At 36.1% G+C, this 144179-nt stretch overlaps 1 protein-coding gene across 6 annotated transcripts; it reads right to left on the bottom strand.

Moving 5' to 3' along the window:
* Window positions 1–43967: 43967 nt before the first annotated feature.
* On the bottom strand, window positions 43968–138052 carry CEP128 (centrosomal protein 128). Of its 6 annotated transcripts, none has more exons than XM_033063336.1 (25): window positions 137996–138052; window positions 136828–136867; window positions 135209–135366; window positions 133733–133819; window positions 132217–132343; window positions 131244–131365; window positions 128469–128560; window positions 127681–127753; window positions 122571–122687; window positions 115507–115593; window positions 113970–114044; window positions 112636–112768; window positions 110934–111094; window positions 105991–106341; window positions 102165–102815; window positions 98181–98345; window positions 95183–95359; window positions 93611–93670; window positions 91754–91946; window positions 70358–70407; window positions 67630–67653; window positions 55785–55862; window positions 53825–53938; window positions 50151–50259; window positions 43968–45469 (listed from the first exon to the last, which is right to left on the bottom strand). In XM_033063336.1, exons 3-25 carry the CDS (start codon window positions 135350–135352, stop codon window positions 45363–45365), a joined length of 3297 nt encoding a protein of 1098 aa, XP_032919227.1. In that variant the 5' UTR covers window positions 135353–135366; window positions 136828–136867; window positions 137996–138052; the 3' UTR covers window positions 43968–45362. The 6 variants fall into 6 exon arrangements, 5 of the variants coding, with proteins under 5 accessions (XP_032919227.1, XP_032919226.1, XP_032919228.1 ...); XM_033063335.1 differs by having other exon boundaries at window positions 137939–138043; XM_033063337.1 differs by having other exon boundaries at window positions 50154–50259; window positions 137939–138043.
* Window positions 138053–144179: the final 6127 nt, after the last annotated feature.

The following is a 144179-nucleotide window of genomic DNA, read 5'->3' as shown; positions in this document are numbered from 1 at the left end:
TTCTAAAATAAAGTGTATTCAGAGTTATATAACTATAGAGATTGTTTTTTTTTACTTAGCTCTGAAGTTATTTTTTATATTGCATGTAGCAATTTAAAAAATTACTTCACAGCATTATTGGCATATACGAGTTAGTATCTAATAGGTCAAGTACATCAGCTATTTTTTTCCTGAATTAAATCCATGAAAATCAGAAATAAAAGCAACAGAGGGTAATTACAGCTGAATTATAACAATAGAATACTAAAAAGAGAGTGTGTCCAAGAACAAAGTCGAACCTGAAAAGAATTGTAGAGGAAGAAATTATAGGACTTGCAAATGTGTAAGCACTCAGGCTTTCTCTTTTGTGTATCTCAGACAACAACATCTGTCACTAATAGGTGATAATGATCACAAATATACATGAACATATATGCCAAACACATTAATTTACCTCAAAATCTACAAGGAAAGCCTACAGCCTCAGCACAGTTAACTCTTTCACCTGTAGGGGAAAAAACAGACACTGCTCTATAATCACTGTTGATTATAGAGAAAATACACCGGATGAAGGTGAAGACCAGAAGCTTACACATTTAATGTTGTTTTATTCATTTATAAGCTTCAAGGCAGCTTTTAAATTAATCCAGCCTTCTATACAAACAAAGGGATTGCGGTATACTGGAAGAGGAAGGACACAGCACTCACTGTAGGGAGTTTTCAGTGGGAATTCCCAGCACAAAATCCATTTGTAAAGGATTAAACTAATCATTGCATGTAAGTAGGTCCCCATTTTGCTCACTTAATCAAAGAAGTGGGAGACCAGCAATTGGGAAAAGAAAAACCCTCCCTTAAAGGAAATCCCCTGTTCAAATGTGCAGAAGAAAACTGTAGACAGGCCCTTTCAGCAGCAGCTTGTGTGTCCTGACCCAAACTTCCAATAAGTTGGCTCCTCATCTCTTGTCTGTAAGCATCCCAGCCCAGAGACAGATATCCTTGGATCACATGATCTCATTAATTCCCACTAGTAAATATGTTTTGGTCTTGGTGGAGTCAGTTTTTCCTCAGAGTTTCCACGCACATGAGAGGGAACTCTCAGCCACTACAATACTCACAGCCATTAGCTCTGGCCAGCTGCAGTAAATCCTCCCCAATTCAGTCAGCTTATTACTGGAATGAAACATCAGCTTCATACTATCACTCTCTTTGTTCCTCAAGTGTATAATTACAAGTCAACTGAGGGTCATACGTTACCATAACACCAAAGAACAGAAAGCCCGATAAGAGACAGAAGAACGACTCACTGATTTTAAAAGGCTTTGCCTCAAACCTTTAACAACCCTCATCCTGCAGAAGCAGATGCAGTCCACAAAGTTAAATCACAGAAGGAGAAAACAGGAGAGTGGCTGCAACTTGGACATCGTTTAGGAAGCAGTGCTTAGTGTTTCAGTCTCCACAAGAACCGTGGAGGAGACATTCTGGGTACTTCAGTGCATTTGTGCTGCTCAAAGTATTAAGGACAGCAAGAGCAGACTCCCTTCCTTCCCCTTTCAGCTTTTCTTTCAGGTGTGACATTAACTTTTAAAACATCAGTGCAGTCACACTTAGTCTTTATTAAAGGCCTCAGTTCATCAGTACATCTTTTTGGAGACCAGCTATTTTATAACAGCTCTAACATGGTCATAGACAGCAGTGGAATTGTCAGGGAGAGGCTACCCTCTCTATCATGTAATCTAAAAACGTTACAAAGGGACTCCTCAGACATTCAAAGCCATTCAGAAAACTAGTATGTCAGCAGAGGAATGCACTAGAGCACATATGATTAATTTGTGGCTATTTACAGATACAGGAGTAGTTTTTACTAAGTCTATCAGAATTTTATACCACAGTGGTGAATGAATTTTCCCAGCAACACCTTTAAGACAAGACAACAGCAAACTGCAGTAGAGGTAAATTAGGGTCTAAAATTACTGTGTCACTGAAATTCATGCTTGGTGGTAGTGTATATTGCACATGTTTGCAAATTAATAGCCTAACCATTTTATGTTGTCTGGTACTCCCTATTCACCCCTGAAGCCAGCATTTCATTTACACATTTTCATCTTGGTATCCACTATGATTTCCAAGTTTCTGAGGAAAGTTCTCAAATTCAGTTCTCCACATTATCTCACCTTGCAAACATTAAAAAAAAAAAAAAAAAAAAAAAAAAAATTAAAACAGGAAGTTGAAGGTGTAATCTTTCACTGGCCTGATGACAAATTAAAATGAGAAAGCATGGGAAATCATGTTTTATACCAAGCCATGGAAAACAGATAAAGGTCAAATCATATCTGGACATTCTTTCAGACACACTGCAAAGGCCATACATGACAATGTTGTTGTTTCTGGCTGTTTTCTTCACTCTGGAAAGAGAGGTCACCAGACTTGAGTATACATGAACAGGAAAAGGTAATATAGCTCTGCACTGACATTCAACTATCTGTGACATGCTTGAATACTTGAAATTACAGTAGATATTTAACCTGATCCAATGGGACACAGATGCTGAAAGAAGCATTATTACATTTTACTCCCTACTATCACCTGCATGGTGCCACCCAGCCTCTTGTCTCTGGAGAATTTCTGATGCTTTGCAGAAATGTTCTGTGGACTTCAAAAATAAGCACATGCGTTCACTGTACCCCCTTTCGGTTTGTGGTCCTTCTCATGAAAACTCATCCTCTTTGTGTCCTTCCTCTTTTCAAATACATCCATCATGTGACTTTCTTTAAGGCTTTGCTCTCCATAGCCCTGTACTGCTGGTTATCGACAGGTTACATAAAACCCACGTGCCAGTTTGACAGAGGGAAAAATGTAACATAAAAAGCTGAAGGGCCTTGGGGCAAAACTGAGTTAACCCCATGGACTGTTACACTTCCCTACACATACCCATAGCTCTGTCTTCCTCTTTTTCCTCTCTTATTTACTAAGGACATTTTATTAGACTGGAATAACCTTCATGACTGCAAAGATGGAGTAATATTTGGCATTATTCATATTTAGAAGATATTCAAAACACTCTATTTGTTCTTTTGTGCATCTTCTGTGGGCATATGTATTTTGTCACACCCAGGAGTGGGAGCATGCAATTCTATACAATACACGTTAAAGAAAATACTACATTTGTATTACCAGACCAAAGTCATTCTAAAGAAAGAAACTTAAGGGATGGACATTAAATTATCATAAATAAATTCTTGTTAATCCAGTAAAAGAAATACAAATATGCAAACCTGCTATGCCTGAACAAGGTATAATAACCAAGCAACAACATTTGTCACTTCAGTATTGCAGAACTGGCTTAGCCAGTTCAGGAAAACTGTGGGAAACACACTGCGGTCTGAGCAGTTGCAGTTACTGCGGACAATAAATGGTAAACAGCTGGTAATCTCCTAAAAACAGGTGTCATGACCACTAAATTAGCTCTGGTGGCCAAATTGCTATTAGTATAAGAGATATTATGAATATATGCATGCAAGAATAAAAATTTAAAATAAATAGAAATAACATCACATATTTAGTATATACTTTCATTCCAGATACTTGACTGGAAGAACCACACCTAGATGTGCTCAGATTCCATTAGGGTATCTGTTACAAGCAATGCCCCTGGTATACCATTAGACAGGGAAATCAAATTCATTTCATGGTGTCCAAAACATTCCAACTGCAGGACGTGGTTTGTTTGTTTATTTTCTCAACTTGCACAAAGGAAATCCATGAAATTCATGTATTGAAGGGAAATCTTTCCCAAGATCTAGTTACAAAAAGAAACCCTCCAAACTGTGTGTGGCCACATTCCCAGCTGTACCATTGTTCATTAGATGTAACTAAGGAGGAGGCTGAGGATGAGATCCATGAAAAACCAATGCATTTCTCCTATCCTGGGGGCAGTTTTTCACCAGCCCTGCCCTTCCTACCAAGGGCTCTTCTAATCTACACCAGCTGCTTCACCAAAGCCCCATGTTGGTCAGGAATTGTGCAACACACCAAGGTCAGGTTCCCTTCTCCCTCTGCCCTGCTGCAATCTCCACATCTAAGGTTGGTACAAAGCATGAAGCAGGAAAACACCCAACATGGGATGTGTGCACAGAAAGCATCACTATGCCAGAGAAACCTGACTGCTTTCCCAACTCCTCTTAACACAGTAGCAGTGAAAAGGGAATGAAAGGAAATCAGATCTGTTTGTTCTTACCCATGGCCCCACCCCACATCGGTCTTCAACACAAATCTGCAGAAATTACCTCCACACATCTAACAAGAACATGAAAATTTATGATAAATCATAGGCCATCATTGTCCCCTGGGGATTTTACTTTCTGAATAGCTCAGTATTTATGACAATCACAAGTTCACAGTATGCATTAAAAAAAAAAAGGGTGCTAACATAGCACAATTTAGCAAATGCAAATGGTGGAATGATTGAGAGGTGGGTTTTGTTCTGCAATTATGAGGCAATCCAATTCTGCAAACTGAAGTTCACCTTGGAAATAGGGGACAGGGTGGGATGGGCAAAGTCTCTGGCAGCCTGATGCCAAGATTTTGTACCCCAGTGACAGGAAAGTCATTACTGCCTGCTTAATAGATCAAAGCCTACAAATTCACACAGCAGTAAGCATTTTTAACTCTCTGTCCCTGCAATCTACAACATCAACTCAGCAACATATTTGTTACAAGAGGGGGAACGGGAAAACAAGAACAAAATTAAAATGCCAGTAAAGGCACTGAGCATCTAGTGAGAAAAAAAATATTTCTGTGCAGAAAGTTTTTGAAGATGAAAGAGTGGGAATAATGCCCAGTGGACCCTTGCATACCAGTAAATGATTTATCATCAAATGGTCACAACTGCTTCTTCTAAGATGTGATCAAAAGTTGTGGACATTACAAAGGCTTAGAAAAAAGCTTTATGGTTCATTGTGAGATCTTCTTTAGCGTACTCAACCATATAAACTCCATCAGAAAAGTTAGCACACATGGTAAGGGACAGAAATTTTAAAAGGTGGGGAGGGTTAAGATTGAAGTAACTTTAAAACTGGGCAGATTTAATTATCTTTTTTTTGCTTTCTGCTGCTGTATTGAGTGTGCTGCTGGTCTCCAGTGAAGCCTTATATTCCTATCCTGAACTATGCAACAGGGAAATGCTGTTTTTTCAAAAAGCAGGAAAATCACAAACACTGTATAATAGAAGAAAACAGTTCTTGCTCTTATTTGGTCATTTATATCTGTGGGGGAACAAAACAAAACAAAACATCCCAAGTGGTGAATTTATGCTTACATTAAATGCACAAATGAAAGAGAAAAGGCAACATTAAAAAAATGCCACTAAAATTAAATTTCCACAAAAAGTATTCCTTTGTATCAAAATTTTCTATGTTTCGCTTAAAAAAGCCACAAAGACACTCAAAATACACAAAAATTGTTGATTATCAGATACAGTAATTTCACGAATACGAGCCGCACCAATTTGACCAAAATTTTGGTGGAAACCCGGAAGCGCGGCCAATATTCCGGGGCGGCTAATACATTAACAAAATTCTAAAAGCTGCCAACACGGAAGTGAGAGCCCGCGGCAGCCCCAAGCCAAGCTGGAGCCCGGCCGGCCCCGGCTGAGGTGGGAAAGCCTGGCAGAGGCGGGGCCAGCAGTGTGGGGGGCGGGCGGCAGAGCCTGAGCCAGCAGGGTGGGGCAGGGGGGGTGGCAGAGCCCGGGCCAGCATGGCGGGGGAGCCTGGGAGAACTGGGGCTAGCAGTGCAGGGGAGCATGGCAGAAGCAGGAAGGCCGACGGGTGGGGCTGCCTGGCAGCGGGGGAAGCCCAGCAGAATCGGGGCCAGCGGCGTGGGGGAGCCCGGCGGTGCGGGGGCCTGCAGTGCCGGCCAGGGCGAGGAAACGCGGCGGCGGTGCAGACGGGAGGGGGCGGCCGGCGAGCCTGGCAGCGGCGGCAGTGGCTGGCCCGCCGGCAGGGCGAGTACGTAAACGCAGCGGCGGGGCGGTGCTGACGGGAGAGGGGGGCCAGTGAGCCCGGCGGCGGCTGCAGCACCACCCGGCCGGCCCCGTCAGCAACCATGAGCGGGCCGAGCCTTCCTGGCCCCGCCCCGAGCCAGTAAAGCCCTCTATGCCGCGATCCTGTTACTAATTGGCCAATTTGTGAAAGCTGCGCACGGATTCTCACGACGAACGAAAGTGCGGCTAATATTCGGGGTGCAGCTTATCTATTGACAAAGACAGCAACATTGTCGAGGCACCGGGGGTGCGGCTTATAATCCGTGCGGCTTGTATTCGTGAAACTACTGTACTTAAAAGTATGACAAAATGCTTTTAAAATTCAAGCTTTACTTTTCTGATTTATCTAGTTTAGTTGTCAAAAACCTTTTTCATAGAAAATTAATGCACTCACTACTACTCAGTCTATGCAGTTGTTCCTTAGAGTAAAAACAGATTCATGTGAGATTCCCAGGCTGATAGCAATCCTACAAGTGTAAGAGTTTCCAGCACTGGTCATCTCATGGCCTGCCTCGAAGGTTAGGCTCCACAGTGACATTTAGTCTAAAAGGTTTTGCTTAGAAGTAGAACACGCAAGCCCAGAATTCTATATTTAAACACTGCTCATTCCATCAGAAAATCTCTTGCCAATGTCCAAAAATACGACAAAACCCAATCTTTATTGGATGGAATACAAGACAAAGATCCCTTTGCATCTCTGTGAGAAAGCAAAAAGTGCTAGATGGCCACACTCAAGTACCAAGTTCTCATTATTCAAGAACAGAAAGTACAATCAAATAGGGAGGCACTGGGAGTATGATGAAATATACTGAAATTTGAATGGTTTTTTTTTCTAAATGGCTGTGTTACTAACTACCAATGCAAGCATACTAACTAAAATCATATTTTTAAAAAAGTGCCCAAGTGAATCCCATTTTCTCTACTGATAAACTATGCTGAAAGGATCCAAGTGCAGGTTAATTCTAAATACATAAGGATGAGTATTTTTAGTAGCTTTAATAAAGGAGAAAAATAAACTATTTCCTCTTCCTATTGTTATCTGCAATACCCTGAAGGGAATGAACATTGTGGCTCCTGCCCAGCATCCCTGTTAAAACAAATTCCATTTGTACATTTAAAATCAGTACAAGTGGGAAACATGACAAAGCCTGAAATGTGAAACATCAAACTTTCTGCTTTAACTATTCAGATCTGGCATGCATACATGTGGCTTTTAAACCCCAGCTTGTCCCTAGAGTGCATCATAGCAGCCAAAGATTGTTCCAATTAACACCTGCTACTATTGGTCCCAAAGGGTCACTCTGAGATCTGAGGATGTCAGAGCAAAGAACAGCTTCAGCAGCTGTAAAGAAGAGGGGCCTGGACCTTACTACATAACTCTTGCTGTGAGAGAGGAGAGATCTTTCAGTGTTTGGAAGAATTGGGTGAAAGGAAGTCTTGAGACATGGGAAAGTAAAAAAATACATTTTGCAGTACTGGAAAAGTCAGGTCTGTGATATGTTTTGATGCACATAATGAAAATAACCATAAAACCTTTCCATTTTAGTCAGCTTCTTCAAGAAATCCAGTCTTTGCAAGAGATTGCTTTTTGGAGACAGGAGAAGGGCCAATTTTTCTGAACATTTTTAAGCAAAAAAAGATGAAAATTGATCAACCCATTTGAGAGAAGACAGTTGAATTTTGTTGCTCTCACAAGAGCAAAAAGTAACCTTTCCCATAGCAATACAGGTCTCTGAAAGTTCATTAAAATAAACTTCCCATCTTCCCTAACTATACAACCACCAACCTGTGGATCAACATATTTCCACTTAACACTCCCAATTCCCCAAGTTCTCCTCTCCTCCCACAGCATTCATCCTGTGGACTTTTAGTTCTCCTATATTCCACTACTCAGTGCTCAGCAAGAAATAAGTGAGGGGCAAGGGAACAGCAGGACAGTCATGTGCCATCTGTCCACGGTATTATTTTATCTCCTAATAAATTAATTAATTAATGCGTCTCAGGGAAGTTCCCATCTACTGACCTCCTTCAGCCTTGGTAATCCTACTTGGAGTACTTTTATGAGAACTTCCAAGCACCTCTTTTTTCTTAAGGAAAATGTAGGAAATTAAAGAAAAAAGAAAAAAATAAAGTGAACACACTGTTATGTTCTTGCAGACATTTATCTAATGACTAATGTTATCCGTGTATATACAAAGTTATACAGAGGCATAAATGTTTCAAAATCTGATCCAAGTCTGGTAAACCACTTTCAAAATCAGGAAATTCCAACGGAAAGGTTAGCTACATTTGCAACTGTATTATTTTCTGTTCTTGCTTCCATTTTTGGTGAAAATTTTAATATAATCCTAGTCCCTTAGTCCAAACTATAAAATAAATAAGAGGTTTAAGCTGTCATGGAGTCTAAGGCTAATGGTGCCACTCAAACAAGAGACTATGAAGAGGAATTTTGTTTGTTCATACTGAGAATATTTTTTAAAAGCTGAAGGAATAAAAAAATGCTTCATAGTACAAGAAAATCAGACCCAAGTTTTGCAGAACAGCTGTGGTAAAGACCTCAGATCTGGGAAATTTCTAAGAACCTTTCATCTTAAAAGTCCGTTTATAACATTGGACAAGTCTGCCTCTTCAAGCCTGCCTCAGCAGAGATGAGCTTCAGTACAATAAAGAAAACAAATAGAAAACCCAGAGGAAAATCAGACTGTAATGAACTATTCTTCAAAAATAACTAGTCCTCAGAGTACATCCAGAAACCTGTCAGAACTGAACACCAAACACTGGCTTACACATTCAAGCAGGATGCCTTTACAGACATAATTCATAATTTTTAGCATATTATCAGCACTGATATACATCAGAGTACTTAATGTACTTGAAATTTGTCTCAAATACCATGCTACACATGAAAAGGGAAAAGAGGAAAAGGACAAAGGTGAATGAGAAGGAACAAATACTACAAAGCAGTTTGTAATTAACTACAATTACTCTACACTTATTGTTCAAAGCCATTTTCCAGATGCACATGTGCCTGCAAGCAAGAGGAACTTTTCTAGTACACGTGAGTACAGCAGACTAACTCCTTCTGCTGCTACACGTGCAGCAACAGCCAAACCATAAATGAGACCTAGACAGATTAAAAATTTACCCTATTCTGTATTCTTAAGCCACTAGTAATTTGAGGTAGATACTAATGTTTTTTTAGAGGCCTAGTGAAGATGAAAAAGAAAAAAAAATCCAGAAAGTTACTTATATTTCATACCTTAGGTGGTAAATGAATCAGCATCATCACAACTTCTCATTTTTCTCAAGGATTAATTCTCTCAGCTAAGGAAAGAAAACTACTTTCTACTAGTGATGCACTTGGTTACTAATGAAGCATATGCAAAGCTAACCAACAAGAGTGTTAAATTAAAGATAATTTGAAAGATTAACAGCATTCAGCTGTACTGCTGAAGGAGGGGATTATGTGCTTAGTGCCACACCCCAACTGTGCTAATTGAAGGGAAGATCAGGAGGGAAAGACCAAGCCTCAAAATGTAAGTCCAGGTTCTGTTTCACAATACTTCCCTTCACCATCATCTGATCTATAGATCTTAAAAAACCAAAATCCAAACACTAGGACTAGTCTCAAATAAATTCATTCAATGAAAGTTGTCAGCCTAAACCAGTGAAGCCTTATTTATTCACAGAACATGTACAGCGCAGGAAGCTGAACTGAAAGCATATTCCAGGGCTTCTTGCAAATGGGCCTGCTCCCTAGCCTGGGAGAATGCTGTGTGCTCTCAGAAATAAGAACACAATTAGAAATACGAGGCATACATAGATTTTCAGTGTATATATTCACCACCACCTCTCAAAACTGAGTACAAGTCATCAGCATATAGCCTGGGTTGGTGTTTACACCTTCCTTTCAGGGCACTGGTGTTGTTCACTCTCTCTCACGTCACTGCCAGGGGAAGGGGGAGCAGGCAGAGGCAGGGCTCGGGTAACACCCATTCCAATCACTCACATGGGAATCCTTTGTCTGTCTCATATACTTTGTTATTAGTATGTTTGCTGTTACTGTTCATTTTCTTATCTCATGGTTGCTTCCAGTAAATTGTCCTTATTCCAGTCTGTGATCCTTGCCTTTTGTGCCTCCAATCCTGCTCTCCAGACCCCCGAAGGGGAGAGGAAGAAGGGAAACGGAGGAGTGAGCAAGCTTGGTTTGGAGAGTCTCTGTGGAAGCACTAAATAGGGAAGTACCACTCCTAAACCACGACAGACTTTTTTGATGGATTATGAATACAACAATCTGATACAGTTTACCAGGATCTGATCTCAAAACTAAACTTCTCTTTCTAAACAATGCATTCATTTGGCCTTCTTAAAAATTGTACTGTGACGTCTCTAGAGGAGGGACCACTATTTACATGTCTTTCCAGTTATTTTAATTATTACAAACATGCACAGATTTTCTGATGACATCATAACATGTCCTTTTCCTGTGGAGATTTCCTAGGCTTTGAACTCAATGCATGAAGGATATTGGTACCTATATGCCCTCTGCGGTCTTTTGGTAGTACAACAGCTTTATCTAACCAGTGATCAGGCGGCCTAGACCAGAATAAATTTTCCATACAAAACTTATGAAATTTGATGCAATTCATCTCCACCACTCACTGCTAGAAAGAGGTGGAGTATCCCTTCAGCACTGAGGGCACAGCTGTTTGTAGTATCTCATTTTAAACAGAAAACCAGAAATGATCAGAAATAACCCATCAGAAAAGAAGGGTGTTTTTTTCAGTCCTTGATCCAGTTTATTACATGGTCTCAGAAAGATTAGTGCCTGCAAAACTGAGAGGAAAGTGCCAATGATAGTGACAAAGTAGGGCAGTGGGTCCTTTGGTCTTTGTCCCATAGGGCATCGCCTTCTAGAATGAACTAAGCTTTTTAGAAACTGATTTTAACATTTGGACAGCACTCAAGTTTCAGTGAGAGCAACCACTGAGCTTTTTTAAGCACCTGGAAGCAGCGGACAAATGATGCAACACATTCTCCTGTTACATAGCTAAAGACAAGACTAAATATTAGGTTGGGGTTGTTTTGGCTTTTTTTTTCTGTTGGGAGCTCATCCAAACAGCAAGCAGCAAAATAACTTTAAACTCATGGCCTTTATGTTAGATGTTTCATTCTGTGTCTTAATTTGTCTCAACAGCACCACTTTTATTCCATTTGAAAGTTTCTGTGTTATACTGGGTCCATTGTCTATGTAATCCAAGAGACGAGTGTCCAGAGCTTTGAAGAAAAAATAACATCCTTGTGTTCTCTGTCCATCAGAAGCAGTAGGCACCCGCAGAGAATTTCTAGGCTGCATAGCTGTGATTCTGCTGCTTCCAACCCCCATATTGTCCGTGATTTCAGTGTGCAGAATAGCACAGTCCATTAGAGGGACTTGCAAAATGAGGATAGGAAAAGGGATCCACTCCATTTCATTCAGGACATTATATCAGTTCCTGATACTATTTTCATTGGAAATTCATGACACAGGAAAGCCTTTACAAAAGTGAAAGGATTTCACACATGGAAAGCTTATCTTATCTCCTCTGCTCTTCCAAACTTTGTACTATGTTCCAGGAAGTATTGATTTTTTATTTATTTTTACATTTCTGGAATAGATTCAAGAGAGCCCTATTCTGAACATTGAAAGAGGTGAAGGTCCTATATTTTATCTGGGAAAACCTGGAAGGTCCCAACATTTCACAGTATTATGTTATCACTTTGATCAGGCCAGGGGCATATTTAACAAATGTTTCATGTTCAAGAGCTTCAGGGTAAGAAAATTATGGAAGCTAAACTGAATACGTTATGTTGCCAGGTATTGTAAAATTATTTTCTTTGCTTCTGATGGCTTCAGGATGGGCAACTTTTAAAGAGGATTGTAACTAAAAATTCTTGACATTAAGTTGGTAGCATATAAAATGTCACAATAAATCTACAAAAACAGGAAAAAAACATTAAAAAAGAGGTGCTTCTGAGATCTGAGTTGTAAAGAAAAAAGACCTAGCTCAGATGTCTTCAATACAAAATAAATGTTATTTCACAACTGACTAATCATTTTCAAGTTACTGCAACGACTCAAAATTATATTCATATTTGTAGTGCAAAGGTGCATATATTTAATTATTTGAAGTACCTTCTTTTTTTCTCTTTCATCTTCCTTTCTCCTCTAAAGAGTCTTGTGCAGAGGAACAGATTACACAAGTAGCAAGGGTTGAAAGACAATTCTGTATATCAGAGAGTTGTATGTAAACTTCCTATCCATTCCTACATTGTACTTCAGTGGGGCCGAAGCCATGGTAGATCCAAAATTGAACAATGGGTATAAGGCATTTTTAAATGGTTTTTTTTTAATTAAAACTAAATGTTTAATGTGTATAACTTCAGAACATTTATAATAGCATACAATTCTAAAGTCCTTTATTTACTTTTAATTAAATGCTTTTGAAAGTAAGGATAAAACCCATAGTATTTAAGCCAGAATGAACAGAAATGTATATAAGAAACTGTTTTGAATACAAAATAGTAATTGATAGTTTCCAGTTCCTAGGGAAATAGACCACAAAAGTCAAAGTGGGTTCAGATAGCTTATCTTCGTATAAAGACTTACTACTGAAAAAGAGGAAACTAAAAATACACAACATATACTGAAATCTGAACATGCTGATGACTTATGATGCCAATTATCTAAAGGTAAGATGGTTAAAAGCACATACAGTAAAAATATTTCATGTTGTGTTATAATTCCCAATTATTTCTACAGCTGGGACATGAGAAGTACCATGCCAGAGGTTACAAACTGATCAGTGCCTGAACCAGGAGCAGAGGTAAAGTATCTAATCCTGCACCCCCCTTTTTAATCAGAAGTTACCATAATCATAGGTAAGAACCATACGTAAGAACAAATACATCTTCCAGTAAACATTTTTCACTAGCTGGCTTTTTATAATGCTCCACAATTTCACATATAGAAGTAGTGTTCTTAAATTCCATTAAAATAAAATTAATTCTTTAGGTGAGTGTGTTGACATTTTGTTCCCTTTATTCTGTCTGTTTTTCTATTATTTGCATCTAGCAAAACTAAATCGACAGAATAAACGAACATATTGACATGGGCCTTTTTTCTTTGACATTGTAAGCTAGCAGAATAAAGCCCTTTTTCTTCCCCACATACTTCCACACATTTTTTCAGGTTTTTTTTTCAAGAGAAGCTGTATACATCCCAGTTGTATCTCTTGTATTTTCTCTATTTAATCCTCTTTTCTCACAACTGCCTCTTGAAGCAACCAGCCAAACGTTTAAGAAAAAAAACATGCTCCCTGAAAGCCATTGGCCTTGATCTCTCTATTTTTATTTTCCTTTCTTTATAGTTCATTTGTAATATTATTCAAGCCATTGTTCTAGTGAAAATGCTGACTTGCTAATAGGACTAAGATCATCCTAGCAATGGCACTTTTATAATGAGCAAGAGAGATCCATCTGGTGCTTTGGCTGCATGACAGTCCTGGACCCCAAAGATCTGAGTTCAATTTTCTACTCTACAGTAAATATCCTGTATGCCTTTTAGCAAAATATCATAAGTCTATCCAAATTCCATTGGTGGAGCATAGGTAACATTTTCCTGCTCTCCTAAAGAGCCACATCAAGATGCTTGGTCACTAGAAATATATTCCCTTCCTCTTCACTGCTTCTTTCTTTTTACTTTGTTTTGTTCTACAGCCACTCCTTCTATCAGCAGCTTCCAACCACAGCTTGGAATACCCATCATGTATTGGATTCTCAGTACAAAGTAGTACTGCACATAAAGAAAGTCTCAGAAAGCACCAGAAGAAAGCAGAATAAAATCAGCTTTTAAACAGAGAAAGCACCCCTTCAGAAAATTTCAGTGCTGGCATGCTAAGTAAAAAAAAATAGTACAGTAAGGTGTGTCAAAAAGAAGAAGAAAAAGATAAGGTAATTCAAGATGAAGTAGTGAGGCACTAGTTATGGCATATTGCATCTAAACTGCTTTGGTACTAGAAGATGGCAAACATAATGCTGATTCTTCTCCAGAAGTGTCAGAGACACCCAAGGAAGACCTCACCAACGAGCCCCCTGGCCTTCTGAAATCTTAGTGGAATTTATCCTACATATTAACATTAATAGACATGTGGATAAATATGAATAGAGAACGGTCAACACTATTTGCTTCTTGTGAGTTTTTTTACAGAAAATTTGTGTCTTGCAAATTTATTTAATTTCTCTGAAGAAGCAATTAAGAATGTGGATGAGGAGTATCCCTTTGATATGGCCTACTTGTATTTTCAAAAGACAGTCAGTAATGCTCCTCACCCAAATACTCTTAAATAATCTAAACAACATGGGAATGTTCTTGGATGGATAAAGAACTGTTTAGGAGATCAGAAACAGAGCCAAAGAACAAAAAGCCAGTGGAGTCCCACAGGGTTTTGTACTGGGACCTGAGGCCCTCACTATATTCATAAATGAATGAAAGAGGGAAGAATACTGAGGTGACAAATAATGGTGCTGACACTAAACTATTCAAGGCAATAAAGAAGAGAGACAGTTACAGAAAAGCCTCGTGATAATGAGTTGCTTGGCAAAGAAATGACAGTTGAAATTCAGCTTAGATAAATGCATATGGGGAAAAACAACCTGAAGTTCACATATAAACTGTTGCTCCGGGCTGACTAATTCAAGGCAGGATGAAAATCTTGAGGATTTACTAAATAGTTTGATGAAAACATAATCTGAATAGTTTGTAACAGTCAGGAAAAGACTGTAGAACACCAGCAGTCATAAGAACAAGATTATTCCACTGTATAACTCCCTGACTCATTTGTATTGTGAAAATTGTGAGTAGGTCTGACCTCTCTTCCCCAAAAGAAGGACAATTGGAAGCGATATCAAAAAGGATATGTAATAGTATTGTAGGGAGCCCAAAACAGAAGAACATTAATTAACTAAGATTCCACAGTCTGAAACTGAGAACATTTAATCTAAAATACAGTATTGGTTTAAAAGATAAAGAGTAAAACGTGGAAGAATTTTTAGCATATTTTGCAATATAGTAACTAGAGAACAGCAAGATGATAAGGGCTAGATACAAAAGTATCAGAAGGAAGTAATTCTGTGCTGTTTAACCTATGGCCATAGAAGACAAAGATCATGCAGCTTCAAAAAAGGAATGGACACCCCACAGGAAAAAAAATCATCGAAGTCTTAGAGGGATGTATAGACTCCTGGTTGCTGGGAGAATACTCTGGGGAAATACCAGTGCGCCTATTAGGAACTGCCCATACCTACCTTTTCTTGTCACTGTCTACATGTACTATTTCTGGGTTGGTTTTAAGACATTCATTGGTGCAGTCATGCCACAAATTTAGAACTGCAGATTCTGGGGCAACTGCTTTTTCTTACATTTTCCTCAAATTTTATCTCAGCTTCATACTGAGTGTCACAAATTACTATTCAAAGTCTGAATGCACCTTTATAAACAGCAGAGTTATACAAGGGAGTATCAACATAATAGTTGTGGATGTAAGGTTGTTGTAGTTATAAATCTTAATAGAATACTTCATCTGGGACTTTCTCTACCTTCTCCTGCCCATTACAGCTGCTTGCTTCCCTGTGTAGCAATCAATACTTGTCATCTTGGAGTCTATGTTCTGCACTAATTGTGTTCCTGTGCAGGGAGCAGCAGGTGGTTTCTGAACATCCCAGTGTCAGAGATCCTGGTGTAATAAGGTTCAGGACATGTGAGGGAACCCCTTCCCTGCTGACCATTCACATTTTGACTCTTTTGCATAACTTCTGCTTCTTTTCCTGATATGAGTCCAAGCAGGAAAGGCCTAAAGTAGCTGAAGAAAGTTGAGTGCATGTAGGAGGATGGTGAACAAGGGTATTTCCCAGCCTACTATCTGGGCAGCAGCAGCAATAATTGTGACTTTCTAGTTTTTTCCAAACAGACAGAAAGAATGAGAATCCTGTTTTTTTTCATTATTCCACTTTGACAATTTCTTCTGTTCAGAGTATGAATTAATCCTCTCTGTCAGAAGCCTGTACCACTGCTGTACCACAAAGGGGCCTTGACACTTGCAAGGGATGTTGCAATACATGAATTCTGGTGGTCATGGCCATTCTTGGTATCTTGTCCTTCCATCCCTCTACTAATGGGATCTGGATAGAATCCTTCAGATCCTGTTCTGCTGCCCTTCATAGCTTTCCAGGCTGGAGAAGAAAAATGGGTGATCTGGCAGAAGGTTTTAACACAAAAAACAAGGAACCACCTTTCACTCAACAAATCATTACAATGAGGAATCCATTGTGATATGAATTGAGCACTAAATCAATAAATAAAAAGGGTTCAGGAATCAGAATAATGGAAAGTATTATCATTGCTGAAAGTGCTCTGGATGCAGTTTCTAAACCACTGCTTAAGGGAAACTGAATACTGAGTTTGCTCAATACATTCCTCTCCAGCCTTTTCTGCTGGGCAGTGTCACAGACAGGCTGATAAATTACATAGATCACTGGTCAGACAGGGAATGGCTGTTCACATGTTCTTACACTATCATTTCTGTAATTGATTTATATCTTTAACTCCTTGTCAGGTGTTTAAGGAGACAAAGGATGGATTGACTAGTAAAGTAACCTTTGGCAGAAAACAATTTGAAATCCTTGGATGCCATCATGAATGTCAGTCATTAATGGTTTATCAGACTAGGCACTACTAGCACACACCAGTTAAGCTGACAGATTGATACTGAACCTAATAACATCTGCAGGGTAAAAGTGAAAGCAAGGAATCAAAGATTACTTTATCAAATTATCTGACTGTATTAGTAAGAAAAGGTGTTTCCTACTTAAAAGAGCTAAAGGTTCCAGATATGGATACATCTGTATTTCTTCACCTAAAGTTGAAAAAACACACTAGACTTTTTGTTCCTTTATGAACAAATTTAGGCTAAATAGTAGGGAAATAATTCCTAGCTATCAACATATTGTTATGTTAGTGTTCAGCATATGGACTGTAACATCCTCTGAGGTCTCTGCCAGTACCAGGACTGACTGTATTCACAACATGACACAGATCTTTGCTAGGGCGGTATTGTACTACAGAAGTTTTAGCCTAAGAAGGCACGTACTGCACAGAAGATGAGAAGACAGAGAAGCAGCCAGACAAAATATTTTTGTGAACTTCATATTTAAAGTCAATTACTCCCACTGGGGCAGCTGTGCACTATTGCTCCCTGTGAATATTCAGGAAGAAATGAATAGTGATATTCAAAAATGAACTGTGATCAGTCATGTCAAGGTCTGGATAAATATCAATAGCAGCTGCAGGTATGTGACGTTAAAGGCGTGCTAAATCTGAGATATTTAGCCTAAGTTCTTCTCTCAAATTCATCAGGGACCACAATCAATTTCTTCCTACAGAATATATAATTGTGTATGTGAAACTTATAGGTCACAGGTCACTGGAGGCCGTACACCATGTCTTAAATGAGAGTGAAAACTTCAAAACAGAGACATACTGAAGATTTTTGTTAGCATCAGAAAACAGTTATATATCAGGGAAGCCAAGGGAAACCCAGAAAAAAGAACCCAAAGGAAATTGGCATCCTGCCTTTTAGATGGAAGCCATTCAAAAATAAACTTCAGACAATGGCTCTAACACCTCCCTACTGATTTTTACCAGCCAAGTAACAATTTGCAGTCAGAGCTCAAAACTGCCTGCAGCTCTAAAATGTCATTATGGAGTACTGTTTAATACTAAAGCAAAGATGACAACTGCATTTGTCTCCACAGGACTGAATTCTACAACAATAGAAGCAGACACTGTGGTCCAGATTCCAAGATCTTATGGACTCCTTTCCATTACAGGGTATGAAACAATGCAAATTAAACACAATGCTCATAAGCAGGATGTGTTCTACCAGCTACACAGTAAAAGTTATTTTCAGCTTCAGAGTTTCAACTATTGTTTCAGCTTTGAGCTTAGGTAGTATATAAGGTAATGGAGGTTGGCCCACAAGTTACAGAAAGCAGGGTGTAATTTCATTTAATGCTTCTCCACACACAAAAAAAAAAAGAAGAGGAGAGACTGGTCTCCAGACTCTTGTTCATTAGAAATACATCTGGATAGCAAAAGCTGTAATACCAAGTTCTGCAGTAGAGTGCAAACAAATCTATCCAGATTTTGCCATACTAATATTATTCTCCTTGACTCTGAGTTTTCTCTTTTTCTGTTACAAAGTTACTGAAGTAATTTTTTTTTCCAAACTTTAAAGTAGATTGTACTAGAAGAAAGTACTTAGGACATGTTCTGCATGGAATATAAACCAACAAACATCTGTGCACGCTACCAAGACCTTTTCATCATCTACTGTTGAGAGTCATCAGCTATGATTTTTCATTCTATTTAATTGTCCTATCCAGCCTACAATCTTGACTATGGCAGAATCAGCCAAATCTCAAAATTCTTAGTAGCTCTTTTGATACAAACCTGGGGATGTTGAGTATAACTTGCTCAAGCAAGGCCATGATGAGACCTCTAGTTCTGAAATTTGTGCTGAAAAGTTCATATGCACAGAGGAAACATGCCTTTAATCAGAGCTAGTTAGAGAAGCTGCAACAGTTCCAAAAACTTTCTGGTAAAGTAAATGCAATTTAGAAAAGAGGTACACACACTAGAAGGGAAATGTACCATATTTTCAGATTATAACCAATAAGAAATTATAGTAACATGAAAGGTACATTTGCTTCTTAACTTACAACCTTTTCATGTTCAGTGTTGACTTTGTAATGTTCAGAAGGTGGCCTGATTTCAACAGGTAAACTACTCAAGTTTTCAAAGGTGGGTTGGGAACAGAAATCAGAAGTGCTCACCAATGATTTTTTTCAAGGTAAAAAAAATATTTGAAGTCTTTCTTTTCTGTACCTATAGCTTGAAGCAAAGCTCTTTGTTCCCTGTAAATATAGAGTTGCATCACTTATGAACAGTAAATGCCAGTTCAGTTCTGGAAGAAGTGTCACTTGCTGCCTCGACAGTAACAACTGATCATGGTTGCAAGGGCCAGCTCTAGACTTGAACACACTCCATGTCTGTAGAATGGACATCACACTTCTGACACTGGTCCTATGTTCTAACATACAATCAACAAATGGTTAATGGGGAAGTAATTAAGGATCCCACAACAGAAGATGCCCATGAGATGTTGCTCCGTAGTGCTCAGAACCATGTTTAAAATCTTTATAATTAAAGAATTGTAGCATCAGCTTAACATGCTTAGATTCAGTATCCATGAAATAGAAAAAACAAACAAACAAACAAACAAAAACAACTGGAAAAAAACATCCACCAAAGAAAAAAAACCATGAAAACAAATTCAAAGACACAATTACAATCTCTTTCAAAAGCGAAAAACACATAAGACCAAGAATGTTTCTTTTAAAAACAGCTGGAAGGAACATCTAAGAGAGATAAAGCCTTTCAAGCAATATGGTGTCTATCCAAAGGTGCCTGAAGAGGCACATGGTGAATGCACACTGACTAAGAAGCCTTATGACCAAGCAAAATTATACCAACATGGCCAAGTAGAAAGCTGATACACATAAATATTAAATTCAGAAAAATAAAATGTTATCCAAAAACCCCAACCAACCAAGCAAAATCATTAACTCATATGAGTTCAAAAATACCATGAAAACCGCCATGCTGAAGACATCAATGTTGGAAACAATTTTCAAAAAACTAAAAAAACTTGGAGCAAAACAGCTACAAATATAGTGTAGCCTTTTGTTTAATATGAGCTTTGTTCCTAAGAATGGGAAGGCGACATGTTTTATGCCAATTTTAAACTTCTATTGCAGTGGAGACTGCCCACCTTGTGGAAGTGCCAGCCATCTGAAAGGCTGCTTGGCTGCTCAGTGCAGACATGTATTCTTTACCCTATTTAACTATGTTCGAGGGGGCCAAACTTCTTGGAACACCACTTAAATTTTTTTCCTGCTCCAAGGGACCCTGGTTTGCTCTCCAGAAGAAATAGGACTGGCAGAATCCTCCATTAAAAATCTGTCTCAGAAAGAGTTAATATCTCACTAACGTATAGTTGCTAACCTGAGATCATTTAAGGAAGAGTATGGATCAGAAAACATTCCAGTTTCACAGAGAGAAGCTTTCAATTTTCACTTTAAAGCCTCTAGTGTTCTGTTCCAATATCTAACCTGTTCTGTTTCTCATCAAAACCAGCAAAACTAGATTTACCAGATGTTGTTTTCATCTAGATGGTCTCAATTTTAAGAAGACTGAAATTTATTTTTTTTTGCATTCAAGTGCAATTCGGACCATGAAAGACCAGGTATCCTCAGTTGGCATGATCTGAGTACATGCAGGAAGCTCTCACCATCTGTCAGGCTTTGAATGTCATACTCATTTCCCAGATGCTTTGGGGCACTGGGAGGGCACTTCTGTGCCAAAGATTTAGCAGGAATTATATTCTGTTGTTTAGCTGGCTGGCTGATTTGCTTATTACTTCTCCCTTCAGATGGCTGTTTCTGATTCAAACCATATGCAGCCATTTTTTTAACCACCTTCAGGGTCCTTCTCAAAACTATCTACTCCATAATGCAAAAAAACCCTGCCATTTATACTGCAGTACAAAGCAGAACTGATAACAATATTCAGAATACCTCAAGCTAAGAATAATGAATTAAAGTTTTGCTAATATTATGTGAAGGCATCTAAAATAAACTATACCAATTCTGCAAACTGAGTCACTCATCTTAAAGGATTGACTGTTCCACTATAGATATTAGTTACATAGAGCTGTGAATTTTTTCACAGGGCTTTTAAAAAAACATAAAACTAAGATGTATATTAATATTATAGAGTGATCTGCAAGAATGGAATTGTGATATGTCTGAATTTTAGAAGGTTTCAGGGTCAATAATAGTGAAGTTTTTAAGATAGCCAAAATCCGAAGAGAAGAAAATCTTGTAATTTGACAATAGTTTCTAGGTTGCAGCATGAAAAACTGAACTTAATGCTACTGTTGTGAGACATCCAAAATCCTGCCTGTATGGTCAAAGATGGAACCTGCTGCACTAGATCCTGAATGTGAGAACTGTCAGGGTTCCACTCTTATTGACTTACACAAATCAAAAGACTGAGATTGAAAAGCTCCTCAATGGCTCAAATGGGTATAGTCAAGATAAAGAATCCTAGCTGCTTGTCCTTCCTGAAACTGATGCTAATTTTGGAATGTACTTTACTGGGATCAGATTTCACCCTAATGTGACATTCAGAAACTGAACTTTGATGCCTAATCTTGCTTTCCTTTTGATTGCAGAGGGTTTAAGATTCTAATTTAATTTCTACCTAATTTTGTTGAAGAGTGGAAGTTCTGCTTCTGACCTAGATTTCCCAGACTTCTCTCCCTTCTTTTCAAATGTCAATTATTATCCAGCATCTCAGAAACAAACTAGTTAGTATTTAAAACATTTGCCAACAGAAACACCTTAATAAAGAAGTTACATAAAGTACAAACTCAAGCACTGCCTAATCAGATTGGATTAAGCACATCAGGTTTTATTCACTCAACTGGAAAACTAACATTTGCTCAGCTTGGAAACTCTAATTCTTTGTGCTTACTGGTGCTAAAAATGTGTCGTTATCTCCAGCACAGTGTTTATTCAGTACCTGTGCAAGCATCCACTGCTTCCTTAGATCAAGTTGACAAAATTCCAAAGGTATTTGGAATTCCCAAAGAAAATGTTAAAACAAAAAAACCCTTTAATGCTTGGAAGGATATTGTTTTCTTCTCTTCCACATTCCCTGTGAAAATTGGTATGTTTCTACTGTCAGTAAAGTTTTGACCCAGTCCTATTTTTTCTTTTAAGTATGCCATAGAAGATGAACACTTCAGTTAATAAACCTGCTGCTCTTCTTTTACCCATGACTCAACAGCTGTATGCAAGGCTATTGTACTCAGAAAGGAAACTAAGACAAGCTTTGAATTACCTTTATTGGGAAGAAGTCCTGCTGCAGGTTTACAGATTATATATATCCTGGATAAGTTGAAAATCCTGTCATGTAGGATAGCAAAGCATTGTCCTTTATTTAGAGTGTTTCTGAAGAAGGTTGGCTTGTTCAGGAGCATGAGAGAAGGTATTTTAGTATGCAAAATAGTCAAGTTTTTCTTTCCAGGACAACTCTAGTTATTGTTTCTCACAAAGCTTTCCATAAACTGTAAACTGTTAACTGTTTTGCTCTATTAGTTATAACCTTGCATTATCACTTATCTGTTTGCCAATAAACAAAATCATGTTTGCAATGTTTTATTTATATCTCAGCATACTTGTCTTTTCACTCTTATAGGAAGGTAAATAAGAATCTAATTGTTCTTTTTCCTCTCCCTAATAAAATCAATATTTCTTCCTTAAGTTACCTCATTGATTTTCAGCATGGTCTGTTTGGTTTCTTGACTGAGACACTGTATTGGGTCATGTATTATATTAGATCTTAAACCTCTTCCTTCTCTTTTCTCTGCATCTCACTCAATTTCAATGTTCACTCCTATTTTTTTTAGCTCTGTTACTGCTTTTTCTATCACTCATAATATGAAGTTTTTTCTACCTATTGTCTTACATATATTTTCTTGGCATTAGCAAGGACTTTTCACTTTGGTATCATTGTTTTCATCTTTAAATTTTCCTCCTAGAACTTCCAACTGGCTACAATTTCCTTAGCAAGAAGTACAGCTTCTAGAACTACTGCACAAATACAAGACGATGGATGTATACACAGCAGACATTCTTAGGTGATCAAGCTGAATTTCTGTCCTCACACATCCTCTGTGTTCTCTCATTTAGCATCATTTTTTCCCTTTGCATTCAATGAATTCTTATTTCACTGTCTCCTCAACTAGCCTTTTGCAGCCATCTTCCCAACAGTTCTGCTGTTCATAAGTCACTGACCCTCCTAACTATTTTTGTTCTGTTTCATGCAGGTTCCTATATGCATTCCTCAGTTTATTCTGTTTGCTGGACATCCATCCATCCATCCATCCATCCATCCATCCATCCATCCATCCATCCATCCATCCATCCTTCCCTTTGTCAATTTTTGCTCATGCTTTATTAGCAATGGCTTCAGGATGGTAGACTCCCATGGTTTTGACTGCATCCCTCTATTCTCTTCATACAGAGAGAGCGAAGCAGAAGACTGACTATATTGAATAAGGCAGGATGAGAACCCATTCCAGTCCAAATCAATTCAAGAAGCTGGCTCTTTACCAGTTTCTTTTTTGGCTCAACTAAACTACGAGGCAGAAATCATAGAAATACATGGTACTGACCGTTTTTTTCCTGTATGTTGTATAATCTGTCATAAGATTCAAATTGTACTGTCTTACACTGGAATAATCTGAAATTGTAATAGAAAATGCTAAACGTAATGATAGCTGTGATAACAGAAATGTAGTATGAATCTTCAGTGCAATAAAAGTAGTTGTCCACAGAATTGCAACAAGCAGATAAGAAATATAGTAACTGACTTGTATTATGATCTCTATACACACAGCGTCAAACTTCTGAAGCTCATTATTTTCACAGAACCACAGAATCCTTGAATATTCTGAGTTGGAAGGGATGCACAAGGATTATTGAGTAAAACTCCTGGTCCAGAACATCACCATCGCCAAGAATCACATTGCATGCCCAAGACTACTGTCCAAATGTTTCTTGAGCTCTTTTAGGCTTGGTGCTGTGACCACTTCCCTAGGGAGCCTGTTCCAGTGCTCAACCACCCTCTGGGGGAAGAACCTTTTCCTAACATCCAGCCCAAACCTCCCTCGGAACAGCTTCATGCCATTTCCTCCTGTCCTGTCACCAGTTGCCAGAGAGATCAGTGTCTGCCTCTCCTCCTCGTGAGGAAGCTGTAACTGCAATAAGGTCTCTCCTCAGTCTCCTCCAGGCTGAAGAGACGAAGTGACGTTGGCCATTCCTCATACAGCTTCTCCTCAAGGCCCTTCAATATCATCATACTCTCTTTTGGATGCTCCCTAATAGTTCAATGTCTCTCTTAAATTGTGGTGCCCAAAAATGCACACAGGAGTCAAGGTGAGGCTGCCCCAGTGCAGAGCAGAGTAGGACAATCCCTTGCCTGGCTGACCATGCTGTGCCTGATGCATCTCAGGACAGGGTTGGCCCTCATGGCTGCCAGGACACCGCTGGCTGAGATTCAACTTGTCAGTGACCAGGATCCATGGTTCTGCTCTTCAGTCTCTCATTCTCCAGTGTGTCTGTACATCCTGGATGCAGAATCAGTCACTTTTCCTTGCTGAATTCCATTTAATTTTGGTGACTGCCCACCCCTCTAACTTGTTGAGGTCTCTCTGCAGAGCCTCCTTGCCTTCTAGGGAGTCAACAACTCCTCCCAGTTTTGTACCATTTACAAACTTGCTTAATATCTCCTCCAGTCCTGCATCCAAGTAATTTATGAAGATGTTGAGGAGCAAAGGGACAAAGATGGAGCCCTGTGGAATCCCACTAGTGACAGGTCATTAGTCTGATATCACCCCATTTACTGTAACCCTTTGTGCCTAACCCAGGAGCCAGTTGCTCACACATCACATGTGTTTATCCAGCTATTATCCTTCAGATATTTTGTAAATGGACAGTACCATATATCTGTGGAGGTGACAGTGATATTCAAGAAAACAGAAATACTGCCAACTGCTCTAAACAAAGTGCTCACAGAAAGCTGAAACCTCACAAAGTCACAAAGGCCGTCTACATTTCCAAACAATACAAGGGGATCTGTAGATCAAAGCAGTGTGTGCTGAAGCTCCCACAGCTGTCTGCTTTTTATGGAATTTCATGCCAGACTAGGTTCATTTTGGTCACTTAGAATGAAAGTGGTCATGAATATGGTTTGAAGTCATCTCAAAGCCCAGTTCCTGCTGCTGGTGTCTCTCAGCGGCTGCTTTGCATTTGGCATATTGGAATGAAGCTTCTAATTTAATTTCCATTGAATGGAGCTTTGTTCTTATGCACCAAAACTGATAATTGAACTAATATATAACAAATTTATTTTGATCTCTAGAAAACTGTGACTAGTGGAGTTTTGATGTAAATTGTGGTCAGGTACAATCATCTTAAAAGAAACCATCAATCTCTCAAGTTTAGTAGCTAGACAAGCATCTGGAACAAAATACTAAGAGAACCATTTGCAAATCTGACAATTGAAATTGGGAAGGTGGTGGTGTTTATTTTATTTGAAAGATTAGGGTAAACTAGTTGACTCTGCATTCAAGACATTTGTAAAATGTCTAAAATTTATTTCACTTTAATAACCCACAGAAAATTAAAAGGAAGTAGTAATGCTAGCTAACATCTTATTAAATCCTCATCTCTGAGCTCTGATGCTGTTTGTCTTTAATGCACTAAAAAGTCCCTCTGAGTAGATATTTATCCTCCTTCTTTCACAGATGATAGTCCACTTTAAGGCACATGAGGTAATTTATAAATGAATACAGAAAAACTCAAAATGACACTTAACAGCAATAGTTCCACTTATGCAGTCCCTGAGGCAAAAAATTTGGAAGCAGCATGGGAAAGCCAATGCAATCATTGTGGTATTTTAAATTACTCACAATATTGTGCAATACAAGCATGTTACATTATATTGGAAAATAAATGGTTTTATAAGGCAGAAAAAAGGTGGATAAAAAAAGGTTTTGTGCAAGATCAAGATTACAACTGGAACTATCGGTTATTCCCAGCTTTTGTGTTTTTGAACCAGCAGAAATTGTATTTCTTCTTGCAGGTTTGTTTGGTGGTTTTGGGTTTTTTTGGCCAGGATTTATGCCAATGGAAAGTCTGATCAACTTTAAAAAATTTTGTGTGGCTGCTAGTGATATTAACTGGCCAATTTTTAAGAAAGGTTAGTGAAATTTTGAGAGCCAAAAAGTAATCATTATTTTTCGAAAGTTCTGATTAAGATGTCAGAGTGGGCAGTGGAATGTATTTAGAATCCCATGTAATTTGATTGTGTTGGCCTATTTAGATAAATTGCTTTGGAAAGACAAATAAACCAGCTACTTAAAACGTCCAAGGGGGCCAGGCCTCATTCCAATGCTTCAAGCAATGACTAAAGCAATAGCCTTTAGTACAATTCAGCAATAGACATAGAAGTGTCAAAATCTAATAGAAAGAATGATACAAGCACCTGGATCACCATCACTAATAAAATAAACAGTACAAAGTGTTATTTAACTGCAAATGCTCAGCCTTTTTTTGCCCTTGAATTGTAGACCTTTGGAGACCATATTAAAGGAAATAAACACCCGGAGTTTGAAACATCTGAAGCTGAGACATCATCCCACATAAACCCGTGGGATTATTTGGGTTTGTTTAGTTCCGTTCACTAGATGTGCTAAACAAGCCCAAGATTTAGAACATATTAATACTGTGCTATCAGTAACCTGAGGCTCCAAAATCCATACCACTATCCTTGAAAACCAAAATAGAGTCTGACCCAGCCTTTTTATCAATTTGCACCACAAAGAACACACACTCTGTTGCCTTTTCCATTCATCAACAGGGAGAGGCAAGGCTGGAAAGGGTTAGAAATGGGTATTTGTTTTCCAGAGGCAGTAGCTTTGTACTGTCTTGTCCTTGCCTCCACCACTGCAGGGTAGGTTTAGGCATGGACAGCTTTCAAAGGAGGAGGCCAATGGGCTTCTTGGTAATTTATCCCAATGGCACACTTTAGGTGCTCTTGGAGCAGCTTTTCTTTTCTGACTGCTGATTTTTATCTGCTGCAACTATGCAAAGGGCAGGAATTTTTCCAATCTTCATTATTCTATTATTTAAATGATTGGTAGTGCTTTAGATTCACTTGTGTTTTCAGATTTTTGTGCAGTTGATCCCAACCCAGTTTCTCCTGCCCTTTGCATCTCATGTGACACGACCACAGCTCAGTTTCAGGGGCTTACAAGGGAAACTGTGAAGTTGCCAGAACAGATGAAACAAAACTTCCTCTCTGAGCTGGGCACACAGCAAACACAGTAGTGCTCTGTGGCACTTTGGCATAGCAGCAGGGGTGTGCTGCCTCCCCAAGCATCCTTCCTGTTCTCAGGCTGTACTATGGATTATGTGCTGAACTCCCTCCAGGGTAGCGGGACACTCGACTACTGTCTCGCCAGGCAGCCCCGAGGAGGATAGAAAAGGTTTTGCTCTCACTTGGACAGACAGACCTTGATCATTCCCCTTGATTTGTTTGTTTGTACTTTTCTGCTGCTGCTGTTGTTAAGTGGGAAGATAACGTTTTCCTAGCCGGAAGGTGAACAAAAGAGAAGCAATTTTGCATGTCTTTGCAGCTTAAAGTACCTGTTCCAACACTGCCTGGAGAATTTTTTTGGAGGGGTAATTTACACTCAGCTTCTGTCCCCCTCATTTGCATCTGAGTTTCCAGAGCTTAATGAAACAATTATCTTGAACTTTAACCTACTGTTCTTCTCTGTCTTTCTTCAAAGACAATAGAGAGAATAAGGCACTATTTATTGCAAAATATTCAAAAACTGAACAAGTTTTTGCAACCATTAATTTTATGCAGGTACCTGAAGTACTAAATCAACTCAACTTCCAATTCATTAATCAGGTTTAAAGCAATAGCAACAGAGTGCAATGGCACAAACCTGAATAATCCCAAAGCCTTGGGGGACTGCAATTCACATGACAGGCATGTATAGCAGCTCTCAGCCAGGGCAGCAAGCAAATTATGTGAAATATTAGATTGAGAGTAGGCCCTGGTATGGCCTACTTCCCTAGAGTGTTATTTTATATAATTAAAATTGAATTCTTCATATTTCTTTTCTTTCCTTGAATAGCAAAGAAGGTTGGGAGCAGGATCGATGTTTCCTGATATCTGTAAACAATCACAGGCTCCTGCCTTTTGAAGGTTTTTTTTTTTCCTTCCGTGACTTGTGCATTTGCTTTCAAGGTCTTCCTGTGTTGATTTATTCCCAATTCCCCCAACTGATATCTAATTCTCCTCTGTGCTTGGCATGGCTGTTACCCTCAATTGCTCACTTACACAAACTTAGCAAAGCAAAATCTACAGACATATTTCAAGGCTCCTGCCAGTTTAAAAAAAATTCAGAACTGGGGACTAGAATGATATCTTACATTTTGTGATTAAAAAAGTGCCACTTTTTCTGTTTAGCCTACAAAAAAAGACAACTTGTTAGATTATTTAATGTCATTTTTAGTGCAGATAAAGATCTTTACCCATAAATACCTAAATAGATTACTGCAGAATCTTTCAGATAAAGCAAGGAGACTCGGGCCCAGGATTCTTTCTGGCTTAGCCACAAGTTTGCAGCTTTGACCAAGACAATCTACATACCTGGAAATTAAAATGAAAATTCAAAGTAGATATAAATCCTTATCTACCATGACAAATAAGAGGGAAGAAAAGGTACAGAAAGACTATGAATAGTAAAACGTTTTGCAGAAGTACCAGCTCACTCATGCCATTCACTGTGCAAGCGGCCATTATTCTCAAGCATAATACTAATTATTTTATTTACCAACTATCTCCATTGCATCCACAGTGCCTGGCATGTAGCATTAACAATATAATAAATAATAATTAAAAGTTCATCAAATACACAATAGAGAAGGCAAGCAAACACTAAATAGAGTAATGGAGCATTGAAAAGTAGGCTTTTACATCTCATCCCCCGTGTAGCTTCCAGCATCCTGCTGTGACATTGTTTCAGTACTGAAACAAATGGAAGAACAACCCCTGTTGAGTCACCCACATCAGTCCTTTTGGCACCGTGGCAAATACCGCTGTCAGCACCGACTTCACTGAAGAGCAGCCCCTCCCTGCAATAACCTCTCTACTGCCTGTAGCACACGCATGGCTAGAAGTGGGTCAAGATTCCAGTGGTCATAGGAATTGTTAAGGAGAAACACTCCTATATTCCACAAAACAATGGACTTCCCCAGAACCATTAAGTTTGAAAAAACCGTGGATCCTTCCAGAAAACACTTCCAGATAGGCATAGATGAGAACTTATTTAAGAACCCGATCGTATGCAGCAGGGGCTGCTATTCTGCAGATTAAATGTTGTGTGTGCCTGAAAAAAAATTTTAGGTTTGCATGCACTCTGTACTGTCTCAAAAAGGGCAATTCCTTTCATGCATGTGATAGGGAAGAAGTTTCCTTCCTAGCTGCAGAAAAGCAGCAGCCTCCTCACAGACGTCTAACCAGAAAAACAGAACAAAATTGCAAGTTTCGGTTTAGGAGGTTTCTGAGATACAGTTTGCCAGAAGCTGGGAGAACAGTTTGAGGGACAGTGCCAGATACTTGCCTAAACTCTTGCCTAGCAATTTATTCTTTACCCATGTCAGAGACAGGACACTGAGCTAGATGGCCCTTTGCTATAGAGCAATATGGAGTAACACACACTTACTCCCAGATTTGAAATTAGCACAGAGACAAAAGCTGTGTATCAGACCTTCTATCTTAAATCACAGTAAATATGATATTTACTGTCTAGGAGACTGCAGAAACACCCTGTAACATGGTACATTCTGAACAGGATTTAACAAGGTTGGACTTGATCTTGGAGATCTTTTTCAACCTTAAGGACTCTATGATTCTTAATGATCCTCTGATAAAGCAGTCTGTTGAGATCCAACAAAAGATTATATGGGCTTTGAATTTCAGCATAAAAAAACCAATCCAATATGAAACAATAATCGTCTAGTGTGAGATAAAAGGACACAGTTACATTTATTAGTCTATACCTGATTGATCTAGGCTACTTGAGGGAACAGGGAACATCGATTCTTCCCAACTTCATTCAGAAACTCCGCTTTGAAGAAAGCAGTTATGCTATGCCCCAGGTATCTTCTGTCTATCCATTCCCTTTGACCAACAAAATGAGCTAGTCACATTTATTTTATTAGCCAGTCTTATCTGTTCAGCAGAACAGCCTTGGTTTCTCAGGAAAAAAAGGTGTTCTCTTGAAACTAGGCTGTGCCTCAGGGACACACCCTCTGTCAAAGGTCACAGAATCTGTTTCACATGTTGCCTTCAAAACGCTGCAGAATAAAACAAGAAGATTCCAATCTCTGTTGATTAGCTAACAACTCCAACATATCTTTCTTCCTTTTTAAAAAAATCCCATCCAGATGGGATCCTTGGTGCTAAAGCACTTGCAACATACCAGACAGCCACAGCAGAAACTGATGAGGAAACAACTTAAATTTCTGATTTTTCACATTATTTTTATAAGAGCATTTTTATTATAAAAGAAGGGTCTTCAGAAGGCAGAATTCTCTTATTGCACTAGAGAATTAGGTCACTTGAATTGGAAATTTGCAGGAGGCTTATTCAGAAAGCTGACCACATCCACATTGCATGATTATGTCACAGAACTCTGCTAAAGAATCTTACAGATGATAAAACTAATACAAGTTCTAAAAGTATCAGCACAAATTCATGGAAGCAAAAAGAAACCTCAAGGCTATCATTAACTAGGAGACTATCACCACAGGTTTCAGGAATTCCATGAAATAAAAATTGTTACATATTGGAAACATACCCTTAAAACCCACATAACATATTTTCAAAATTCTCAATACTTTCTTGATATCTGGAGACAGAATTTTAGAATAGATTAAATTCTGTTTGAAATAGTACCACTGTTCCTGGGTTTACATACTCCAAAAAATATTGCCTTAATTTGCATTCAGGTATTTTTTTCAGGTATTTTTCCCTTTTAACATTTGCATGTTAGGCAGTTTCCTCTGAGCTCTGCTTTTGCCAATAAAGTACGGGGAAAGTTGGCTAAATCAGGGGTTACTGCCAGCCAGTGACATCTGCAGCCATAGCCTCAAGATAGTTCAACTTGGCAGTAGTGGAATATGTGGAATGGCTGGAAACAAGCAAGAAAGGTTTCCTTCATGAGTCCAACTGGAAAGATCCCAAAGGAGCTGGAATATATAAGTTGCCCCAGGAAGAACTAGGAAGAAGCTTCCTTACTGGACAATTATGTGCATGTTAAGTAAGGACATGATAACAAGAAAAAGAAAAATCTCTAGTAAACTTGTGACTAATTAACAGCCTTCTGCTAGAAGACCGGAGTAGTTGTCTCCTCCAAGGGCAGAGGCTGGAAAAACAGGAAACAGGAAGGGGAATTAGGGGGTAGACTAGAATAGCTAGCAGGGAACGGACAGGAACAAAAAAATAAGTGGACAGGTGCATGTAAATAGTCCTGCTGAACAGAAGGCTTCTGTAATTGCGAGAGAAATGTTAAAGCTTAAAAGATTTAAACAATTTTGCAAAAACGGCAGGTGCTTTGCTAGGGACAGGTTTGCATGCCTCAACCAAACGGGAGGAGGAGTTTTTTGAGTGTTGTGGCAAAACCTCTGATCTGCATAAGAACAGCCCTGGTGCAGAAAGGGTGCGCTCCCAGGATCAGAGGATGATCACAACAAACGAACCTTTGTTTAGCAACAAGCTGGGATTTGCGCCAGGTAAGTGAAAAGGTTGATAAGCAGCAGATCCTTCGAGGTGAGAAAATGCTCTTTATCATGCCAATGTCCTCCTTCCCCATGGGGCTCGGCTGTAAAACTTCCTTCCCCCCATCTCTGGGGAGACGTTGGGGCATCTACATGTAATTCTGAAGGTATTCATCCCTTCTGATGAGGCACAACTGGCTCAAATATGCACCTGTGAGAAACAGCCATCGCATCTTAGGAAGGGATCATCAACCATCAAAGAACCCTGAAGTGCCCCCAGCTCATTTCTGGGGCCTTCCACCAGAGCAGTAAGCATGATGCACAGTGTTGCATCAGTGTAAAACTCCCTCTCCAAGGCAGGTACCTGAAGCTAAATGTACTGAACTTTTGAAGCCAATGAACTTAATGTACAGGCTCTCCCCAGTCCCAGTGGATGAGGACAGTGAGCATCACTTCGACCTACAGACATCTAAATGCATCAATCAAGTATTGTTTGTGGACTCGGGGGTTCCTCTGTCTACTATTATCCTTTCTTTCTACATTTCTCTTTTCCTTATGTGCTATCTTTATACTTTTATATTGTTGTATTACTATAAACAATACTCAAAATGGCTACATACCTCCTTTCCACTGCAAACAAATTGTCCCAAAAGATATACAGATACAGGTATATGCACACATACACACACACACTGGTGTTGTTTCACTCTAACGCACCCCGATGGATCTATTAACAAGAACCTCAGTTACCCTGCCTCAGGGGTGGGTCCAAATAAATGTTTAAGCAAAACAGAGGAAGATCTGTAAAAAAAAATTTCTCCTGCTCACAAATGAGTCCTTTCTTTCAAGCTTGGTCTTAGATCAATAACATGATGGTTTTCTGAGACGCAGCCAATGATGCACAATACCTCCTAGGTCCCCAAGAATTATTATTTCCATCACTGCTCATGTATGCCTGTGTATCTGTTCTCTCCTGTCTGCAACGTCCTGTTTACACCTAATGCTGAGTTCTTCTTCTCCAAGTGCCCCATCTCACATATTGAAAACTTTGCTGCCTAAGCACATGCAGTTACTCCTCGGGGAGAAGTCATCTTCCTGCCTTTTCTCAAAGATTCCTGACCCCATCAGTCTCAAACAAATAAAGCAAATGTGATTCATTGCATGGGGATTGCAAGACAAAAGGATTTGGGAAATGGGAGGTTGCATATGCCTTGAGGGTAAGATCAACAGAAGGGATGTCAAGAGAACAACTCTCAGGAACTGTGATAAAATTACTAAAAACCTGGCTGCAAAATCTGAAAATATGTTCTCCTAACCTACATTATGCTAGCAAATTTTGTTATTTTTGTGTATGTCTGTATCCAGCTGTATTTGGTGGATGTCTTAAAAGTTGAGTTTATCCTATTCCTACCACAAAATAGAGTTTACAACAAACTAAGAAAAATAACACTGCATTTCTACATGGGATATACGTGAGAGAATTTTTGGGACCATCTCTTAGTAAAGTCACAGTATAATTTTTTTCCAAGGGATAAGGAAATCATAAACTGCCCTCTATCACTGTTGTTGTTTACAGGTCTATGCTAGATTCAGTATTAGATATATCATTGCCTGTTTGGAAGTTTTGTCACAAAATTGATTATTGATAATTTCTGTATAAAATTGACTGTGGCTTGCACTTTGCTGCTTGTACGCAGACTATTTCAAAATTCTCAACTCTTGAGATAAAATCCAAATTGTAATTTTCATCATTGTCTATTGCTCTTATTCACTAATTTTGAGGAATCTTTTCTAGACCAAATATTGTACTCTGGTTTAGTTCCTATGTGAATTTGAGGCACCAGGAGATATGCAGGGTCAGGCCAGGAAGAACCATCACTTGACAATTCAGCGGGTTCCTGGCTTATAATAAGCATAAGTTAAAGTCCACACTACTAACTGAGAGCCAGCTGGGACTTTTATCTGAGGTCACAACAAATGCATTTTTCTGAGACTACAACTAAAATTCCTGTGAAATCAGTTTTATCAACCTACTTTCCTTACCCATTGAGAAGTGTTGTTTGAGCTATAGTGGTGTCCACTGCCAAGAGGATTAGAGATGCTGATTGACCTGTCCTCATAGGCATCTTGTCTCCTGTAGAATCATTGATGCTTCCAGCAGTAGTTTTCAGGCAGCAGATGTTTTCCAGACAGTAGTATGTACTGCTTTTGAAATTCTAGCTAAGGATCACATTTGGAAGGTATCCAAAAGGAAAGTGGAATAAACTACTTGTTGTCACTTGTAAAGGAGCCTATAGGGTATTTGTCTATATCACAAGAGCTCAATTGTTAGGGCCAAGGCTGAGCCCTTCTGCAATGGTGGTAGAGTCTCTGGGATAGAAGAATTATGAAGAGGAATAAGCATGTGTGAAAGAAACAATTCTGTTATGTTCAGTGAAAAAAAATGGTCCAAAGAAAAGTAAGTTTGTCATAAAACAACTGCAGATCACAAAATTATGTAAAAATACATGCAAAACAATTTCAAAAGGCAAGGGAATATATAATTGAGGAGAATGAAATTAGTGAAATAATTACAGGCTTTCAATAACTGATTTCTCAGTATACAAAGAAATTGTATTTTGGCCAGCTTGTTGTGAGAAACCAGAATAAGAAAACGTTATGTGGAATTATGCAATACCTTTTGGTTTGGTTTGTTTATGTTTTACTTTGTATTTTAAAATATAATGCAAGGCTTTGTTTTCCATTAAAGGCTTCCATAGAAATTTAACTGTGTGGAACTTCCCAGGAACAATGATTTTTGTTTCATTAAATACCATCATGGCTCAATTGCTTTGATTGTTTAACTGCATCCCATTTCACTGCCTCCAGGGATGACTCCTTTTAAGGTAATAAAGAATTTACCCTGGAATCCAGATAAAGCACACATGGATAGACCCCAGATCTAAGCCAGATGCTTATTACTTATTGCTTATTACTCATTACTCCCTTTTACTAAATGGAGATTTAAACTATATAGTTAGAGCAGTTCACTGCAATTTGATCAAACCTTGACTGCTTACTCTGGGCTGATATGAAGGATGCTACAGATCCCATTGACTACCAAGGCAGGTTCATTTAGATGGAGGCATGTGTTCTATCCACACTCAAGTTCAATCAGATGAATCTTGTTCACACTCTCTAAGATATAGGCACAACAGCCTGTCCTAATTAAGGGCACCTTTGGAAATACTGTCAGTAATGGCCAATGTAAAGACCCACTCCTACTCTAACACCATAATACATTGTCAGATTTTTGGGTCCTTAATGGTATACAAATCTTTGACCTTTATATGTATTTTGAAGAAATACGGTAATTTCACAATTATAAGCCGCACTGAGTATAAGCCGCACTTCCGGGTGCCAGTAACTTTTCATTCTTTGTCCATACATAAGCCGCACATTACAATACAGAGTGTGATAAAATGTATCTATTCTATCACCTCTTTTGAGGGTGGGGGTAGAGATCCTTGTCTCAACGGCAGATATTCTGCTAATGGGCCATCCATTGAAAACAGGTAGGGCATTGTTCTTTATCTTTTCACAACCCGTCCTTCCTCCAGCCAGTCATTTTCTGCTAATGGCCATTGAGTCCCACTGTGTGACTGATAAAATTACTTCATCCTATTGGAAGTTGCTCCAGCCAGGGGGAAGAGCCCAACATTTCTTACCAAAATAAAAACTGAGGTTTTGGGACACTAAGGGAGCCCCTTTCTCCCCTGGACTCCAGAGGAAAACTGGATTTCTCCACATCATCACTGGACCTCTGGAGGGAAACTGCACCTTCTGCAGGAGCACTGCTCCAACTGAATCACATCTGTCACTGCAAGAGGACTGCAACCACCATTTAATGGGACTGCTACCAACACCCTGCCTGACAGGGTGTCAGGCTGTACTCTGACTTTGTCAGGGTTTGGAGTTTGTTTCTTTGTAGTACTGTATTTCTATTTTAATTTCCCTAGAAAAGAACTGTTATTCCTAATTCCCATATTTTTGCCTGAAAGCCCCTTGATTTCAAAATTATAATAATTTGGAGGGAGGGGGTTTACATTCTCCATTTCAAAGAGAAGCTCCTGCCTTTCTCAGCAGACACTTGTCCTCCAAACTAAAACAGCAACTTTTCGTTCTTTGTCCGTATATAAGCCGCACCTGATTATAAGCCGCACTTTGGGTTTGGACCAAAATTTTAGTCATGTGGCTTATAATCATGAAATTACTGTACTTTTGAAGAAAACTACTTAGTCTCATAATGAAACTATAATCTTAGTTTTTAAACAAATATTACAGTAGAAGAGAGAAAACAAAAAAAATATCCAATTGCTCCTAGAGACAAGAAGAAAATTGGGCAACATAATTCCATATCACACATCTATATTTCACAAAACTAAAAAAGATCAATTACATAAAACAGGCCTTTACAAACATTTGGTAGTGTTAGGTAAATGAATACAGATGCTATGCATTGCTTGGAAAAATAATTTATTATGTTAGCTTACAAAAACGACAACTTCTTATGTTATACTTTAAATTACAAGTACAGCTAGCAACTTTGATCCTGCAAAGGTACCAACTAGCTCCTGAGATGAAATGAAGACTTGCAACCCTGCCTTCAGAATTCCTTGGAGTAAGTTCCAAGTCTGCAGAAGTGTAATATATTTTGATAATTTTGTTACTGCCTCATTGGCTAACATTTTATAGTCTAACTGCAGAAAGTAGGTACAAATGTTGATGTTAAGTAACATATGAACTTTCCTAGTAGAGCCTTAACCAAACTTAAACATATCTGCAGACTGTACCAGGCTTTCAGCTTGCGGCAACATACTCAGAGCACAAAAGACAGCTTTCATATACTTCACACTGCAATCACTTGGCAAGATCTCAGCTCTTAGTACTTTGATTCGTACTTAGGCTTTATACATGAGATTTCGTTCTGGCTTCATGTTGGTATAAATCAGGCACAGGCATTCTGAAGTCAGAGCGGCAACTCAACAATAACATTGGTGTTCTGTTGTGACATGAGTCACACCTCAAAAGTAACCAAGGAGCCTCAAACTTTACAGGTTGGTAAGGACTTGTGCATCAAACCAACATGGTAACAGCTGCTCCTTTAATACTTCTACAGTGCATTGTTCCTAAACCTGCATGAGGTGTTCTGAAAATCTAGCCTGTAGACTTAGTTTTATGTGCATCCATGCAATTTACAGGAAGTAACAGTCAAGCAGTAGTTTGGCTCAACTTAATCTGAAGGGTCTTTTCCAACTTAAATGATTCTATGATTCTATGATTCTAGAATTGTTTTAAAATTAATTACATACTTCTCAAGATAGTCAAGTTGGATTTTTTTCCTCCTTGAACATGGCAGTTAATGGAAAAAGTGGACTGTAAAGCGCTCTCAGAACAAAAATATCATAGGACAAAAAAGTCAAAACTGGTTTTATTTTATGAGTTATTTTAAGAGTTTTGTTAAAAAAGAATACCAGTAGTGCTGGAATTTAGATGTAAGATACAACTGCTTCTCCCTACACACACAAAAATCCCCATTTTCGGTATTCATTGAATTACTAGGTCAGTTGAAAAACTGATATGAAATAAAACATTTAGTCATGAGTGTGAAATACAATTGATAGATATTAACAGATGAACCATCTCTCCTTGGAGATGGCTTCATTATTTTGAAAAAGCTGTACTAGACCACATTAAAGTGGAACAAAGAGCTGCAACATTTCAGAATTTTTCAAATTTCATAAGCTTGGGTTGATGTTATTTAGAAGTACTATGGTTTTCATTATATAACCAAATTTGATTGAGTCTTATTGAAATAAAACAAGGAACCTAAATGAACTCAAAAATCTCATTTCTCAGATTCTGAAAAAAATTATAATATAAAAATGAGATAGTGTCAAATTATTGCAAGTGTTTTGGAGTTTGCTACCATATGATTTTTATAAGATCATGTATTTTTCAGCAAGCATTTGTTGTTCATCAGACCAACACATATTATAGACTTGCAGGCCTCCAGAATGCAATGAAAAAACAAAGAAAATATTTCTCTCCTCTTTTCTAAAACTCAGCACAAAATTGTAACTCCACTGATATTACAGACAAGGCTTCTGCTAGCTTTACTGCAGTCAGGATTTCCAAGCATAAAAAGAAACCTTTCTTTTTGAGAAGTAAAATTTTACACTGTATGAACATGTTTATACATGTCAAAGTCTATAAGAAAGAGACATAATTAAAATTATGTGGACAGGACATACCTGAAGCTTACACGGCTATTAGAAGTCTAAACACACATTTAGGTTTCAGAAATCAAGTCTGAAGGAAGTTGCAATAGTTCTGGTTACTATAGTAATGTAGTAGGAAGAGCTGGACTCTCTGCTAAACGTTCAAGGACTTTATCTCAAGAAATAATTCAGTGTTGAGGAGTTTCATTCCACAATGCCTATTTCTATCACATTAACCAATACAATAAGGTTTAGAAGTATTAAACAGACTTTTCTGACTTCACACCAGCACAGAAACATTTCACATCCATATTATTTGTTGAAATTCTGCAGATTCTTTGTTGTTACTTTATACTACACTGCAGTGACAATAATTGACTGGGAAATATGATGTATATTCAGTGTCACATGTATGAAGTGCCTGGGCGATCTTAATTTTGGAATGTCCCAATCAAAATGCTAGTTCACAAGAATAATTTTGCTCCAGCTTTAGGACGCTAACTGCAAAAAACCACTGTATTTTATTCAAGTGAAATGAAAACAAAGATCTGGAGGAAAGTGACTCATGTATCAACTAACTTAATTACGAGCACTTGTAATGATGTATCAGAATTAGATGGTTATTTAGCTAACCCCAAATTAAACAGAAACTGGCAGCATGAAATGGCAAAACATGTTCCAGAAATCAAAAGCAAATAACATATTTTCTTCTCATATGCTCCAGGGGAAAAAAAAAAAAAAGTATCAGCAATTGCTAATAAGCACATATAGAAATGTCAGCCTAAAAAGTGATACACCTTGAAAACCTCAGTAATACACTGTTATCGTATTAACACCCTCACCTACAATCAAAATATTTTTCCATTTGTTGCTTTCTTCTGGTAATGTAATACCACAGCAGAAATTTGAACATTTGAGCTATTTGTTAAAATACACTGCAAGAGCCAGTATTCCTTCTGTAGCACATCAGCTGCCTCCAGTGGAATTATTTCAACTTTGCTATCCAGTGCAGAGCACACACAATAGACATTCCCTAAGTATAGAACACAGTTAAGTCTAAATTGAAGAGAGCAAGTCTCTCACGTTAACAGATGATACAAAGTGGGATTGATGTCCGTTGATTAACATATTCAGGAGCTTCATTTTAGTCTGCCACTTTACTGAAATTTAAGAAATTACAGTAATTTCATGATTACAAGCCGCACCTGATTATAAGCTGCACGTCTGGGTGTTGGCAACTTTTTGTTCTTTGTCCATATATAAGCCACACCAGATTGTAAACTGCACTTTCGTTCGCAGCGAGGATCTGCGTGCAACTTTCACAAAGTTGCCAAATAGTAACAGAATCGCGGGATCACGGGGTTTACTGGCTCGGCCCCACTCGGGGCAGCCACCAGGGAGTGGCCCTGGCCCCACTTGCCGCTGCTGCTGGGAAGCGGGAGAGGGGCGTGCCCGGCCGGTGCTGCCAGGAAGCGGAAGAGGGGTGCGCCTGGCTGCTGCCGCCGGGAAGCAGGGGTGCGGTATGCCCAGCCGCTGCTGCGCTTCCTGGGGCCGGGGCTGCTGGGGGTTCCCACTTCCGGGTTGGGAAATTTCCAAAATTTGTTCATATATAAGCTGCTCCTGAGTGTAAGCGACACTTCCGGGTTGGGAGCTAAATTTTAGTCCAAATGGTGCGGCTTATAATTGTAAAATTACTGTACTTGCTTTCTGGAAAAATGAAGTGCTTCTTGACTCTGATACTTCATTTTTCCATATTTGCAGAGACCTTCTGACTATCAAATAGGAATAATTGTCTCACTTTAAAAAACTTTCTAGATTAGTTTTTTGTTAATTTATAGACCCAATGGACAACATATTAATGGATTCACATTCCATGGCTAGTGAGCCTCCCTGGTGATGTAGCTCACACTGAACAAATGTTTCTGCATTTTCTAGCTTTATGACTGCACTGGAGACTGCTCCAGTGAAGACAAAACAAATAACTCCAAGGTTTCTGATGGACTTGTTGACATTCTGTTAGTCAAAACATGTAAAAAAAGTTCTGCCAGCTCTATGACGTCTTCATGGTTGCAGCTGTTTGAGTGAAAGGGTGCTGTCAGTGCCACAGCTGGCAGTGAAAGCCTCAATAAAAATGGTGCATGCGTTGAGCTCCATACACCAAACAGTCACAGATGCAAACTGTTCTCCTGGCCAGCAACACAGCTCACCTTCACCATTTTCCACACTAAGTGCAAAACTGTATCACTGGTGGTTTCTGTGAAGAGCCTCGTGCCAGAAACACAAATTGGGCTGTTTCCCAGTTCCATGCTTGTTTAATAATGTGAGTGACACATAAATCCTTTTGATCATCTTCAGCAAATTTAGTATCACTTTTCAAAAATATTTTAGATGTCAGCAACTGTTTATAAGGAAGATGATTTGATATTAACACACTGGAGAAATACACTTGTAATATGAGTATTTTAGGTTCTAGACTAAGCACTTAGACAGATGTCCTAAATTTGTTGTAGTCTCATTTTTTTCCTTGAATCAATAATATTTCAGGATTATTGCAGCAAAGCTATCCTTTACCATTTCCTTCTACAAACTGATAGTAGAATCAATGCTGGCAATCAGAAAATCTGGAAAAATGTAATAAGAGACATGGAATAATCTTTAAAATTAGACAGAATGTGACCTGATGTTAGTCCATTTACTAAGTAGTTTTTATGTTAGTAAACAGATAAGAGTATCAGAGTTCATATGAAAAAAGTTTATAAGAAACAACCACATCAACACTAATGTAATTCCACAGGAACAGAAACTACCACAATTATTGATGGAGGATAGGTGAAGAAATGGTGGTATGTTTTCTGACACACTAGTGCACTGTAGATGGCAGATGAGAAAAGCAGTCTAAGATCAAAACAACTCTGGTCTGAACAGAGATGAAAATAACAGACTACATGTTGTACTTACTCAAACAAAACACCTATCAAGGAGACATGTCCCTAAAAACAGAGAGCAAAATTATCCTGAAAGAGATAACTCTATGCAGTTCTTGGTTTTAAATGTTATAATTTAACAAAAACATGTTAACAACCATGTTCCAAAAATATTTAGTTTCAAATAGCACCTGGTAGATTCCTAAGTAAAATGACTAGAAATTTAAAAATATAATCACTGCAATATTCTCACACTACAGACTTTGTCATTATTAGGGGAAGAGAAAAAAAATTCATTATTTCAGCCAGAGAAATGATAGATGTGCAACTTCAGCTTTGTTGTTAGCACAAATGATAAGTGTTGGATGTTGTTGGATTTTAACCGCAGCAATCTCCTTCATTTTTGCTGTCAACTATCCCAGAAGCATTGCAGATTTTTTAATGACTTAGGTATTGGATTCTGCTATGTTGTACTCTTGTAAAGAGCACTAAAATATTCTTCAGTTTTAAAATCTAATTTAGTTATTTACATAAAAAGCAGTCTGGACATGGTTACAGTAAAGAGCTGAGTTGTGCTAGAGTAGAAAGTACTTAAGCATGAAAAAACATTATCCAAGATGGACTTTTATTTGGGGATCACTTTCATTCAGATGTAAATACTACCTATAAGGCAGTTTTAAAGCTAAGGGCGTCAAGTGTTCTGAAATTTTAATTTAATAGTGGATTGCTTTCCACCCCTTCTACTGATAGCTTTCCTCTACAACTACTTCTAAATTCTACAATTACATTAAAATCACAGGACTTTGTGTGATGTCCTCCTGCACATCCATTTTTGACACGGTTGTGTCATCAGATATTTACCTGCTGCTCACATTGACTTCAGTGTCAAATTAACTTAAATTACTTCTGTGGGGTGACAAGGGCTTGGAGAGAAATACGTTTGTTACTAACACACTGCAGTTACAAGGAGTTTAACATAGGTACTGCAAAATTCCACTGTAACAAGCACTGCCACAAAAATGTATGAAAAAAAATTTCATGTGTTATAGATATAAGAACACATCCAGGTTGCAGACTTCTCATTTTTAGCTAACAAAATTGTATCAATGTTACAAAAATACCTACTGATTTCCTTTCAGAGTAATACTGGCATTTTCATTCATGAAAAACCATTCAGTGCTTCTTTGTTGTATGGGTTTTTGATATATTTTCTTTATTTACTTCACTATAATAGTTAGCAAAATGTGGCTGAGCTCTGAATATCCAAGAAGTACTTTTACCATCATTTATGACTGGCTTCCATCAAAAATTTGAAAAGTAAATGTAATAAAATTGCTTTGTTTTGCACTGAAAATTTTATTTTTTATTTTTATTTTGACATTTCTTCTTAGGATGACATAATTACACAACAAAAATAAATTATTTTGTCTATTTAGTAAATATAATCTCAAAAGTAATTAAGTACTCTCAAGTCTGCTGTAAAACATTAGGAACTGAAGGGCATAAGATTTATAGCTTATTCAGGCAAAAACTATTCGATGCTAAAATAGAGGGCCAGTGCATTTTTGAAAGCACAATATTGAAGCACTGTATTTCAGTACAACATTAATACTAGCCTGATACTAGCTTATAAAATCTGTATGTACTTAGTACATACATAAAAAATTGCCTGTTCACCAAATGCTAAACAGAACAAAGATTTAAATCATCATTTTTTGTGTGTGTGTGATACCACATTTTTTATTATTGAAAACCACTGCTTTGGGCAAGAATTGAGTAACAGGTTGTTAAAGGGTTAATGTATAAAAAAATCTGGCTACCAAATTTTAAGCAATTTTTAAGATGTGAAATATACAAAAGGTTTTATTTCAAAATTATCTGCTTTTCTACTTTAAAAACTGAAACTCTGCAGAAGAGTATTATTTCAGACCAATATGGAAAAAATATTATTTCTTTAACCACAAAGGGACAGTTTCACATAATGTCATGAATGGAACTTTAGCCTTCAGTAAAGAGGAAACAAAATTAATTTGTAATATGAACCTCTATCAAAGGTGAAAGAGAGAAAAATATTACATGCTATCTAGACTGCCATGCCAAGAGGGTAAATTTAAGAAAGAATTTCCTGGCTTTGGAGTCCATAAGTCTACTCAGTAATTTTTTTTTCTTTTTTTAACTACTTTTTTTTTAATGTGTGTGTGTGTGGTTTGACATCTCTTCTGTTCTTCCAGCCCTTTTAGAAAATTTTATAAAAGGATATAAAACTGATGAAAACCCAGTCATATGGGCAAAGGCAAATATACTTAGCACTTGACATATTTAAAGTTTTAAAGTCAGAATTATTTATGCAGTAGTAATTTCTGTCCTGAATACTACAAAAGTCAATTCAATACTTGATGTAACAGAGAGGGAGATCAGACTGCTTATCCTTAGTTTTCTAACAATATAAAGTAGTAGTTATACGGTTTTAAGAATACATACTTTAGATTTTTAAGTTATGAGTCAGGAAAAAAACGTATAAATGCATAAAATTGTAAGACTTTTACAAATTCCTTAGGAAAAAGAGAGGACATTATATTTCTGGCATTACTTCTCAGCTAAAACTCAAAAAATCCCATTTTTTAACCTACAGGCACTTTCATGTCCAAAAAACATTTAAACTTTGGTAAAACAGGGTATATCTTTATCCATCAGCAATCCATGCAGCAGACCTTGTTACCACAGAAGGTGTTTTGAGAGCATGATTTACAACTTCATAATATATTTTAAAGTGACCTGTCTTTGTTTGGGCCATAATTTTTAGGTACCATAAAGTTTGCAAGCTGGTGACATTTCATTTTGCAATTTTTAAAGTTTCAGCAGACCAAACCAGTTAAAATATTTTAAATGCCATATTTCCACCTCTACTGTGATTTAATAAAAAATATATTACAAATATTGGATCCACTTACAGTAAGTTTAGTTTATAGTAGCTGTTGGCTTGGGCTAAACACTGTTCCATGACATCCACACTTTTTGTAGAGAGCAGAAGTTTATTTGTTGATTTTTTTCTTGTCCCTGTCATAGCCAATGAGGTCAGGATGTGCCTGTTTTGTTTTCTTGACCCTCTGAATGAGCAGATATGCCAGAAGTCTACAAAAAGCCAATGCCAGCACTACCATGCACAACATAATACGCCAAAAAAAAGGTAAAGAAAACTTTTTAATCAAATCAGATTTTTTTTTCAAATTTAAGCAATTTAATTTCATGGAAAATGAATAGAGAATAAACTCAATCTTTTTCTCATTTCTATGTCTGATTTTGTGTTCTCAGCATGTTGTTCTGTTTGAAACAGAGTGAACACAAGGTGATTGTCAAGGAACTGCACTGTCCAGAGCACTCACTGGACTACAGAACACTTCATCAGAGTATTAAAAAAAAAAAAAAAGTCCTCTTTTGAGATGGCACATCATGGCCTGTGAATTTTACCTGAGACACCTACAGTGATAAAAAATGACAGTGTTTCAGAGAAGAAATAGTCTTCCTAAACAAGACAGAAGTCTGTAAAACAAAATTGTTTGAATGGTGTTAATGTTGCTACAGTACTCTGACAGCTTTGGCAAATCTTATAAGGCACACTAGCAGTGATCCAGCCAGAAGTAGCTGAGAGATTAAAATAAGAACCATCAGAAACACTTGCATTTCTTCAGACAGCAGAAAATTATTCTGTGATTTGCTCTTTGAGACCACTGTAATGCAAAATTGTCCAATTTGTTTAGAATAGTGACAGCTGAACAAATACAAATGTGCAATATTGTATTTCCATAGTATTTCACAATCAATATGACATCTCTAATAGAGAACAAAACAGAATAAATAAATGAACATTAAACACTGCTTTTAAAATTTTCATAGCCACATAGAAGTGCCTTTCAACACTCTTGATACAGATGGGTGAGATTCAGATTCTTTAAAGTGCCTAACCAAGGCCATCTGATAAAACTGTTCTGGCCAAAAGAATAATTCTAGACAACTTATAATATATATATACTGAACTTGAAACCAAGATGTGAATTTTCCCTTGTTTTGAGAAAATTTTGTTTCATCATTTCTTCCTTAAATGATTTTTTCCAACAGAGTGACCTAAAATTACAGATGTGTCTGTACAACACTTCATAATTACTCTCATAATAATAGGCAAATTCTGAATATTTTCTCATTATTAATAATGATATTAAACATAATAAAAAAACAAGTGTCAGAACAAATCCTGTATAGGGGTAAATAAGCTGATAGCAAAGATTATTGTCACAGGTTTTTCACTTCACAGTATTTGAGTAATACAATAAATTTAGTCTAGAAGGACTGGAGAAGCAAATACAAGACAATAGCAAAATCCCTTTGGTGTACAAGTCACCTAAATTATCACAAGAGTTCATCAGAATCACTCTTGATGCTCTTTCATTTGAGTGTTTGGCAATTGCTGAATCATTAAGGGTGCATCACTCCTACAGCAGATGGAATTACTACTGTTAAAACAAACAAAAAAGTGTAATGGAATTTACCACAGAGAAAAGTGGTGTGGTTTTGTAAATTATTCTACTGCTTTCCTCCTTCTGCTTGCAGCTTCATTTCACTAACAGCACCATTAGTAGAATCTTCCTTGGTGGCACTTGTATCCAAAGGAACCATCCCTTTCATAAGTGCTAGAAATAAGTCACACAAAAAAGGTGATTAAGCATCTTCAGAGTCACACATTAAGTCAGCTAGACGCAATGATCTTAGGTCTTTTCAAACCTATGATTCTCAGATTTAGTTGACTGACCATTAGTTTTGAATAGAACATGTACTTCATTATTTATTCAGCAAGTAATACAGTGTTAATAAATATTCAAAAGGCTATTAATTGAGAAACTGACTTATTTTTCTAGAGAAACAGATTTTAATACTCTATAATACAGGCAAAGCCAAGAGCTTTCTTATACACAAGAAATGTAGACTGGGTTTTAAAAATTTTGATTATTTCACTAAGATATATTTTCCATTTATTTTTCCAGAATTTTTGTTTAAATAAGATAAGACAAATCTCTCAAAAAATTTGTGAGGGAAGATCTTTATCCACAGTATGGACTTAAGTCACCAAGTGACATTGAACAGGTGCTTATACAATGTCATACTGTGTGTATACCTTCACAGCATGGTACACATGTAGTGCCTTTTAAAAAATATATTACATTGCATCAAATCTGAACAATATGAATTAACAAAACATCTTATAATAAAATGCTGAAGAAAAAAAATCAAATATCCAAACATTTAGCAAAAGGTAGTAAATAAGGGAAGGAAAGTGGCTACCAGCTTATATAACATACCCTTCTAATGGCCTTCTTTATAGCACAAGCATGTAAGAAAAGTGGTCCTACTCAATATCCACAGCACAATTTTTAATGATCCAGTAAAACTGTAACAGTACATAACCAAAAGTTATTTAATAAGGAGCAAGACTTCACAGTTTGGTTAGGACAGGTGAGATGTTTTCATTTTCGTAAGAATAAAATCACTGTGTTTGGGACATTGGTATAACAGTGAGTTCTAAGTTTTCAGCATAAAGTTTAAGGTTTTCAGAATTGATCCAAAGCTCTGCTGCTGTATGCTGTGTCAGTGGTACCTCCTGTGGACAGTATTCAAAGTAAGGTGAAAAATCATAAACAAAGTTAATTGCTTAACTAATTCAATCTGCATTTTTTTTTAGTGATGCTGTCAAGTTTCCAGTTCTTATGCTTAAGTAGCCCTAGGTTTTGTTCTAGAAGGACGTCTACAGCATAATGATGTTGCAATGTCTTTTCACTTGTAAGTACATTACAATATTTATAAATGCCAATAAAAATAGTCTTAAGAACATATGAAAAAGTGTACATAGAGGGACAAAGACAGGCATCAGCCACACAGTGCAAGAGTTAATTGCTATGACAATAAAGCCTATATTCAGGACAACTTGGTTTTACTCAGCTGTGGTATCAGCCGTACTACATACCATGTTAACAAAAGAGTGTTGTCTATCACAACTTATGGAGCCCTGGAACATAAATTCCCAATAACAATAGAAAGTCTCTAAGACATATGGTTTCTGGGAAACCATACATGTTAAAACCTCAAAGTGATTAAATGTGCAAAGACTCAATTCACAAAGCTAATGCAAAGCATGTGTAAAATTTCAGGAAAATACAGTGGCCGTAAAAACAGTTTCTGAGGCTTATTCTTTAGATAACAACTAGTAGTGACTGTCTGGACCAACCATTTTGGTCTGATAATAATATAGACTGCAAACCAAATCCAGTGAATGTTTCCTCGAATAAGTTGTTTTCTCATTTAAAAGTCTTAATTTCTACAAAAATGGATATAGAAATAAAAGTATATTTCCTCAACATATTTTAAAATTTGCTTGTAATGGAAAAGCTGTTATAATTGCAGAAATTATACCAGAAACAAAATACAATGTTGATGTTAATTACTTTCCTTTTAACTGCTTGCTGCATTGGCAACATTTTAGTAAATATATATATATATGGAAACAGATTGTTGTTCCCTTATTTATTTTCCCATACTCTTTATCCTTTTTTCTTCAACCAATTTTAAACTTAAATTTCACGATCTCTCTCACAGATGAGTTAAATTATAACAAATGAGTCTGCTCTCCTTCCAGGTGCCCTCTACAAGTCATAGGAAACTCACATTGGGAAGGAAGCTTCTAGTACTAATTATTGACTCAGTAGTCTGTAAGGCTTCATGAATTGAAGAGAGATGGAATGGGGAAACATAAATCACAAAGGCTTGCAAACTGCTCCAAAAGGTAAATGAAAGGAAAAAAAAATCCATCCTTCTGTTTCTGAAGGAGACAATTAATCACAGAAAATAGATGACGACATGTATAGGAAGATTTATTAAAAGCTGCAGTAGGTTTGGGAGCAAAGATGTCAAATTATACTTTGCTGTCAAAGTCTCAAATGATAATTAATTAATATCATTACTGAAATTAAAAGTTCATGATGTTTTTGTGACTATCATGACTGAAGTAGCTGCCTTTTCATTTGCCACTCACTGGAAAATCTCCTTAATGCTAATACCACTGCAGAATTTTCACTGTCCTCAAGAACTATACCAACAAATTCAAAATACACATTAGACTGGTGGAAATCAGTTTCAGCATAAAGTGACAATCAGACACAAACCAAAATCTGTGGAGTAATCCACGTGCCTTAAGCACTAAGTCGTGAGTTGAATCACAACTGTCTTTTCTTAATCACATATTTTTTTATCTCCAGAAAATTTTGTATTTAGTGCTGGTAAAAAAACAGTTGAATCAGAGAATAAATATGCAGAACAGTTTAATCAGATTGGTATTCAGATCACATGGATTCTATTGCTCTTAAAACTGCCTAAAATTTATTAAAAAGTTTTGAAGCAACAAAGTCCTAACTTGTTTAATTCAGGTTAAGCAACATAAAGACATTGCAATATTTTAGGAACATTTATGCTGCATTTTTAAATTTCAGTCAATTTTTGCAGTGCATCACTTTTGGAATTCTTGAGATTGGAAGGGACTTCTAGAGGCCATTTATTTGAACATACTGTGAGGTATTCTTTTCTATAGCCAAAGCAGGCTCAGCTGTATTTGATTTGCAAGATGAGGTTAGGGAAAATGGAAAAATCAACTCTGAGTCAAGGTAAGGTGCTCCTGAAGTACAGAGGTATTGCTCCTATGCTTTCCTCCCATTATTGTTATTCAGTACACTCTGCAAAACGATACTAACCCCAACCCATAGATTTTGAAAGGAAGAGAAACCAATTACCTTTAACCTCATCAGATCAGCTCAGGACTTACTGGTGAGCAGTAATCTACCACAGCACTCATTCTAAAATGCAACACTTTCAAAGTGCAATGAAGCCTGAAATAGGGCTTACCACTACACAGAATGCAACTTTCTAAATAGGTTCCCAGCACACAAATTGGCTATATTGCAACGAAATGGAAGATGTTACCTTTCTGAAGAGAAGTATTTTAATATCCATGTATGGATATGCTCAAAAAGCCCTTAAAAACCTGGTTTTTAAGTTACTTTTGACACTCACTCATGCAAAGGTGTGCCTGTGTACTCAATCAAGATCTAATACATCCTATGTTTCATTGAGCATTTCCCAGCTGTATCAGAGATCCCATGACTTCACATTAACACAAGCTGTATATGCACAAGGGGGTAGAGAAAAAACATTTTAAAATGTCTACTATCAAAGTAGAACTAGTGAATTCAACTTTCACCACAGAAATGCTACACAAGCATGACATGACACTAACTGGTGCACATGAAAGTTCTTGGAAAGAATTCATGTTTGAGGATATCTCTCTGGCCCCTCAGAAAATACACAGCTTACACAAGTATGACTCATTATGCAGAGATTTGGAATTCAAGGGCAGCCCTTTTCTTTGGCACAGGTTTGGATGACAAACAAAATACAGTAATTTCACAACTATAAGACGCACCCTTTTGACTAAAATTTTCCCTCGAACCCGGAAGTGCGCCTTATAGTCTGGTGCGCCTTATCTGATGGACAAAGTTGCGAAATTTGCCAAACCGGAAGTGTGAGCTGTGAGCCGTGGGGGGAGCCGGAAGTGCCACGGCAGCCGGCTGGAGGCGGGCCTGGAGGCCTGCGGCACCGCCCCTGCCGGGTGGAGGTGGGCCTGGGGGCCCGCGGCACCGCCCCTGTCGGGTGGAGGCGGGCCTGGGGGCCCACGGCACCGCCCCTGCCGGGTGGAGGCGGGCCTGGGGGCCCATGGCTGCTGGGTGAATGGGGGCCAGGGGGCCACAGCACTGCCCCTCCCGGGTCCAGGCAGTCCCGGGGACCCATGGCTGCTGGGTGAAGGCGGGCCCGGTGGCTCGCGGCACCACCCTTGCCAGGTGGAGGCGGGCCCGGGGGCCCGTGGCTGCCGGGTTGGGGCGGGGCCTCGGCCAGCAACTGTGGGGGAGGGGAGCTGGGGGCGGAGCCTCGCTGCAAAAAATAAGTGCGCCCTATAGTCCAGTATGCTTTATATGATCTACAAAGCTGCGAATTTTGCCAACTCCCGGGGGGTGCACGTTATAGTCCGGTGCGCCTTATGGTCGTAAATTGTATGTCCCAGTTAAAAAGCCCCAAACAACTGTCAGTGGGATGAAATGAAGTATTTTCTAGGCAAAGACATCCATCCAGCATCTAAAACTAAAATACAGAAGGATAATTAAGATGGTTCTAGCACTTCTTTTTTGAAAAGCAGTGTCTCGCTCTTTCAAGTTAAAAAAAAATTTTAGAAAAAAAAATGTTACCTATAGATTTTTTCTGTAATATAATACTTACAACCTGAACTTGTAAGCAGTGAGCTGCACAAAAAGCTGTTATGAGATCGCCAACTAGAAGAGTGAGCAGCCACTTCTATATCAGAAATTTCAGCATCCATTTTCACATCCTATGGGAACCAAATAAAAATAATTTTATCAGTTACTAGCAAGCAGCTGCAAACTAGCAAAAAGCAAACAGCACATATGCAGGCACATGCTGTGATTTCACACACACTGGAAAAAACTTATTTGAATTCTCTGAATTGAATTCTCAGTATTGCAGTAAGCTCAAATTAATTTGCTTATGAGTTTTATCCCCATTTCACCACTATAAAATATCTGCAAAAAAATGCTTTGCCTTGAGAAAAGCACAGGCAACGTTAGAAGTCTTTGCCACTACAGCAAGTTGTATAAATGCTCTTTCCTGTTCACAACACATCCACAGTTCATATTAGCAAGGCAGATATCAGTGAATGATGACTTCCTCATCAATGAATGGTTCATATTAATTCAGTGAAGTTCCACAATCTAATGTAATAAATATAAATCTATTTTCTCTGCCACTAAGGAAACTTCAAGTTCGTTGATTTCTCATATCTAAATACCTAAAGTGCTTTAGAATTTTTTTTGTTAAACCATTAAATAAAGTACAGTGTTACTATTTATGACTAAACCCATACAGCATAGTTTCTTGGTGAGGAAAGTCATTTGGCCTATAAGCTAAAAAGAGAAGATAAATTGTAAAAGATCATTTAAAAATCCCTGAAAAATCTCTATTAGCTCTGCAGCAAGTAGTCCACAGTTACAATACCATCCAAAATAAGATTAAAAGTTTGGCTTTGTATCCAAATTACTCAGTTTCTTGAAATGAGAAGAGGTAATAATGAATAAATGCATCAGTTCATAAAACACACAATATTACTGCTGAATTCTTGTCATAAACGGCCTCAGGGAATTGTATTTAAACATCTTGCAATTTATCATTTGTGCTGATATTAAGATTTGAAAACTAAACAGAAAAAAAAATTCTACATTAATTTAGAGATACAATGAGCTTTTGTTTCATCATTGAAGAAGGATTTACTCCTATTAAGACTAATGGGAATTATACATATTAATTCCCTTATGTGCTGATGAGAGACCTAATACCTAAAGTGTTCACAGCAGAGTAACAATTTTCAAAGAATAAAAAAATTGTTTTATCTTTCCATTCTGCTTCCAGAAATGCTTTAAAAGAAGAGCTTTTAAACAAGAAAGATGCTTTTACCAGTATCACAATACAAAAGGGCTTTCTCTTTACAGAAATATTGATGTATAGTATGTGCCTTTTGTCATAGGCTTCACTGACAATTATATCTGTATGTTGTGTTTGAATAGATGGTCAAATGTCTGTGGCAGGGAAACTCTCCTAAAATATTTGTATCTCTACATCAAAATATTTATCTCTAGTTTTCCTCAGGCTTTCTGTTTTGATTTTGCTTCTGTTGCTATTTTCATTTTATATACTGTATTTATGGGGTTTTCCCCCAATTTCATCTTTATCTACTATTATTTGGCCCTTTATTAGTTGAAAAATCAAGATTGTTGTACCTGATGGCATTTTGCCAGCCTATGGCCTACTTTTATAACTGGAAACCTTCCATTAGAAATTTTTCAGGGCTTCTAAGCAACAGGTATTTTAAAGCCATCTGACAAGACTACAGAAGAGTAGGAAGATTGAGTGGGGACAAAAGAAATCATAAGAAAGAAAGAAAAAAAACTGCTTTTAGAGGAACATTCAACTTTGGTTTAATTTTTCCTCCTTAAAATGAAAAAAGGTTGGAACATAAGATTAGATAATGCCTGTCTGAGATGAATGTTGGCAAGCAAGCTGAAACAAGTGTATTATAAGAAAGGCTAGAAAGAAAAACATAACAGAGGAGAAGGATTAATTCCAGAAGTAATTTCATCTAAAATGATCAATGTAAAAATTTTATAAGACACATGGATTTTCTTATCACCTATCAAATATCTGCCTATTTTGTATAGCAGGGGCACTATGCATACAGCGTGAACCAAAAATATCAGAAAGAATCAACTTTGATGTCCTCAAACCTACACTCATCCAGCAATCAATTTTAGAGAATCCCAACTGACAAACTGTAAAATAAATTAAAAAAAAAAAAGGCATTTGAGTTAGTTTCAAAGGAGTGTACAAATGGCAAGCATTGAGAAGGTTTTTTTATAGTCTAAGCTAGCCTGATCACTGAAATCAGATTAGCACCCGTCTGTTACTTGGTTTTGAACATTCTGTTCTATTTGCAACAGCCGTGACAGCAGAGTACTGTATGTCATGCAAAACCCCAATTAGGCCTGACTAAATGGAAACCATTAAATGCTTTCAGTTGTCTAAAGAAAGAGAATTGTTTTGGAATCAGCTTTGTACTGGATTCTGATTATTGAGTTCAAATCACACAAGCTCAGTAAGTTCAGTCAGCTTAGTGCAATGTTATGTTCCACCATCAGCTGATTGCATTCCACTTAGCTTATCAGTGTTTTCCAAATTTCAGTAGCTACTGATTTAGTAATACTTGTATGGAGGGAAGAGAAATTCAAGATACTGAAAATTATCATCAGCAACAGACTGATTGTGCCTGTTTCCTCCTTTCAATTCTTTCTTACACAAGAGCAAGATGGCTTTTTTAACTTAATACCTTCTTACAACAGTAATTTATTAAGCTAACATATTCTGTATTTATTTTACCTTTTCCACTTTTTAAAAGACATACTGTAAGTATGTTCTCATTTTACAGAAGGAAGATGGTTACAGATAAGTTGAGGAATACAAACTTCTTTTTGATAGAGTGTGTGATCCTTGATTTGAGCTCATTTGCTTAGAGACACAGGTATGATACACTGACAAAGAAAATTATTTGATTGAGGTATGTAGCAGAAATACTAGTATGACTCTTCAGGTCTGATCACTTATTTTAATCACTTCTATAAGAAATCGTAGTTCTGCTGAAGTAAGCTGCTATCACAATGACAATAATATGACAATGAACAAGCTAATAAAGGAAAGAAAGCATGTTAATAATTAGAAAGTTGAACTCATTACAGGCAAAGTTTCCAAAGAAGAGCACAGGATTTGTATTGTAGGGAGTTAGTTATTCATGCTTAGCACTGCTGTAGGTCCAGTGAGTGACCTTTAGCAAATAACTTCCCTTCTGTTTGCCTGGATTTCATTTATGTATGAAAGAGACATCATGCAGAATCATTTGCAAAGAATGCAAATATCAACTACTGAAAAATTACTACATGTGATTTATAAATTAGTGAACCTTTTTATAGAGGAAGCAGGTTTCTATATCTTTTACTTGAAAGGACAAGAGAAAATTGAACAAAACGATTTAGAAACTGCTGTAGAAATATGACAAAGCAGGCAACCACTTCAGAGTAGTAAGACACAGTAAGATACCTTTCTGTGAAAGTTGAAAGATTTTTGGAGAGTATCCATGGCAATGAAGGCAACACTTAATTCATCAGATTTCATGCCATGTCAATACATCTGCCATGCCGTCAGCTATGGCTGCTATATGAAACAGAAACATTCATGTGTGATTTGAGTCTGTGTTTGTACTAGGAGTTAATAAGGTACACTTACGTTGCTGACTGAAGGTAATTGGGACACAAAAGTGGAGTACACACACATACCTTGACTTGCCCAACTCTTTGCTTTGAATCTTCTAGCTGTTGCTGCAAAGAACTCACTAGTTCTTTATACTTCATATACCTCTCCTCAATCATCTCCCTTCGGCAACGGGACTCCTAGAAATGTATTTAAAGATTAAGATGATTTCATAATGTGAAAAGTAGCTAGAAATTCTGACTATTGTCAACACAGGCATCGTCAAGGATTTTCACGACAGCAATAACAAATTAAGTACTGACTTTCAGAGGCTGAACTTCCGGGACCATACAGAAGCATAATGTTCTGTACAGAAAAATAATGTTAAAATACAATTAGATTAAAATGGAACTGGCCTTATCCTTAACTGGTGAATGATTTCTTGTAAACCCTTTCCAAACTTCAGCAATATCATACTTTCTAACAAAAATTCTGTAATGGTGAAAAATTAATTACAACACTACAGAAACAAGCACTAGGGAAAAAAGGGTTCTAAGGATATGGATAAAACACTATTTTTAACAAGAAAACATGATGCCTCTCACTGAACTAATGAGCTAATGATACACTTGAATTAACTAACATCCTACACAGCCTGAAAGGTTTATCAAAACTTACTTGCTCCTTTCTTCTCCCTTCCTATGAAAAAACTGAAGGAAGTCCTTGCTAGCTATTGTACAAAAAATCTAGTATGTTATTTGCAAATAGAAACAGTAATGAAGCTCCAAACTGACATTCTTCTCAAAGCTAAGGCATAAAGCTTAGCTCTCTTGAATAATAAATTATTTCTTAAAAACACTGTGCTGATAGGACTCATCTTCAGAAAACCATCTTTAAAAAAATCAAGCATGATGGAGAAGGACAGAGTCCAACTGAAAACAAAGATTTCGCATTCAAGTCTCACAAATATTGGCTAAGTTATAACTAGAGCAGACCAGAAAATTACTGTAATTTTATAGTAGTGTTAAGTGACAGAGGGCAAGTGTGAAGGAGATTGTAGATGCCAGCTAGCTAAGAACAAAATTTTTCTGTTGGCAGAAACAGAAGGCAAACACAAACCTCTGTCAGAGCAAAAAAGCTCTTCTGGGGATACCTGCAATGTGAAATTAAAACTATACATCTCAACAATATTCATGAAAAACCCAAACATTTTAACCACTACTTGCATTACCAAATCTGTTGATGATGACAGCAATAAAATGGTGTAGAATTATTAACTGATGACCTCATGCAGGAACACAAACAATGCTCCAAACAAGTATGTTTTGAAATGTTTATGACAACCACATATTAAGAAATTTTGCATATCAAACAAAATGCAAATCATTACGTATTTGTTGAACTGGGGTTTAATACTGATTTACAATTTATATTGTGCGAGGAAGTTACAAATTCTTTTTTATTAAAGCAGCCATTTCATAAATGGAAAATAACTGTGGTACAGGGATTTAGCCGCTCAGCCAGTGAAGATCTAATCTGAGCCTTATCATTCTTAACAGTACGTCACCACTATCGTCAATATGTCCCACTATGTCCAAATAGATCTTGATTGGATAGTGATGCTGAGAAAATAAGTGACAAGTATTGTCATTATGTCAAAACAAAATAAAAAGTTGTAAAGATCATCTATCTTCACTCATTAAGTTAAATATTGAAACAACTGGCACAATTTATTTAATTGTAAAATTTTCATTTTTAATATTCAATATGTGAATTTACCTCTCAATAAAAATATTCTGAAACCGTAATTAACACATGACCTGCTATGCCAGTTATCAATGTTTGCCTACTTTACAGAGCATAGAACTAAATTTATAACTTCAAAAAGATCCATATAAATATGAAAATAAATTTCAGTATATTTCTGTCTATATAACATGTACATATGCAACAGTGAGTATCTTATTAAACAGCTTATTCATAGAGAATATTAATTAACCAAAATATTTTACAGCTGCTGAAAGAGTCAAATGAAATCTTTCTCACTCCAGTATCTTTGCAATCTTCTAACAGGCTCAGTTTCTCAGGCACAGACTCCAGGTGGTTCAAAGCTACTCGAGTACTCTAAAGAATAGAACATAAAACATTAAAAATGAATCCATTCTTTCAGCCATCTCACACATTAAAAACCCCAGTCTTATCTGCATACTAGTTCAAGCTTCCTCAATGAGAGTGTTGTCTTGCACTAAGCTCAATCACATGTAGCTGTGGGACGGAGTGAAACAGCCATGTCAGAGGCTCCAGTCAGCCCGACCTGCTGATGGGAGATGGAGCTCTCCAGGTCAGAGGCTGCCAAGTGTGCCTGATGCCTCTTCATGAGGCTGGGGCTGACAGTTCTTTTGCAGGTGAGCTGTGCTTGAGGAGCTGATCATCAGGTAAAGGAGCTACAGGAGGAAGTGAACAGGCTACGCAAGTGTTGGAGCAAACAAGCAAAAGAGAGACTCATTATTTTCAGTCTCACAGTCTCAAGACTCTCAGGAGTCATGAACCCCCATTAAAGTGGAGAAGTAGATGAACTTAGAACCCTGCAGGGCAATTAGTCAAAGGACTGTTAGTCAAGGCTCTGTTAAAGATGAAGGCTGGAAGCAGGTCACAGAATGCAGTAGGAGGAAGGTTCCTCCACCTTCTCAGAATTCAAAAGGTAAGACTGGCACCTTCCACAACACATGTGAGGCTCTGGAACGAGAAGGCCAGACTAACAAGGTGGGTGAAGGTCTTTCTGGGATAGTGAGGCCTCCTAAAACACCACCACCTGTACTCTGCACCAAGACCTCTCTTAACATGAAAATGAAGGGAAGTTGTTAAAAGCAAACACCTTTCTAAAGCAAATGGAGGACCCAATATGCAACTCACAGGGAAGTCTGCAGTCTTCAGGGACTAAAATAAGAGACATTACTGATATGGGAAGAATACAGAGATGCTGCTTGTCATGGGGTCAAAGCTCTGCTGGAGTTGAAGCTGGCCAGAAATGTGGAGGACAATAAAAAGACCTTTAAAAAATATATTAATGGCAATAAGCAGTAAAAAAATCCTCGTCCCCTTACAGGATGAGGATGGTCACTTCACAAACAGGAATAGAGACAAGGCAATGGCATTTAATGCATTCTTTGCCTCTGTCTTCAACATGGATGATTGACCAAGGGGCTCACAGTGCCCTGAGCAGGAGGATCATGACTGTGAGAATGATCATCTCCCAGTCAACCCTGAACTTGTGTGGGATTTGCTGCTCCAGCTGGATCCCTACAAATCTATGGGGTCTGAAGGGATTAATTTAAGACTCCTCAAAGAGCCAGCTGATGTCACCACAAAATCTCTCTTGGTATTTTTTGAGCAGTCTTGGGAATCTTGAGCAGTTCCAGCTTACTGGAAGCTGATGAGCCTCATCACAATCTTAAAGAAGAGCAAGAAAGAGGACTCCCAGGAACTACAGGACTGTCAGTTTCACTTTAAAGGCCTGGTAAAGCTATGGAAAAGATTATGCTAGGAAGTATTGAAAAAACTCTTGTAAGACAACATCGTCATTGCTCACAGCCATCTTGATTTCACGACAGGAAAGTCCTGTTATTATCAAACCTAATTTCCTTTTAGGACCCCCTTGAGTCCCGTGTGCAGTTTTGGTCACCACACTATAAGAAATACATTAAACTGTTAGAGAGCATCCACAGGAGGGTAATGAAGATGATGAAGGGTCTTGAGGGGAAGCTGTGTGAGGAGTGACTGAGGTCACTTGGTCTGTTCAGCGTGGAAGAGACTGAGGGAAGACCTTACTGCAGTTACAACCTACTCATGAGAGGAAGAGGAAGGGCAGGCACTGATCTCCTCTCTGTGGTGACAGGACCTGAGGGAACGGCCTGAAGATGTGTAAGGGGAGGTTTAGGTTGAATATTAGAAGGTTCTTACCCGAGAGGGTGGTTGGGCACTGGAACAGGTTCTCCAGGGAAGTGGTCACAGCACTAAACCTGACAAGAGTTCAAGAAGAGTTTGGGCAATGCTCTTGGGTACGTGGTGTGACTCTTAGGGATGGTGCTGTGCAGGGACAGCAGTAAGATTCAATCATCCTTATGGGTCCCTTCCAAATCAGCATAATTCTGTGATTCTATGATTTTTTTTTAAATAAAAATATATTTAATGAGCACTTAGTAAATACAGAACAATAAAATTTCCTATTTTCAGATTAGGTATATGGTATGTACTACTGAAAAATGAATTACCACTCTAGGGAGAGTTAGGGTTGGACTCAACAATAAGATTTCACATTCACACCCATCATGCAAAAAATGTAGTCTATTGCAAACTGCAAAGAACTGAAGAAAATAAATATCATGGTTTTGGTTTTGTGTGCAGATGAAGTTGGTTGATCATGCACAAAGAACAGTCACGTCCACAGGCCAGATGCCTCTGTAGCTTCTCTAGGGCTGCCCTTTTATTATTTGCCAAAGAGCAAGTAAAACCAGAACTGTTTGTACTTTCTGAACAACAGTTAGTATTTCCTCCACAATTCTAAAAATCACACTTCTTTGGATAAGGTTCTGCTAGTCTGGTATTTAATCTACCAATAATGGGCTTCATTAACCATATTACTGCCCTGGTACTTTAAAGCAAAATCTTAAATAAAATTCATCAATCCTGAAATTAAATACTACATTGTAAAGCCTTTGCAAACCGAGTTAATTTGCCCTTAACTACAAAAGCTCTGTTACTAGTTCTGGAAAATCTCAATCTGACCACCATGAAAAACATTCCATTTATATCCTAGACTTGAGACCTGAAGAGATTAAAAGTTTCAGTCACAACAGCAGAAGAAAAATCAATGGGAGCCTCTCTGCACAAGTGGCATCAACCTCAAAAAGATGGAGACTAGGAGTGAGGAGTGGATAATCAGAAATGAACAAAGTAACCGAAATGAAGACACACCATCTGTTTAAAAACAATGATGTCTGCCTTGTTGTTGGTTCCAAATGTTTTTAAGGTTTAAAAAATATTCCTAACAAACAAAAATCAAATTTCATAAACAATAGGATTCATTTGCAGCTAACTTGGACTGAACTTGTAGTCAATATGCAGTACCAATAAACTAAATGAGGTAGAGGATATGAGACTCGTTCTTCTGTTCCTGCAATCATATATATGCAAAAATATTATGCATTTAGATATATTTCTCTGTTTATCCACTTTGTTTTAATACAGATGACCTGTGATCTGTTCTCATAAAAAAGGAACTCATGCCCTAGGTGTAAGCCCATGCCTTAAGCAATCCCATTTTTCAATTCCTTCTCTAATTTCAATGCCAAGACCTCATGTAAACACTGTCTGTAAATGGATTTAAGGAACATGTTAATCATCTATTCTTCCAAAGTGTCTCCTAAATATATCCCCTCTATTTCATGCACTTTTTGTAGAGGAAAAATAAATTAGCTGTTTCTATGCTAGTCCTTATTAGTTACATTATTAAATATAATCCTGAACACAGAAGACCAGCCTTTGGGTTAGATGCCCATCAAGTCCCTGGTTTTTTGGTTTTGTTGAGAATCATATGAATAAAGAATGGTATATGCTACTTGGATTTCTGAAAGGTGTTTTAGAATCCTAAAGATATAAATCCAACTTCACATTCAAAATGATGGGCTCTAAGGTAACCATTGCTGCTCAGGAAGCAGATCATGTGGTAGTGATACATATTACCAAGAATCTGCTAATGCAATGCTCAGTATCAATCAGAAAAGCAAAATCAACACTCAGTATAATCAGAAAAGAATAAAAAAGATGGAGAACATAACTGTCCCAGATCATTAATCCAACTGCAGCTTGACTGCTGAGTGCAGATGTGGATCTTTATTTCAAAAGAGAAATAGGGAAAGGTCAGAGAAGCTCAAGAATTTTCAAAGCCATGGAGTGCTGTTTCCAAGTGAGAAAAGATAAACACAATACTCTAAAGAACAGGACTCTTCAGCCAGGAAGAGAGATGCCTGAGGGCACTAATGACCAATTTGCATTACATCAGAAGTCACATAAAGATAGAAAATTTTATGTGGGTTTAAGCAGAAAACTGGGCAAGTTCATGAATGAGAAAGGCCAATGAATGGTTCCAAATTCACAGAAACTACATCTAAGTCTGTAAGCCTTTGAGCTTTGAATGGCTAGAATCAGAATGAATGAATGGGAAACAAAATACGTGTCAAGTCCTGTTCAGTCTTTCGTAAGCATTTTACTTTGGCCATTGTTGTGATGTCTATAGCTGGGCTACATTGACCTTTGGTCTTGACCAGAATGATTCTTTTTATATTCTAAAATTCTCACAGTCTTCTGAGCAGTCTGAGGGACTTGAATAGGATAACTCACACACTAACATTTTCAGAGACAGAAATGTATGTCTTTGCCATAAAACAAATGAAAAGAATGGTATTGATGTGCAAATAAAAACAGAAAAAAAGCCAAGTTTGTTCTTAGGGGAGGTTCAATAAGGAAGGTGGCAATGAAAGAATACATTGAAGAATGTGAGGGAAAGATGATGAAAGAGCTTTTAGCTAGCCCACAGAACTGGTCTGGTAATCAATGCAAATCACAGCAACCTCTTCAAGATGGTTCAAATGCCATACTTGTATCATTAATGACTACACTCTATTCTATTAAAAAGATAGATTTAGCCACAGATAAAATGTGAAAAAGGATGTTAGAAGCACCTGATATAGAGGGCAATTAAGTACTGCTAATTTTTTTCCCAGAAATGAGAAAGCTGTATGCCATAATGCATACAAATAATCCTAAAGAACAGCAATCGCATCTGTCTGCTCATGTATAACAAGCAACAGCAGGTACTGACCCAGTGCACTGATGGTACTGATAAGAGGAAAAAATGCCCATTGTACTGATTGGGGCAGTATTAATGGCATTTTATTTAACAGTTCTCTCTGATAGACTGAGTGCTATTAATCTTTCTGTTTTTAAAATAAAGACTATTTACTTTGAAAAGAGGAGTTCTTTGTTTTCACAGAGAATGACAAAACAAATTACTTATTTTCCATGACTTTATACAAACACTTTGATGTTTAAACTGCATGTGAACAGTTAATCCTCCTATACTGATGTGTTCTTGGTAATAGACAGTTTCACACTGTCTCAAGGGACACATCTAAATCAAAATCAAACACATTTTATTTTTAGTCTCAAAGCTGCAATGCTAAATGTAAATAAATCAAAGCAGGTTTGTATATTGTATTCCTGAAGTTTGCCTTTATAGTCGATATATTGAAAACACATAAACATAAACCAGAAACCAAACTTCATTGACTTTCAAGTACAGTACTCCTTTCTTTTCTGAGGTAGGTAAAAACAAATGGCTATCTGTATTGCACAGATAATTTTTTTAAAATGAGAGTTGATTTAAGTACCAGTTAGCTAATCCCCAAAGAATAACCATAAAAAGATTAAATGCAACGTCATTATAACTGGCTGCAATGCATGTCAGCAGGCAGCTGCAATTCAAATGGAAGACACAATGTTAGAAGTGACCTAAAATGACTTATTTTTAAATGACCTTTTAAATGACCTGAATACCTAAATAGGATGCACCCAGCACGTTTAAAAGTATCCTTTGCTTTCCCTGTTAATATCTGTAAAACTATGCACTGTCAGCTTCTCCATGGATCTCCAGCTCTCCATGGATAAATCATACACTTTTCTTTTAAGGAGGTGGTTCTGCTTAAGAGGCCCGAGGTGCTCTGCTGACTTTTATACGCCAGGCATACTCCATGATAGCTGGGAAATTCTGTGAATAGTACATCATATGTAGAGAGGGAACTTTCAGAGAAAACAAAAAAACGTATTTTGTTTCTTTATACTCCACGTATATCATGACCCCAATTATATCACCGTTTTGATGATTTCAGCATGTCAAGAAGTCAAATTACCTATACAAAGCTAGGCAACACATCTAACTATATCAAATTACAATTTCAATGCTTGATTGGCTTTTTTCTGTATTACATTGTTTCATGAGAGTTTGAACAAGATTTTTTTAAGCAAAAACTGCACTAATGAAATACAAATGACATTTGCTAACAAAGCATTGCCAATGTCAAACTACTTGAACACTTAATTTAGATTCCAGATGGTTTTGCATGGGGTGGACCATATTTTAATTAAAGGAACTTTCATGGATGCTTCCTTTCCTGTTTGCAATGACATGGACTGTCTTTTCTCTCATTCATGAGCACATGACATCCCTGTGCTAACTAGGGGAACTGTTTACATGGGAAAATATTAGGAAAGTATTTTATGAATTTGCAGTTGTTTGATGCATACTAGCAGCTGGAAACATGGAGAAAATTGTTGTCTTTTGGCAAGCCAGCTTTCTGTGAATCATCAGTCCGTGCTCCAAGTACTCTGGGGTTCCATAGGACCAGCTTTTTAGAATCCATTCTTTATCATTTACTAAGATTTTAATCAGAGACATCCAGATATAATTCCTGGAAATTAAAAGAAACATAACACAAGAAGTAGAGTGTGTAAAGTAATGCAGTGTTAGTGGGGACATATTCTCAAAATGTGTAAAGACTTCCTTGTTGCTGATCTTTAACATTATGAAGTATTGCAGGCTAAAAATCTTTACATGTAATTTATGTAAAAGGTTTGTATACCAACAGTATTTCATCAAGCCTTCCAGAAAGTATTGCAAAAATTCAATTAACACAGCTTTCATGGGAAAGAAGAAATATCATTCAGTTTTTTAGGTGAGAAAAATTAAAATACAAAAGAAGTGATTTAAGCAAAGATTCACAGCAAATCAGTGTCTGAGTAGGAAAAAAAGTAGGAGGTTTCCTTATGGATTTCCCTATTTTAATGAAAAGCTGCACAATAACGTGAGAAAAAAAATCTGTGGTGGCATCAATAGATGTAACTGATGCCTATGCTCCTATGGTTATAACTAGGGCAAATATAAAACATTAAAATCTAAAATGAAGGACCTAGCCGGGCATTAGAAACATCTAGTCAATAGTCTGCTGTCAAACAAAATTTAATTTATTTTGTGATATATAAACCAAACCAAGAAAAATAAAGCAAGCACATATTCTATGGAAGAACTCAGATACACATTCCATAGATGAAAGGCCAACATAATTCATATAAGAAGCAGCTGAGGGAGCTGGGGTTGTTTGTCATGGAGAAAAAGACACTCAGGGGGGACCTTATCACTCTCCACAACTGACTGAAAGGAGGTTGTAGACAGGAGGGGGTTGGTCTCTTTTCCCAGGCAAGTGACAGGACAAGAAGACATGGCCTCAAGCTCCTCCAGGGAAGGTTCAATTTGGACATTAGGAAGAATTTCTTCACTGAAAGGACATTGGAACAGGCTGCCTAGGGAGGGGTGAAGTTCACCATCTGCTAGGTGATGTGTTCAAGAAATGACTGGAGGTGGCACTTGCTGCTATAGTTTAGTTGACAAGGTGGTGTTCAGTCAAAGGTTGGACATGATAGTTTCAGAGATCTTTTCAAACGTCAGTGATTCCTATGATTCTCTGATTTCTCATGAGAATCCTGTGGATGGAACTCATAGTATCTCCCTTTAAAATTACATTTACATGCATATACCTACTACGTTAAAAAAATAATTGAGAACACTGTATACTACTACTCCTAGTTCAACTGAAATAAATTACTTTAGATAACCTAAGTCTTTTGCAATAAGGATTTTTCTTGATTTAGAGATTTTTACTTTCTCTAATTAAGGATTTTGATTTATTGAACTTTGGCCAAAATGTTCAATATTAGCAACATATGGAACGTGTTTTCATAATTTTGAAAGGAGCTTAGATAGAGCATGTAGGGGCTCCACTAGGAGCGCTCCCAGCAAGTCAAGTGAGGTGATCCCTCTCCTGTAGTCAGCCCACATTTGGAGTGCTGTGTCCAGTTTGGCGTTCTCCTGTACAAAAGAGACTTACAAGAGCCAGTCCAGCAAAGGACAACAAATTTTTTAAGGGACTGGAGCATCTCTCCTGTAAGAGAAGGCTGGGATTGTTTAATGTGGAGAAAAGTAGGCTCTGGAAACCTCATCAATGTGCACAAGTATCTGAAGGGAAGGTGTAAAGAAGAGGGAGCCAGGCTCTTTTCAGTGCTGCCCAGTGACAAGCAGTGGGCACAAACTGAAATGCAAGAGGTTCCGTCTGAACGCAGGAAATGCTTTTTCACTCCAAGGGCTGGAAAACTAGAGGTGATTGTATTAGAAAAAAACCTGAAAGAACAAGTGAAACACCAAATAGTAGCAGGCAGAGGATGGACAAGTAGCTGGGTATTAAACAAGAGCAATAAATACAGAGGGTGAAAAGACAACATCAAGGAAGAAGGAAAGAGAAAGCTGAGCTTTAGGAGAAAAGAAACAGTGGGTTGCCAGCACCCTCAGGAAGTAGAAGCACTTGGTGGTAACGAGCAGAGGAAAGACTCTGGGAAGCCCAGTGAAGGGAAGTGACACACTGGCTTACCGATGAAAGGAAAGGAAAGGGCGAGGCAGGCAGTACAGAGGATCTCAAACTGCTCATGGTCATTTTTATAAGATCAAAGAATGGCTGTGTTCTGAGAGGACCAGAAAGCCTTTGATGTAATGGTAGTTTTGGCAAGATGCTACAAAATCAAAGCAAGAGGAAAAGAAAGTATTAACACTTCAATTCAGTATTTCCTCAACATTCCTACAAGCAAAGTATGAAAATCATGAAATAATCTCAAGAGCTAACAGCAAGACTTACTTATTGATGGAAGGCACACTGAGAGAGACACAGAGAGAACAAGCACATAAAAATGGATGGTGTCAGGCAGTCATATAATCTCTCTGAAAAATGCATTTGGTATTGCTATCCTTCCAATTCTCCTTTTAAATTGGATGATAAACCAGAAAACTGATGCAAATTTGAGTCAGACACTACAGGAGAATAATCTAATAACTTCTACATTGCTGAGTGGAAACAGACAGAAATTTGTTTTACTGGTATTCAAAACCTCACTTTCTTGAACAAAAAAATGCATTACAATAAAATGCATAAATGTTCATACTGAACAGGAAATTCATATTAAATAACAATTTTGTTGAATACTTACAGCATTACTGCAGATTTATGGACATTGTAACAAAAAGTTGAATTTTGTCCAGAAAAGTCTGATCCAAGTATTCTAAGAAAGTGTTAACCTCAATTCTGGGTTCTCTACTGAAAGCAACAAGCTGCTTTATTGATCAAAGGATATGGAATGCATATGTTTACTGGAATAACTTCAGGACTTGGCTGATTTCAAATTAAATTTTGCAGTCTTCTATGTCAGACTAGCACTAGTAAGGCAGAGAAACATGATTTGCAGCTTAGGCTCACAAAGAACAGTACATATTTATAGAAACCTACTAAAATCCCAAGCACAATATTGTAGCAGTTGCACCTACAGAATGCATCCTGACCTCTTTATGAGAAATAAATGCACTTTTCATTGTAGTTTCATCTGAGAATACAATGCAGACTTTTTTCCAAAAAAGCCATATACCTTTCTCTATAAATAATACAGAGCCAGATCTTGTATGCAACAACTAAAGTGTACTCAAGAATAAAGTAACTCATTTTATTTAAAGATAAATAGTATTAATTATCTCAAAATGTCAGACTAAATAATTGCTTACTAAAGCAATAATTTAATAATTGTTTACTAAAGTAAACTTGTTAATAGCTATGAAATAATTAAATTCACTTTAATTAACAGCATTAAACCAGATAAAAAAGCCAAACAAAACACATAATGTCTAGATACTCAAAACCTCAGTTTTGCCTATATACTTATTACTCCTCTGGCACTTCTAAAGAGTTGAAAGATTATTCCAGAAAATATCTAGGTTCTTCAGCTCCTTTTATATCCACTAGTGAGTCTGTCTAACAAACCTTGTTCTTCTGCTCCTGACCTGCACAACTTGCTGAAGCAAGAAGTGGTGTACCTATTTATTGAATCACACATCAAAATTGATTTGATTGAAAAAAGAGCCAAAATATCCAAAAGCTTCTTCTAAATGGGTACTATTTGCTGTCAGGCTCCTTAAGGGAGTGATCAGGTCACATGTATTATCTTGAAGGAGGTTCATAATAACAGCACTTTCCTCTGGAAACAGCAGCTGGCTAAGGATGGATGACCTAAGAAACTGCCTGGTACTGTAGACAGGAGATGGAGCTTCCAGATTAGACTGCTGAGAGGAGAAGTAGCTGACAGGGGTCAGAGAGAGGCAAGGGACTTCCTTGTTTGCAGCAACTCACAAAATCACTGAGTTAGATTAAGCTAGGCCTGGAAGGTTAATTCACTCAGAGCTCTGAATGGAATCTGAAAGGTTCATGTTACGTTTCCTTCCCAAAGTTTTTTTTATTATCTAAGTTGGCAAGTTCATCACATGGCCATTGCAACAATTTTATTGGCAAGTGCAGGAGGTGGAAATCAGTAGATTGTAGAGACAGGGAGAATAATGGGATAGTACGATAAATAGTCATCCTTTTCTTCCATCTGAACAATAACTTACAAATTTTCCTTTTTAAATAGGATACATTGGAAGTACAAAAAGGAGAAAAGCTCCAGAAAAAACAGAAAGAAATATTTGTCACAAAATACAGACTGAATTTGCATGACATTGGAGTATTAGCAAGCAACTATCCTCTGCCTGTGTCAAAACAAATCTGGGAGCAGAAAGGACAGGGAATCAGCAGGCCGTTTCACTTATGGTTTGTGAGAAATGGATGGCAATGGATACATGCCTGTCATGTAAGCAAACCATTAATAAGAGAAGGTCCTGAAGAGAATTAATGTTTTGTCAACACCTGACAGTCACACAGCACCATGTGAAGTGCCAGGATGCTGAATGTCAGCATTAGCTTCCTGCTTCCACAGGGCAGGTGTTGCAGCACAGCACTCTGACTTCCAAAGGGCCTTTCATGACTGAATGAAAGAAATTTTTAACATATTGAATACATTTAAAATATATTTTTGAAATCAGAAAATGTTTTCAGAGATGCAGAGACTATCAGAAAGAATAAAATAGTAATTTGTACAGATAAATTTTAGAAGTTTATACTTGCAGCATTGATATTGTCTCAGTAGTGGTTTCTTTAGACAAAATTTTCTGGATTTCTATTGAAAAGAAACTATGGGCCTGATACATACAATTTGTGATGTCTTATTGGACATTTCTACACGGAGGGAAAGAAGAATGATTCTGAAACTTCAGGACAAGCTGAAACTCATTCCAGCTATTCCACCTGATGGACTTACTACTTTGGGACATCTGGAAAATGCATTCATGGCATGTACAGACATAAAGTTTTGTTCTTCCAACTTAATATCATATTAAATTATATTAATTAATGGTTAAAATTACATTTCCTTTATTCTTTTCATTGCAGTGTTGATATGGGCAGATGAACTGATTCTGTCCTGCATCTCCCAGACCAAACAAGTAAGCACAGAGTAGTCACAGAAATAATTAGATCTATCACATGGACCTCAACCACTAAAAATGTTAGAAAAATAACATCTTTTGTATGGATAAAAGTGACAACAGTTCTCTTCCCAGGGATGGAATGAGGACTGAACTGTACAGAAAAGTGACAACACTGTATTTCATATAATGAGTACACAAGTACTGTACTAAAAATCTACACAGAGAGCTGCAGTGCAAAATTATCACATCTTCTCTTAAAAGTAAAATGACAGTTAAAAACCCGGAACTGTAACCCTTTAAAAAAAAAATATAAATATTTTTCATACTTTAGACAAATTATCGGCAATGCAATTGGGATTGGCTTGGAAATTAATTTTAAAAACTTACCATTTCTAAGGCCATAATACGTTCCTAAAAGCAAAATACAAAACGCCATTAGAAAGCAAAGAATATAAACACAGCGTAAACCAAAGAATGATGAATAGGATTCATTTGGGGGTTTTGGTGGTCTCATATGTACAGTTTTTTGTAAAAAATTCACTGAGTAGGACCTGTTATACTTAATTGGATGTCTTCATCATACTATCCCATTTAAAATTTGCCCCAAAAATAAGAAACCACCCAAAAACAAGGTGAGAAAGGATTTGAAAAAAAACATTACTCTACAATCTATTTCTTTTCAATTCGTACATTGTTTTCAATATTGCTAATTTTACTCTTATATATCCCAAAGAATGATTTCTTTTTTTTTAATCATCTCTGACTGTAAATCTAGCATGTTTTGGAATTCATATCATCCTAGCACCAGGTTTAGTTTTCTTTTACGCACTTCCTTAGAAAACTAAAAAGTAAATTCTATATCATTAGTCTTTCATCCAGAAATAGCTCTGAATAATGTTTTGTTAATAACAGGATGACATTAGTCAAACAAATAAAACAAACTTGTGTCAGTGTTAATCCAGCACAAAATACTGAGAAATTAGCTAATTTACTGTATATATTTTAACATTCTTTTCCCATTGTGAAGTAATTTTAAGAAAAATATAAAGTTAGTAAAATCAAGGTAGTGTACTCTAGTATTATATCCTGACTAGGTATGGTATTTTAAGTAATTTGACAAAATATGTGGTCAAGTGCATAGTTTAGTCCATTTGGAGTATGTGATGTGACCATTAAGGCATTACAGGAACTCTTACCTTACTCTTTTTTTTTTTTTTTTTTTTTCCTCAGGCAAGCTAGTGTATCACATGCTACAGTCTTTATTCTTCCTTAGAAGCAGGTCTGAGATACAGATTATTTCTGTACATCAGAACAAACATATCACAAAAATATTACATTGAAAACTCAGAAACTTTTATTCTGAGATGTTTGTTCCTCCACAAAACTGCAGTAGTAAACATTCATATTTATTCAAAGATTCTGCAACAAAGCACATACTCATTACCATTAAAAAGATGGTGTTTACAGATCTCATAAATTTCTAGTGATAATGAACAGCAATTCAGATATAATTTTTTTCAGTGACAGAGGACTCCTTTGAAAAAAACAGTTTTAGAGTGAGTGAGGATGGTTATAATGATAGAATAAAGTGTTTTCAAAATGACTCATGCGTTAAATAAAGTGCATGATATAGTTGCCAAATTCTGAAAATATAATAAACTCTTACAATATCAGCAGTTAATTTTCTGAAGACTAGCATCTAATGTATTATGAAATTTGCCATGGATAATTTATACACTACTTGACTGTGAAAGCATGGATATCTGAAGGGATAAAAACTGCTATCAAACATTTGAATATAAGAACAGCAGCCAAAGCACTACAATTCACACACTGAACCAGAACTACCAGTTAGGGAAAGGAATAAAGCAATTTAATCAGGAACATGACAGTCAGGCAGGCACATATAGCCATGCAAGACACTACTATGATGCAACTTCCTGCAGTCTAAAATTACTCCTCATTCAATCAGAAGTAATATCATTAGAACAATTTGTCAACCATGAAGCTTCACATGAAAGCAGATGCAGAGTTGCTTCACATGAAAGGAGATCTTTTTACATTGATGTAACTAGATATGCACCTGTGTAAACTGCTTGCGCAGACAAGCTCTCAGCCTTGCTGAACTTGAGCTGCCAGAAAGCCAGGCCAAGATTTTTGTGTGAACAGGAAACAGCTGGATTGGTGTGTTGTGTAACTTTTGGGTCTTGCAGCTTGTCTCTTCTTACTGGATCAAACTGTTTGTACACGAACTTTTTTGATACCTCTAGCCCTCAAAATGCCTTCTATTTATTATATGAGAAGGAAAGGCTTATCTTCAAACAAACTCCTGTGATCAAAACTCAGGTCAATACACAATGTCATTTTCCTTGTGAGCCTTATCTTCATCAATTCCCTCACAAATGTCCTGCTTTCAGCACACTTACAGAATGCTGACTCATTAACACTCTTCAAATTGTATGTAAACTTTTTATACTCATATTGGCTATTGTTTGCAACAATTTGTTGTTAAAAATTTCTTTATTTCTTTCTGAGTTCTGAAGAATACACACATAACCCTCCTTCATAGCCTCCTGAGCCTCACAATTCAGACATTCCAGCTCTGTTTTGCTTTCTTAGCCATTTCCATTTGAAAGAAGTATGTTTTCTTTGACTGTAATGCTTCAATACTATTCCAAAGCTGAGTTTAGGGTAAATCTGACTTTTTAAGCACAAATTTAAAGTGCTTAGCACAAACATCTTTACTGCTAGATGACATAGAATAAGGATTTATAATATTGTATCAGGTCCTACCAAATACTGACTGGTCCATTCTTCCTCAGAAAGGTGACTACGAACATCTAGTGCTTCAGAGGCTTGAAATACTTATATACTTAGAATACCTCACTTTCAGTTTTATTCAGTTTTACAAAAGAAAGTAACACAGCCCAGAGAATTTAACTCAACCAGTGAAAAAACTCAGCAGCGAGTATTACTAGCTATTGGGTCCATATTTCTCTGCATACATTTCCAAATCTGAATTTAAGCTATAAGGCAGTTCAGAAAATCATAATGCTACAATACAATAAAGAAATTTAACAAAAAATGTAGCTAGTTAGTTGAGCAGAAAATATACCTGGAGAGCTCCCATTTCTTCCTCTCTTCTGTGTGTCTTCTCTAGTAGCTCTGCAAAATGAAAAATGGAACTTGTAAATCCAACGTCCTGTCTCATGGCCTGATAGAAAAACTACTGTGTAAAACAGTAATGGAGTTTTTATTTTACAGATTTCACAACACTTCTTTTCAGTTGATTAAATAACAGATGAAATGTGTCAGTGATATGATTGTTTCCAAGTATGGGCTGTTGAGGTGACTAAAATTCAGCCTCAAAAACACAGAAAGACAGTTTGACTGAGAGGAAAAAAAAGCTTTAAGATTCACTTAAATTCAGATAAATTTTTCTATACTGAAATAAATCTTCTGGTGTATTTTTAGAATTGAATGGAAAAAAATCAAAGATTCTCCCTAAAAATTGTCTAAAACTGATTGTCAAAGCTATGCAATTATATATGAAAAATTACTGTAGAATACTGCAGACTATTTTGACTGACAATAATTACCTCCTCTCACTCCTCCTCTCACTAAAATGGAACACTTGTACTAAGGAAAATAATTCATTGTGAAAAAATATTTAAAAATTTTCTAATAGTCTCTACACTATAAGATCCTAGTATCTCATATGGTCACATGGGACAATTATAGACATTGGCACATGTATGCACATATGTAACATTTCACATTAGAAATTAATTTTGTTGGAATTCTGCAGCTTATGTTATGAGTTGCTTTTCCCTTTTATTTCATTCACATAGTTTTATGATTAAAATCATGTTTTTGATAAATTGCAACATGTTTAGAGTTCTGGGAAACCTAAATTTATAACCTCATAAAGAACAGGAAAAACTAAAAAAGATGCTGCAGGCTTATTGCTATTTTAACTATCAGAAATTCACTCATGAGTTTTGCATGAGAAGAGCATTGCTTTAGCTAAGCCAGAGACTGACTCTGAATTCAGATATGCTTCAGTTTGCTAGCAATTAGGAGAGTTATGAGATTATGGAACTGCCTTGACAACATCAGAGGACTGAATTCTGTCAATTCCCTCAGCATCCAAGTACAGAACAGTTAAGTGAAATACCTGTGTTTACCTCCTTAAGAAATAAACTTTACTGATACTTACATAGTCATAAATATAAGCTTTGGTGATTTACAATAGTAACTATATAAAACATTCTACTGACATTAATTTGTGATTTTCCCTTTATATCTCTAATCTTTTACTTTTCTCCTTCTCTTGTTATGAAACCTCCCTGTGAGCACCCCAGTCCTCTTTTTTCATAGCTTATTAATAATTTCTGATTGCATGTGGATTGACACTTATTTCCAAGCACAAGTCCTTTAAAAGAGATGTAGATAACACGTAAAAATTTTAAAAAGTTAATTCTTTCACAAGCTGAGACCAACTGTTCTTTCTTCTTAGCTTCTATGTCATTTTTTCCAAGTCTTTTCTTAAAATTAGTAAAATTACTGTTTCTTCCCTTTGTTTCAGTGCTTTTTTGTTTTTCTGGATTATTCTTTGGTATACTTTTCAGTCCAGTGATCCAATTGCCACATAGATTACTGTAGCCAAATGCGCTGCCATCAACATTAATATGAGAATTTTGTGTTGAAAAGTAGCTGCCCTGTATGTTTTCTTTGGGTATATTCCAGTATTATATGTAAGTTGGTAAAAATTTGTATTCTAATACTAGCTTTTAAAAAATTTAGGAGCAAGGAATGTCTAAGAGAAAAGGGTGGGAAAAGAAAAATTCATCCCCATGTTCCATGTGACCAAAAAATCCTCAATTATTACACTTGACTTTGCTTATTTTCATTCTAATGTGGTAATTGTGATTCTATGGTACAGACATGATTGTTCTAAGTGAAAAGGTTGCTATCACAAGGTTCCTTTCAAACATCTTCTACAAACGTAAAATAAGTTGAACTGATTTATGCTAACAGTCTTTAGATTTGAGAGCTCCACATCTCAAATTAGGGTTAACTAGAATCCATTTACTTTATTCTACCCCTACCTAAATCGGTTGTCCCTCAGGACACTTCACAAAATTCTGTTCCTGAAACAGAGGTGTGGTAGGCAGGTGTTGAAGTGGTGTCAACTGACAGAATATACACCTGTACAGAGGCATCATTTATGAACACATATTTAAAAATCTAGTTCTGCACTGCAACTGATGATTCCATTTAGTATTCCATGTAAAATAATGGCATGTTTCTCCAAAACTGAGGTAAAAAAATTAAAATTAAAGCAATATATATTAAACACCTATACAAAAAGCCATATATAGCATATTATATCATTCCTCTGGACATTATTTACCGTGACAGAATAACTTTGCTTAATTGATCTGAAAAGCCTTGTTGATTTATTTTATCATTTGTACAACAGTTCCCATATTTAAGTTCTTGCACAAACTTAAATATGTTTTATGTCACGTGCCAGAAAATGACATTGCAATAAATTTAAGAAAGAAAATGCATTGTGTCCACAACAGAGCAAAGATGGTCGCTGGCCCTAGTGGAGGCTCCTTTCATCCATCCTATGAACAGCCTTTGACTTTTTCCCATTAAAATTTTGTTCAAAAATGAAGTTGCACAGTGGCATGGGTTGCTACAACAATCCTGCTTTAAACTTCTTTCAAGGCCTAATGTAACCACAGGATACTTGGGGATTTTTCAAAGCAATACATCATTATTCTCATGGGGCACAGAACACATCAATTTATAAATTTACTAGAAGAAACAGCATTATTGAAAAAGGCGCCTTTAGGCATTGATGGCTCTTCTCAAAAGATGAATAATACATAGAAAAAGACAACAAGAGAGATGAGATGTAGAAATAAAGATATTCATCAACATATTCCCTTTTTATTTCTAGCTAAATATAAAGCTTACAATCCAATAAGGAACTATAAGCTAAAACTATTTAAAAAATCAGATATATTTCAGATGTTTAAAACCACTCAAAATCAGCAGCAAGCTCAGGTTACTGTCTGTGAAAATAGAGATCATACTTTTGCGCAGTTATGCAAAAACAATTTATTTACAGTGTTATGCAATCACTTTATTTACTTTTTATTTACACTGAGCTATGCATCAGTAAACACCAAGTGAGTTTCCTTGAAGTTACACTACAGTGACTTAGATTTGACTAATCAAACTTACAGGAAAAATATAGGGTATGATTTAAAACATTCTGTCAGAATCATTATCTCTTGCAGTTTGCCTGACACTGAACCACCGCAGTATGTTGCAAAACACTGCAAATGCTAAGCTGGAGATGAAGATTATACATTCCATCATACCGCACAGACAAGTGAGGAAAAAAGGTTATTCGAACAGATTTTTCACACACACACACACACACACTCCCTCCAGATGTAATTTTTACTGCTGGTGAAAAGTATCAGAAAATAGATTTAGGAGCAGGTATTTATTGACTGAATGAGTAAAATGCAACAGTACTATCTTATTTATCCTAGCTGATCCATTATTATGCCAATAACTAACTACAATGTTAAAACTCCTTCATTAACTAAAATGTTCAAATCCTTTATCTCTGGGGGGTGTGTAACAAAGGTGGGACAATGAGTTTCTATAATTGAATTTATAATTTATATAATGTACTGGGTAAAACAAAAAGTTTCCTTTTTTTTTCTAACATGATGTCTGAACTGTAAATGACATTTTATATTTATAATTCTTGCTTATAATTTGCTTCCTTCAATAAGTCTTCATTGTGCTTCATCCTGATATTTCTTTTTATTTCCCTTTCACTTTGATTGGTATTTGATGTAGGTAATTCATTTAAGAGTATCTCCCATACTTCATTTAGAAAGCCTCTACCAACTTTTCACTTGTCCTAAGAAACAGTCGAAAATTCTTCTCATCAGTTTTATAACCTCTCTGTATCTGTCATTGCCTACTACACTAATTCGAAGTTCAAGAGTGGGTATATATATATATTCAAATACACAGCTGAAATACATAAGATACTTGGTCGAATTGCTGTAACTTCTTCTACAGTCCAAATATGATTGCATTGGAATAGTTTGTCTGAATATGAGATTAAATATATTCAAAAAACTAAACTGTAAGGTTACCAATCAAAAAAATTATAGGTCCCAATGTGCTGCCTTTCAAGAGGCCTTTATCAAAAGAATGAGGATTTTTTTCCCCAAAGCTTAAATGAGATCTTTTAATTCTATTCCTGGCTCCCCTCTATTCCTGGGAAACTTTCTGTACTTCATTTCAACATAGCTAAAAAAATATTTCTCTATCTTCTGACGTGAAGCTCAAACAAAGTGCACTGAAATCCACGCAAAATATTCCTATAAACTTCCTTATGAATACAAAGTGTGATGACAGCCCAAAACTTCACTGTTTTAGCAACTGCCTAAGGCGTGAGCTAGGAGAGAGGTTACGTCTATTATATTTGTTTAGGACCATGTTGATTCCTAACTGAAACTACTGTAGGAGGAGTATGAGGGAGGGTTGTGAACATAGATTCAGTTAACACATCTTGAAGCACAGCTATAAGCATTCTGTTGTTTTCTGTTGAATGACCCTTATGTACCAGCCGACATGCTGTAGAGGATTCCAAAAGCTCCTGAGGGACCTTACAGTTTCTAGCTAAAAAAAAAAAAATATATCACTAAAGAACAACTTACTTCCCAAAACAAGCATCACTTCTTAGATGCTTTAGTAAGTTCCACTAAGTTTCATTAAGAAATAGTTAGTGATACAGACAAATAAGAAGGCTAACCTTGAAGTGACAAAATAAAATCTCATTCAAAGATGGTTTCATTATGAAGATGTGATCAAATCACAGGTCTTCAAGCACTGTGGGGTTGAACTTAAAAAGTGTGCGTATTTATTTATCATCAAATTGTATATTTAGATGTATTTATTGTCAATAAATAAATATACATATATTAGGGGGACATGCTCACAAGTTTTTACTGATGGGGCATGCAATCAATAAAGTTTGGACACTAGTGCTCAGTATTTAGAACCTTGGAACAATCTCACTTGTGAAATAAACCGATTATGGTTGGCAGTTACCATCCAGAATTTTATTTTTTTCAATAAAGGCATTTAGTTTTTAAAAAGCTGAAATGTTTTCTAGCCTTTTACTCAAAAATTCTTTCTTCTTTCTATGTCAAGCAGCATACATTGTAACACAAGGAATTGACAGGAAAAACGCAAAGTTCAAGGAAGAAAAAGGTCTAATAAGGGTGTCTATGGGAAGACAAACTGTGTGGGAAGAAGGAGAAAGAGAAGAAGGGGCTAGAACTTTTACAGTATTTACAGTAAAGGGACAGAACAATAATGTGTGGTTTATTATTCAAATAGAGGCTCTCCTATAAGCAGTGGATCGTATCTGGAGACCTTACTGTAGCTTTTGAGCCATGAGTGATTGTTATCAATTAATCTTCAAGTGCCAAACACATTTTTGTATGTAGAAGAGGAACAATCTGTATGTTAATACAAACCTAAGATTTTTTTTTTATCTAGAATTGAGTGTTGTCTCTAAACAGCTGCCACTATAACAAATTCAGAGGTTGCAACCCAGGCACTGCTTGCTCTCAGAAGCAAGCTGAATTGCAGCCAGAACAGAATCAAGACTCTCTTCTAGAATCTAGAGAGATGTTATATCAGAATTAACGCAGCTGGGACAGCAATAAAGCTATTAACTCACAGTGAGTCACAACTGCAGAGCTATAGAAAACCTTCCCTTTGCATTATTTGCTCAACTGTTCTCTACAGGTATATAGAAGCATATAAAAAGCATATCAAGTCAGACCACTGGAATTTCAGTTTTAGGCAGACTCATTAATCAATCAACTTGTCTCAGTCCTAAGGAGCCACTTTTCATTGCCAGGAATACTAAATCTTCTATATTAGTGTCCTTGCACTACAGACTTTAATCTGCTTCACTGCTGCAGGATGATACCACCCTAGCTGTTCTTATTGAAGCCTTTACTAAGCCATGATTTCATGATTTTACCGACAGAGAAAAAAACTACTGTAGGCTAGAATTTTTTTTATGCGTCTATTTAACAATTTCTTTAAATGCACATATTTCACACTAATTTAATAATTTAGACAGAAGTAAGAACTTCCTTGTCTGAAAACAAGAACTACAGATATCAAGAATGAAACAATCAAAAAAGAACACAAAACCAAATATTAACAAAATCATGGAAAATTGATCCAGTAAAGTAAAACAAAAAGTTTATCTGAAAGGCATGGCTTCTGTCATGAAAATTAAAATGGGACACACCAAATACCAAAAATGCAGTTGACAATTTTTTCCCATGTTTTTTTAATTAATGCCTTGGATAGTTGGTTTCAAATTGGCATGGGAGTTTCAGGATGTTGACATTTTCTGATTTCAAATTATCTAGTTATAAAAACTACATCCACAAATCTGCTGCAACCAGAAGGTTGCTGTGAAAATTAAAAACAAGTCATGCAGGTGTTGGTTGAATCTATGCTCAAAATAATGATTTAAACTATATTAAAAGACGCCTAATAATTGCAATTTACCCTCATCTTGTAACATCCTTTGTGTGAGTATCATGTTTTTTTCCATTTAACATGCTGAAGGATAACAAAAGGATAAGAATACAGCAGGAAAAGCCAGCATTGTTCCTGGCTATGTCTTCCTCTTACCTAACATTGTCCTGTAACACAAAATCCAAACCTCAAACAATAACAGTGAAATCCCTCAAGTCATTATAGATTCTGGATTATGCATTTTATTTGCAAAAAGAGCAAAATGTTTTTAAGCACAAAACAAACTTTCCTCATGACAAATTTTTTAGTACCATTAAAGGTAGTAATATTAATTAAATTTTGGTAACCAAGCCTGTATTTTCAAATTTCACCTTGCTTATTCTCAAAGATGTATATGCCAAAGAGAATTCGTTAACACACATACACATGATATTTGAACAGTTAAACACTTGATCTGGAGCATGCCACTATGCTTTTGTTTTGGCTACTATCTACTGAAATAGCTATCAAAAGACTCCAGCTCTTCTTTCAGACTATCAATAGGGTGGCATGACTTGATTACAATAACGGAAGTCTCTTTTCAGTTATAACTATGCTCAATTTCTTATAAGGAAAAAATAGTTAAAACCCTAAAAATAAAGATAATTGAGGAAATATTTGAGATTTACTGAATTTAGAAATTATTCTCACACTAGCAACTCAAACAGAACACGAGTCATAGCGACATTCGGAATTTCTGGTAGTAAACATTCTGTGATGATTATTAATGTTTCTAATGCCTTAAATGCCAATTATTTGACTCTGCTTCCACCTGAAACTGTTATATATAGGTATATAGGTCATATATAGGTACTGATGTCTCATGCAGCAGTAACATAGCCAACCAGTGCTGGAATGCAGGCAATCATGTTCCTACTAGAAATAAATCTCAAGAACACACTTTAAAAAAAAAAAATAAATCTAATATACAATGGTCATGAATAAACACTTCAGATTTTATTTAACAAATTTTGCTGAGAAACTATCAATTTTCAACCCTATCAATCTTATAGCACATTTACACTACAATGAAATTCTTTACTAATACCTTCAAATAAGCTAGTTTGGGTACTAATGACTATGCAATTACTCCTTCTTTGTATCCCACAGAAGCCAGTCCAACCCAGTTGACATGGTGCTAGCACCATGCACTCCAGTTCCACCAGATGCGCTCAGATCATATCACAGATGGCATTTGCAGCTGCATTTGCCAAAATGCAGGGAGCTCTCTTTGTTCTCTGCCTCTAGTGTTCCATTGCCTTTGCTTACTTTGTCCTGCTTTGGCAAAATGACAAACCTGGACCTCCAAAGAATCCCAGTTCATTACAAGAACAACATACCAGGAAAAACCAGACAGCCCTATGTCTAATATCGAGTACAGTAAATTCACGAATACAAGCCGCACTGAGTATAAGCCGCATCTCTGGGTATTGGCAAATATTTCATTCTTTGTCCATAAATAAGCCGCACATGAATATAAGCCGCTCTGTCATTCGCAGCGAGGACCCGCGTGCAACAAAGTTGCCAAATGCTAACAGAACCGTGGCATGGCGGGGGTTTACTGGCTCAACTAAGGCTGTGCAGGCTCGGCCCGCTAGGGGCTGCTGGCGGGACCAGGTGGCCCAGCCCGGCGCTGCCACTCGGGGCTGGCCGCCACCTCTGGGTTCGCTCGCCCCGGCCCCGCTCGCGCCGCGGTGCCAGCTGGGCACGGAGAGAGTGCCCCGCTCGCGCCGCGGCACCGGCCGGGCACGGAGACTCCCCTCCTCCCCGAGCCGCGGCAATGGCGGCGCGGGGTCCCCCCCCAGGCCACGGCAATGGCGGCGCAGGGTCCCCCCATCTCTCCCTTGGGCTGCAGCAGAGGAGGGAAGAAGAGAGCTCTCCCATTTCTCTCCCCGCCCCCCGTGCTGCCTGCAGAGAGCCAGGGCAACAGAGTAACACTGTAACAATCGCGGAATGCCGGCTTTTACTGGCAGGTGCTTGGCTCGGCGCCCTGGTTGGCACGTCTGGGGTTGTAAATGTCAGAAAATTATTCCCATATTAGCCGCCCCCGAGTATTAGCCGCACTTCCGGGTTTCCACCAAAACTTTTGTCAAATTGCTGCGGCTTGTATTCGTGAAATTACTGTAATATACAATTACAGAGGGGTCCAACAAGCAGGAGACATGGAACAAGGGAAGGAGAAAGTAGTGCTGATGGGAGTGAGAGAAACAGAAAAAAGAATTCTGCCTTTTGTCTGCAGTGATATTAAATGTCTCCATGAATAGGAAACTGCTATTTGACCCACTAACTCATTATTATCTTGCATTTGTGTGTGTGAGCTATCATCACACCTGTTCATAGCTCAGATCTATGCAAGGAAACTGAACAATGGCTTTTTCTCTTAGTTTTTATTAGAAAACCTACTAAATAACCTGGAAAGAAAAAAATCAGCATTCTATAAAAGAAAATATAGTAAGAAATGTCTCAAAGCAAGGTCCTCATAATAGTTGATACTTTAACCAGAAAATGCAGTTGTAACAATTATATGCAGTGATAAAACTGTTCAATTCTCTCCTGAATGGAGAAACATTTTCTTTCTGATAGTGAATAAAATTTTCCAGGAGCACACAGAAAGAAATTGAAACTTAATTTGTTTTCATGTACCAACTGCATGCTAGAAAGATAATTTGTCATTTCTTGTTTTAGAAAATTATGTTGATATGTTTATGGGCATGATAGCTATATAAAAATTATGGTATGGCATATGTAAATGCCAAAACAGGAAATTGAATGCCACTTTCTTCAGTGAGCTCTCTCTCTTAATATCCTAGGATTTTCTTTTTTGTCATCCCAACCATATTTATGCATATCAGCAAATTTCCTTTTGGCTACATCTGAAAGGCAGCTGCAGATCTTAATGCAAATATACACGGAACAGATCTTGGACCTATCAGTTAAGGAATGGTCAACAATTAAGGTTTTTGAAGCAGCTAGTGCAGCTCATTTGAATTGAAATAACTGGGCAAACCAAAGGAGGCTAACAGCTGCAAGACAGAAAAGTTTTCTAGCAAAGGTCACTTGTTACTTGAGATGAGTAATTCTCCTAAGCCTAGAAGTGAATTTCTTAATTTGGCTGTTGAAGATCAGAACTAAATAATCCATTTGCAATATTCACAGCATAGGAGAACAGATAATGTGGGAAGCTCAAAGATACTGGTCTGGAAATTAAGCTTCCCTACTTTTCAGAAAAATGGGGATCGTTTAGTAGCTTGGATGTTCTGTCAGAAGAGTAAAGCACACCAAAAAAGTCCTATCTCCATGGCATTCACTCCTTGATAAATATTGTAAGACAGCTTTTAAATCTAGTAGATGGCCCTATGTGTCACTAGGACTCAAACAGCTTCTAAGAAAACATTTACTTCAACCAAACATATATGCACAGATCTAAGTGTGTCTCACTGACACCCAACATAATGCAACTAGAAATATAACACCCTATCTATTACACATGCTACAGAGGAAGATGAAATAAACTGTGCTGGCAATTATGAAGAAAGCTATAATAGCAATGCTTACTTCTAATTATTTCAGCTGCAGTTACGCTTTAGGTTTATTCCTCGGGACAATCCTGTTGATGTACTGTCCCATGGTGATGATACACAACTGAGACTAACCAGCTCAGCTCGCAAACATTTTAACTTTCAGTGAATGGTACATTTCAGTTAATATCTAATAATCTGTTTTGAAAATTACACTATCTAAATGCACTAACTTATTATTCCTTCTGCATAGTCATTTGCAAAAATCTACAATACAAAAAGTCTAGTAAATTTTTACAAGAAGAAATTTTTATACATACATTTGAGTAAGAAATCTCTCCTATACTCCAAAAGAAAAGAGAATATTAAGAGGAAAATTATATATATTATAACTGAACAGCAATATCAGAGTTGTTTTCTTTCTCTGGTGCTGTGGAGTACGTGTTATTTTCAACTGGCACTTGAACTTTTGTTTCTGATTGATAGAATTCCTGGAGACTGACCACAAAAAAACCCAAATTTACACTGCTTTTTTAACTGATTAAAAAAGTAAGAAGGCATTAGTTTCACAATGGAGATTACATGGAGAAATGTATATCCAGTATATCTAGTATAATACACTTACTATAAAAATTTTTGTTATAAAAAGACACTGCACATCTTATTACAAGCTTGATAAGGGTTGCAAATAAATTATGTTTATTATAGAATTGCTTATCCCATTCTCCCAACACTACCTAATTTCTACAGGTAGAGACATTCAAATAGTAATCAAAGAAATGGCAAAATGACTGTCAAAATCCCACAAAAATACCATTGCAAATGGGAGAATACATTAAGTATTCTACACACCTAATCCTTTACCTATTTACATTATAGTTGCACATCTGTTTAACCTCAGCAATGCAATGCAAGGAACAAAGTGAAGCTTGCTAAAGTGCTAAAATGTTTGATATGTTTTTATATGATGCCTCTTGAAGCACACATTACAAATTACATTGGCAAACAAACTTGGAAAGTGTTTTCAATAACAGGGGCCTCATCTCCTAGGTTAGGAATGGAGAGATACTGAGCAAACGGTAAACATGCTTCACTGGAAATGCCCCTGAAGGGTGTAACTGCTTTGAAACAGGTTATAATGTGCATTGATCTGCTCATGCCTCTTGAGAGCAGAAAAAACAACAGAAAACTACTCTCTTAATGTATGTATGACAAAATATAATTACAAAAACTAAAGCTCCCGAGACTAAAAGTAAAGGTTTAAACCTTAGCTCTAAAATACATTTTGTACTGTGAAAAGATTGTTCTAAACTTTCTTCAGAGAACAAGAAAATAGTCAAAATGAAAACGTGAGTTTGCTTTTCAGAAACTGGTTTTTTACCTCTTGCCAAGAAGTTTGTACGCTTTTCTGTGGTTCCTATAATTTTACCCCTTTGTCTATAATTTTACCCCCTTTTTCTTTAGCTGCAACAACATTTGTTGCTGGCATATTTATTTCAAAAGGCCTTTATATTGACATAAATACAGGAAATTTTTTTTCTGTATGACAATCTACAGGTTTAATAATGACAATAAAATACAAATCATAGACAGTCCTCAGTTTCAAAGTAATATTTAAAATTAATCATGCTAGGTTTCTCTACTCTATCAAGCTTTCTGACAGGATCTTTTCCGGACCTACACTTTACACATTGTATAATGTCCCAGTGCAAAACATAACTATGCTTCTTCTTTACACACTTGATCCTCAAAGTTCATTTATCCCAAAGCACTAGCACGATCAGTTACATATTTTTGTCATTTAACAAAAACGTGGTTTACTGTAAACGCGTGTCCTTCTGCTGTCTTGATGTGTATTTTATACACTAGCAAATAAGTTAATCTGAGCTGAAATACAACAATATTACAACTTATTCTGCAATGAACTCTCTCTGGGATGTTGTTTGCTCTGCTAAGGCAGTGCAAGCAAAGTCTTTAGAGCAACTGAAAAAAAAAAACCAGAGTCATCTCTTAGAGGACACAGATTAAAAGCACTGCTCAGGAGAAAGAATAATGTCAGACGTGCAAGCTGGAACCAGAGTACACATGCAATTTGCATACTGTATACTTCAGGGTGCACATCAGATGAGAACAGAACATATTCAACAAATTTTAAGGTACAAGACACCTAATACTACTTTTTCTTGACCTGGCATCATAAAATATTATTCATATTGGTGATTCAGATGGGAAAAGAAATTACCCAGCTTCTGATGACCACACACATTTACAGAGCTTATATAGCTCTGTAAAAATGCTCTAATTACACCTGGCATCTATCCTAGTGAATTGACACTATGAGGAGTGACATTTCTTCCTAACCTGATGCAGGATGGTTCCTGGATTTGTCCAGTACTGTTAAGCTACTACTCAAGTAAGTTAGATTATTTCAAATTAGTGAATCATCATCAACAAAATTCCCAGGGAACAAAAAGAAATTAATTACAAAAACCTTATGAGTAGCAAAACAGAATGCTCAAATTCCATCACACTATATCTGTACATTACCACTTCAGGAAATATGAAATGCTAATTTTGTGAACTAAAAGCATTTTATGTTGCCATTCTTATAATAACAACAAATTAACAGATGTGAAATGCATAATCATGAAACTGAATGGCCCACATAATCATACCATTGATTATCAATTGCAGTAAAGATGGAAATTTTCATAATTTAGTAGTAATAACACTGCCTCTATTGTAAATTCCTTGGAAATCAAAATTCCTTCCAGACAGCAAGCAAAATCTGTTGCTTACATTAAGACTACAAAATACTTACTTTAATCAAGTCACATACTGAAGTGTTTTAAGATGAGATTAAAATAGGAGTTGCAGTGTACTGTAAACGCATTCAATTTTGAAATACAATCATTTTTGAAACAGTCAAAAAAGAAATCTTAGAAAGCTTTCAGTTTTTATTCCCCTCACTACACAATCTTCCCACAATATCAGAAGGCAGCCTGAAAACGTTATACTATATACATACTGTATATAAGACACATACATCAGAAAGCATAGAGTATTTTTGTATTTTCAAATTGGAAATGTTTTTGCAACAAGTTAGAAACATTCCAACCTTAAAGTTCAGATCTTATCCCACACTACTTATTTTCCCTGTTTCACTGTAATACATGAACAGTTCATTGCACAAACTCATGAAACCAGCCTGTGTAGATAAGTCTCATTGACCAAGAATGAAGTATTACTATTTCTCCAGCTTTTATGAGAATAAGCATGCACATAGTAGAATATTGCCATTCCACTCTTACTTAAGAAGCCACTTTAATAAAACATTGCCCAACATACTTATAATCCCTTTAACACACTTGAGAAACATCAGCTCAACATTCCCAACCACTTGGAGAAGAAAGTCCCTTCTTCCTCAGACGCAAGGATGACATGACGCTACGAAAAGCAAAATTCCTCCCAAGTTCCATGACATGTCACATGCCTTGACAGAAGCAAGGCATCTGAAAAACTCTGCCAATTTAAACATGCTTCTGCTGAAAAATAAACTGGTTTGCAGTAGGCATTTAGAACTTGATACGGAAACTGTGCATTGCCGAATAACTAGAAGATCATTGCATTATATTGAATAGCACCCTAACTTAATTCTGTCCTTTGGGCTCTTTCTTAATAGAAATGTGCTCCATGGATTTTAAGCACATTGCATTAGAACAAAATGACGTCACTAGGATTTTTTCATTTTATATAGTGTTTTACAAGAAATAGTATACTGTCTGATCATTTGATTTTGCAAGTAGAATCAATTTTCCATACAGACAACATTCAAGCCTTATTTTCAGAAAATGCTGCTCCTGGAATTTAAATCCAATCAAGAAAGTAATGTTCTACAACCAAGTCATCAAATATAATTAAAACCAGGAAGACAAAGTTTCTGTCCTGGCAGCTGAAGAACGTATAATATTGATGCAGTATGTACATATGCATGAAGTACATACATATATATTCCAATGAATCTGCTTTCTTGGGCTTACACTTGGTTTCTTTCTCTAGTGGTAGGCATCTCAATTCACCAGGTATACTCAAACAAAAAAAAAAAAAATCCACAACAAAATCATAAGTGTTAGAACTGTGAAACAAAAATTAAGGTGATAAATTATAAATTTTACGTTTAAATGTTTTCCACTAAACAGATTCGCATACTAGCAATATATAATTTTGCATGAAGGTACTGCTCAAACACAAAAACAAGTACTGCAAGATGAACACATGTATTTCAAAGAATAATTCTCAGAGAAGAAAGGTGGTGTAGAATTAAGAAGTCCAACTGAGGAACAGGAGACCAAGTTTTACCCTCAAGTTTCCACTTTTTTCAATTCATAGCCAGGAGCAAGCACATTCTCTTTGACTCAGAGATGGTATCTGTTTAAGCAAAAAACCAAAATTTTATAGCAACAATGTTTACTAACAGTGTTCAATAACTTGCAACTCAAGTCTATTACAATTGGCAAAAGTATCCACATCATGCCCTTGACTATGTTATGACCTTATCCTAGAGACATAACAGATGCAGACAAGAAAAATACTGACTCTGCCCACTCTAAAGAAGATTCAGATATATGTGTCCATTATTATGTATGAATTTTTTAAAAACTACATAGAATAACTTGTTATTTAATAAAAACAATTAGTAGCTTTCTGTTCAAATCACTCATACTGTATGAACTGTATTGTTAATTTGCTTATCTTGCTTGGCTCTAAAACATTTTTAAGGATTTTCCCCTTTAACTACAAAATATATAAATAATTTAAAAGTACCAATCACAGTTCCCATTTTCTTAAACCAAAATCAGGAAGGAAAAAAAAGATGTTAGATACAGACAGTTATTACCTTGAACATGCTGATCAGAATAAATATTCAACCTAGGAATTTGTCATATTTAACCCACTAGAAGGAAAAAATGTGCAAACTGGTTAAATATCACTTATTTAATTTAATCTTTATGTAGAAAAATCCCAAGCCAGCTAGACTTCTTTTTTTTTCCAAGAATTCACTTAAAATGTATATTCTGTAATAAAAATTATTTTGTTGCATACAGTCAACATTAAGAATTAGTTTTACTGATGACTGAAGCTCTTCTCAAAATGAGGAATTTTCTGGTACTTACATAGGACTTAAACTTCATTTCTTCAAATACACACTATCATTAGGACTCACTTTAGGAAAAAAAGGGATTTTAAATAGCATGTCAGCTAAAAGGATATAAAAATCTATTAACAGAGCAATGAACCACACTGAAAAACATATTCTATTACAGCCTGAAAAATTCTAGGCAAAACCATTAAAACAAGCTCTAATTTTGAAAAATATTAAATCTATGATACAGCAAGATGCAAGATTTTAAATACTTCTTTAATTTCAAAAACTTCACTATACTAAATCTAAGATAGCATTTTTTCATTCTGTTCAAATTCCCAACATGATTCATCAGTGTTTTAGACTAAGATGGCTTTGTCCAAGGGAATAGGCACAACAGGAGAAGAACATAGAGCCTATGATTCAGTTTTATTTCCTATAAGACAATATATTATTTAAATAAATTTTCAACATCTTTTCAGATATTGAAGAGTTTCTTCAGGATGTCATTGTTACCTAAAGAAGAAAAAATGACACATAGCATGTTTCTGTTACATACTTCTCAGAAAACTATTGAATTCAAGGCAAGTGTGGAAGTGCCTGTGTTGTTTGGACTAGGGCTTTTTGGTTGAATTTTCTAAAACTTAATAGCTGTAAAATGGTGATATCAGTTTGGTATAGAAGCATAGTACATAACCTGAAAGCATGACAGCACCTTTTATATTAATTCAAAGAGTCCTGATAAAGTTCTATAGTTGATTACAAGATTATATGGTGTTAAATCACTGTTAAGCTGTAATTGTGCTTATAAGGAGTCCAATGTCATCATTTCAACAGCTGTAAAAAAACCCCAAAAAAACACTAGTTCATAGAACACCAGCTATTTTAGTTTGGTTTAAAGAAAAAAAGTCATAGGTCACAAAAGAAATAAAAAATTAAATAATACATAATAATACACTGAATCCTCATCCCCAGGCTACTTTTGTTAATTTTGATTTAGTTTCTGGTTTGTGCAGGTAAACCAAGAAATAAAACTAATAAATTTAGTCTCTTACTGTTAATGAGCAGCAGAAATTCATTAATTTAAAGGACTCATCATGCTTTCCAAACCAAAAAACTGTACATAAGTTTCAGATAATCATCTAAAGTATGTGATTCAGAAAGAAAAAAGAAATCAAACGAAGTCTTAAAAAACATCTTAGCTACAGTTTGATCCCATGTCTTACCTTCTCTTTTTTACAATGGCAGCCATGTTTTTATGAATGCATAAAAAGGTAATGTCAAATGAAAATGGTTCCAGAAAAATACTAAATAATTACAGCAATGTATGTCCAGTCAGATATTTCCAGTTTTCCGATTAAAATAATTCCACAGGGCAAGATTTCTAAATGATTTGGGTTTATTTCCATTCTTCTAAGACTCTGAACGCAGGTTCATTTTGGCAAAGTTTAAAATAACTTAGAAGTCCTCCCTCCTCCTTCCCCCATCACATTAAAAAAACCAAGCATTATTTAAAGGGCAAGAACACTATTAAGAAGAAATAAATTATTTTAATAGTAATGATATTTCAACTTGATGCATTTTGAAGCTCACTATGAAAACCAAATACTATGAAGAGTTTGTCTGAAATCTTTCAGATTCCTTCCTGTATGTATGCTTAAAAGAATGATCTCTCTAGTAGATGCTCCCATTCACTGTTCAATAAATGATGACCTGAAAGTACCTTGTGATGTTTCTTGTTGCCACAGAAAGGACTCTTGTTCATATAAGGGCAATAGCATGCAATATATGAGAAAAACAAATTTAATAAAAATGAAAGAAACAAAGTTGAAAGGGCAAAATCAGGCTTAAAGTGGTCTTCAAAACAGCATATGTACCTTACTATTAAATGAAATACAGTATGTCATAATAGAAAAATTTTACACTATTTTGACTTTCTCTGGTTCCCAATCTCATACTTTTCCTCAGTTTAATTAATCAAGAGATTGGTCAGTGTCAGTATATTTACACTCAATGTACTACACTGTCTCTTATTTCAAATTTTTACTTTTTCTGCTTTAGTGTTCCTCATTGAAGCAAAAATTGGACTTGCTGACTATAAAATAGGAAAAACAGGAATATAATTTGAAAGATTATGTTTTGTCAAAGTAAAAGTTTTACCTAAATTTTTAATCTATTTTATTATAACCGGCTCTTTTGAGTTTACGTTATCCACAGCAGTTGAACAACAGATAATCCTGACTGGACCTAACAGAAAAAAGAAAAATAAACTGATGTCTTGCTTTAGGAATCACTTACCAAAATCTTTGTAAATTTTACTTGTATAAAGTGATGAAACTAGATGCAACTAGTGAGGTGTGATTCACAGAGTTCATACCATCACCAAAACCAGCTAAAATGTAAGTCTTTCAAAATCTGATTTTTGTATACTCAAATCTAAGACAATGCACAATGATAAATGCATGAGTGACAAACTTAATACATAAAGAAAAAAAAACACACACTTTGCCCAGTACAGTTTTATGTCTGAGACAAAAGCATCTAACATTAGTCTATCACAGCTGAAGACTACCTTCTTAAGGTTTACTTAGCAGCATATGTATATATACAGCAGTACAGGAATATATATTATACCTATATAAGAGAAATTCTAAATATGTAATAATTCAAATGTGATTATAGTGTTATCTCAGTAGACACTGAGAATAGGTGCAGAATATATCCTGCATCACCTGGAACTTTGTGTAAAACAGTATTTGCAGAACATTTTGAGATAAATAAAATGTCTAGAAATAGGAGAAATGCATCTCTTCTTCTTACATCACTACAGCCATACCAACATTGCTTCATTAAAAAAAGAACAGATATGGCCTTACCAAATATGTCAGGTCTTATTTTGTTAAACATTTATTTTTTGACTATTGCGTCTTCTCTGAAATAGTAGTATATTATCCTGAAACAAAAGTACTGTGCAGACTTAGTGTCCAGCACTATATAACACGTTATGTCTAGCTTATATACATGTGAGTATATTCCAAGATTCTCTTGGAAAGGCAATTAAAGTAAATCTAAATTTATATAACCAATGCGTCCACTGGACCAAATATAGACTTCCAGTGATTTGAATGATGAGCTTTTCAGACTACACAGTCTGGTCAGATCATATAGAAATGCAATAAATGAAACAAATTTGTGCCAGGTCTTGGGTACAATTGCTAACAATGGCATTAAAAAAATAATAAAAATAAAATTCTTGTTACCTAAACTAACTTCTAAATTGATCTTAAGAACACCATGGCATGTTCAGTGATTCCAGAACTTTTAAGTTCAAATTAAGTTCTTAGTAAAAAAACTGGAACTTAGGCATTTTATTTCCATTGTCTATTTCATTAACACATTGAATAACTAGAGCAATGCTAGTGAAATAAATTTGATTGCAAAACCAAAATCACTCTAAGAGGAAAAATGGAATCCAAGTTGTTACTTACTGAAATATCCGACTGCGTAGCACGATAGAGTAACTGATTAATTAACTACCTTGTTAAGTGGTGAACTGCATCCAAAGTACAAATCTGCAAACCTGAAATTAGAACTCACATCCTCTTCAGTTCTTCTGTTTTTATAAGTATTGCTAGACTTCTGAATTTCTAAACTCTCCATCATTATACTCTTACCAAGAAGGGCAGAAAAATGTGGCTGATCTTGAAGCATCAACAGATAACTATGAAACTTCTGCTACTCTCTAAACAATCCTGAAACTCTGTGCTTCACATTTTTCTTCATTCCCTATTTTCTCGTTCATGAATCTTTATGTTAGCTTACTTGGTTTTTGTCAGGATTATACCACACAGACAGCCAGTTTATACCACCGCAGGTACCACTGTGATAACATTAACACTTCTACAGAGACTCCTAAGGAGGCTTCAAATGCCTACAATATCCTAGGTATTTACAAATGCTTTGGTGAAGGGAAAAGACAAAAATACATAGTTAAAAGTTTTAGACCTATTTAAGCTAATAAAACTTCCTTAAACATGTTCATCAACAAAGTAATTTAAATATTTATGCCACCTACTTTTGATACATCCACCATAAATCTCTATTTTTACGCTTTCTCCCAAAAAACCCCATGAGTAAACTACATTATCAGATCCACAGAAAGGAAATGAACAGATTAATTTCTTGAGAACGCAATTTCTCTGTATCATTGTCATATGCTTTGATTGATTTATGTGAACTTAAATTAATGGAGTATTTTCAGATTAAATCAGGTACTCAGACAAATGATTTGTGTCAGCGGGGATAGTCAACCACATCCACGTATATTCATGATTATGCACCAAATCTGATAAAACGCTCCATCTAAAATCCGCATCATTCCAACAGAAAATATGATAATCCATTTGATCAAATTTGACTGCATATCCATTTTATTTAGCAATACCGTAAAGGATACTTTGGTGTTAAAAAAAAAAAAATTAAGGGTTTTTTAAATTAATTACATACATTCTGCTTTCATTTGATTTATTCCTGCACCTGTGATTTGCCCATAGTTTCATTACTGGGTGCCTTAGTATTGTGTAAGTACTTCCATTTTTTATGTTTAAGTAAGAAAGGCCAACTAGCATTCCATATCCTTAATTTAAATCTTTCATCATTTTGATGGATTGCTTTCTCCTTTTGGCTTAACATCTTTTTTACGCTTTTAGTTGTGTTTTCTTTTTTTCATCTAGGAAAGTAGTTCTTCCAATTTTCATGTTCAAGTCATTTATCCATTAAACTATTTACATGTTTACATTCTATGACTTGCATCATAATCAAGGCTGGGCTTTTCATTCAGTATGTAAGAGTGTTTGTTCAAGACATAAAAACAGTCAGATTTTGTCTTGCACCCTCTTTTTGTAATAAAAAGCCCTTGTCAAATATTCAAATGTTTGAACTGCTCATTTGAACTGTTCCCTTGGTGAACAACAGTACTCAAAACTCACATTAATAGATATTCATTCCATTATTTCTCTATCTTCTACAACTTCTAAAAATAACTGATTTGGTATAATGAAGGTCATAATTTTCGAATTGAAAAGAGAAATCTAAGTTGACATGACTGTAAAACAAACCAAATTCACGTGGAGATTGTAAATCTATTATTCTTGCATACACTGTCACGACATATGAATGTCAAAAAAAGATAGAAATAAAAAAAAACTCATGACATGTACAATATCATTGCTCATCACCAAGAAATGTCCAGCCCCTTCTCCAGTTGCGATTGGCTCCTCCCAGACAACGCTCCAGTGTTTGTACACTGGAAATAATGTTCTAATATATGGAATTTCTCTTTGCCAGTTCCCCTGGCCTGGCCATGCTCCCTTGCAGCTATTTGTGCACCTTCTCAATATTAGAGCATGAAAAACTGAAAAGTCTTTGACTTAGGGTGCAACAATTGTCATCAGTGTGTTGTCAATATTACTATCATATTAAATTGAAAACAAAGCATGTTTCAGCTACTAGAAGAGAATTAACTTTGTTCTTGCCAGAACCAGTGAGTTTTGGTTTTGCTACAATTCACAAAGCACTTTCAAGAATAAGTCAGCTACTAAAAGCTATAACTGTACTTACCAAAAGTTTACTCTTATCTGAATCAACATCAATCAGCACAAAGTTACAACGAACAAAATAACGAAAGAAAATACTTATTCTGTCGAGCTATATCAGTATGGAGTCCTGAATAAAGGGTGGAACAAGATTTCTGAAGAAAACCTAAAAGGTGACACCTTTATTTCTAAACTGAGGGAACAGAACACAATGAAAGATCGTACCATGACACAGTGAGCTATGCAAACAGCAGTCTAACTCAGCCTGCCTCAGACTCCTGTATAATCCCTTTTTGCCCAGGTCATGCAATGTCCCACATGGTACAGCTGGGAAATAATTGCTGTATCCACTGTGCATGATGTAAACTCGTGTGTTATTCAGCCACAGTATTGTTTGAAACACGGCTGATTGCATTTGCCTTTTTTGTCAGCAAGGGAAAACAAAAAAAATCAAAAACAAAACATTATTCTTGGTTATTACTAGCACATTGCAATTTGAAATAACTACTTGATAAAATGAATGTGCCATAGAAACTATAATTAATAGAATTTTAAATTCTTTCTCCCTTTTATTAACAAAACTGGAACCAGCAACATACCTCTTTTTTCTCTGTGAACTTCTTCCAAAAGTTTTTCTTGGGTTTTTATCTGTTTAAAGAGAGACTGATGTTCAGTCTCCTTCATCTGTGTAAAGTGCTTGAGCTGTTCTCGGCTTTGCAGCAAGTAGCATCGCAGCTTTTTTTCCTTACTTTCTCTTTCCTTTACCTCCTCACACAGCCACTGAAGCTTAGTCTACATTTAAAAAAAGGTACAATAAAAAGTAAAGAATTCCAATAAAAATAAGAGAACATAAATGTTCACTGACCGAATTCTCTTTGGAGCCACAGATTACTCATTTGTAGCTATCTGAATAATAATAATAGACTAATAATAGACAGCATTCAGATATATTAAGAGAACATAAGTTGATTTACAAGAGACCCAAAAGACATATTTTGGTTGATAATTATATTTGAAAAGTGATTTTCTTTTACATTATTTTATTTCTTTTAAATCAGAAGCATGAATTTGTTAGGATAGATATGGAAATTCACATTGAATTAGCGCACAAAAACACCAAGAGATAGGCCTTCCTTTCAGAATACCTTTTTCTCTCTATTTTATGTTGACAGAATTAAAGTATTTCTCCTTTCTAAAAATGTGACATCAATCCTTTCCAGTCAGCAAAAGTCAATATTTAAGGTTCACTCAGAGGAGAAAAAGATCTCATTTATAAGGTTGTGATCAACATAGTAAATCTAGAAGTGATCAAATGGAGTAATTTCACACAACCTATTTAAAAATAAAAGAAAATAAAAGTGGCGTTTTAAGCAGTCATTCATTATAAACTTCCCTCTAGTAGCTAAACAAACTTAGGTGAGAAATGTATGCAAAGTATTATCAGGTGCTCTTTGAAAGCTCTTTTAAATAATATGTCAGTGTCCCTTTTTCAAATGAAGAAAATACTTCCTCCATAACATTTCTCCTTCGATTCCAATCTTATCTCCATTATCTATAGTGGAAGTCTTCTCTTGGTCTACAAGTCTAACACAGACCACACACCATGAATAACCTACTCTTACAGGCAAACATTTGCATTTTTTTTTCCTTAAGTCATTTTTTCTGTGGCTTTGACCTTTCTACATGAAGCAAAAACACCAGTTGTCTTCCATAGTTTGTGATCTATTTTGATCATGAGAAATTTACTTCTTTTAAAAGACACTGGGTAAGAAGTGTGCTATGTGTGTGAGCTGAGGGAGCTGGAGGAAAGCTGCAAAACGAAAGCAAGATTTATGAGTTACAGAAGATGTTTTCAAGCATGTGTACCCCCATGGACACATTACAGGATTTGAAAGCTTCAATAGGAAAAGAAAAACTGTTCATTTTCCAAGAATCCAAACTAATATATTTTAGAGTGAATAAATACCAGCCTTATTTAAAATCATTTCTAGCCTTGTAATAATGCTGTAAGAGAAACCTGACTTGCTGACTACATTCTCATGCTTCACTTGTCTGAGAAAATTTGAACTGCTCTTACCTCAATGTTTTGGGTTTTTTTTCTGTGAAAACAACATTGCTATTTATTTTGCTATAGAGAATGGCTATTTCTTGTTGATAGAAACATTTAGAAAATTATTCTATCAGTTGAAACAACAGTCTGGAAATATCAGAATAATAGCCAAAGGAATGCTTTTGTATTTTTCCTTTTACCTTTGAAGTGCCATTTTAAATGGACTTTCTTAATCAGATCCATCCATTCACAGACTCACCCCCTCACTCAACTGTTAGGGCTGGAAAGGGACCTGAAGAATCACCTAGTTCCAAACTCCTCCCGCAATGAATGGACTCCTCCCACTACACCATCAAATACTGAATATTAGTTTACTCAGTGAAATGTCACGAGGTTTGACTTTTACCTTTGTTTCTGCTAACCAGCGATGAGGATCATTCAGTACTGTTGGTGTAAGGGATATTGCCTAAGAAAAAGTAAGTGACAAAAGAAAGACATGTCAAATGGAAATTAGACATAGAAGGAAGAAAGTATTTTCTGCTTACTAGAAATTCATCAAAGAAATACATTTTTTATCAAGGAAGATTAAGCCTAATGCTTGACTTCTCTCAATGCAAATGCTTATCCTCAAATTCCTCCTGCTTACCCAAGCTGCAGCAGCAACTTTTTGAAGTAAAGGGTAAAAATTTTTAGAAACCTTAGCAATACCTGAAGTACTGGGTAGAGGAACAATAATATAAAGATTCTTACCTTTACAAAAAAAAAAAAAATCATACCAGAACCACAAAACTTTTTTTTCACATTAGCTGTCTAGTCAAAAATTTGCATTCAGAACTTGTTTAAGTTTGCCATTGATTAGAAAAAAAAGGTAAAATTGTATAAACAAGAATCTGCAAAACTTTTTCCAGAAATCAAAAACTCTGCACAAGGTGAAGATCAAGTCCAAGAAGGCATGGGTAAATGATCAAAAATCTGGCAACTAGGGCAGATTACAAAATTTAGTAATAAAAAGACCCATCTGTAAGCATATGGAGGAAAAAGCTTGTTTGTCAAAAACATTTTCTGAGAATTCTCACCTAGTTTTGTGCTGCAACATCCCAACTCCATATGTAAGTGAAGAAATTATGTCAATCATGAAAAGAAATCTATTTCAAAGGCAGCTCAGCCCAGTCAAATGACCAGGAACTACAAAATATTCTCTGTTTAAACAGCAAGACAAAAAAAAAGATGTAATCTGAATGTACTCAGGGGTGCAGCTAAGGCTAAAAAGCCACTAGGTCAAGTACTTATAAGTGTGGCGACAAGCTGAGTCAGACAGTCCGTTCTCTTTTTTCTCAGAAACATACAATGTTGATTTAAGAGGATCAGTCACACAGAATCATATGGAGGGAGGAAGAGTGGTTTCTGTACCTACCTGGGAAGCAAATGAGAATGCTCAGAAGAAAAGCTACAGGCAGACAGGAATTGCAGTAGAAGTAGTAAAATAGAAAAAAAAAGTTACAGCAAGCTACCAGTTTCCTGAAAATTTGAGTCTGAGTTTTCTGGATACAAGGACCTGCTCCTCAAAAATGGAGGTTATAAACTATTTTCATTTTCAGTTATCTACATAAAAATCAAAGCATCCAAGTGATTTTTTAACAGAAAATTTTTCATTTTCTTCCAACTTTGATCGCATTTTAGGCCTTTCTTAAGGACTTCCCAATTCTAGGACACAGCCTAAGAAAACTTACCTCAAAATTTTGGCTAAGTAAAGGTCCTTTCACACAAGCAAAAGGAGAACTACACCACAAAAAAACAAACAAACAAACAAACAACAACAACAGAAAGCTATAGCAATGTCCCTCTGTACCAGCTAAATATCCATAATTCTATTAGAATGATTATCCATGCAACAGTGACAACAATGCATACAAGTTCCACCACAAACTTTCATTAAGAAAAGAACAAAACCTGCAGCATACTTAAAACTTAGAATTACTTTGAATTTCTCCATGGAGTCCCGAGAAAAGATTTCACAAGCAGCATCAATTTCACTTCCTATCATGGAGAGAACAGATTGCTGTTCCATTTCTAAGTGACGCAGTTGATCTTTATACTGCAGTCTGGCCTCACTCATCTTTCTCAAATGATCTTCTTCATTGCTGATCTGTTTTTCCTGGGGTGAAAAAGGAAAAACAAAACAAAGATAAATAATTGCAGTAATAATATATGTCACTAGCCATGTATCTTGCAATCTCATCATAATCATATTCAGTCATGCTAAGTTCAACTCCTTGCCATGGAAAAATAATACCTTCTAAGAGCACTTATAAGTTCCTCCCTTGATTCTCCTTATTATCCTGTAAATCGGTTATGAAGAAACTACCAAATCCAAACTCAACAATCATAAAGCTTATTTTCAAAGTCAAAAATAGATGTTCTATTACAAATATCCTCATGAGGAGAAAAAGAGCTCAGACCAAGTAGTCCCATTATTATCTTTTGATCTGAATCTGTTCTAGGCATCTAATCTCTATCATCAGAAGAGAGATCCAGAAGGAAAATTTTATTGCCAGTCTGTGCACCCTCGAAGGAAAACTACTCCAAAAGTATCTCATAGGAGAGTGAGTGGCACAGAGGAAAGTATTTTGTTATCATCTAATGTCAGAAGGTGGATTAAATGTTACATATGTTTTAAAATTCAGATTCTCTTCTTTCATATGTATGATAGAGATGCCATAAAACCAAACAAAACTGTTGCTAGATTACCTTTATCACACAAAATATTGAATTATGCATCATAAATAATATAGAAAAACCTATCTTGTGAGAAAAAGTGAAATTGAAACACACCTGTCTGCTGCTGAGATCAGGAGGTGTAATGCAGCAAAGAACAAACACTTTAACAGGCAAATTCCAATGTGTGCAAATTGCACCAAAAATTGTGAGAAGAGCAAGGATTTTAAAAAATGTATTAATTGTGGACCTCCACAATGACAAGATACAACTGTTTGAAATCTGTTTGTTGGAAATCTTCATACACTGCACTTATGAGACACCAATGTGGAGTTAGGTAATGCCTAACATCTAAGTTCCATTAATGGAATATATACAGAATCAAAGAATCATTTATGTTGGAAAAGAACTGTTATCATAGAGTCCAACTAAAAACTCCATACTGCCAAGTCCACCACTAAACCATATCCCTGAACACCACATGTACATGTCTTTTGAAGATCTCCAGGGGTGATGACTCAATGACTTCCCTAGGCACCCTCTTCCAATGCATGAATAAATTTTTCCTAATATCCAATTTAAAACTCTCCTGACACACCTTAAGGTTATTTGCTCATGTCCTATCACTTGCTAATTGGGAGACAAGATCAACATCCACCTTGCTACCTTCTTCCAGGTGGTAGCATATGTATATGTATAGGTGTTATTTCTAGCAGGTGTTTTTAATATAGGTGGCCTACAAATGTGAAACACCCACACTTGATAAGTAGTCTGATTTTTTCACTAAATTAATACAGAAATATTTGAGACAGCAGTTATTTCTAACTGAAGAAATAGTAAGATTTTTTTAAGATGGACAGGTTCGAATATTTCTGTACTATAAAGAGGGGAGTTGAAAAAACAGTTTTGACCTAAGTTAGTATTCTGAAAGTAATAAGATTGCACTGTATATATTTCTAGTGTCAGCATTCTGTTATCTCACTATTCACTGAATGCAGTCCATTACCTCAAAGTTCATTCCCAAAGATCATGATTAAACAAAATACATAACTTTATTTTTTTATTTCTTATCTGCTTGATGTGCCAACATTCCTTACCATTGTACATCCAGAACCTTCAAGAGAAGTCACTAATGACTCAGAAGTGCACAGAAGAAAAAGAAACCAACTATTTTACAATGCTCTGCTACTTCACCTTTCACGAAAAAAAAAATAAAACTAAGCTATCTATAATATCTATGCCTCTTTGAATTAGTATTTGCATTAAGAACAGAATATTAAAAGTATAAAAAGTATGGAAAAGAAAGTAGTCTGTAACACAATAAGCTTCTGCTGCATTGCCACAGCTGCATGATAATAGGAGATTTCTCAAGAGTTAATAATATTTCTCCCCATCCTAACAATCCACAAAACCAAAATAGCAAATATTCTCTTAAGTTAACCACTAATGCAATCTAGTAGAAGTCTCCATCTGTTCTTACCTTCAAAAGTTGATATCACAGGATGGTATGCTTAAAAACTTCTTTCTCAATTTAGAGATAAAAGATGATTTTGGTGTAAAAAGGGCGTCTTCCCAATATTAGGTAAGGTTGAAGCTAATGCACAATAGACTAAAGAAGCCCATGTACATTCCGATAAACTCATTCTCTTAATATTAGATATTACAGAACTAAAATGCCAATGCAGAAAAAACATTTTCAAATTTTCATTTCAAGCATTCTTTACTAGTCTGACAAGTTGAGCTTTTAAACCACTTCCTGATAGTTTAGCAAGCTAAAGAAATGCCAGGTTTAACATTTTTCTATCTCTATACTATAAAAGAAAACCCCCCAAAAACCAAAAATCCTCCACCCCATCATAAGATAGCATTTCTTTTACTAGGCTTACATTGCATATCTACTCCAAATTACCTCTAAATTATTCACAGCTCCACTGCATCTTGAAGAAAAATATTAAGAAAACTAGAAGTGATTGATTAAACATTTGTTAGTTACCTAGAGATCAGGCAAGTAACAGGACATATATTTCTAGTCCTAAATATTATCAGTGAATCTTTGGAGGGATATAGTTCATAATCCAGCCTAAGCACTGTTGTCTTCTTTAATTCATATAGAAACCATGTACTATGGCATGACTGGGTATATTCTTTAATACATGAATGCTGGGGTTTTTTAGGTTTACCATCTATTTCTATAATCCATCATTTATTTTAGGCATTTATCAGTAGAGAAACAAATCATGGTTAAAATCAGTTAATTTTACCTTTTTCTCCAGTTCTTGTTTTACAAACTCACATTTCCGTTTTAGTTTTGTATTTTCTTCCTTGTTTTGGGTTAATTCTTCTGTCAATTTATCACACTCAACTTTCATTTTTTCCAGTTGTCGACACTGAGACTTGACTATGTTTTTCTCTTCTAAAAGTTCGATCTGATGGTAAAGGGAAAACAGATTACAAAGTCACTGGATGGGTTATTTTAAAATACACCCAAACTCTAAAGTTTTAAATCAGCGGAATACTGTTGCCAAATGATAAATGTAAAAACTTAAATTAAGTTCTACTAAGTGTAATTACTTATCTGAACATGGAAAACACGCATCACAGAGTTGTAGAGCCATACAGTGTTTTAAAAGCAGAAAATAGAAGTCTCAGGTTCTTCATTTCAGCTCTGCTACACTCATCAGCTTACATCATCCTGAGAAGTCTAGTATTTATGTAGCTTTTCCATTACTAAAATAATTTGGAATCAGAAAGTCTAAAACTATCCTTTAATTTCAGGAACCAATACTAAATTTATATCTGCAAGGAAACAATAGCAAAGATTTATTATTTTTAAGTTCTAGAACCATGTGGGTTTAGTGTTATTATTTTGTGTGATTAATGCTATTCATGAAACTTTGCAGAGAAAAACAAAGAAAATATATAAGGATCTAGAAAGGCCTAAAAGAATGAGTAAATAATATATATTTGTTTCCAGTGGAAAAAAAATTGACTGAACATGAAAGATTTGAGAAATGCTCGACAATATCTAGAAAATTTTTAAAAAATACAACTAAGAAGCAAATTAACACACACATTCCCCCAAACCAGCTTCATATTAGATGAAGTGTGGGATGCAGTTAAACACAAAAATAGACTTGCAAAGTAAATTTCTTTCTGAGGAAAAGCAAAAATTGTATTTTCCAATTACACTGTAAAAATGGCTTCTGTGAGGAAGAAGGTGAAGGAAAGAAGTTTTATGAACTAATTTCAACACTAAATTTAGACACTAATTTGGACACCAAACAGATTACAAAAGCTCCTCCAAAGACAATTTGAGAAAGAACTTTGGCATCCACAGTCTACAAAGACTTAAGACCACAAAGACAAGCCTGCAATGCTCAAAACATTTTCTGTGAATATGCTTATAAAAATCAACTTTTCAGTTCCTACTAAATGTAATTGCATTATAATATCTATGCAGATGGAGACAATCCAATAAAAAATCCCTTACTTATACTACCCTTGAGACGCAGAAAAGAAAGCTAATACTGATTAATTTCCAGTAAGGATAAGGTAGGTATGACTATAATTTAATTGATCTTTATTGAACTCAATTTCAACATTTAATAATCTTCTGGGGAAAAAATGGATGACACATTTGGAAAATCTACAGAAAACTATTTAAAAAGAAATATACACACATATATATAGATACATATCTCAATATAACCTTAGATTAAAGGTTAATACTTCAAATTCTTCCATACTGTCAGGCAGTAGGAAATTTTGTATGTCATCATTCTAAGAAAACAAGCATGTTTTTAAAGCAAGTGAGGGTATGCATTAAAATTAGGGGACAAATCCAGAGCTTCTGAGCACAGAGACAAATAGGGACCACAGCAAACCACTTGAATTCCTATGCCTAGTGTATCTATCCCTTTTAAATACCAAATAAGGAATCATACAGGCATTAGTTGGGAATAATTTAGGATTTTCTAGAACAAACCAAATTAAAAGTTGAAGCATCAGAATCTCAGTAATGAAACAGTAAGATCCTTCTTAACACTGCTATCTCAAAAAACTCTATGTTCTTCTCTACTTATATTGCATCATACAATATTTTTATTTACCCTCCCTACTACCTAAAAAAATCCTTAACTACTTAATTTTTCAATCCAGTGCCGCACTACAGAAAACCAGGAAAAAAATGAGGCAGAAAGTACCATACAGAGGAGGCCAAAGAGGAAAGAACAACAAAAATTGAAAGTCACTTCCTTTGATAATCTATGCAGAAGTTAGTCCTCTAAACACAGGACTCTACCCTTGATTTCCTGGAAGTAACTCATAAATGCATCCTTTTTTAAGGCTTTGGATCCTACAAATATATTAAATTTCCTTTCACTCCTCAAGTCTCTCTCAATTGACCCTTATTTTTAAAGCTTTAACTATCTTTGGACAGGATATGTATATTCCTTTCCAAAAGCAGTTACAAAGGTTGAACACAGTTGAGGCATAAATAAAGTCAATTATTACTATAACAGTAAAAGACTGCTGGTTGCTAGAAAAAAATCTTAGTACCCTCGGGAAAAAAAAAAAAAGAAAGGTTAAAAACCCCAACTTTTTCTGTTGGATTTCCCTAAACACTACTCTAACATCAAAACACTTAAAAAAAAATTTTAAAAAGTACATTTAAGTTGAAGTTTACCTTAGTTTAGAAGAAAAGTATGTCCATAAAATTGAAATCCAAATGCAATGTAATGATGAGTTCAGACAAAAAGTAACCAAATCACCTGCAGGATGATATGTTCTCATCAGATCTTCCTAGAGATGCATGTGATTTTCTGTTTTCTTTCATTTACAATCTCTCAATCAAGAGAATCTTGTGCATTATCATTCTGTATACTTCTAAAAAATTTGCCTAACCTACTATCTTAGAAAATTCATCCCCCTCAAACCTTCTGCTCTTAAAAAACACATGTAGATTTAGGATTCTGGGGAAGTCATGGAACTTCAAATGAAATACGGAAGTGAATTTTTTTAATATTCTGTTTAGGTTTATCAATCAGTAAAAATAAAAAGGTCCTAACTGTAGGATTTGCCATTTCACAGAGAAGCACAGTCATGATCAACTTATTTTCTCTTATTAGTACCCAGAGCACACTTTCTTTCTCTCCACTTGATAGTAAATGTACACTCTTAATTTCAATGTCATTGTCAAAGAAAAAACACTTTTGGACGGACCACTTAAATAATGCTATACACACTAAAAATAAGTCTCCAATGTTAAGCACTGCTGTCAAAATATTTGATTTCAATAATCATTTTACTAACAAACACCTAGGGTTTTTTTTATTGCTGTCTTCACTTAAAGGTTTCTATATTATCAACTGCTTAAAAATTATTATCAAGTCATTAAGTCATTATCAAGACAAGTCAATGATACATTAAAGAACTAAACACTAGTCCCAACAGAGATTCCCAAGGGACACCACTCATCACTGCTGTACATCAGGACTCCATCTGGACTCTGAGTCATTGACCACAACACTCTGAAGTGACCATTCAGCCAATTTATTATGATCTATCTAACAGTCCATTCATCAAATCCATCTCTCTCCAATTCAGAGAGAAGACTGTTGTGGGGCACTGTGCCAAACACTTCACAGAAGGCCAGATAAATGATAAAATGATAAATGACTGTAGCCGTTCCCTTGTTCACTGATGTAGTCACTCCATCAGAGAAGGCCACTTGGGTTGGACAGGACTTGCCCTTGGTGAAGCTGTGCTGGCTGTCTCAAATCAACTCCCTGTGCTCCATGTGGTTTAGTGTAGCTTCTAAAAGGTTTTCTTCCACAATCTTCCCAGGAACAGAGATGAGGCTGACAGGTCAGTAGTTCCCACATTCCTTTCTACGCTTTTAAAAGATGGTGTCCTGATGTGACTGTATGGTACAACGCTTCCCTCTGTCCTGACCTGGGACTTCACCTGCCTGCCATATTTAAAACATTACAATATCAAGTATTTCCTTTGATTTTGATCATAGATAAATCTATTTTACTATTTTTGAACTAAGATTTTGACCTAAAACGGTTACTGTTACATTTCTTACCCCAAGCTTTTAACTTTTACAATTGCCTGCAATAACATGCGTGTTAAGTGCTTTAAAGCCCATGCATTATTATGTACATCATTCAATGACAGGGGCTGTGTGTGAGGTGTGTGGGAGGAGGGGGGAAGTCTGACATGGAATTCTTCACAAAAAGTACCTTTAGCATTCTAATCTGAGCCTCTGCATCATCTTTTTCTTGTTTGATGAGTTTCATGAGTTCTTGAACATTTTGTTCATGTTTGATTTTCATATTTTGTAACTCTGACCGAAGATCTGCCAGCTCCTGGTGATGAATTTCTCTTTCCATCTTCAGCTGCCTGTTAGCTGAAATCATCTCTTCATGACTAGATTCCTGCTGTTTCTGGAGGTCTGAGAGGCTCTTAAGTAATTCCTTTTTGGCTTTCTCCTCTTCTGCTATTCTGTTTGTTAGTTCCACACGTATGGCACTTAAATTTTTTACATCTGCTTGCATTTCTAGGAGTCGCTCTTGGTCTTTTTTATGAAGCAAATTAATAGTTGCAAGTTCTGTCTTCAAGTGTTCCTTCTCAGCTTGCATTTGATTTTGTAAAACGACTTGCTTTTTCAACTCATTCTCCAATTTTTTGACAGTACCTTGTATTTCTTTGATCTCTTCTTCAAGAGATACCTGGTGTGACTCCATTTCATTTAGTTTTACCTCTTTACAGTGGAGGAGTTCTTCCTGCTGGGCTCTCTTTGTAAGCACATCATTCAGCTCTTTCCGCAGGTTTTCTATTTGGTTTATAGCTGAGAGAAGCTGACTTTTGAGATCGTCTTTTTCTTTGAGGGCCTAGGAAAGAAAAGAAAAATCCATTCTGATCTCAAATAGTTAAAGGCAATTGTTGGAAGCATGTCCTTAGATATCAGGAATGTCTATGGAACAATTAACCTATATATGTGAAAATACAAAATTTTTGCATGCTACAAACTCAGTTTAAATGTACTCAGTGTTTCTTTAAATTTAGACACAGATCGTGTGCAATCTCAAACCTGGACTTGTCCTTAAGTTATCTAACTTTCTAAGTAGGGACAGTTTTGGTTATTTCCCTGCTTCTCACACTCTTCTCTTTGCAGAATGAGAAGTGTTTCTTTATTGGTTCATCCAAATAGCAAGATGGTGAAAATGAGGTAATAGAGCAATGCAGCAGCACACAGGGATGACTGCTGGACATATGCACTGTACCTACAGTGCATTCCATATGCTGACTTATTTTGTTTATTTTCTAAAATATTGCGTATGAAGTACACCAACTTTAACTTATTATTGAAGTTATGCACAATAGATGAATTAGTAGCAGTTAAAAGCTTGGTTCACTTATCCATCAAAGCCAAGAAATAATGACATCATCTCCCAAATAAAAATCAATCAAATGTAATGAAAATTCCACTGTTTTCCTAGGATCTTAAAGGTATGGGTGGTTTTTCCAACACTGATACATTTCATGTTAAAATTACCACAGAATCACAGAATGTGTAAGCTTGAAAGGACCGCAGTGGGTCATCTGGTCCAACCTCTCTGCTCAGGTAGACTTATCCAAGTACACATGCACAGAATTGCATCCAGATGGTTCTTGATTATCTCCAGTGAGGGAGACTATGCAACATGTTTGGGGAATCTGTTCGGATACATCAGATTCTTTAAACTGACAATAAATTTTATACTAAATTTTACTGAGCATTTTCACCAATTCCACAAGCAACGCACGTTTCTTATGGGTATAGCAAAATTACTTGAAATAATCCAGAATAAAAAGGCAATTAGGGTTAAAAATGTGCAGTTAAAAATAATAAAACAATTTGCAATTACATCAAGAATAAGCAACACAAAGCAAAAAATAAATATAATAAATTGAGGATAAGGACTGATGACCATCATGGGTTATTTCAGAAAAAAACAAAAAGATCCTCCTACACCTATCTTGTCATTCCACTTGAAGGATTTGGCTAAAAAAAACCTAAAACACTACCAAAAACCAAACAAAAACAAAACTCCAGCAAAATTTCAAACTGCTACCCATAAGTTATTTGCTTTGAGTATGTTTTCTACATTACATACTTAAAAGCACATATATTTTAAAGATGTTAAGAAACTCCACTGTCAAACAATATTAAGGACAACCACATGGGCAAAACCTCAACCAAATTATTCCAGTAACTCCAAAAGAATGAAACCTAAACAATCTTTCTGTAGCCCATCCATTGTCTGCCAATATTTCAAAACCCTTAAAATTGCAAGCTATGATTGCAACCCAAATTTGAAAATTTTGGATTAACCCTTTGAAGTCTTCTGACAGAAATCAAAGACAACAGACTGCCATTTCTTCCTTTTCTTTATTGTTTTTACAGAATTTTGTCTCAGATGTTAATTAACTATATTTCAAAGCTGGTTAAACTATGTTCATCTAGTTACCTCAAGTTTATACTAAATGCTGCATCTAGATTGATTATATACCTTTAAGTAAACTGTTTCCAACTTTATATTGAGAACATGGAATATAATTTGTACTTTTTTCTCCTTCACAATGACACACAGTATATTTGATCTTCCATATCTTAAAATAAAGAAGCTTTCTTCACCAATGACAATTACCTCAAACTTGTTGGCAGGATGGTCATCAGTTTAAAAGCAAGAACAAATACTGACAGTATTTCTTAAATAGAGCTTAAGCCAAAGTATTCAGTATGTGATATAAGCCATCGTATTTAGTATCTGAATATATTTGCCGCAAAAAATCCATGTCAAGAAGTCTTATGTAATAACAAAAATGTCAGTGTGGACAGTGTAATCAAGTGCCTCTACAAAGACCAGTTTATGTCTTTATATGAACAGTGATTTCAGAACCTTTTAGGGATCTACTGCTTCTTACTCATAATTCGTCTCTACTTTTTGCTTCTTATTTTCCATTTGATAGACACACATGATTTCAAAATGATTAAAGTTTTCCTCCTTTCCTTACAACCTCCATTTTCTTAGGCAACTTCTTAAATATTTGAGAATCTTACTTCCCCAGACAAGCACTAGGGTTAACAAATACAAGATTACTATACAATTAATTGTTGGAGCATGGATAGAGGAAATAATAATAAAAAGTAAGGAATATGATAGACAGTTTGGGAGAGAAATAGCAACACCAGGATTCACAGTTTAGATGTGCTAGAGTTTATTAATTTCAACTCAGTAACAGCTCCTGTGCTTTGACCATGCTTATATTCATGTACCAATCTCAGAACAGATTACTGGATCAGAAACAACACAGGATTAATAGACATCCCTTATTGCATCCCATATAGCCCTTGAAAACCTCAATCTTTGAGCATGACAAAGCAGAGAATGGATCTATCTCAAGCCCATCAGATTCAGTAACCTAAACTGGATGGATATCACGAGAAGATATGTGAAAAGAGGGCATAGCACTATAAAACAAAACCCATACAATATGACAGACTACACCTGCAGAGCATGGAAGTTAAGATAGTTAAGCACTATATTAGCCACTGTAGGAACAAGCAACTTTTGACCCAGCCACTGGAAAATACAGACCCACAGACTTGTTGCCAAACAAATGATGGTTTCTACCATTATTCTGATATAGGATGATAAGCATTAGCATTGATTTGAGTTCTTATCTTTAAAACAATGTCAGCAGCTGAACAAATAAAGGAATTGTAAGTCAAAAACAAAAAAACCCCATGTTTATTCCTGAGAAACTTTAGAGGAGGAAAAAGTGAGGAATATGTGGTCTGCCATACTGAGAAAGACAAATGAAAAACCCCAAAATGTTACATAATTAATTTTCAAATTGATTTTTCAAAGAAAAAGTTCTGAAAATTACACAGAAGAGGTCCAGAATTTAAGGCAGAAAGCAGTTTAAGTCATGGTTTCCACAAATAAACTCCTTCTCTTCACTTTAAAAACAAAGGGAAAGGGTACAAAATAAATTTTAAAAAAAATCAATCCATCTTACCTGACTACTCTTCTCCATCATTTCATTAATAGTTCGATTTTGTTTTTCTATCTCACGATCCAGTTTCTTACACTTCAATTTCCACTGGCGGATAGTTTCCTGGGCTCTCACCTTCAAATCTTCTCTTTTTTTCTCAATCTCCAGCCTGAGTGCCTCTGAATGCTTGAATTCAGTGAGATACCGTTCTGCTTCCTTGGTACTCTCTTCAGCCTGTTGAGCTAACTCAGCAGACTGGAGTTCATTTTGCCTACGTTCATTCTCACAAGCTTTGTAGCAATCCTGTATATCCTTTAGCTGGTCCAGCATTTTTTCCTGCTGCTTCTCCCGATTTTCCAGGTCAGATGTTAACACCTGGAATCATCATAGCAAAATACAAACATTCTCTAAAGATATGCAGTATGAAACTTTATCAAACAACATATAGCAACATTAAATCACATTTTTATTTAAAATACAAACAGCATAAAACATCTGCTTGACTATCAAGGAAAGCCCTGTTAGCCCAGAGTATCTTTCCCTCTGCAATGGTAAAGAATTTCAACACAAGACATAAAATATTTACTACTCAATTCTTTCTGGATTTGTTCCTCTTCTGCTTGTTCTTGTCATTTTTCTGTATTGTAAGTTTGAGATCAATCATTGGCCCCATATTACACACTATACAAATAAGAAATAAACCAAACAAAAATATAAGGAGATGCATCTAAACAGATGAGAGGAAAATGAGAATTTGAAAGGAAAAAAACAACAACCACAGTAATTTATAGTATATGAGCTAGTTTATTACCCAGTTTTATGCTGGTTGCCTTTATGAAAGCAATGTGCTAAATAAAGGTGTGTTTGATAGCACTGAATATAAAGAGAATACAGTAGCTTGGTAAATGCTTCTAGAACAAAGTGCAAAGATGTTTGAAATTGTAGGAGGCATATATATGCCTTTCAAAAATTAATTAAGTTGAAAATACATCTTTTAAAAAGAAAACGTGCTGCATTTCTCAAATCATATTTCTCTGAACAGTCTCATAAAATACTCAGGAAAAGTAGTGTCCATATACCTTCTGGAAGGACATGCTCAGAAATAAGTTTTTGAAGATACACTAGCAAAATTGTATTTTACTAAGATCATCACACAGAAATTCACATCAATATTCTAAATTTTGGGCCTCTTCAGAGTACTTTCATACCATTCAGTCTTTTCATTAATGAAAGATGAATTATGATAGACCTAATCTATAGCCAGTCAAATACATTATTGAGCCTCAGGGGATTGAAATACTTTAGAGAAGAGGATTAGATTCCAGAATGATTGAAAAAAACTGCAGATGTTGCCTGAAATAAACAGACTGCAATCCAGAATGGACAAGGTAAAAGCACTTTACCTATGAAAGAACAGACAACTTAACAGATGGATCTAGAATGACTGTTTAGACAAAGACACTTCCACAAGGTTGGGGGAAAGAGGGAGACTTGTGTTTGCTGGTAAGGGCTCCCTCCTTGTCATTTTGTTAGTTTGGTTTGTTTATTTTCCCCTTCCAAACCAGGCCAACACCTCCAACAGTAAATTGTACCAATCTCTTCAGGATCATTTTGTTGTGCTAAAAAGATAATCAAAATCAGCTCAAAGCTACAACTAGCAAAATTTTAATCAAAACAAGCTTAATTTCCAATGAAAACAGGTTGCAATACCCCTCTAATGACAAAGATTTAAATTGAGTATAGCAGAAGTTAAAAATAGCCTCATAAAATACAATTAGATATGGTATTTACCATGCCATGGATTTTCTAAAATGGGTCATTATTTTTTCAGTCATGTGATTACACGTGTTATTATCATGTCCCATTTCATGTCCTTCTGGAGACACCACAGAGGATGTCAGACTAAATTGATGTAGTACTCAAGGCTCAACTCATTAAAAAATAGTTATTTATATATAAATTCCCCAGAGTACACACTTCATTAAAAAAACTACAGACCCCACAAACTTTTTAATAAAAGTAGTCTAAGCTTAAACACAGAAAACAATGTTCAATTAACTGTAAATAGTCCTCTTATTGTGTAGAAGTAAATCAACCTCCAACTTATCGATTTACAGTATAATAAAAAAGAGGAACACTTGTTTTAGATACTTACCTTGAAGCACAGCTAATTGATCAACATTATTTGCATAAGCAAGAAAACTGGATTTTGATATGGATGTATCAATATAAATGTGACTTTCAATGTTTTATTTTTACAATATGTGTAAATAAGATAAATCTTAGCAAAGAATTTGAACTTTGTTTAAAAGAGTTAAGCCAGCACAGACCCAACAGTTAAAATCAGGTGGAAGACAGCACCATAGCAAGCCAACATTTCATGCAGCCAACCCTGTAAAGCAAGAGGATAAATAAAGTATTGCCACACTCTGTTTCTATATTGAAACAGAAGTCCCAAATGTATTGATCTGTACTTTTGAATTCCTAGGTGATGTACAATAAATGTGTATCTCTCTATTAACATGGTAAATGGGTGCAGTTGCCAAAATTCTGTCTGATCTATAAGGGCTTCCACTACTGGCATTTAATTAGCTAATAGTTTCATTTGTAGAAGAAAAAGCAAAAGTAAATTTTAGTGAAAATATGAATCAATTTTTCTAAGACTGAAAGACTTATATTACGGAAAATTTCTAACATTAAATAAACATATCAATAATTTTCCCTCAGAAAAACTGAAATATTTTAACAAACTGACTGCGGTACTGGACAACGTTTTAAGAATACTAACACCAAATTCAGATGAAGAGTAATTAGTAAACCAAACAAGTTCCCAGGCACAAGAGTCTAAAAACACTTACAGAGAGAGTAGGGTATTGCATCTTTATAATTTGAGTACTTTGTTTATTTCTTAGTCATAACAGTTAAATCTTAATAGCTAGCCGTAACAGCCCCATATCTATATGGTTTCACGGAGAAAAATGAATTTAAGATAATTGTATACATTTGGAAAATCTCACATCTGGACCATTACATAAACTACAGTAACTGAAGTAAACATTAAATTTAAAAATTAATTTAAGATTGAACTCACTTCTAAACATGAGCTTAAGAATATGTTTTAACCTTTTTCATCCTCTACATTTTATATCACACTGAGATTTTATTGCAACCGTTGGAAGCTAAATGTACAATGCACACAACTCAAATTGTTGCAAACAATGACATTTGAATAAATCAAAAGAAATTTCTAGTATCACATGTACATCAGAGGCAAGTTAGATCCTCCCCACTAAACAAAGATAAATTACACCCAAGTCAAACATGACTGGTCACTTCCAACTGGGAATCAGACTATCTGATAGGAGCAGCTGTTAGACCAGGCTTGACAAAATGCTTTGTTAGTACACAAGATTAGAAATTCACATCCTTGCATTCCTTGATGTCTCATTAAAAGAAAAACACACCAGCTATTTTCCTGTTACTGCCCCTGCAGGAGAAAGGCAGCGGGAAGCAGATAAGAAGTACAAAGTATTTTCTGTTGAGAAAATGAGGGAAGTCAAAGATTTCTAACTCAGAGAAATGACAATGACCCCAACTGAGCATTCTTGCATGAGTACTTTCAGGGCAGGAAATTAGTACTATAAAATCATTCTGACCCTTCAGAAAGCATGTTCTACAGGCAGAAGTTTAAAATAATTGTTTTCCTGTGGGTTTTTACCCCATTAATTCCTGTCGCCAAAATAATTAGTTTCTTAAGCACAACTAAACAAAAAAACAGAATGTTTTCAGTTAGTCATGGGTTTTAGTGATCTCCTAGAATGGACATCAGGAAATGAGTTCTGCTTGTCTTACCCCTCTATAGAAATCCTTTAGGTCTTTTTACACCTATTCAATGACCAAATTTCATAAAGCATGTAGGAACTTATTTTGAGAAGGTCACTTTTTTCCAAATGTAATTTGATGTATTACTTTGATTTAAATCAGCAGAGAAGCTGACAAGTTAAAGGAGCACCAGAAGTAAACTGAACAGTATAGTCGTGTAAATCTATGAAAAGACGAAAAATAAATTCCTACATTTGAATTTCCAAAGTGATGAAATATCATTTCAAAGATAATTACCTTCATTAGGAAAATAAATACAAAAATCCCTTGCTTACAGAATGCCAAAATACAAGCAGAACAAAAAGTGAAGTCCTTGACTACTGCAATAATACACATGGTTTTGCAAACAAACTCTCTTCTCCAGACAATCACAAAAGACAGAAGAAAATTGTTAACTGTTCAGGCATACTACCACCAATGAAAAATCTAGACAAGAGCAAGAAATACAGAAATTTCCCACATTAAATAATAATGCTACTGCCTACTTAGATCTCATTTTATGGTCAAAATCTTCTAACGAAAATTCCAGTACAAAAGGCTGCTCTTATCTTTTTCTAGAGAATCACATTAAACATTATGTGCTTACCATAAAGAAGACTACTAATACTTAGGATTATATTGGATCTAATTACTGAAAAAAGGGAAGTTGTAACCTACTTTTGTTACTTTACTGCACTCTCTAAGAGAACAAGGTACCTCAATTTTTAAAGTTGAACTTTAGCTCTGAGGAATGATGGCATGGGGAATAAGGAAGTAAGTACTACCTTATAAAAGTAGTTCTAAGAACCATTATTAACGGTGAGTGCTGATAAAATCAGATCAACTTTTCTTTGCACATGGGAAAGAGAAGTAATCCAAACCATGAAATCACGGGCAATAGCATATACCTCTTCTGGTATCACATATGAGAGAAAAAAGTCGGCAAACTCAAATCACTTTTCAAAGGTATTTACACAATAAATACCAAACATGATTCTTAGTTTTAAAGAAGTTAATCTGATATATCATCTAATGTTAAACAGATAAGAAATTATTTAAAAAACAAAAAAAAGCCACCAAGGAAAAAGCAACAAGACCCAACATACCTGGATATGCATTACAAGCTGTGCTTTCTCCTTGTCCTTACGCTCTATACATCTCTTCAACTCTTCTACCTCTGACACTACAGCATTATGATTCAGCTTTGCTTTAAGTTCCAAAATATGTTTCTCTAGATCTTGCTTCTCTCTCTCATATCTTTCAACTACTGTAAAACAGCAAGAACAGAGCAACAGACTCAGTAGAAATACCAACTCTTGGTAAATTAATTTTATCTCATTTAATTTTTGGCAAGTTGATTCTCTACTCGAGACTATTCTACAACTACTCATTTTGACCTAAATATTTGTGAAAAATGGTACACCTGTATCATAACCTAATAACATTTTACTGAATGAAACAGTATTTTTCAGTTATTTTATAGGGGTTTCCACTCTTACCCCTGCACACAGCTGCTCCCCTCAAAGAAAAAAATCCAAAGCAACAAAACAACCAAAGCCTCAACAAAATTGAATAAAATAAAATAAAATGGAAGAAAAACGGGGAAGCTCTGGTCTAAATGAAATTTGGCCATCAGCTTCAAGGCTAAGGTTTTATCTCACCAGAGTAATACCGCCCAATTTGAAAGTTACATTATCTGTGAATTTTATGTCTGAATCCTGCAACTACAACCAAAGGTTTTGATAAGAGTAAGCTATAAATTCTCTCAATCACAAATTCAAAGGTCTTCAGTCATAAATAACGACTAGAGGCAAAAGAAAAAAAAAATCTCTATTTGTCTTCTTCCGATATATTTTTGAAGTAACAGAAACAACATAGCAAGGTGAAACACAACAGTGAAATTATTATTTTGCATTACATTTCTGAAGCTAAGCCACATACAAAATCTAGCCCATTTCCAGTGCTCTGTATGAGATTTGTAAAACATGGAGTCAGAGTCCTATTTTAAAAACCAAGATAATTCAGAAGCTGAAGCACAAAAATATGAAAATATGAAAATATGTCTTTAGCCAAACCAATGAAAAACTCACATACACACTGGATTCTATTCTAGAGTCACTATTTGTCTATTACCTTGAGTAATATATTTCAATGTTAATAAGGAGAAACATAAAGACTTCCTCTAATGCCTTTTTTGATTATGTTTAAAAAGTTTAAATACAGATAGATAAGTAAAATTAATTGAATACCCTGCAAAAGTGGTAATTTAACATGCAATTATATCTGGAAATAGATTAAAGTATTTGTCTTCTAAACAAAACTATTCCAACTCCAAAACTCTAAGGCAGTGCAAAGAGAAGACCTGGCTGTATCATACAGAAAAATTCTCTAAACCACTCAGGAACATATTGCTTGGAAATTCTACCAGAAAGTCATCAGCCTTATTAACTACGTAGTCAATGACTCCTCTTACAATTTTCAAGATGGCAGAATTCAAACTGCAAATGGAGTGAAATGCAAGTTTTCTGAAAAAATATTACTTAAAAATAATACACATTTACTACTCAGTTTGCTGGAATTATCTCATTTGTTTCAACCATGCAAATCAAATTATTTTCTCTTAAATTAACTGTCATTGCTATTTCTCTGTTAATATTCAGGTGCCCATATGTATTAACTTAAACCTGAGAAATTAATTGGCTGGTTTTGTTGAAACAATAGGAGAATTAGACTGCAACTTTAAGATAAAATTAATGACTATGCCTACTAACTAGTTTGCAGGTCTCTAGTGCAAAATATTAGTTGTACCTGCTCTAATTCTCCTGTCATCCTCCTGTACATCCTGGTAGCTCTGGCGATGCATAGCAGCATATGAAATTTGATGTTGCAATTCTACACGGTCTTCTTCTGCTCTCGAAAGCTGGGAACGAAGATCCTCAATCTAAAATATATGCACAAGCATCAAAATTTAATGAACAACACAACAAAAAAGTAAATACCATACTTTTATTAAGCAATAAAAAAATACTACTATACACAAAAAGTATTTATAAATAAATCTTGAGACTACTGCAGATGGTAAACAAAGAGACAAACTACTTCCTAATTAGAGGCCACAAAGTGATTATTCAAAATTAAAGGAAATATTTTAATTTATGTTGACAACAGATGAGCATTAATTTCTCTAGACCAAACAAAATGCTACCATATTATATGTTGAAATTGTCCTTTTACATAGCTAGTGAAAATGTCTATACAAATTTAATAAACAATATGTTTTATTTAAATTGTGCTTTTTAAATATACAATGTATTTATTCATAAGAGACACAGGGGATCTTCACATTTTTCCTTTCTATCATATATAGAATAGCACTTACAAAGATGACAACATGTAGGAAAATAGGGAAAATCCAACAGGCTAAAGTTGAAGAAAAATGCCTCTAATTCATATTACCCTATATTCCATTCACAATTATTTAAATTCAAAACAGAAATATAGCTAACTCAAAATTCTGCTAGGTACACAAGTCAAACAACTAATGCTAAAAGATGAGAATGCCAACTGCCTCCTCTCTAGTTATTGCAGTCTTTTTATCTAGCCCCTCTAAAAGACGTTTAGAAGAAAGGACTTCTTCTAAAGCTATAAACCAAATTCCTACAAATTTTAAGTTTAATCATATATGCATCAATAGCTATTGTTTAAAGCACACTTTAGATACATTTTCAGGTATTTGTTTATTTACTTTTACTGCATGTTACAATGTAGAAAATCCTTCTAGGTCATTGATTTAAACGATTATAGAATATGCTTTGCAGAACAATGATTACTAATACAGAAGTTGTCCTAAAGCACATTATGAAATGAAATTTCACATAATGTATGTATGTACTGAAAACATAACATTACTACCACTACTAAAATTAATACATATGAACATATACACATACAAGTTTGGAAAGTAGAATAAATACAACAAGCTTGGTCCACATATTATACACATTTAAACCTGTCGTTCTATACCTCATTTTTTCCTTCATAAAATAATGTCATCATAGGATGAGATAGGAATATTAAACAAAAACACTCAGACACAACCTAATATGAAAACCTTAGGATTTTTACCACACTAAAGCAGTTACCTGATGCAAAAGAGCTTCTCTAGTGTCTTCAGATTCACTCAACTTTTTCCGGGACTGCTCCAATTCCTGCTCAAGCTTTCATTTCAGAAGACGATGAAGAAAGAAAAGCAATGTAGGCATCATAATATAAAAGTCTATTTTAACATTTAATTTTGACACACATTCATCCATATAAACATCTACCTAAAATGCAGTATAATATACATAGTATTTTTATTTATCCAAAATTTTAAGCAAACTTTCATTTGCACTAAATCCTTGCAATATTTACTTAAATTACATAAAGAGATTTTTACTTACAGTCTATAATTTTTGTATCATTTTTATCACATAAATATACAAACTCATTTATATTATCCAAAACAAAAACCATGAAAGCAAACCTTTACCCAGTTAAAAGTTTAAAAAATGGAAGATAAGTTTTAACAAAGTTTCAAAAATGTTGTCCCTGGATTTGGAACATACTTTCAAACTCAAAGTTAATAATGACTTAATATTTTAAGTCACCTTTGGTAAATAGTTTATTCATAGAAGTGTTAAAGATGACACACATTGGTAGAACTGTCATTGGTAAAGCATGTAGGATTTTCTGTGTGGTGCAAGATGATGAATTTGAATTATTCTGCAAACAAGAGGACTAAAATATTGAAGCGCCCTGAATTTCATAAAACTGAAAGTTTTCCTAATAACATATTATACAAAATGTGCAATCAGAAATAGTCATCAACTGATGACCATTAAAAAATTAAAAGAAGAAACTAAAGCAAAAGCTACAAAATATTTTGTGACTTCTTCCATAAATAGTTCAAAGATCCACTTGGAAATAAATACAGTTTTGACAGCAGAAATTGTTATTGTTGAGATAGCAATCACAAGGAGGATGCTGAGAGCCTGGCAAATAAGCAAAGTAAACAGGACCAACATTAAGGGAACGAAGAGAACAACATAACATAAAACACTACATAAAGGTTTAGTATAAAGGGGTATAACTTGGAAAGATGCTAAACTTGATGCAAGTGAAAAAGAAAAAACTAGGAAAAGTGTAATACAGCCCTAGTATCCTGCTAGAATAGAAAAACAAGAAATTTTGTTTTTTATTAAAAGAAAGAGTGAAATACGTCAACAGTTCAATAAGAGTAATTACTAATAACTATGGTGCAAAATAACCAGCATGAGTTAATTGTAGGGATGAAGAAAGGCTGCTTTGAGCTGCTGCTACAGCAGACTACATACAAATTCAGAGACAAAATAGAGAAAGAAATCAAGGATAATGCCCAAGTTATAAATCTGTCTGCCTGGCAGGATGGAAGAGTCATTAGAAGTAACATACTACAACTGAAGAGCGTTGAAGGAGAGACACAAGCTGATCATAGCTATATTCACAGTGCCTCTGATGCAGAAAAAAATCCCACAACTTGTATTGTTAAAAAGAAAATTTTGTTCTGCTGGTTTCTCAGGAAAAAAAAAGCATATACTGTAACAGATGACACTTTACACTCATTTAAAACCAAAAAAAGTGGAAAAAATGAAGGCTTACCTGGTGCTTTTCACTTTCATATTTCACAAGTTTGTTTCTCATAAGTTCTTCTGTTTCATTTGCTTTAGCATCTTGCTTCTTTAAAACCTTTAGAGGATAAAAATATATTGTAAACTTCACCACAAAATTTATAGAAGCCATCATTCCAAGGTTGTTAAAATTAAAGAATCTGCTCATACATTTAAGAAACAAGATCTAGACAAATGCTTTCTGTCTGCATCTAACATTTCCATGTAGAGCCAATGTATATTGTTATGAAAAGATAAATATAAGTTCATGCATACATAAACACACCCATGCAGAGAACAGGGACAAACACAAAGTCTAAAGCAGCACTAACATCCTTCCGATGTATAGAGCTCCAGACACTCAAGTTGACCCCAAACACCTTTAGATTAAGGTCTAAAAGGTTCAAGAGATCCCCTACAGATTAGCTGTGTAAATATCAGATTAAAAGAATATATTCTCTAACATAAAGTGTGCATGTTATGAAATACAATACACTGTGTAATTAAGAAAACACTACCATGAGTTGTATTAGAAGTCAAAAGAACAAAAAAAGGAAAAAGGTTATTTCTTCTGAATCTGGACAGATGCTTAGAGCCACAGGACTACAACTGAATCAACTGAAACTGTCCTGATCAAAAGTTACCAACATTGATGTGCCCTTCCTTGACAACAATCACAAAAAATAAAACAAATCTATGGGACTTTTCCCATTCCCTCTCAGACTGAAGTATCTAAAATCACACGTGTACACTTTCTAAACCATCTTATAAAAAATAAAAGTGCATTAAATATCAATTTCAAAATCTTGTCCCTTTGCAAAACAACACTATTTGTAAACCACAGCCAATCCCTGGCAAAGGAAGAACTAGACATGACAGATATTAATGAGATGTAATACTTGCAACATAAACAACCCAGGGTTAGATACCTCAAGTCATAGTAAAATCATTAGCTCATTTTAAGTATCACTGAGACACATCAGCTGAAAGAGATCAGTAGCCATATATTGATAATTTACCATGAATTTCTGTAACTTTTTATAAACCCCAGTTTTTATCTGAGCAACGTGACCATGTGTTTTCACACTAGTCACAAATTAATTAGGTTCCTTAGCACAAATCTTTTACTTTCATCCCGTATCTTGAAGCACAAGTACATCTATGCCTGCCATAATTACTTTCTAAAACAACAGAACAACAAAAATACATAGCCTTTCTGGAAAGAAATATCTTTTTCCCAGTCTGTTGTTCCCAAACAGCATTTACATTTTAAAGGAATATCTCTTTTAACAAATACGCCTGAAATTTGTCCCTATAAATTGTGCATTTCATTCAGTTTTTGAACATTTTCTCTTCACTGCACACTGGAGAGCAATTTCAGTGTATGAAAACAGAATACAAGATATCAATCAACTTCAGTGAAGCCAGGCATTCAGCTTTAGAAGTTTGGCTTTAAAAGTAGCTTTCTGGAGAAAATAAATGGCTTTATATACTTACGTCACTCTTATAACCTCACCTCAGTACACACAGGGGTTTCAGTATAGTTTGGATTACTCTTCTGCCTGAACAGTTTACATTAAAATCTGAGACTGTGGAAGACATTAATCCTAACTATGCCACTGAAAATATTACGCCACATAAAGAGTTCTACTTTTAGTCATACTGATCCCTAATCAGATAATAGAAGATTGCAATACATTTAAGGTATTTTCCTAAGTATTCAGTAGAGATTTAAATCAATCATTCCAGTCAATTATAAAACCCAACACTGCACACATTTTACTCAAAAAGACTCTTGGAAGAAGTCCCAAAAAGCAACATGAACAAGTCTAAGGTCATCTCTTCAGCTAATGCTGTTTTTGTATTACCCAAGTTGACTGGGTTTTTGTTTTGGTTTGAGTTTTTATCTTTGTTTATTTTTAATCACCAGAAGTATTAGTTCAGAACAGCCTATTTGGAATGTATAATGTCTATCAATAGCAATAGACTATCAGTTTTATTAGTAAAATTAGAAGCTTTGTTACAGTCAGTCAACTTTAGGCCAACTTTATTTTTGCCACTAAAATAATAATCAACATAGTACCAAACACGCATGTTTTCATGTGCAGATTTGGCTACAGATGTCAGAATCATCAAGAAAGTATTACAGCTGGGCTGGATTCAGGAACACTAGTAAGATTTTCAATGATTATTCCTGTTGAAAGCAAAAAATATCTCTGCTTCAGTAGCACATCCCAATTCCCAGAAATAAATATGGAAATAAATATGCCATTTCAACTTCACTGGCTTATATTCAGGCTATTAAGTAGGAAAAATTTCAAACAAAAATACATCCTTTACTATAACTGATACTAAAAATATAACCTTCATTTTTATTTTCTGCATATTATAAAAATTGCCCACAGCCTTTTTCAAGGAAAAAACCAACATATATATATACATATATATATACAAACCAGAGTTAAATACTGCAAAAAGAAGCAATCTTACAGTAAATGAAACATACTACATGTGCACTGTTTGGACTGTGAAACATGCGTAGGTGCCAGGTAAGCAGTTAATCAAAATGTCATAAGGAAATGGAAACATCTGGTCATCCACAGCCAGAAAAATGTCTACTGTTACGGTCAATTCAGAAGCTGCACAGGTAAAAGTTAATTCTGAGTTTTGCCTCCTTCCTGTACTCTTTATAAATAATTCTTTTTTGTTGTTTTGTGCCACACTTGTTTCTGCTCCACTATGGATCACTATATAAGCTTTCTCTTGGGAGGGGTAAAAGAAAAAAACAAAAACCAAAACATAAAGAGCCAACTGATTCTTTGATTTCATTTGTTGTCCCCAAAGAAGGGGTTGAGGAAGTCAAATGTACCAAAAAAGGGGAACTAGGAAACAGATGCTAAGGACAACAGCTCAAGCACACACTCTTTTCTGATGGCTCCCAAACAGCAGGCAGACACTGCCCAGAGAAGCTGAAGCACCAAGGAATGGGAACAGACCTATAGCCAACAGGATTCTCCTACCAAGATCTTCCTCTGTAAGCATTAGTGTCCAGGCTTTTCTGGAAGAGACTGACAAGAAGGTTGATGGGGCCTTGGAGGAGGCAGATGTATAGCAGGCCACAAGGAGACAGAGAACTTCCATGTACAAAGGTCTTCACAGCATGGTTTTGGGAAGGACCAGTTACATGTTCCACTGCCAGCTTAGTGGTCAGGCTAGATGAACTTTTGATTTGACCAAGGACAGCAATTTTTACAGGTCTTTATAAAGAGTTCACTAGCATAAGACAGCATTAGAATACAAATGTAACATATACCCCAACTGAGCATACCTCATCCACATACACAGAGTAACTACAGAACTTCAAAACCATAACTTACTGCTTCATAGATCAATTTCTTTTATACATGAGGAAAAGTATGGGGATGATTGTGGAACAACTCAAGTCCTCAATCTTCCCAATTTATGATAACCTTTCAAGAGCAAATCATAACTTTTACAGCAACTTTAGCCTACTAACTTTTCTTAGGGTTTGGGTTTTGGTCTAGGTTTGGATTTGCTGTGTTGGTTTTTTTATTAAATAAAACCAGATTTTTTGAAAGCGTGTTTACAGACCACAAACTGAAACTTGCTCTTTCAGTTTTTCAGACTACCACAAACATACAAGCAGAAGAGCCTCATGCTATAGTTTAAAGTAAGGCAAAAACATACCACATCCTAATCTGAATGAAAATACTTTCCCTAACTTGCTACATTAGTGATTAGCAAGGCTCCAAGTATTCTACCTAAACATAACAGCCAGGCAGTTAAAAAGAGACTACCTAGCTATTTCAGTGACAGATATGTATGAGACTTGCTCGTGTTCCAAGCAAGAGCCAGATTCAAACTACAATCAAAACAAAAACCATTGGCCACAGGTGGCATAGCACAGAGCCAAAGAGCAAGTATCAATGCTGCAGTAAAATATCCAGGTGGCTCAGAGCACAGATGAAGTTTATGTTTGTCCAAAAAGATCAGTGATAAAGATATGCAAAAAACAATGTTCAATAACACTTTTGATGATCAGTTTACCCCACTCTCTGTCCACCAGTTTCTTGAAGTTCACGGTATTTGTAGAAGGAGGCAAACAGAATCCAAGTATACAGTTCCATAAAGAGAAAGTTAAAAAATGCCTCCTGGCCTACCCAAGTTGCTAGCTTAAGACACAGCTGCAGTCACTGCCTTATCACAGTCAGTGGATCCAAAAGGTTCAAAAAAGATTATTCTGTTCACCTAAAGTATACCAAGCATGAACACATGGACACTTCACCAAAATCCAGGAAGCCAAGCACAGAATTTTGTAAAGTTGTCCAGGACACCCAACACACAGAAAAGAACGCAAAGAAAACATTTTAAAATGATACCTGATCTTGTTCTAGAAAATAAACGTATAAATGTAAACAAAAAGTAAGAGGTGATGCTGTCTTTATATTCAAAGAAAAAGAAGTACTGAGGAATCTCAAAACAGTTTTCATTTACACAACAAAAAGCAGTTGTTAAAGCAATTCATGTATATATGTCAACATCCCAGCAAGACAAGAATATTTGTTCTTTTTTCTAATCAGAAACATGTTTATATCAGGAATATATAAAAAATTAAGATATACAATGGCATGAATTCGTTTGCTAACTGCTATTTTCAAATTTGTTCTTTAAATGTACCAATACACACTTAGGTAAAAGATACATAAAATGTACAGAAAATAGTTTTTATACAACTACACATAGCACAGACAAGCTAAAGATTCAGAATAAAAATGCAAATTTAAAACTTAAAGATACAAAAGTTTATACGCCAAACTTTCTTAATGGTCAGTATACACCTAGATATCTTCTTGGTTCATAACTAGTCTATGATCAGAGTAGTACTACAATACAAGTAAGAAGCTTGCACATCATACAAAAAGATGAGAAAAAGCAAAGACAGACAAGAGAATGTCTGTATATAATAAATGTATTGTCATGTTCTGTTAAATCCTGAAAATATATCATTTAGTGCAATTTAGGAAGGTGATTCTCTTAAGACGGTAAAACACTGACAAGTAGTGGTCAGTTACAGGCACTGCACTTTGCTGAAAAAATAATGGCATTTAATCCTCATCAACTTCACATGATTTCTTAATTAGAGCAACTACTGATCACATGCAAAAGTCATATTTGATTTAGTTTGAAATGTCTAACACACAAAATAACGAAAAAATTGAATCATTGAACAGCCATAAATGCTTTAAATAGTATTTCTCTGTAAATCATTCAGGCCATATTAAACGACAGTATTTCAAAACTCAGTCCAAACACTATCCTCCTTTCCAGTAATGTTACTTGGGAAACATCTTGGAGAAAAAAATTAAAACATATGTAGACTTCAACAGAACATTATGTCTTTGCAATGATTACCGCAACACTGAAGCCACTGTCAGAGTTAGAAGTGTCCATCTAACACATAATTCGAATTACAAAGGACAAGAAACAGAATAACAAATTAACAAGTTCAAAATTATGCAGAAACATGTTTCATTCAAATAGCAATTGTAGCAAAATATTTATTTACTTTATTCTCACTAGGCTACGGAGAAGTAAACAAGGCAATTCAAGTACATTCTTTCTAAAATACAGCAACTAATACTGTACTTTTAGAAAGGAGCTCCGTAGGAAAAATAAAGTAGGATTTACAGAAGAAAGGATTAAACCATCTTAATTCACAGTTGGACATCTTAGGGGAATAGAAGGTCTAGGATGTACTTAGCATTTCACAATTTTTTTGCATGAAATTCAAAAGATGAGTTAGCAAGAATAAAGGTACCCACCCTGAAGGCTCATGATCACATAGACTATGATCATTCAGATGATCTATGAAAGATCATACGAAAATTCTTTGAGCTACATTTGAACTCATTCACTTGAAGTTAAGTTTTGTTTCTAAGGAAATTATGGCAGTGTCAATCTATCTTTAGAGATTATAAGCCATCATCCTTTTAAAAGGACAAAATAAGATTGTTCCATTCTGCAGATAACACTACCAAACCACAATAATACATTAGATTAGGCATCCCTTCCCCAGCCTGAAGGCACAAGTGAAGAATCCAGAAGTGGACATAGGCATATTAAAGAGCAATGAAAACTGAAATTCAGCACTACAGCTCCTTTCACCCACTAGGGCACCAACTGGGGGGAAAATGAAACAGTAAGTCTTTCTGAAATACTGGCAGAAGGATTCCAAGCCTTTTGATAAATGTTACTTTTTATCTATATCAAAAAAAAGCATCTCATCTTCCAACATATGACATCTTTGAACAGTCTCTAGCTTTACATGAAATACATAGTATCATGAGCAAGGTTCCTCAGTATCACTGCACAGCATGTCTTCCAAAAAGCTATGCTGCAAACACTAAAAGTGAAAACCAAGGAATTAAGACAGATTTTCTAAACAGGAGCAAAATCAAAAAGGAATAAGTATTTTTCGTATCTTTTCTAAAAAAAGAAGAGAAAAAGCTAATAGTTGTCTCAAATTTTAATTTATATTCTAAACATTTCTATTTGTCTTCTAAACAGTATTCTATATTTCATCAGGTATTGTTGACTAAAACTGAAATGCAATGAAAAGTTGTCTGGCCACTACCATGCTTTTGATTGCTTTTTGAAATAAATTATTGCATTTATATAAATTCATTTGCATGAGCAAGCAAAGTTTACCCTTTAGAAAATAAAATGTTTTAATTGAAAAAAACCCAGCTAATAATTTGCTTTTGTTTGCTTGGGTTTTCAGGAAGGGCATATGGGGTAGGTGCTTAAAACATTTGTATCAGTCACCAAAAAGGTCTAAATATAGTCAAGACAATATAATGAAGGACTGAGACTGTGCTTGGTATCATCCGATCATCAGAATAACATGACTTGGACTAAGAGTTAAAAAATGTGCCAAAGATATGAGCACTTTCGCCAGTTTGACAGGTACAGGCTCACAAATGCAACACATTCCTAATCAAATCTTAAATGCAAGGAAAGCTTCCACTTGCATACCTCCTGTAACTGAAGAGACACGTGTCCCAGCTGGTCCTGGCGCCTTTCTACAAGCTCTCTTTCAGCACGCATTTCTTCTTCTATCTCCTGAAGTCTTCTCTCTACCCGTTCTGATACCTTCAAAAGGAAAAAAAACCCTTGGTAGGAAATTAGTGTGTCCTTTAAATACACGTGAAAATATCAATGGCAAAAATGTAAACAGAGTTCAGGGCAAAAAGAAAAGAGAACATAATTTGTATTTCATTAAAGCAGATTTAGAATGGTAGAGAAAATAACTAGTCATAGCAGTGAGTACTCCAGAAGTACTCAAGCAGGGAACCAAACTGTTATTTTGCTGGTAGTATTGTCCTTTAGGTGTATACACATTTTTCTCTATAGAGGTGGCTCTACTCAAGCATTAAATATTTCACTATCAAGGTTAAAGGAGCTTAATGTGAAATTGCAATACAAAAGTCTTAGCCTCTCTGTCACAAGGCTGATTAACCTCTGGAGGGACACTTCGTTCACATCTCCAGCCTGCAAAACAGACCAATGTTTGCCTCTTTCATGATACAAAATCTGTGAGTAAAAAGTAGTAAACAAGAACTAAGTACAGGAGAATGCCTGTAACAACACAAAATAATTACAACACTTTAAGCCTTTTTTCCAATATTTTGTGAACCCGTAGACAAACTAATGCAATCAACAACAGCTATTTATTAAAGCAAGTCGGAATATGAACATAAAGCTCAATCAGACTAGAATACCTAGAATTACTTCACTTTTGCAATTCAAGCTGCTAGCAGACAGCACCCTCTTGAGGCAGCAAATTAAATTTATTTTGTTAAAGATTATGTTGCTAAAGACTTGTTAAAGAAAAATATTTATGTATCATTTCCTCCCTACCTTAAAATTAATTACCAAATAACATTTAGATAAAAAGAGAAAGATGGAAATAAAAAGAGATAAAAAACTAAAACACAATTCAACTATTAGCTTTTAACGTACGTGGAGGTGAATAAGTTCTCTTTCTCTGTTAAGCACACTTCTATTAGTGCTACGCCTATGAATGGATAGAAGATTTTACCATGAACAACACAACTGACGTAGCTAGCAACAGAAACACAATTAAAGGTACACTTATGTTCTGGGTTTCACAAGAACAAATGAACAAAACACTCTTTTTCTTCACAACAGAATACATCTCTCAGAAAACACTTCTTGTTTGTGCAGCCAGATGAACAGCCAGCTTACAGTCTGGAATATTGTATTTTTTCCTAAAACCATCAGGAGATGCCTGGTACTGCATCAAACCACACACTTTCGTGAAGTTATGAAAGCTCTGCAGCCATAATCCAGAATAATTACTTACTAAAAAGTCATGTATAAAAGATAAAGGCCACATTGCGATGTTTGTTTTGACAAGTACTGCTTAGCGTTACTTCTCAGAATTCATAAAACACTTCAGCTAACAGAAACAATGATGCTATGTAGCAGGAACAGAAAATAACACTGTTATTAAACTTGTTATATCTTTGCTGAAAGCCAGGAAATAAGCTGTCATCCTTTTCCCCACACATATCTAACATAAAGAAATGAAACAGTAATGTTTTAACTTTTTTTTTTAAGTCTTGACTATGTGCTTCTGAAGACAAAAGCTTTCTCAGCTCTCTCATGTACCTTTTTCAGTGAAGCACTTTCTTAAGAGCACTAAAGCTATTAAGAAAGAAAACATACAATTTTGACCTGACAGAAGATTCAAAAGTAACATCAGCCCCAAAGATAACATTCCAAAGGAGAGTTCAGTAATTTATTCACCATCATGGGTCTAAGAAACACAGCAGACAACATGACATGAGGCAGCACTAGACAGCCTTTAGATTCCTGCAAAGTTCAGATTTCATTACAAATTATCACTAACTCAGAACAAATAAGAAAGTAACTTTATTGAAGTGATTTGCCTTGCCTCTGACTTCCTTCAGCTCACTCCATAATACAATTGTTGTATTATTTCTAACAAGGCACTAAAAAAAGATGGATAATATATCATTCTATTTGTCATGGAAATTTCAGTTACAGACATAATCCTCTTTAACAAACAAAAAACCCTCCACAACCAACACAAACCACCAAACATTTTGATGCTACTTATAACTATTTGTTTCCCATACTTTGTACATTGATATGGTATTGCTAACACCTTGGCAGTGCAGCAAGGCTTTAATTTCCCACAAGAATTATGTTCCCTGTTTTTGTAGCCTCTCTGACTTTCCTCAGATTGTCACACAGCCTGTGGAATACAACAGTAGGGGTTAAAAAAAAATTAGAAACGGTTAAGTGTTAATGTATTAATTAGTACATGCAGAGTAAACTTAAAAACGTACTTGTCTTCCTTTGTCCCAAATGACCCTGGCTTGGGACAACATTTCTCCCACGAAAGTATGTATTGTGACCTCTGAATGTTACCAAAAATCTTAATGTGGACAAGTGGTTCACCAAAGGACAGTACAAAGAATATGGAGGCTCCACACTATGACATTAAATACTAGCACGAAATTACTGCATTCAGAACATATTAAAATATGATTTCAAGCATGCTTTTTTAGCAACACAGACTATCTAAATAAAAATGATGATACTAGAGCTGTGTATCCACATACAACTTTCAGGTAGCAGTAAAATGTATGAAAACAGATTAAGCTATCAAGAAGTTCCTCTTCTCTCCTGCAATTAAATACAAAGAACAGAATGTCCTTTTTAAAAACTAGGGTGACATTTAAGTCCTGCAGCTAAATACAATCTTGTGGAAGATGCTGGATGCTTACTGTACAAAAATCACCATCCCACTTATTGAATTCCTGCCCTGTTTTTTAGCTTTCTGCTGTTATTCCCAGTGCAAAAGTCCTGCTAACAGAAATTAATTTCTACAGATTTTTGCTGCTGTTCTTGTTATGATCCATTTTATCATCAATGCATTGTTGAAACAGGAGTATTAAAAAAAAAATCACAAAACAAGCAAACTTTTTTCAGAGATATAACTTTAAATATTGTTAAACTCTTCTCTCTCGGCAAATGATAATATGTGTTATACCTTTTATAAGTCACCTATGAAGTACCAAAAATCTTTATACCAGATCTTCTGAGAGACAGTTCATTATCTAACAATAATCCTGGCCCTCTGAGATATCATAACCATAGTAACTCCATGTAAGACCCATTTCACTTGATATTGCTGTCTTTTTCCAGAGACAGTCTATCATCATTTTACAACAGCACCATCTCAATGATGCATCCACTTAATTTTAACTACATGAAGTTGTTTTCTGTGTATAAAGATCAGCATCTTGTGCTATTTGGGATGTGCTTCTGTCCAAGTGATTGTAACAAAATATCCAAGAGGGTAATCTTATATAACCATAAAGTAAGCAAACATTCTCTCAATTGCTTATATCCCTTTCTAGCAAACACCCAAACCCATTCCAAAAGCAAAGGAATAAAATTTCTGACTAAGAAAGAGATTTTGATATAGAGAGTTGTAGAACCAGAAAGGCTTTATAGCAAAACTACATATAGATTCTCAAGTACAAGGCCATGGAGAGTGCTTGAACTGAAACAAGCACCCAACTATGCACGAGTCACCACATTCGATGTTATCTATTTTTTATACTGAGATGGAAAAGCTCACTTTACACGTAAAAAATTGTGCTTTGCTTGTGTTGTGCAAATCTTAAAGTATTCAAATTCAGCATCAAAAAGGCTCTAAGAATGATAAACTCTAACAAAAATAAATTCTGAACTAGTGACTCAAAAGAACTGTAGTGACTTAGACCTTTAGTATCACAAATCTACATACAGGCAATTTTCAAACAGCCCTGGATATACAAAACTGCAAGAATTTAGATATATGTCTCGAAAAAAATAAAGGACACTAAACTGAAAAGAATGTTTCTACCATGAGCTCATGTTGTGAAATTATCAAGATTTCAAGTCAATAATTTATTGCCAAGAACCATACAGCAGAATATAAATACAAGGATGGCAATGTTTGAGGTGATAAACACTCCCAAGTGAAATCATAAAGGCACTAAGGACAAAAGTTCCTGCACAACTTTGAATTAGGAAGTTTTGAGAAAAAAATTATTTCATCTTACCCAATTCACTTTCACCAAGGACAATCAATTCTGAATTAAGCAATCTCATTAGAAGAATTCCTAAGTCTGCTGGTACCAACAAGTGGTCCATGCCAACAATACTGTTATCAGTGACAAATACAACACTACAGCCCTTAGTACCTATGCTTGCAATTTTAGAGCAAGATTGATCACCTATGAGAAAATATGCACATAAACCCTTGCTCTGAAAAGTCAACTTTGCTACAACTTTAATATCACAGTAAATGCTTACATAAAGCATACACTCAAGTCTTATGTGTCAAGAGCTATCTACAGGATTCTCACCTACTAATTACTGGGGTGATTCTCAACTTCTCTTGTTCCTACAGCAATACGCTGCTTGACTTCCATCTCAATAGCAGATCTCTTTCAGACTTAAGTTAACATAGTCTGCAGTCAGTCTGCTTCCAGCAGATACAGGAGACAAAAAAGAAAAGACTGTCATGGCTGTCCTGCCTCCTTTGTTACATTTTGTCACAAAGCCTTCAGAGAAGAGTGAAGTCCGAAAGAGACTCTTTCCATTTTGCTACACAGATGATAAGGATTGAAAAGGAGAGGGAGGGAGGGACAGAGGAAGAAGAGACAATAGTATTTACTATCATAACATGGGAAAGCTTGTATCTTCCCAAAACTGCCTTCAACAATTATAACGGCATTCAAACCAACGTTTGAAGTTAAAAAGCATTTTTCTCCAAGACTGTGAATTTTGAAGCAGAAAAATTCACAATATACACACCTGTAAAACACTTGTACTTAAAACAAGCACCTGAAATATAAAACTTGTCTTGTTGGTTTCATTATCAAAGGGTAACATTTCAACAACCTATAGTAGTCCAAATAAGATCACGTTCAGATATACATATAAATATATGACACCAATTAACAAACATTAAAATAGAAGCCCACATCCTGCTTAGAATACCAGATATAAATAATCTGTTCTACGTTGTCACACTCACCGTTTCTTGTCTTTGGGACTCAGTGACTTTTTCAGACAATTCTTCTAGAGTTTTCCTTAATTCAGCATCAGTCCTACATAGAAAAATATTAGTAAGACAATATTCTACAGTGCAGAAGCTAAGTAACATCCATGATAACTTTAAATAGTAACAACCCACCAGAATTGCTTGCTACTTCAATTTGTTCTACAGCCTCTTCATAAAAGATCATATCCTATTCATAATAATTTATAGCATAATTAGAAACAAGCCTCAAGTGAAAAATTCATGATCAAAAGCATTCCCTTTCCTCAGGTGAAGAAACAGCATCTAAGTATCAGCTAGGTATCAGGTCAAATACAAAATTAGGGACACATCTACACAGTCCTTTTGAACAGTAGTTTCCTACTAGGAATTAACAGTTTAATTCCTGTTATTGCTATTGAAGAAAGCACCACATGTTGAGAAAGTACATATATTAGGGCCTGCAGGAGAGCTTGCCCTGAAGGGACTCCTGTGACAAGAACAAACTAGGAGCAAAACTGTAATGAAAGACATTCCCTAGTCCTTGCCATTTTGTGCATATATTTTAAAAAGTTGAGGAAAGCCCCATATATTACACAAATTGGAATTAGTAGGTGTTATTTAAATTTATAAATACTACAGAAGATTACACAAATAGTTCATAATCCTACTTTCATGTACATGTTGCACAATCCCTCATTTTCCCCACAATTATTTTTTGAACTAGAAGACTTTAAGAATTTTTTCCACACTGTTCTTCACAAGGAGTTATATTCTGTTTATACCGATTTCTTCTTGAAAGCTCACGACTGATGTCATCTCCCAGGCGAAGTTGTTCACTGCTGAGATCTCGAAGAGACTGGTGGAAAGAATGCAGCTGTAAATAAAAGTATACAAATTAAACCAAGGATTAGGAACTTTTTTTTCTGGGATATTCCAAAAATACATATCTATAAATATACACAATTTTAAAAATAAAGCAGATAAAAATAACTAAGAAATAATAAAACTCCATGAAATGTAATTGAGCCTGGATGACTGGACGAGGCTTGTGCACTTTCAATCCACCCTTCACAATACTTGCTCATTGTAGTTCAACTTTCAGTACTTTATTTGCTAAACCAAGTTTCCTAGCTATGGTTTTTTTTTTTCCTGTGGTTCATAGCTTAGACACTATACCACCTCTTTAACCTTAAGCAAAGCAAATTGAAACAGCTGAACAAGTAACGTTTAGCAGACATATTTCATGTTAATAGACACTAGTATTGGTAAAACAAAGTTCTGCCCAGCTATGTATGCTACTATAAATAGAATACATGAACTTGAAATAAAACAAGCATAGCAGTATAATGTATTCTGAAACTACCAAGAACAGGTATTTTACCTTGCCCAAGATATTACATACTCTTTTTAGACCTTGGGGGAAAAAAAAAATGAAACCAAAAACATACATCTACCTTTCTTTTTAAAATCTCCCATTTTTCCCTTTCAGCAGGCTTCCAATTTATCATCAAAGTTTTAGGGAGCAAACAAAAAAATTAATAGGTCATTCATTCTTCATGGGATAGAAAGTGACAGTTAATCCATCCTAATGCAACCTATTCCTGTCAACAATTCCACGGCCAGGATCGTCGTTATGAAAAACCCTAATTCAAAATACTCCTTTGTTCTGTGCCCTAGATTTAAACCTGGATCTTTCACAACCAAGCTGACTGCCCTCAAGGCACTACTGCCTCCCCTACATGATTAACCAGAAATTTTAACCTAACCTGTGAGACTTTGAAATAACACATAGTACTTTCAAAATGCATGTGCTAAGAAAGAGAGGGACTTAAATGTGTTAAAAGACCATTTGGCTGAAAAATTACTTCAGTTAGAAAAAGTCAGAATGGAAATAAGGAGACAGTGGTTACAGAAAAAAGAAAAAGCCATAACTTTAGTTAATTTCTAATGGTCTAATTTCTTTATGTCTAGTCTAATTTCTGCCTATAATCATGATCAATGGTTACTTCTAGTTCATCATTTCTCAAAGCACTATACTCTTCTTACAAAATAGTTAATGAAAAGAAAAAAGCCATAAAAAGCAAGAATAAGAAATAAACCAGCAGTTACCACCAAAACTAAAAAAAAAAAAAAAGCTCTTTGCCTACATAATTACTTAATATGAAGAACTTTGCATGCATTGCAGGAACTCCCTCGTACAAAGTATCCAAGATATTTATAGAATATCTAGAAATAATCTAAATAGTCCTGAGGATTTTGGATGATTGGAAGGAAAGATTTCCATGTAACATTATTTCCTTCCAAGGATTATTTTCCACACTTACATTGGGGGAAGAAGGAATGGGGGGGGGAGAACTGCATTGAAAAGACAATGAAACAGGGTTAAATAAAAATCTAGAATTTCTATAGCTTCCCAAAATGTCAACTGAGAAAACTTGTTAAGTTTAAAATTATATGGAAGCTGAGACTGATTTAATAAAGTCAATATGAATACCTTACAATCAGTTTCTTTAATATTAGTCTACATATTCACTCAAGCAAGTCTAGCCTCCCTGTCTGAAAAAGCAAAACCAGCTAGTGAAATCTCTCTACCTGTAGGATAACAGAAACACTATAATCTTATCCATTAAGATAATTAATTTATTTTTTCTGAAGTCTGCAAGCAGATAAAAGTTAAGGGATATGAAAATTACCTGTGGCACACACATCCTGTCCTCTTCCCATCATCTGCCTGAAATACAGGCTCAAATTATTCCACTCACAGGTCAGACCAAGAACTAAGAACCACCTGGTTCAAAATCAGTCCAAGCTACACTGAAGTAAAAGCAACAGCACTATGCCCCTACACCATTAACTAAAACAGAATAAACCCCTTCACAGCCTCACTGAACTTCAGCATGAAGGTGAATGTTAATTGGCTGGAAGGGACCTCTGGAGATTATCCCATCCAAGCCCCCTGCCAAGGCAGGGTCACCTAGAACAGGTGACACAGGAACTTGTCCAGATGGGTTCTGAACATCTCCAGAAAGGGAGACTCCACAACCTCCCTGGGCGGCCTGTGCCAGTGCTCTGCCACACTCATTGTAAAGTTCTTCCTCACACTGAGGTGGAATTTCTTGTGTTTTAGTTTATGGTTATTGCTCCCTGTCCTGTCACTGGCCACCACTGCACAGTCTGGCACCATTCTCTTGACACACCTGTTAGAGATATTAATATGCATTACTGAGATCCCTTCTCTGTCTTCTCCAGACTAAAAAGGCTATTCAGAGATAATTTTTCTTTGTCATTAGACAGCCTAAAAAGTAGGGAGATTATTTTCATATTTTACTTTTGATATCACTACCATCTGCATCTTTTTCTCTATAACGATTTGCAGGAATCTTGATAGATACAAGAGGTGCCTGCCTAATGAAAAAAGCAGGTAACATTGGAAGGACAAATCATAGCTGAAACATTCTTAGCTGAATCTTCAAAATCACCTCATTTAATGTAAAAGCAAAGAGTCTGGTGACCACTTATTGCCTGCTTGGAACAGCAATCCCATTAGTGCTCTGTACCTGGTCCACATTATCTGCCTCATTGACAAATCGAACACTTGCAGATCTAGACCTTCGATGTTTATTGCCCTGTGAGTCTCTATAATCCCTGAGAGGAGAAGTGGGCAGGAAGTGGCAGTTGCCTGTAGGAGACATGAGATTAAAAAAATAAGTAGGAAGACAAACTTTTGTATAGGAAATTTTTAATTTTGCTTCATGAAAAATGGTTATTTCATCTTGACAATATCCTTCTAGGTCACATCACAGACAACACAACTACTGAATTACATAGCATGCATATGACTCTTTTAGTTCCTCTCAGGATTCTCCTTCAATTTAAATATTTCTTACCTATGACATACAAATATTCCACAAAGAGGAATTCTTTCTCCAAGGATTAGTTTTTTCCTCAAATTTTATTTACCCAACCAAACACTTTTCCATCCACATGAATCTATCAGAGATTCAAACTATTATATTTCACGGTTTTTACATAGGGATGAAATTTTTAGAGCTTTCTACTAAAATGTATAAAATACTACCTGTCAAAGGAATACTCCTCCCAAACATACCTTTTCCCAAAACATAATGAATTTCTGAGACATAAGGAAAAAAATCTATTCTTTTGTCGGTCATAAATAATTTCTGGTTTTTTCTTTTCCACTGTTTCCAAACATCCATAATCTCAAGCATTTAAAATTTAAACTCCCTTTTTGCTGTGAAGCAAGTTTCAGAAGCTGCAATATCTTTTGGATGTAGCTTTAACTTGTATGTATCTACAACTCATGCAGTGGAAAATTAATTTTCTCAGCTGAAAGAATCAACGTTTCATTTAGTTCTCTTGGGATATCAGCAGAAAATACTAACAGAAACAGAAAGCTGGAAAAATTTACCATATCAACAAGTGCATAACTTAATGCAGGTCTCTCAAATTTCTAAACTCAGTTTCTATGAAGTCATCAGTGATGACTTTCTATAAGAGTAAGTATTTTACCTGATGTTACTTCTCCATCCAGGTCACTGGGATACAAGCTTGAGAGAGATGCACTTCTCATTCCAGAGTTTCGAGTTAGTCGCTGGCTCCTTAATTGACCTATAGATTGCTCCAGTGTTTCTTTTAACTGCGTAAAAGTTATAATTTATTGAAATATGAACAAAAACTTGGGTTTTTTTAAAAAGCATGGGAAATATTCTTTATTTAAAAGTAATTAAGAGAATAAAAGTTATTTTTAAGCCAAGTACAGGTATGAATTAATAACAGTTTTTCTTCAATATCTATCACATTCCTGTAATTATAGCAAAACATGCTTCCAACATTGGCAGCTTCAAATATCAAGTTTCTTAAAACAGTGGTGCACCACATGGTGCACCACCATGAAAACTCAAAAGTTTGTCTCCTACAGTCAAAATAAGACCTATCTGCCAGCAATGTTCATATTAATAGTCCTGCAAAATCCAGAAAATAACTTCAAAAAATTGTTTCTTACTGGAATTTTTCCACCAGCCCTACCTGAAATCAACTTTACATATGGCTATTAAATTTCCCTAAGCAGCTTTACAGAAACCCCTATTTTTAGAAGTTTCACTTCCAGGGAAAGGAAGCCTTTCCCAATTTAAGAGTACAGAACTAGTTATATTAAAAAATTAGTTCTTAATTTTTCAAACTTACATCTCATTTTTTAAGATTGCATTTGTTAACTTTGGTTCTTAGCCACTTGCTTTGTCACACCTTTATTTGACAATCCACAAAACATCAGTTTCTAAAGGTTTACCTTTTTCTAAGAGAAGCTTATAAAAAGCGGTTAATTTGATGCTTTACTCCAGCAGAATTATACATTGTGTTGGAAATCTTTTGCTGAAGAAACAAGCTTTCTTTTCTATACATTTGCTTCTTTGCTCTCTTTACCTTCACATGTACAATATACCTACATTTCATATGTATCTGTTTCAAGGCAGCACCTGCTGCAGCTTGTTTGTAACCGAACTGTAAATCTCTCTTGCGTTAGCAGCACTGATTTGTTTTGCTTTCTCTAAAACACCTGTTTTCAAACTTGCAGAAGACTCATTTTATAATTTTCATCACTTCTGCAATTTAGAGCAAGCTGATCAACAGATCCAGAAACTGTTGTATGAGAGGAAAAAAAGCTACACCAATATTCTCACAATTCCATTCCCCGCTATAATTCAGCTTTTATCTTACCACGTCTTCATGAAAAATGAAACATGTTCCCTAATACTCTACTTCAGCTACACATCTTGTACTTGGCATGGTAACATAACATAATCTACTGGGTGATTATAAACCAGAAAAGTAATGAGTCTTCAAAATCTGTCCGAGTTTCATTATATAATATATTACTTTATTATTATTTAGTTAGTACAAATAAATATTAAAAGCTTCTGTTTACAGCTACTTAACTCCTTATATATTCTGCCCATTAATACCAAGTTTTCAGCTATGAATTCTACTAACTGAAAAGATCTAAGAAGATAAACTGAAAGTTGCTCACAGTTGTAATTGCTTTGGTTTGTTCCTTGTTGTATTCTCTGTATTGTCCTAGCAAATGGTCGACATGTCTTAGATTTCTGTTGGTATCCTTAAATAAAAAAGTTTTAGGAAAAAAAGTCAAAACAGAAGCCTGCTCTAATCAAACATTAATGTTGTTTTTATTCTTATTGATTTCTAAGATTAAATGGAAAACACAAGTGCTTTCTAAAGGGTCTAAGCATTAAAAATCCTATTCAAATAGCCAGAATCTGAACGGGTACAGCATGGCTAAAGGGAGGAAAATGGGAAAAAAAAGAAAAAAATCAAAACCAAATGTTATCATTTCAGTACAACAGTACGGCCTCCACTTCAAATAAAAAGTTTTTTCAAGTTTCAGCCATTCTGTAGAAAAACCTTCATAATCCAAAGATCTTAACATTATCTGCTTGTAGAACAGAATAGTTATGTGAGAAGTAACAAGTTTTTGAAAGTGAATACACTAGGTAAGGTCACTGAATGAGTATTCTCTGACCAGATAAACACCTGGATCAGATAGAAGACCTGCTGATAAGCGGTCCACAAAAAGCAATTAGCTTAAAATCAGAATTTCAGAAGAGCAGCTAAAAAGAGGCTAGACAGAATTAGAATACCAAAGAATCCTTCTTAAAAATAGTCAGACTGTATTCTTATTAACTTATTTCTTTTTTTCTGGATTGATGTTTATTTTCTAGATAAGAAGTTTTGAAGTTTAAACTTACCATGTATTGATTTTTCTCTTCTCATATATTAAAAGGAAAAGAAAATATTGCTGACCAAACAATAAGCAATAAAACATAAACCCATCCACTCTAGGTATTCAGAATTGTCAGCTAGAGAAGAACAGGAATAAATTCTCAAGCACTAATGGTGTCAGGATAGCTAAATGTCTCCTCCTACTTGCAAAACAAATTCAGATATTGCCTCTGCACCCTCCATTTTTTATTGCTCAAGTATGTATCCATTACAAGTTAAGAAATAATGCTTCTCACAGTGCTTTTTCACATCTAGAAAATATTTTAAATGTAAGCTCTATCCTGAAGGAATTAACTGCTTACATATTTACCAGAAATTTGGAAATTTTATACAGTTTTTACTGTATAAATTTTATACAAGACAAGGCTGACACTTTCTGCTAGAAATTTTAATGCCTCTTGTGAGAATCTAACAAAGCTGATTTGGCCTTATTCAGTTTGCTAGCTTTATAAATAGTATTCCTCAACAAATCAGTGTTTCTAACAATATTCTATTACTATCTGAAACAGCAGCTGTATAAAAGTGTAACAAGCCACACACTTTCAGCCCAAAAGCAGTATGGTCAATTTCCCAAAACTTTTTGGTTTGCACAAAAAGCAATGTTTCCCATCTGTACAGCACACTCCACAACTTTAGAAAAGAAAATTTGACCCTGTATAACAGAAACAGCTCTATAAATACTTTAAAACTGTATTTTGTAAACAACCTGTAAAGTGCTTGCTAAAGTATGGATCTTCTCTGTAACTTCTTCAGCACCATAGTTCTGAGCTCTGCTGTGGGATGCTCTAAAAGGCCGCCTTCCAATTCGACCCTTAAAAAAGTTATCTGAATCACTGGATGAATCTGCCATCAGGATCTTGAAGCCTAGGCAGGAAGACCAGAAAAAGTAATGTATATTAATTCCTGTCTGTAACTGAACAGTCTTGCACCATATTCCCGAAGTAGCTAGCTTCATAAGCCCAGATTACACTTGCCTTTCTAGTTTGGGTCAATAGGATGTACTTTTGAAGCAGATTTTCCAACTGATGCTCAGTTATTATCTTTGTTCACAGGGTCATAATGCAGGAGGCAGAGCCTCCTGGGAGCAAATTAAATCAAAATATACACTCTCACTACTTCCAAGTGTTCAGTACCCATGATAAAATCATGACCCCAAAGCAAATTCTCCCCCACAACATACAGTGGAGACATCAATGTTTTATCAATCATCCTGCTCTGCAGAACCACACTCCTTTACCTCACATTACTCACTAAGCTGTCTTCAAGAATGGGGATTGCTAAATCTCAAGGATGGCAAGATAGAGGGAAAATAAGTCAACAATCATCAGATGGGTAAAATTATTAAAAACCACAGACATCTATGCCTAGTAAAGTAACATAGTAACCGATTAAAACAACAGCCCTCAAAAGGTAGGTCAGAATTTTTTTTTTAACTATTACACACTGCAACAGTCTGCCTTAACATCATGGAATGACTTGATGAAAGAAGTAGACTAGCAAACTCCTAAACACCTGTAGTCAACCAAAAAAAAAAAAAAAACAGGAAAAAGGCACAGTAAAGATGTCATACTTCTAGTAATGAGAGCTGAAATTTCCAAAAGAAACCACGGATGGATTAAAATCTTATCTTACATTTTATATAGAGGCAACTTGACCTGTTTTTCCAGGTCCTTATATTTAATTTTTAAAAGGTTGCAAATCTGTGTCCCTCAGACTTGGTTAAAAACTTTTCAAACATGAAAGAAGAGTAAATCAACGTGCTCAGTCTGTGCTCAAGCATATCAGTATTCCTTATATTTTCTGAACTGGTGAATTTACCTCATTTTTCGTCTTCTCATCTCACCTCACTAAAGCACATTTTTCCTAACTATCAGAATTCATTATTCCAGTGCCTCACTCTAGTCAGATACAATGAAGTCTTAATGAGACTGAAAAAGAATAAACACTAAACACTGGGGAACAGAAACTATGGGATATTTTCAAAGACAAAGAAAAATATAATAAATAAAACAACGGTAGAAATAATAGCATAGAATAATACCAGGTTTACTGTCATTTGGTTAAAAAATTATCAACAAAACACAACAAACAAGTAGAACCACAAGACCACTATAAAGCCCCAACTACTAAAAAGCAAAGACTGGAGGGGAAAAAAAGGAAACAAAGACTTACAGCAGGAAAGATTAATGGGTTTATTTTCAGCTGTCAAAAAAATAGGTTCATTAAGATATATACTAGCCAAAGCACAGAAGAAAGGTCAGTAATCAAGGTAAACATAAAAGAAAGCACAGGATAAGAACGACATTTTGCCTGAAGAAAACTTACTATTTATGGTTAAACATTCCTCTTTGTTGTCATGAGCAACCTAAAAGGAACCACAAGTACTTTTAAGGTGAAGAAGTTATTTCACATAAAGCAACATCCTCATTTTTAAGGGAACTTCACTTTAGAAGGGAATTTCACTTTAGATTAAAAAAAAATTCAAAAACCAAAAAGAAGTAGAATATTTTTTTGTAGAAATGTTCCCTATGCACATTTGCCTAGCAATTGAAACAAACAAAAAAAGCTCATCACTTTTTTCAAAAAGTTACACTAATTTCAGCACATGATCATGTGACCTACTTCACCGTAAGAATCATTTGGCTGTTATTGGCTTTTACTTCTACCCAAACAGATCATAACCTTTGATGAACTGATGAAAAGTGTCAATAATCAGTATTTTCCTTTCCTGCAGGAAAGCAGAGCATTTCAGCTTCACTGAGGACTCTTTTAAAAACATCTGCCAGGTAAGAAGTAGAGCTGACAATCTCAACGTCAAGGTCTCCAAAGTAAACAAAAGATAAAGTCAGTGTACACAACTTGATTATACCGCAAGTGTTTTATTTGTTCAGCTCCACACAGCTCCATAGACTAATCTATCACTAGGTAACTAACTTAGTGTTAAAGCAATGGGTGAAGCCTTATAGCTAAGACTGAGCACGACAAAAAAAATTAATTATACTCACAGCAGAAAGGAACATGACACCCGAAAGGCCCTTTCCTTCAGTGCTTGTATTTGAGCCCGGAAAAAGACAGGAAAGTGATCCCATATGGTGATATTTCACCATCGTGCCTTCAGGGATCAATACCTCAATTTATTATCAGTTTGTCACACCGTTCTCCCAGCACTGTTCAGCAGCACGACACAGAAAACGGTTCCTTCACACTGTTCATAAGCAAGGAATGCCCTCTGCAAACTTCACTAACACCCGACTCCAACCTGGGAGTCTCTTTGGCCCACACAGGACCGTGGAACCCAGGACGCCGCCGGGCCGGGCCTCCGGACTGTCCCGAGGAACCCCGCGCCTCCCGCCGCCGCTCCCACCCGTGCTCCAAGCCGGACAGCCGCCTCCCGCGCACCGCCCTCCGCGGCCCTTCCCGCAGCCCCAGCCCTCACCGCACAGCGCTCCGAGACAAGGCCGCCCCGTCCCCGGACACCTTCCGCCCGCCTCACCTCGCCGCTATGGCAACTTGAACTAGCCGCCCTGCCGCCAGCTGCCGGGTCCGCGGGCCGGGCACCGGGCCCCGCAGCGCTCCATGGGACAGGGAGTCCACAAGCCACGGCCTGCCATGGAAAAGGCAGTGTACGGGACTTCAATTCCCGAGAGGCTTTGCGGCGGCGGCGCGGCGAGGGACGGGCAGGCCCCGCCTTGCTGGGACACCGCCGGGCCTGCGGGACCGCTCGTTGCAGCGATGGGAGGTTCCGCGAGAGACCTGCTGTTTGTGAAACGCTAAATTTTTACAAAACACGCGTTGGTGTTTACAAATATGTCAGCAAAATGACTGCGAAGAGCAGAAATAAAAGCTGTTGCCCTGGTAAAGCCGGCGAGTCTGTTTCACTTCCTTGCAGACGGCTGATAACGCTGCAAAAAGGCGTGTGAGCTGCAAACAGCAGCTGTTTCTTACAAAGGTGGCATCTGCTTTCCTGTTTCTTGACTTTTTCTTGTTTCCTTAAACTACACATCTCCCTGCTCCCAAATGTTGTATCCATTACCCTTGTGTGCATAAAAACGACCGAATATATACTGCTACTCTGACTGGCCTTGAAGAGAGAAAAGGGATAAAGAGTGTTGGGACCGATTACAGGAAACGTCTCCTGGGCCTCTGAAACTTGCAATAGGCCACCAGTCCCTGGAATAGTTGATCACCTATGTGTGAGCACTCCAGGCATAGGTACATGCAGTGCGATGGGGTTTTAGTACATATTGTGGCTATTGCCTCTGGAATCCACTTCAGGCAGTGGCCATTGGCCTTGGAGCACAGTAATAAGGTGTAGCTGGCAATCCATGGTGCCTGCCTTCATTCCTATCCTGCAGGACTGCTTCATGAGCTCACAATACAGCAGGCATGCTCGAATGCCATATGATTACAGCACACTTCAGGTGAAAGCCGGGTCTCCCACACTGGCTGCTTTCACCAGCGGTTCAGGCAGTGGCTGCTGGTCCCTGTGGCTTTGTGGTCAAGCTTAAGTGGCATTAACCTCATGAGAGCTGAAAGCAGCTGAGACACAGTACAGGAAGGTAAGGATATCTTTTATTTCACTGTAAGTTGAAGCATTAGTGAAAAAGTAGTGAAGAAATAAGTCTTCCCTAGTTTCAATATATGGGCATTGTCCTGGCCTTTCTTTTGCAAACTGCAGCATAGTCAGGTCTAAATGCAGGATGAGAGGCAGGCCTTATGGAGATCTCTGGAAGACAGGCCCTGAATTTTCCTGAGTTCTCTGAGGGCTTTTCTCTCAATTTTGCACCTGGCAGTGGACTTACTAGTCCATAGACTCAACAGAATTAATCTATAAGCAAATTTCTTTTCTTCCCCTGGTAGTGTCTCTCAGGCCATCACAGAGAGGGGTGAGGAACTCCATCATCATGAAGGGGTAAATAACGTGTCCTGGATGTGACTGGTGCATATATGAGAAGTGTATTTACATCTGTGCTGAGTGTGAGCACATCTGACTTGCCACTAACACAATGTTCCTGTGGAAGCTGATGCCAGTGGCTGAGACCGACATGCCAGGCACAGCCACTTGTTCTGAAGACCAATCATGCATGTGCCTGCTGAGAAAGTAGGTAGTCGGAAAAGAGTGCTTGCTAGGTTGTAGCAGAAGGGGATGCTTCCAGTGCTTCAAATGGCTGTCTGCACACAGCTACATTGTCAGCTGCAGAATTGCACAAATACTCTCTTTCATATATGCATATGAAATAAAGGTTATGCCAATGATTAAGACATAGTTTTTTCATTCCCATCAGATTAAAGCTTGCTCAGTATGAAAATTGAGATACTAAAAGCTGTTACAGAAAACATGTAAGCAGGCATATATGCCAAGATTTCTGTCATGGTTTAGGAATAGTATTCCTCAATTTAGTATTTCCACTGCAAAAACCCTAACCCGCTCCCTCACTACCCTCTCCCTTTCCACAGCCCCTCCCTTTCCCCCCCTCCGTGGTGGGCTGCAGAGGAGAACTGGAGACACAAAAAATAAAGATCACAGGTTGGGACTAGAACAATTTACTGGAAACTGTAAAAATACTAATTAGATGTGATATAAAAAAGAAACGATCCATAGAAAATAACCTTGCAATAATGGACAATACCAGATGGCTCCCTCCACCACATTTCCTCAGCTGGAAGGAGCTTCTTCTTTCCAGAAGAGATTCCCTTTCCCCTGACAAATGGCTTAGGTGGTATAAAATAACCTTTGGGTTCTGACCATGCCCCCTTCTGGCTACTACTAAAATAAACCCTGTCCTGACTGGAACCAGAACATCCTGAATTTTGTGTATCTTTGCTGATAAAGATTCAAACCATCCAGATCCCACCACTCTCAACAGAGAAGAATGCAGCATTTCACTGATGCTTTCACACTTGATTGATTCGGTGAACATCAGTATAAAGTAACAAACTGCTTGAAGTGCCCTGTGGGTTTTGTACAACATATTTGGTGTCAACTTCTGGTGTCTTCTGTTATTTCAAAATTCGAGGAATGAAAGAAAGAATAGGTAAGTGTGATAGGGTGTTCACCAGGGTTGCTAATTTACCAGTGCAATGAACTGTCAGCTCAGTAAAGTCTGTTCCTTGTACCTGTGCATTTTGATTTCCAGAGCAGATGGATGTATTAGAGGTTTTTTACTACACCGTTCTTTAGAGAAGGGAGAAGCCTAAAATTTGTGGGCATATTTGTCGCTGTGTCCACTGCCCTGGTGGTCCATTTGGCCCAGCATCCTTTTGGCCCATCATCCATGAGAGCAGGAGGGTTATCTTTAGAGAGAGAACAAGAACCTGGCTATGTACTATGATCTAACCCTCTGTAGTTTATTCTGGCATCTACATTTATCATGTCAGAGCACATTTGTAAGAAGACTGTTTCCTTTGGTGTCTGTTCACAGGCATGTAGACCCTAAGTTTATGTAATCCTGTGTGCCTTCTCAATCCCCCAGCAATGATTTCTGGAAGCTTACTTCTGACTGTGTGAAAAAGTGCTTTATTACTACTCGATGGTTTTGCATGATTTAAGGGCCTTTACTGAAGCATGATTGAAGGCAGATTGAAAATCTAAATAAACGTACCTAGAGTTCTGTTGATAACTCCAGAAGACTTCCAAATATATAAAATTAACGTCTGTCCTTCAAAAAATCTGTTCTGATTCTTCCTTCAGATAGCATGCGTACATTAATTTTATTCTTCCTAGTAGTTTATACTGGGGTACCCACTGCAGCTGTCAGAGTCATATTTCTGGAATTCTCTTTTTGAAGCTGAACAGTATTGTGATTTTGTTTGTTTGTTTGTTTCCTTTTGCCATAAGGATGTTAAATATGTGCATAAGATTGCTACAGGACATCTTCAGTTTGGAATGAGGATGATGATAAATTATTTAACTGTGCACAATAAACCACTATACTAGATACAATTATAAAGTAGTTATTTAACTTTACAGTAACAGAACTCTTTTACTTTATTAGATGAATTTGAAAACATATATCCCAGCATTCTGTTACCTGAAGTGCTGTTGAGACAGTAACATGACAGTGCTTGCATTTAGAGAGGCCAGCATGGTCTTTCTACTTCAGGTTAGTGCTGCTTGATTAATGATTAATGCTATTGTGCTCCTTGACTAATACAAATATATAATACAAATATATAATACACATATAGATCTTGTCTAAAACATTAAAAAAAATGAAATATTATTTTGAGCCATTACATTACCGAGTATATATATAAATAAATGTGTATTGAGTGTGAGGACACAGATCTTAAGAGTGAAAATCCAGAAATACTATAACTTTAAAAAAATATATTTTTTTGGGCTTAAATTTAATTTTTTTAAATTCTTGTGTTTGTCACTAATGCTACCTTTTCGTGCTACACTATTTGTCCTCCATGACACATTATTGTTATTCATGTAGCTTTCAGGAGATTGTTTCACTATTTCTTTCACAAGGCTATGAAAAAAAAAAGACAACACCAAATAAATGTCTTACAGATTCATCTTTCATGATACTCAGAAAATGAGATCTTTTATGAACAGCTATCATAAATGCATAAAAGAGGAAAAGCACTATGTGGTAGATGAATTGTCATCTAAGTCAGTGAGCTTAAAAGCCATTTTTTATTTATGAGCGTTATAATAAACAGTCAAACTCTTCTACTAACATGTTGGTCTCCTTGTTAAAGGAAGTATGTGCCATGATCCAAGTCAAAGAAAAGTGCAAGATCTGTCTGAAGTCTGAATTATGAGGGCAAATTCATTTCTGCTAGAGGTTATTTCTAAGCTTGGATGTCCATGCAAGAGATGCAGACAGAGCAGAATGAAGTCAAAGATGGCTAGAATGCTGACTTTAGATGAAGAGGCACAGGGAGTGTAAGTCTGAGCGAAAAAATATATATAAAGAGAGTCATAAGTCCATAGGCACCCATGTGTGTTGAGGTAGCTACTGACATGATGAGGGCCACCAAGATAATTAATCTCTCCATTGAAGAAAAGCTGAGAAAGCTGGGCTGTCTAGCCTGGAGAAGAGAAGGCTTGGAAGGTCTCATCATTGTGTATAAATACTTGAAGGGAGAGTGTAGATAGCATGGTGTCCAGTGACAAAGCAAGCAGCAATGGGCACAAACGGAACAGGACTTTCTATCTGGACATCAGGAAACTCTTTTCAGTTTTGAGGGTGACCAAACAGGTTGCATTAAGAAGTTGTGGATCTACATCCTTGGAATAATCAAAAGCTGTCTGAACACAGTTCTGGGCAACCAGCTCTAGATGACCCTGTTTAATCAGGTGTTTGGGCAGAGGGCTTCCAGGGTACCTTCCAATCACAGTGATTCTGTGATTCAGTGATTCAGTAACTCTGTAGACAAATATACCTGCCTGAAAACAGCTCTCATCATTCTTACCTAAACTAATTGCTTAAGGCCAAGACATAATTTAATCTTGCTATTCTCTGTGAGCACTCTTAGAATTGACAGCCTCAGGCTTTATAATTTTATATTTTTTTTTACACAGCAGTACCTCCTCTATATCCTGAAGCCTACTGGGTATTCCAATTTTCACAGTTTTTCATGGATTTTTCTTGCAGTAAGGAAAAGCACAAGAGTTCCTCAATATCCTGTAACCATAAAACTCCCAAACTACCTTGAAATAGAAGACAATTTTTTTTATATGGACATGAATCTTCAAGAACCTAGAATAAAATTATTTCATATAGCTGTTCAAACACATGATGAATGATGCTGTGTTAAACAGTGTGTCTAATGTATTTTTTTCTGACAGGCCAGAAATTATTTGTGATACTGAAATTGAAACAGGTAGGAATCAGCATATCTTCCAAGCATCTAGTATGGCAAAACATGTGGATTAGTCAAAATAAACCCCCACCAAGTCTTTTAATCTACTCTACTGATTTGTTTTCCCAGTTTAAACATTTCCTCATACAGATATTCCTAGATGTGGCTGTTGATATCTGATGATCTGTGTGGAACACCAATTAGACCTATTTGCTTCTTTGTTAGAACCTGTTGTGGTTTATCTGATTTGTGTATAAACCATATAAGCAGTGAAAGAATAAGTGAGAAGCCACATCAAATCTGGTAGATGATAATAATGTTGGATTTTTTCTGAAAGCACCACAAAAAAAATGGAATTCTGAGCCTTGCAGTGCTTGAGGTGGTGTGTACTAAATGAGAAACTGGCTGTCACTAGAGGGAGTGCCTGTAACAGTGGAAAAAGATGCTTGTCAATTCTTGTGTTTAAATTAATAGGAACATGCAGGGGTCTTTGAAAAAGAACGAGGAAAAAAAATCTGCAATATACAGCGATTTAAAAGTGATTTTCTTTCCTATTTGTTTATTTGAATCAGAGCACAAGACATTTTAATTGATAAAAATTACTTAATTTCTCTAGTCTCTGGGCATATGGTATTTTGCATGTCTCTTCTTAGGATTGTATTTATAATTGTGGATGTACACTTGCTGGTGATACTTTTAATGCATTAACTGGTTTTATATGTAAAAGAGGAACATTTATTAATATTCTACAGGGTTGAAAAGTTGCCAGTCATTCCAAGCTCCTAGATGCCATCACTTTTCAAAACTGATGTGATCAGAGCTATTGATTATTGTTCTTTTTACAGCTAAAAACACTTGCA

Source organism: Catharus ustulatus, chromosome 6 (genome assembly GCF_009819885.2).
Source record: "Catharus ustulatus isolate bCatUst1 chromosome 6, bCatUst1.pri.v2, whole genome shotgun sequence".
NCBI lineage: Eukaryota > Metazoa > Chordata > Aves > Passeriformes > Turdidae > Catharus > Catharus ustulatus.
Note: the sequence above shows the minus strand (reverse complement) of the source record. Positions and strands in the feature narration are given on the sequence as shown.

Bases quoted from the DNA above. Each gene is read 5' to 3' on its own strand.
- CEP128 (XM_033063336.1), bottom strand. From the start codon at position 135,352: ATGGCAGATTCATCCAGTGATTCAGATAACTTTTTTAAGGGTCGAATT. The intron at 70,408-91,753 runs GTATGTTGCTGG...TTCATTTTGCAG, and splicing joins AGTTCACAGAGAAAAAAGAG to AGCTACTAGAGAAGACACAC. The intron at 53,939-55,784 runs GTGAGAAAGATT...ATACATTTCTAG, and splicing joins AAGATTGCAAAGATACTGGA to GAGTCCCGTTGCCGAAGGGA.